Below are 118197 nucleotides of genomic sequence, written 5' to 3'. Positions count from 1 at the left end.
TGACACCATGTCTGCCTGCACGCCACCATGTCTGCCTGCACGCCACCATGTCTGCCAGCATGACACCATGTCTGCCTGCACGCCACCATGTCTGCCAGCATGCCACCATGTCTGCCAGCATGACACCATGTCTGCCTGCACGCCACCATGTCTGCCAGCATGACACCATGTCTGCCTGCATGACACCATATCTACCTGCATGACACCATGTCTGCCTGCACGCCACCATGTCTGCCTACACATCATGATGATAATGGATTAAATCTTTTTAAAATGTAAACCACCCCAATTAAATGTTTTTCCTTTATCAGAGTTGCTGTGGTCATAGTAGTAATAAAGGCGGTGGCGGGGCTGCATCCCCAGCACCCCAGCCGCCTGCACGGCTAGCTTATGCCCGAAATAACAACACACAAACTGTATTCATTTAAACACTGCTTGGCCCATTCTCTTCTAGGCTAATTCTCACATATTAATTTAGCCCATTTCTAATCATCTGTGTGTAGCACCCCAAGGTGCGCTTACCAGGAAGATTCTAGCCTATGTCCATCCTGGGTCGGAGCTTCATCCTGGGAGCAGGGCATGGCGTCTCTCTTAAGCGTCTGCTCCAGAGAGGAGAGCTGTCGAGACTGACCTCACTTCCTCTTCCTCCCAGCGTTCTGTTCTGTTTACTTCTCCCACATATCTTCTAACCAATAAAATGGGCCAAGGCAGTTCCTTTATTAGCCAATGACCTTCCTCCATCAGGTCATGGTGTCTACTCACAGCAATAGAAACCCTAACTAGTATTAACTCTGTTATATTGTTATTACTGGTCACTTTTATACAGATCTATAGTAAAAAGAAGCAAGCAGAGAAAGAAAGATTACAAAATATACAACTTGTGGAGAAAAGGAGCACTAGGAGTGGGATGGAGCTAAATGTTTAGCATTTTCACAATTACCACACTTAGTGAGTTAGCCAGTTTCTCAAGGCTGTGACAAAATATATAATAAAAGCAATGTAAGAGAAAGATTCATTTTAGGTCACTGATTTAGAGGTTGTGGTCCATAGTCTCTTGGTTCTTCTGCTTTTGTTTTGGAATGTGATGAGGCAGAGCATCATGGCTACTGGGAGTACGCAAGAGAGGCAACTGATCACCATATGGCCCTCAGAAAGTAGAGAGAGGTTGAGAGGGGATAGGAATAAATAACTTGAAAGGAGTAAGATTTATTTTGGTTCATGACTTAGAGATTTAAACCCATAGTTGCTTGGTCCTTTTGCCTCATGGTAAGGAATAACATCATGGAACATGTAACAGAGGAACATTAATCACCTCATAACATCCAGAAAATGGAGAAAGAGTTTGATTTTATATATATCAAAAACTCCCTCTCCTAAACACATTAAAGTATGAATCCATACATGAATTAATCTTCACACGAGGGCAGAGCTCTCATTATCCAGTTACTGCCTGTTACAGTTTCATGCTTCTTGCTGTGCTAAAACACCCTGACCAAAAGCAGCATAGGGAGGAAAGGATTTACTCATCTTATAATTCCAAGTCCTGATCCACCACTGAGAAATCAAGGAAGGCACCTGAAGGCAGTTTGCTTCCTATTTCACACAGTATTATCTCTGACCAAGAACTTACTTTACAGTCAATAAGAACAGCAAGAACCATGGAAGATGCTTGTATTTCGATAGCTTTCTTACACAGTTCAAGATTTCTTGCTTATGGGATGGTGCCACCAACAGTAAGCTGTATCCTAATTCATCAGTTAACAGTCAAGACAATCCCCCACAGACATGCCCACAGGTCCATCTAATCTAGGCAATATATTCTTCCTTTGCCCCAAATCAACAAAAGTAAAGAGTGTGGTTTCAATATAGAAAACATCCAGAGTCTTAAATAGATATGATGAGAAAAAAAGAACTTCTCCGTGTCACACTAGCATTAAAATACCAAGAGTACAGGGCAAATGAAGACTGTATTATATAAAGCTACAAGAGAGAAGTAGCAACTTACTTATAAAGTCAGGCTTATCATAATCACATCAGACCTCTAAGCAGAAACTCTAAAATCAAGGAAAGTATGGAATGGTATACTTCAATTCCAGAAAAAAACTGGAAGTAAAAATAAAGACCTTTGAAGATAAGCACAAACTAAAACAATTCACGATCGCTTGACTAATATTGAAGAAGATAATTAAAACTTCCATACATAAATAAAAGAAAGAAAGTCGCAATCCTGAGAGCTCAAAAAAAAAAAAAACTTCACAAGAGATGGATGAACAAATGAGCATTAGGAAAAAATGGATCATATTCAATTCAGTAAACCAATAATTCTAGAAAATGGGTAAGGGAGAAGGAACAAATCATCCAGGAAAAACATTATAGGAATCAGTGCATACCTCTCAATGATAACTATGAAATAAATGGCTTCAACTTTTTAATTTAAAATCATGCATAAAAGACATTACACCTATAATCCCAGAATTTGGAGGCTGACCCAGGAGAACTGCTATGAGTTTGAAGTCATCTCAGCTATACAATGAGTTCCAGGTAAACTTGAGCTGCAAAGTGAGACTCTGTAGTTAAAAGGGAAACAAAGTGAAATAGACTGGCTGGTTGTTGTCTGTAAGAAAAAAATCTCATTGTCAAAGATACACATAGGCTAAAAAGGAAAAGATGGCTGGAGCAGGTATATAGGTGTAGTAATTAGGGCGGCGGGGCTGTGTCCCCAGCACCCCAGCCGGCTGCCCACATGGCTAGCTTATGCCCCGAAATAACAACACACAAACTGTATTCATTTATTCACTGCTTGGCCCATTTCTATCTAGCCTCTTCTAGGCTAATTCTCACATATTAATTTAGCCCATTTCTAATCATCTGTGTAGTGCCTCTAGGTGCGCTTACCGGGAAGATTCTAGCCTATGTCCATCCTGGGTCGGAGCTTCATGGCGTGTGTCTGCCTGGGAGCGGGGCATGGCGTCTCTCTGAGGCGTCTGCTCCCAAGAGGAGAGCTGTGGAGTCTGAGCTCACTTTCTCTTCCTCCCAGTGTTCTGTTCTGTTTACTCCACCCACCTAAGGGTGGGCCTATCAAATGGGCCTAGCAGTTTCTTTATTGCTTAACCAATGAAATCAACAGATATATGACACTCCCACATCATATAGGTGTCTGACAAAGTGGACTTTAAGTCCAAGTTGGTCAGGCAAAATGAAGGTCAACACATACAATTAACAGGAAAGGTAATAATACATTAAACCATAAAGAGTATAGATAGCTCATGGCCAGAACTGCAGCCAGAATGGTGGCCAGGCACCAGACCAAGTTGTCAAAGGATTTGGTATACTTGAAGCTCATAAAAAAAAAGGCCTGAACTTTGAAACCAAGAACCAACTAGAAGAGTAAGAAAAGATCACTCTTGAAAAGCACTGAAACTTAGATTTTCTAGATGTTAATGAAAAAGAGTTTGATCATGAAAGAGCAAAGTTTCCTATTAGGTGAAGATCTTCTCTGTGGAAGAATGCTATTCTAGTTTGATTTCTGTTGCTGTGATAAACACCATGATTGAGAACAACTTGGGGAAGAAAGGGTTTATTGAGTCTTAAAGCTTATAGTTCACCATGAAGGGAAGTCAGAGCAAGGACTCAAGGCAAGAACTGATGGAAAGACCATGGATAAGGCTGCTTACCAGTTTGTTTCCCATGGATCTATCAGCCTAGTTTCTTACAGCACCCAGGACTACGTGTGTGGGATGCTGCTGCTGCTCACAGTGAGCTGGGCCCTCCCACATCAATCATCAATCAAGAGAATGCTTCACAGACTGTCGCTTCTTCACAGACTGATGCTTCTTCACAGACTGAATCTTACTAAATGATTCCAGCTTGTGTCAAATTGACACAGAAAAGAACTAGCACAAAAGTTATTCAGATAATATTAGACCTTGATGAGAACAATAGGAAAATAGTTTGCTAAGCAGGTGACATTGCCAATTATGAAGAAGAAAATGGAAACAAAATTAATTTGAGCAAGGACATTCTGAAGGCTCCATTATTAAAAGAGATGTCTTAATATGTGGTTTGAAGATGCCTTCAAGTACAGCACAATTCGGAACTCATCCTGATAGTGCCTCAGTAGTAGCTTATACTCTGCTTATTTGTAAAGAAATGTATAATTTTAAAAAATACCACTGACTCATGGGTAGTCTCTCAGGACTCATATCCCTTAAAGGGGGGACAGAGGTGGGACTTCATGAACTCCCATCCATGCTGGTATTGTGGCTGCCTTGATTTTTCACAGGACTTGTGCATGCAGTTTCTGCAGTTGTGAGTTCATGTGTGCAACTGTACTATCATGTTCATGAAATACTGTTTCTCTGCAGATGTCTAGTCCCTCTGGCTCTTAAAACAATCCATCTTCCCTTCTCTGATGATCCCTGAGCCTTGGGGGAGAGGCGTGATGAAGATGTCCCATTTAGAACTGAGCACTATATAATAGTCTCTTATTCTCTGCACGTTGGCCAATTGTGAACTCTGTATTAATTGCTACCTACTGCAAAAAGAAACTTCTCTGACAAGGGTTGGAAAATGCTCTAATCTCCATGTATAAAGAATAGAACTTAGAAGATGGTTTATTACTATGTACATTTATCAGAATAAGTACTAGATTCTCCCCCAGGTCCTATGATCAAACCAAACCATGAATTTTGGCCCAGTAAATACTACCAGGCATGGATTTCATATTGTGGAGTAGGCTTTAAATCCAATCAGAAAATAGTTGATTGCTTCTATAACATTCATGCTGTTTTTACACCAGTGGGCTTTGGGACTATTATATCCAGAAAAACTATCTATTAAAATTGAAGGAGAAATAAAAAGTTCCAATTATAAAAAAAACATTAAATAAATTTAAGACCACCAATCCAGCCTTACAGAGAATACTGGAAGGAATACTTTGGTCTGAAGATAAAAGTAAACACACTCAAGAGATCACAGGTAATAAACGATTTCAGAACAGTTAATCAAAAGAGGTCAAAAAAGAGGCATGTAGCTGAGCAAGATGCCCTGGGCCATGGATGACTGATACCTTGTGTGGACTAGCTGGGGCCTCTCCATCTTCCCTGTGTGGATCCCTGCCCATCCTACTCTTCCGTTCAGGCCCCTATGTAACACCTATGCAAAGAAACACATTGAAAGTAACAATAAAACTAATTGTACCCACAGTATGCGTCTTCCAAGCCACTTGCTACTCTCGTGTTTTCACCCAGCGGCCAGAACCAGGGATGAGTTAAGAAGTTGAAAGACTACTGCACCATCTAAACCTACCAGCAAGACAAGCGGATCTGCCCCACATTATCTTTAGTGGAACTGGAGCAAGGAGACTATTTTAAAATGTAAGCCATTGTTTGCCTCTGATTTTCTAAGCAGACCAAGTGAGCAGCTTAGATTCCATGAAACAAATAAAAGTCCTTGTAAAATGGAAAAGGAGTTCTAAGCAAACACCACAAAAATAACAATATGACACAAATTAATATGCAGTGTTTGATCACTTAGCATTCTTTAAGTCACTGTCTACTCCTACCGAAGGTCAACTGTAGGACAAACACACACACACACACACACACACACACACACTCACACACCTTTCTAACTTCCTTTCCTGGCCCTCCTTCTGTCCTATAATGATCCAGCTTGTTAGTGAACTGTAAGCCCTGGTTCCTACAAAGACTGTCTCTGTAGCTTTTCTTCCAAAGAAAACCTGGCTCTGTCTTACATCACCCATTCCCCTTCCTGCCTGTCCCTCTCACCGACCTTTTACAAACACAAAATATCTTTATCTGTACAGGCAGAGGGATGGTCACTGATAAAAGACCAAAATATGAAACTGGTTCCCATGAGGAATTTACACAAGCTAGGATCAGGAGTCTCAGCCTGTTAGCCCTGGAATGCTGTACCCTGGCACCACAGAGCTGTAGCCCTGTACCCCGTTGACAACTACCCATCCACTAGTACCTGCCCTTACTGTGTGACTCAGGTCTGCATGGCAGAGAGTGCACGGAATTATAGTCACCCACACAAACCTTTCAGAAGTGCACATCATCCACCCGGAACTGTATCTGCAGGTGGTGCTTGCCATTCCCTTACAATGTATTCAATAAACCTCTTTCCTTACTGTGATCTAAAGGACACTTTTATGCATTATCTATCAGCTACTAACATCGATTTTTGTTTGTTTGTTTTTGTTTTGTGACAAGGTTTCTGTATATTTCAGCTCTGGCTGTCCTAGAAATCACTTTGTAGACCAGGCTGGCCTGGTACTCATCAAGATCCACCTGCCGCTGCCTCCTCCCGAGTGCTGGGATTACAGGTGTGTACCGCTACTGTTGGGCTCAACTTTTTCTTAGTTCTTCAGTGGATGAGTTTGATTGACTCCTATAAATAAATGGTGTTTTTTAGATTATTCTTATATTTATTTATATTGTTGTTCAAGTTATAAAGTTATAAAATCATGTCAGGCCATGTTTGCTAAAATAATTTAGTATGTGTGTCTTAGGGTTTCTATTGCTGTAAAGAGACACCATGATCATGGCAACTCTTATAAAGGGAAGCATTTAATTGAGGATGCCTTACAGTTCAGAGATTTAATACATCATTATCATGGCTGAAAGCCTGGTGGTATGCAAGCAGACACTGGAGAAGGAGCGGAGAGTTCTACATTTAGATAGGCAGGCAGCAGGAAGAGAGAGACCCTGGGCCTGGATTGAGCACTTGAAACCTCAAAGTCCACCCCTATTGCATTCTTCCTCCCACAAGGCCACACCTCCTCCCACAAGGCCACACCTCCTCCCACAAGGCCACACCTTCTAATAGTTCCACTGCCTCTGAGCCTATGGGGGCCATTTTCATTCAAACCACCACACTTTGTAAACGAATAAAAAACGAGCCTGTTTTCTTCAATCTGAAGTTTTGCATGCTGCCAGGTCACTGGCAGTTGATAGCAGCATGGAATTTTTATTTGTTTGTTAAAGAAGGTTACTTTGTGCTTTCTTTTGAATGCTCTACAATAAACATTTGTTTTCATGTAAAAAGTTCCAGTGATTGTAAATACACATGGTCAAACATTCGTGCATCCAATTATAAAATCAACACTACTGGACGTAAAGGAACAGATAGCGCCAGATACTACAGGAGTAGTAAATTTCAATACCCTGCTCTTTTTGGCATATTATCTAGACATAAAACTAGTGAATAAACATCAGGACTAAACTACATCATAGAGCAAACGGGCTTCACTGACATCTGTACAATATTCTATCTAGCAGCCATCATCTTAGACACCTCTGGAATTTTCTCCAAGCTAGATCACGTTTTGGGCCATACAACAAGTCAACAAATACACAAAGAAAATATAATAAAGTAATAATTTGTATCCCATCAGATTATAACGAACTAAAACCAAAATCAATAACCCAAGAAATTATGCAGACATTTTGAGCCAGAGCGATATACTTTTGAGTGATTCTCAAGTCATTGAAGAAATTGGGGATTAATTTGTTTGTATGCTTGTTTGTCCCAGCAGTACGGGGGATAGAATCCGGGCTCTTGCATATGCTAGTGAAGTGTTCTACTGCTGGCTTCAGCCCAAAGGCGAAGTTCAATAAATTTAAATGTTTGTGGACTTGCTCACAACTGTACTCTGTAGTAATAGGGGCGGCGGGGCTTCGTCCCTGGCACCCTAGCCGCCTGGCTAGCTTATGCCCGAAATAACAACACACAAACTGTATTCATTTGAACACTGCTTGGCCCATTCTCTTCTAGGCTAATTCTCACATATTAACTTAGCCCATTTCTAATCATCTGTGTATGGCACCCCAAGGTGCGCTTACCAGGAAGATTCTAGCCTATGTCCATCCTGGGTCGGAGCTTCATCCCGGGAGCGGGGCATGGCGTCTCTCTCAGGCGTCTGCTCCCGAGAGAAGAGCTGTGGACTCTGACCTCACTTCCTCTTCCTCCCAGCGTCCTGTTCTGCCTACTCCTCCCACCTATCTTTCAACCAATAAAATTTGCCAAGGCAGTTCCTTTATTAGCCAATGACCTTCCTCCATCAGTACTCTGCCCACTGGGATCTACAGAAGAAAATTAAGTCTAAATAACCTTAAATTCCCGCTGGGCGGTGGTGGCGCACACCTTTAATCCCAGCACTCAGGAGGCAGAGGCAGGAGGATCTCTGTGAGTTCTAGGCCAGCCTGGTCTACAAGAGCTAATGCCAGGACAGGCTCCAGAGAAACCCTGTCTTGAAAACTAAAAAATAAATAAATAAATAAATAAATAACCAACCTTAAATTCATAATGGTGGTTTGTACAAAGATGCTTATTAAGGGTTTTGTGTGTGCGTGTGTGCGCGCGCGCGTGCTTGTATCTGCTTGTGTGCATGTGTCAGAGGTTGACACTGGGATGTCCTCTCTCAATCTCTCTTCCATTTTATTTATTTGAGATAGGGTCCCTCACAGACCTAGAACTCACCATTTCAGCTAGACAAATTGGTCAGCCTGCCCGAGATCCATCTCTCTCTCTCTTTCCCAGTGCTGGCTTTACAGGCATGTCCCATCATGCCTAGCTGTTACCTGGGTTCTAGGGATCTGAACACTGGTCCCCATGTTTGTGTACCAAGCACATGACCCAGTGAGCTGTCTCCCTAGTCCTAACATATTATTTTAATGATGCAATGACGGGATGGGGGCAATTAAACTCTGATAACTCAGTCCTATTGACATCTTGATTTTGTACTTTTAGTCTCTAGAATGGAGGCAATATGTTTCTCTTGTTTTAAGCCATGAAATATTTCAAACCTGAGAGCCCAATATACATGCAAGAGCATGGAATTTACAAAGCGTTTGTCACAATACTCAGGACTTAAGTCACAGTAACAGGCTTCTTGTCACTGGGAAGGGACTTCCTTTTTGAAGTCATCAGCTTGCAAAACTGGGAAGTAAAATTTCAGGCTCTTAAGGAAGTTTAAAAAGTAGTATAAAAAGTCAGGCGGTGGTGGTGCACGCCTTTAATCCCAGCACTTGGGAGGAGGAGGCAGGCAGATCTCAGTGAGTTCAAGGCCAGCCTGGTCTACAAAGCAAGTTCTAGGACAGCCAGGGCTGTCACACACACACACAAAATCCTGTCTCATAAAAACAACAACAAAAATACCCAGAAAACAGAAAACACCAACAAGGAAAGTAGTCTAAAGCTGCATGTCACCACGGTGGTCTCTGATCATTGCTCACATTCACCCTCTGAGTGTCTCTCCCTCTTTGCCCATTGTCTGCTCTCACCCTGCGAGAGTGCTTTTCTCCAAACGTGTCTTTGGTAGCTGTCCACTCTCATCCTTGAGAGTCACTCATACTATTCTGTAATAATTCTACCTGATTTCTATACTGTGTTGTGTCTCCTCTGAATTCATATTCCACAAGTATCACAAAATTCTGAAAACAATAATAGGAAAAAGCTCTACTTCATAGACTATCGAAAGAAGACTTTTTGCATGATAGGATCTCATGTATCCCACGTTTGGCCTCAAACTCACTACATAGCTGAGGCTGTGAACTCTGGCTTCTCCTGCCCCCATCCCCAAGTGCTAGAATTACAGGCACGTACCTCTACACTCAGCTCAGAGTGATCATATTTTTTTCTCATCCATTCAATAAAACCTGAATGTACTTGATGTTACTAAGAAATACTGTTAATTTTTCATTTTACCTTTTCATCCCTACACACTTGCCTACACATTTAGGGAGGAATGAAATGACATCCAGGTGGGCCTCAAATGGAGGGGTTGCTCCTGCTGGGATGAAATAATAGACTTCTGGGGCTGGAGAGAGGACTCAGTGGTTAAGAGCACTGACTTGTCTTCTAGGATCCTAAGTTCAATTTCCAGCAGCTATATGGTGGCTCATAACCATCCACAATGAGATCTGGTGCCCTCTTCTGGCCTTCATGTATACATGCAGACAGGATACTGTATACATAACAAGTAATTTTAAAGAAGAGAAATCATAGACTTCCTGTGGCCACCATCTGTATGGGTGATGAGTGGGTGGGTTTAATTGTGGTACCCTGCTTGTTTTGTTTTGTCTCATGAAACCCAGGCTGGCCTCCAACTCTCGAAGTAGCTGAAGATGACCTTGAACTCCTGATTCTCCCACTGCCTGTCCCCAGTGCTAAGACTGTGAGCATGAGCCACCATGCCAGGTTTATGCAGTATGGAGGACAGAAACTCAGGGACCCATCCATGTTAGGCAAGCGCTCATCCAACTGAACTACACCCTCTGCCTTTTTGTTTTGATTTTGGCTTGTAGGTTTTTTTTAGAAAGAGGCTTGAGAGACAGGCTAGAAAGACAAAAGAAAATTAGGGGACCATAAGAAGGAGAAGGCGCTCCTCATTGGTTAAAGCTTTTACCATCTCAGAAAGATGAATTCCAACACAACTGATATTTTCTGTAAACGTTGTCAACATAGAAATATCATTCCTTTCGTGTCAGATATTTTATATTAAAAGAGCAGTGAACCTGGCTTAAAGCGTGAGTGTGTGTGATCTGGGCTCTGGTCTCATTCCTCCTGGACATGGCAGCAGAATCTCAGGAAGGCTTTGTGCAGCCAAGGTCTCCTGCCTCTCTAGAATCTAAACCTCGACTTTTCAATAGGTTCCTCAGCTTCTCTTTGAAGAAAAAAGCTTCAACATCCAACACAAAATTCCCTGTGTGGCTACTGTAAAGACAGCTCCCTCTTAGAGAACCCCACACCTATGTTCTGAGGTGAGCTTTTTTACCTTTCTGAGCACCTCTTTCTTTGAACCCTCTTTGGAAGCTGTGAACTCTGCACCATATTGCCCAGGCGCGGCACTCTTCTCTGCACTGAAGCCGCAGATCCCAGGTTGGTTCTAAAAGATTAAGGATACTGATCAGGTGGCTGAGGGTGACACTAGGATGTTCCTGTCCCCCCATCACTAACAGACTCTCATGTGACCACCCAAGCTGGCAGTGAAGTTGCTGTGTGGTGAGGCTGGCTTCTGATCCTGCCTCCACCTCTCATGTGCTGGGTACTCCAGGTGTGCGTACCACGGTGCCTGGCTACTTCTTGCTTTTGATATTTGAAAATGCCCATCATAAAAGAAGTGTGTGTAAGTCTGAAGCACATAAATGCCAGCATTCATTATACTTAAATTGTTTCATTTTATTCCATGTGCATGAGTGTTTTGACTATATGTACACATCTGTGCACCTTGTGTATACAAGGCCTGGGAGGCCAGGAGAGAGAACTGGATGCCCTGAGACTGTAATTACGGATAGTGGCAAGCCCCGTGTGGGTGCGGGAACTGAACTCAGGTCCTCTGGGAGATTCCAATACTCTTACTCACCGAGCCAACTCTCCGACTCTTTCATTGGTTATAAGAGATTGGAAGGTGTGGTTTCTGATCCTCTTTCTGAATTTTTATTGAACATATTTCATACTTACTGTGCCAACCTTAAAACTTTTTAAGGAAGAGGGAGCAGGTTTAGAGTGTTCATCTTTTCCTATCATGCCTAGAAGATGGGTTACTTCAATCACGCATCACTACATTTTTTTCAAACAAAATTTACATGCATTCTTTCAATTGCCTCAAATGGTGTCAGATTTTATTTAGGGACCTGCAGACTAAAACTCGGGTGTGTCTCTCTCCCTGACATCACATCTACATCTAGATAGGGGCATTTCTGACTGAGCTGCTCTCCCACGTGTTTTCCCAGGGCCTGATCCGGACCTCCACAGCATGGGGCTTGACTTCAAATTCCAAGAAAGTTGTGAGTGCGCGCGCGCGCGCGCGCACACACACACACACACACACACACACACACACACACACAGGTTTTCTTAGTCTCTGAACAGTTGTCTATTGCCTAAAGAAATTGAATGTGAAATAGAAAGATGACTAACTTGCCTTCCTTGCTCCTTCTCCTCTCCCCTCCTCCTCCCTCTTCCTTCTTCTCTACACATTTCTTCCTTCTCCCTATTCGTCTCCCTTCCCCTTTCCTCCTCCTCCTTCTCCTTCTTTTCCTACCCCTTTTCCTCCTCCCTTTCCTTCTACGCTTCTTCTCCCAGCTCAAACACTTGGCATATTCTTGAGTTGGAATGATGCAGCCGGAATAAGACAAAGTGTCCCGAGCCTGGGCAGGCGTTAGTCACTGCCAGCGCCACAAGGCAGGTAGCCAGGACTGTGCTCCTTTCTTGGGGCCATAGGGCACCAGGAAAGTGACCTGGGTGTAGAATTCACCGTCTGCCCAGAACCGCCGCACTGGGGCGACACCTCCGCAGTCGCCCAGGGACGCAAAGCGCGGACAGTCAGTCTCGGGGCTACCTGGAGATTGACTTCTGAAAGTTGCAATCGGAATAGAGGGCCAGCAGCCAGGGCAAGTGACAAGCGGACAAGGTTGAAGTTAGGTGTGCGCAAAAAGCTGCAGAGCAGACCAGAAGGAGTTTGCCGGCTCAGTGAAGACAACATTAAGGAGCGAGAAGGGAGACCGCCGGCTTGTCCAGGTGAGGGCCCCGCGCTGCGGGGGACAGGAGCAGCCTCCCTGAGGAGGGGGTGTCACTGCCGGCCGCCGGGGCTTCTTCCAAAGCAGGGGTGGGGATGCTGAGTCACAGATCTGTCACCACTTCGCACCTCTTTGCAACCCCGGGGGCTAAAGCAAAAGCGAAAGCGAATGCTCCTGGCTGCCGGCTGGTCCTGGAGCTGAGCTCGCTACCTCCCAGAGACCCCAGCCTTGCGTCCCGGTGGGGCACCGCGAGGGACGTTCGGCCATGACTTCGCGGCAGCTCTCGGGCTCTGGAGTCCACGCCCTCCAGGTGTTGCTGCTACTGCTGCTGCTGCTGCTCCCGCTGCGGGTGACACCGGGTAGGGAGCGTCTTGAGTCCACACAGGGGAGTAGAGGGGGACCTGAACACCGGCTGAATTTGACCCGTGGGGGTCACGACTTCACAGGACTCAAGTCCAGCTGGAGAGGATCACGGAGGGGCGTGGGGGTTGTGGGGTTCAGGACACGTGGAGGCAGCCGCGGAGAGCGGAAAAAAAAAGATGAGAGCCCCTTGTCTTGCTCCAGGCTGGCTGACGAGTCGCTTGTTCAAAGGAGTCGAGCGACCCCACTGACTTTTCGGAGACTTAGGGAGGAGAGCAGAGCAGGTCTGACAAGCTAGGCGAGAGCTTGGAACTCGGAGACATGTGTGAGAGCGCCTCTGCCAGCCCACACGCGCTACTATGGGGTGTCGCGCCGATGTGTGGGGTTCCAGGAGGGGCTCGAGGAAAAACTGACGATTTTCAGGTCAAAGTAAATTAGATGAAAGGAACCGGGCAAAGGGCTGCATTGCGGGTGGAAGAAAATGTGTGGGGTAGGTTGCATATCTGAACGCTGGGAAACAACTCCCAGTTCTCAAGTGTGCGGAAAGCTTGGGATGGTTGGAGAGGCGAGCAGACTGTGCTCCCAGGAAAGAGGGGGTGTTATATGTTCCAGAACGTGTCGCCTAAATCGAATCCCATCGGGAAGAAGGAGTGAGACCCTAGTTTTGTTCCTGTAAGTCTATAAGGAAAGAGAAAGAACAGATGGATCTAGTAATGTCCCATCACGGGACGCTTCATCTTCTTATAATCATGAAATTCTTAAGAGTCTGATAAAAATCTATGTACTCTTTGTACAAAAATGTACGTGAAAGCACATACTTGCAAAATGTGCGCCTGACTTGGGGGGCGGGGGGGGGAGGGCACGAGGACTCACTGAAGGTCATTCATGGACTTCCCAGTGAGTTAGCAACTACTTATCCCCAAGGGTGTTTTAAAGCGAGACTTCTTGGTTTGGGGCATCCAATCCAGTCTCCTTGGGACTCCATCATAGCCGGTCCACTCACACTTGCTCCTGGGGCTGGCTCTGTAGGGGTGTTATGGGGTTTCATTTTCCCAAGGCTATTATTATTCTAGGGTCCCCACCCTCCATCTGGGTTTTGTTGGTAAATTCCCTTGAACTGGATAGAAAGGAGTGATCCTGAATGGCCAGAAATAGCCTGCAGCTATTTCAGTCTGAAAGTGAATGCAGTTTTAGTCTTGCTCAGCCTGGCTCAGCCTAGAGGAAGCACCTCTCTGTTGCCTGAGGGAAGGCTCAGGTGCTACAGACGGCCTTGCTCTTTGACCTTAAGGCGCTTTTGCCATCAGCTGGCACCTGAATCTTGGTTTTAAGAATAGCCATATTATGTCATAACTGACCATAAACTGCATATATTTAAATTGTACAGCTTGCTAAGTTTCAAAATAAAAGTGTACACTCTTTAAACTGTCACCATAATCAACACAGGGACATGGTCATTACTGCCAAGCTCCCTATGTCCTCACAATCCTTATCTCCTGCCCCACTGTGCAATGTCTTGTCCTTTTCCTGTAGATTTGTTGCACGTTCTAGAATTTTATATAAATGCATGTACTCTTTCTTATGTGGCTTCTGTAGCTCACTAATTCTTCTGAGTCTTCATTCATGTTTTAATTTGAATCAACAGTAAATTCCCACCAAATCTGGTGGAGAATGCTTGCTTATATTCCCAGCACTCTGAGGCAGAAGGATCTCTAGTTCAAGGACAATCTGTGTTATATGGCAAGATCCAAAACCAAAAATAAATAGAAGGGTAACCACTGAGGAGATGGCTTAGTGGGTAAAAACACTTGCCACCCAGATTAGGGGGCTTGAACTCATATGAACAAGATGCATAGCACATAGGGTGGGATGAGAGGCAGGGATGGCAGAATCCCAGAAGATCAGAGGTGGGAGAACAAGGAGAGAGAGAGAGAGAGAGAGAGAGAGAGAGAGAGAGAGAGACTCAAGCAAGGCGGAAGGTGAGGAATGACTCACTACACTCCTGTCTCAGCATCCAGGTGCTGGGATTGCAGGAGGGTGTGAGCAACCATACCCAGTTAAACAATTGTTCATTGTTAAAGATATGATTGAGCTTCAGTTGCCTCCTGATTGTTGGGTATTTAGGTTGCCTCAGCATGGGTAATGGTCTCTAAAAGCTCAAAAATAGCAATATCTGAGAGGTAAGATGTTGAGAAATACTATATTCTCTTTCTTCCTCTTCTTCTCCTTTCCTTGAGACAGGATATTACTGTTTAGCACTGGCTGCTCTAGAACTCTCCAAGTAGACCAGGCTAGCCTTGCCAGAGATCTGCCTCCCACGTGCTGGGATTAAAGTCATGTACCACAAAGCAGGCCTGGCTCTGGTGATTCCCTTTCTTCAAATGTGTCCTAGGAATCACTTTGGTGCCATTCATCACATATGGTGGTAGATGTTAGCGGATGCCTTTCTCCTAGGGGACTGCGGGGTCTATGGAGGACAGGTGCTCTAAGAGGGTGGGAACAAACTGTAGTGAGAGCCTGGAGGCTGCAAGTGAGACTGGAGTTTCTGCAATACTTCGGTGTGCGGTGAAGAAATCCTGAAACAGAGTGGTATCTATGAGATTGGAGCAAGTGACTTCCTCTTGAGTCCAAACTGTAAGGAACAGGTTTCAATCTACAACTGGTAGCCATCCTGGCTTCCAACCCTCGAAGGGGATTAGGAATCCTAGTTAAATGAAACTGAGGGACGAAGAAGAGCAGATGAGTTTGGGGCAATGAGCTGAGTACAGCCTGTACTTATTGCACCATGAGGAAGTATGCTGGGTTGGCTGGCACTTCAGACAGGAAGAAAAATAGGTTACTGGAAGCCTAGATGCCCTGACTGTTTGGGCACATCTGATTCAGAGTCAGCTTCCAGAGGGCAAGAGCTATGCTTTCATTTCGTGGTGCCTCCATGCCTGTCACAGGGACTAAGGGGAAGGAAATGCTGTGACGGATTCTGACCCCACTTAAAGGGTAGAAGACACAAGCTTACCTGACAACTCTTGAACTCCAGATACAAGAGTAGGTCAGGGCTCCTTGCCCATCTTAGACTCTGCAAACCAACTTGATAAAGAAGCCTGATCCACAGGTTCTGGGAACCAGAAAGAGGTGTAGTCCTTTGCTACAAATGCAAATGATCTTTAGAACTGACTGTGTGAGAACTTTGAAAGTAGCACAACTGTAAGTTAGCTCCAGGTTCCATAACTTCATCCACTGTAAGTATTCATAAGTTACCAACTTAAATACCTACCGTAAATGGGGTTTAGAAGTGGGAAAGGAGTTCCAGGGAACTGTGAAATACATGTACCATCTTCATGAAGCTTATGATCCAACAGACAAGATGAAACTTGCTTATAATGGATGTCTCCCATCCAAGTACCAACCAGACTTGACCCTGCTTAGCCTCCAAGACCAGACAAGTCCCATCAAGTTCAGTATGGTATGGCTGACATTGGATATCTAAGATATATATTGAGGGGGGATTGTAGTATCATTGTAGTATTAAAATATGTAATTAAGGCTGAGGGAAGTGAAAAGTTATCATTACATTAAAATATATTGCTTCTAATGCAATTGCGAGACCATCTAGCTTTGTAAATTAAATAACTCACCGCCACTTGACTGTTTGGCTGTTTGGGTTTGCTGCAGCATTTTGATATTCTTGTGCATTCAAAAATCAGCTATTCCTAGGTTTATCTCTGAGGACCATTCACCAGGAAAGACCCAAGATAGACTTCCTTTTTCAGAAAAAAAAAAAAAGACAAAGTAGATAAGGCAATGCGCTCTTGATACAAATACCCAGAAATGATTAGCATTAAAGTCCTCTTTCAACTGATGGTTGATAAAGGATAATTTTGTTGTACAAAGCAAAAGTAATAATTCATTGGTTATGGAAAAGTAAAATGCGCAATGACGATAACACAAAGGTTGGGAATGATATATGGACAATAATCTTTAAGGCTTTCTGGGGGTGGGGGAGAGGATGTAGTGTGCATGTGTTCACTAAAGGGGAACATTTCATGTCCTATTCTATAACTGTGCCTTATTCCTTTGTGATAGGATCTCTCACTGAGCCTGGAGCTAGGCTAGCAGAGATCCCTTGTCTCCCCATCCCCAGCACATGCACAATCACATCTAACTTTCCTACTTGAGGACAGAGGATTTAAAATCAGATCTTCACACTTGGACATCAAGAGTTCTACTGTCTGAGCCATCTCTCCGGCCTTGTTGAAGGTTCTTATGCTATTTGTGTGAGGTGATATAATATCACTCATAGATAAACACTGATATCCTAAATGAACCTCTAGAATAAAGCAATAGCGAAACTGGGTACAGTGGTTCATGATTGTAATCTCAGCAATTGCAAGACTGAGGAGGATAATTGCTGGGAGACTGAGGGAAGGCTGGGCCACGTAGATAATTCTAGGATAGCCTGGGCTACATAGTGAGATCATGTCCAAAACTAAACCCCAATCAATAAAAAACTAATTAAAAATATAATGCAATAACTATTTCATTAGTAAGACAATAAAGGAGATAAAATAGAATTATGAAATAGTTCAAGTAAGTCATGGCCTGATCATGGCCAGAGGAAATCGCACAGGACCTAGAGAATGTTATTAAGATGAGTGAGTGACTTCAGAGAGATGGCACAATATATATATATATATTTGCAATTAATATAGTTTTGTAAACAAACATGCAAAATGCTAACAAAAAAACACTAAGAAATAAAAATTTAAATATGGCCGGGCGGTGGTGGCACACGCCTTTAATCCCAGCACTCGGGAGGCAGAGGCAGGCGGATCTTTGTGAGTTCGAGGCCAGCCTGGTCTACAAGAGCTAGTTCTAGGACAGGCTCCAAAACCACAGAGAAACCCTGTCTCGAAAATCAAAAAAAAAAAAAAATTAAATATGTTATTTTCTTTGGCATCAAAAATACTCCAGAAGCCATGAGGCCCACCTGAAGCTGAATAGTCAGCAGCTAACAGCCATCAGGGGATGGAGACTCGCTTCTCTTCCCTGGCACAGCCACTGGTAGACTGTTCATTCTCCAGGAAAGAACCCCACACCCGTGTCCATGTAGGCACCTGTACAAAACTGTGTGTCATGGCTCAGCAGATAAAAGCACAGGCTGCCGTTCCAGAAGACTCAGGTTCACAACCACTGTAACCCCAGTTCTAGGGTATCTGGCACCCTCTTCTGTCCCAGCAGGCACTGGGCTTGCATGTGGTGAGCAGACATTCAAGCAAGCAAAACACCAGACACATAATAATAATAATAATAATAATAACACATACTTTTTTTAAAAAAAAATTATGTATGTCTTAGTTAGTGTTACTATTGCTGTGATGAGACACCATGACCAAAAAGTGAGCTGGGTGGGGAGGAAAGGGTTTATTCATCTTATGCTTCCATATCATAGTTCATTATCAAAGGAGAGGTGCTTGGTGCTAAGTCTGATGACCTTTGACTCTCAAAATTTCCACAGTGGAGGGGAAGAACTCCTGCATGTTGTTTTCTGACTTACACACACACACACACACACACACACACACTAAATACAATAGAAATTTTAAAGTACTATAAAACACTTTTTATAGAAATCACAAAAGTCTTACAAGATCTCCTGAGTAAATTGGGAGCATGGGGACCTTGGGAGAGGGTTGAAGGGGAGGGGAGAGACAGGGAGGGGAGCAGAGAAAAATGTAGAGCCCAATAAAAATCAATAAAAAAATATATGTTAAGAAATCACAAAAGTCTGAAATAAGGGCAGATACTGCATTTGAGTTCGGGAAGACTTGGCGTCCCTTAGCGATCAGTTGTTCCCTGAGCTGACCTACAGCCTTGCAGTGGAGATTGCGGCAGGAAACTGGTGTGCTGACTCCACATTTCGGGGAGGAAAAAAAGGCACTGAGTCGAAGAGCCCGCTTTGAAAGTAATTAACAAAGATTTACACACAGGTACACGGCTCAAGGCTTGTTATAAGGAGGGAATGACATTTGATAAACAGATGAAAGCAATAGAGTAACAGGTGGGAGCACACACACACATAGGTCCCAGGATCCTATGAAAATATCATTGGATAGCTACCCGTGCTGAGAAGGGGGAAAAACCCACTAAAGATACATGTGAGAGGTTAAAGGTCGAGGTGACAAAGCACACCCGATTTTGATCCCGAGGGCCCATGCTTATAGAAGGACAGAACTGATTTCTGCAGGTTGTCCTCTGGCCACACAAATGCCATGGCATGAATGCAGATATATATCACTATAAAAAAAAAATAAATGAAAAAAAAAATAAATGAAAAAAATCTTTTTAGCAAAAAAGAAGGATTGAAAATGTCGGTTTAGACTTAGGGAGGGATATATTGAGAAATAAATAGCACCTATTCAGGAAACTACAATAGTGAGCTCTTGTGGGGGGAAATTGAGACAGTCCCATGTAGCCCAGGCTACCTTCCAAATGGCTATGTAGCTGAGGATGCCCTTGAATTTCTGGTTCTCCTCTTTCTTCCTCCTGAGTGCTGGCATCACAGGCATGCATCACCATACCCGGCTTTAATAGAGGACGTCCATATCGGGGGCAGAGGAAAGGATGCTGGAGCTTCATCAGACTTCGACGAGCAGACTCGCTCCGCCTTCACTCCTCTTCCTAGTAGCTATTCTGTTTCCATCACTCGCTCAGTTCTTTACCTTTTTAAAGATTTCTTTTTTATTTTTGTGCATGCATATGTCCGTGTGAGTGGCTGCCGTGTACTGTGTAGGTACCCAAGGGGGCCCGAGGATGTGGCAGATCCTCTGGCGCTGGAGGTACAGGTAGTCGTGAGCCACCTGATGTGGGTGGGTGCTGGGAACTACACTCAGCAGTATGTTCTCTTAAACATTGAGCCGTCTTTTCAGGTCCAAGCATTTTTTTTTAAACTCCCAGTACATCTGGCAGGTCTTCAGAAGGTTCTCACAGCGGGAGGAGATGCCCCACTTGCCAGCAAAGAGCGTGTTCTGCCGGGCCACAGTGACCGAGTCTTCTCCCAGGAACAACTGGAAAATGCACTGGTCCTTGTTGACCAGATGGGACCGCTGGCCCTGCTTGTCCCTTACTCATCTGGCTCATCTTTGAACTTTTTCATGATGGCCATTTTCAGCAGTTGCAATTAGACAGCAATGTCTATCAATCCCAGCTGTATCCATCTGGTTCATTTACCACACTCTGTACACCATGTTCCAGGAGCAGAAAGGCTCCAGATGTGAGGAAGGACCAAGCAGAACTTACAGCAGTATCAGCCTTTGGGAAAAGGGTGTTCCATGCCGAATCCGTTGCCTCTGCGATTGCAAAGGCAGGAAACATCCTGTGCAAGGCATGGGTTCTTAGACTCCTCTGCCCCCAAGACTTCAGAATGACCCATGGTAGGGCCTGCCCGTTCTCTGGAGAGGAAAACAGACAATGTGATCTCATAGCTCAAGACAAGATAATGACATTAAGGAGCATACTTGAGGCAAATAAGAGAAGGGGTAGTTCAGCTAGATGCCTTTTCTCTGGCATTCTTCCCTGGGGACCTCTCAAGTCCCTGGAGATTCCAATCTATGGCTGGAGACTGTCCATCCACAAATTATGTAATAGCTCTCCCAGAGGTCCAAAGGTCCCAGCATAGTTCAGGCTTTCTCAGAAGGAGGGACTATTTTACCAAAGATCAGGGCTAGTATTTTTTTACTGAACTCTCCATTTTGATCTGCTGCCAAGTGTTCTTAAGGTTCTTTTGAATTGGTTTTTATGATTGTTCCTTCCCACCCCACACCATTATTCTATCCCCAAGTACTTTCTGAGCAATGCAGTGTATAGCAGAGTACCACAGATGCAGATTTAAACATTTGGAAATATTGAGTTAAACACATGGAATTAACAAGCTTCTCTCTCTCTCTCTCTCTCTCTCTCTCTCTCTCTCTCTCACACACACACACACACACACACACACAGTGGGGTGTATACTTTAGAGATTGAAGTGAGAAAACAAGATCTACTTAAAAGCACAGCCATTGGGATAGATCAGTGGGTAAAGGCACTTGCTGGCACACCTGATGACGCGCCTCTCAGCACCCACTTCATAGAAAGAGACAACTGACTCTACACATGGGTGCTGTGGTATGAGTGTAACACATGCACGTGAGCATGCGCGCACACACACACACAATATAAATGTTCATTTTTAATCAATGCCATGGTCTGAAAATGGTATGAGCTGGCTGCTGTTCACACCACTGGGTTGTAAACCAAGTGCCATCTGCTCTGCTGCACTTGTAGACAGAGCAGCAGTTCCCAAAGTATGGGTCCTGGACCTCTAGGACCTGTACCATCTGACACTTGAAATACAGACTCCTGGGCTCTGCCTCTGACCCACCAGCTCTGTAGCTCTGGGTTGGAGCCAGCTTGTTTTAACAAGCCCTTCAGGTGGGTCTAAAACACATAACTCCTAAGCAGCACTGCCAAAAAGGACCCAAGGTGACAAGAGGCAGAAAACAGCGGAGTAGCCATTCCACGTGGCAGAGGGGAGCTTGTCCTGGGAAACAAAGCTACAGCTAAAATACCAAATACAGAACGAGTGGAACGAACAGCATTGGACCCTGGTCATGGAAGAAGGAACTCTAAAGGTGTGAAGAGGTGGTTAATAAGAAAAGGGGGTGGCAAGCCAGCATTATGAAAACCACAACTAGAGAAATAGTTAAAGGAAAATGTTCTCACCAACTGATAATCTTGGCTTTGGCTCTTAGAGTTTGCTTCAAGAAGAATCCCTGCACTTAACTATCATGGGCAAAGCCCTGAGTTTGACCCATAACACTAAAGAAGAGGAAAAAGAAGAAGAGGAGGAAGAGGGTTAGGAGTCCTCAGAGGTCCTGGTCATTTTTCTGTCACTATCATAGAACACCTGAGACTCACTGGTTTATAGAGGGTCAAAATTTATTTAGTTTGTCATTCTGTAACCTGAAAAGTTCTGGCAAGGGCTATCACCACTTATCCTAAACTATATAATGCATTTGTAATTATCTGTGGGATAATTGTATAATGTTAAGTGGAATTATGATCTAGTTATTGTTTTCATTTGGAAATTAAGCTTGATGTAAGGGAATGTGATTGTGGGTCCAGTTGACAAGATGTGGGCTTGTGATGGGTAATCTTCGTTATCAATTGATTATATCTGTAATCAACTAGAATCCAAGCGACTAAGCACACCCAGGAAGGATTTTCTTGATTGGATCATCTGAGCCACACCTGGTGGCAGTCCACACAAAACGACACGGAAGAAGGAAGCATTTGCTTTTTGTCTGTTTGCCCTCACTTTGACTGCCAAGTTTGTCTATTCTGTTCCTGGGGCATTCCTTTGCTTTGAACCCAGTTCTTCAGGATGCCAGTGTAGACTGAAGACCCGCAACTCTCCAGGACTTCCCTGGAACTCTCGCACTAGAATGGGATGCTGAGACATCCAGTCTTTGTGGGTGAACAACTACCTTTCTGTCAGGAGACAGCCACTGATGACTACATTATAATTACTGCTAACCCGTTCTCCATTCTAAAGCCTCTGGAGTGATCAGTCCTAAATGTCTCGTCTCTGTGTGTGCAATGACTGCGAAGAGGTGAAAGAATCCTAGAGGAGAATACTTCAAGGCTTAGATGTGACACAGCTTGTTGATAACAGTCCCCTGTCTGAAAAGAGCAGAGAAAGCAGTGGTCAAAAACAAACAAACAAACTGGCAGATTCACAGTCAAGCCATTTCAAATTAAAATCACTTGAACTTAAGAAAAAAGTGTTCTAAAAGGAAGTTGGGCAACCACTGTGCTAACAGAGTCCAGGGGAGAGAAAGAGGGAAGGAAGTACAAAATGGGGCTGGAACAATAATGGCCTGGTTCAGTTCCCAGCATCCATGGAGTGACTCACAACCATCTCTAACAACTCCCAAGTTTCAGGGGATCCAACATCCTCTTCTGACCTTCATGGGCATAATGCACACATGTATTACACACAAAAACATTCAGGTAAAACACTTAAACACAGAAACCTAAATAAATAAATCTAAAAAGAAAAACAGTACAAGAAATCAAACATATGGAGGTGGAGAAATGCCTCAGTGGTTAAGAACACTGGTTGCTTGTCTATAGAACCTAGGTTTGATTCCCAGCTTCCACACAGTGGTTAAAAACCATTGTAGCTCTAGTTCTAGGGGATCTGACAACCTTCTCTGGACTCCCTGTGCACCAAGGACACATGTGGTTCACATATATTCAGGCAAAACACCCATATACATAAAATAATTTTTGAGACAGGGTTTTGTACATAGTCCTGGCTGTCCTGGAGCTTGCTATGTGGACCAGGCTGGCCTTGAACTCAGAACTCCTTTTTCCTTCACCTCCCAAGTGCTGGGATTAAAAAGAAGTCAAATGCAAGTATGAAATTCCCAACTAGAAATGGCCAACATTTTGGACCCTCCAATTGTTTCTAGGACCAGATATCATCTTCTAAAACCTTCATTTAGACAACACAGAACCCCTACCACAGCCAGTTTTAGCAGGAGCTCTGCAGTGTGAGTCCAGTTGCAGCTACCATGAGAGTAGACCCATCTGGAACTGTCTATCTTTGGAACAGTTTATCGTGTTCCAGTTTCTTCTGAAAATGGACTAGCAATCAGAAATAATTAGAAATAAAACCAACTGAACTAAATTTCAGGAGGTCTGACTCCAGCTTGTTATTGAAGAAAAGCGTTTATCCACCACTCTTTTGTTTGTTTGTTTGTTTGTTTTAGACAAGAGTTCAGTGTGTAGCCTTAGCTGGCCTTGAACTCACTCTGTAGACTAGATTGGCCTCAAACTCACAGAGCTCTGCTTGCCTCTGTCTCCTAAATTCTGCCTCTGTACTAAACGTACTCATTATTCTTTTAACCTGTACCTGAGCACCTAGTATTTCCAGGTACTGTACTAGGGACCAGGAATACAATGTTGAGCAAAGTAGACTTAGCCTCCACCCTCACATAGCTCAAACTGCAGATGGTGAGATACGCACTAATTCTATAACATCAGCATCCTAAGTGCAAACTGCCAAGGAAGCTGTAGAGCGTAAAGAGAACGATCAAAGAACCTTAGGACACAGGTCACCAGCTAAGCAAATAAAGGCTTTTCTGGCAGGTAACATGGCAGTTGGCAAGAAAGGGTGGTGGGAGGTAGTCAGCTGCATGCGTGGTGCATTGTGAAGAAGGAGGGGCTATGGTGAGTGGCAAGGGGGGGGAATCATCAAAAGGGAAGGCATTTGAAGGGCAGATAGGGCAGGTGCTGACGAGCCTTATAGGCCTCTTCAGCATTTTGGGCTTTACTGCGAGAGTAGCCGGCTGCCTAGGAAGAGGAAAGTTGTTAAGGATGCACAGCTAACGATTAGGCTGGTTGCTTGCAGTGGGGCACAAGGACACCAATTAAGGGACTCTTCCTATTGATCAAAAACAAACATGTGACATCCCTCAAACAATCTTGATCGAGAACGGAGAAAGATGTGTCGGTGACTAGCGGGTATCTAGCTGCACTGAGCGGCTGGCATTTAAAGGAGACTCCTGGAAGACTTCTGGATGATAGGTGTTCTTTCTCATCACATCTGTGTGCTTGGGTCTTGCATCTATCCTATGGGCCCTGGGAGAAGCTCGACCCTAGCTACAAAGCTGTTTCTTGTGCTCCCATGAAGACCCCCACAAATACACCCAGTCTTCTCATCTCTCTCCCCTCTCGTGCACTTTCCAGGTACCACATGTCCAACCCCCATATCTGTTGAGCATGCAGACATCCGGGTCAAGAACTACAGTGTGAACTCCAGGGAGAGGTATGTCTGCAATTCTGGTTTCAAACGCAAAGCCGGCACATCCACGCTGACCGAGTGTGTGATTAACAAGAACACAAACACTGCCCACTGGACAACTCCTAACCTCAAGTGCATCAGTAAGTAGCTGACCCCACACTATTCCCCTGCCTCCTGCCAAGGCTGAACAGAGCATAAAGCTGAAGGATGGGAGCTGTGGGAGGCAAAAAAAAATCCGTGCTGGGGTCTGGGGCTAACTACGCCAGTGGGACACGAAGCAACCCCTCCTGGGATAGGAACGCATGGACAATGGGCTCTGTCACCCAATCTTGGTTCATATCCTAGTTCTGCCACTTAGCTATTTTGTGTCCTTGGGCAAATCCCTTAGCTTTTTGCTTGATGACCCAGAAAATGACCGTGATGTCAACTGTGGTTTGTAGAGATAAGTGGAACCTGATAAATGTTAACTCTCATGTCCATCAGTGTTTGTTCTGGCAGAGGATGAGCTATGGTTTAGGGTGTGTGCTCAAGCTGCCCAGAGAGCTTTATGGAGCTCTCACAAGGCAGAGGGCTTCAGGAAAACATACAGTGTTCTTGTTTTCCAGAACCTGAAAGTTGGGTAGAGCCACCAAACAGAAAATCCCTGTCTTACTCACCAGGACAGTTAATGCTCAAGAGTGAAGATGAGGGCTGTGAAAACCAACTTTTTAAAAAAACTCAGCCACAGTTGGATGAAAGCCAGCATTCTTGGAGTAGAAGCCACTTGGTGGTGCTTCCAGGAATACTAATCCCCATTCTGCTCCCTAAAAAATAAATAAATAAAAACTGATCCATAGTCTTCCAGGAGAGAACTGTTCAAACAGGCACACTGCATATCTAGGACATGGATAGCCCCAGCTAGTGCCAGTCATTCGGAACTTACATGGAAATGCCCAGCTCCATCTTCTGGGAACTCCCGGGAGGGTTGGTACCACATATATCATTCCATGCAAGAACTACTTGATGACTGACCTGTGGAAAATTCTAGAAAATCAGTTTACAGTCTGTGCATTTGGGTTGGGAGACTGATATTCACTTCCTGTACTTCTAGCCTTGTCCAAGGAAGCCAGAAATGGATGTGCACTTGTAGCATAATTAATAAAAAACCTAGAGATAGATATTGGGGTTCAACATGAAGGTCACTGGCTCTTTTCTCTAGCTCAGTCTGAAATGGCAATCCTGTCTCCAGGAATCCTCAGAATGAGATTGTGTGTGAGAGCTGCCTCCTCCCATCTTATATTCCTCTCTAGGGCTGGGATTCAAAGCGTGCACCACTGCCACCTGGTTTCTATGGCAAACTAGTGTGGTTATTGGGATTCAAGGTGTGTGTCACCACTGTCTGATCTGTAAGGCTGATCGGTGGGGCTGTTTTGTTTTTTCTGACCTTCAGGCAAGCTTTATTTATTAAAATACAAATGAAATGTCGCTACATGCACTGGTGTATTGATTATTTTTATTTGTAACTAGTTCTTAAACCGCCCCAGATTCTGCCCTCAAAATCATAAATGCCATGTGACTGTTCTCTCTCTAGGAGACCCCTCCCTGGCTCACCAGAGTCCAGTGTTACCTTCCACAGTAGTGACGCCAAAGGTGACCCCACAGCCAGAGAGCCCCTCCCCTCCCGAAAAAGGTAGGAATACTGGGAAAATATAACGAACTATCATGTAGGATCCATTTCCCTTTCATAGATACCATGACCCCCTGCTGATGATCGCTGCAAACCCAGGCAACAAAACTTTATGTTGACATCAAGATTCAGAACTTATAGTGGTTTAGGTTTTTCATAGTTATTTGATATCCAGAATTCACATGTACATGATTCATAGTGGCTTAGAATCTACCATTAACACATTAGACCATAGTTAGCTGGAAAAGTACATGATTCATAGTGGCTAACCATTAACATATTAAACCATAGTTAACTGGAGACGTTAGCTGTAGACACCTTTATCAAGAGTTTCTCTGTGTAGCCTTGGCTGTCCTGGAACTCAGAGAGCCGCCTGCCTCTGCCTCCCGAGTGCTGGGATTAAAGGCGGGCACCACCATCGCCTGGTTCACACTTGTTTCTGAACCTGTATCAACATTATTAAAGGACTTTCCCACGTGGCCCTGTGAAGCAGAAATATCAACTCATCATCTCTCAGGCCTATGGGGCAGCAGGCTAAGCCAGAATACACCCCTGTATGTGTAACAGGCTGCACTGGACCAGGGAAGCCTGGGCTCATAGAACCTGAATGTCTTATAATTGGCAATTAACATGCCTGGTCTTTGCTCCAGAGGTAGGTTCTGTCTATCTTCCAAAGACTTGTTATTATACAGGTCCTTGGCAAGACAGTCCAAAGAAAGAGGGAAGATGGGCCCTCCTTTAACAAAATGTAAAACAATGTGAGGGACTCATTGAAGACTTTTGCTTTGGCCGAGGTGGAGGTGGGGTGGGGGACATGGGGTGGGTTGAGCAGGTCTCACTTTGTAGCTCTGACTGTCCCAGAACTCACTATATAGACCCGGGTGGCCTCAAAATTACAGGGATATGCCTACTTCTGTCTTTTGAGTGCTAGGATTAAAGGTATGTGCCATTGCGCCCAGCTTCCCAGTCTTCATCATTAGCAATTTAATTTGGATGTTTGTTCTAGTTTCTTTTCTGTTGCTGGGTTAAAAATTCCTAACAAAAAGCAACTTAGGACCTTGAGATTTCAGTCCGGTGCTCCAATGTGGGTCTCTGTCTCTGTCTCCTTTCATCGCCTGATGAAGGTTAATATTCAGGAAGATGCCTATATGTTTGTCTTTGGGTTCACCTTCTTATTTAGCTTCTCTAGGATTGCGAATTATAGGCTCAATGTCCTTTATTTATGGCTAGAAACCAAATATGAGTGAGTACATCCCATGTTCCTCTTTTTGGGTCTGGCTTACCTCACTCAGGATAGTGTTTTCTATTTCCATCCATTTGTATGCAAAATTCAAGAAGTCCTTGTTTTTTACTGCTGAGTAGTACTCTAATATGTATATATTCCATACTTTCTTCATCCATTCTTTCATTGAAGGGCATCTAGGTTGTTTTCAGGTTCTGGCTATTACAAACAATGCTGCTATGAACATAGTTGAGCATATACTTTTGCTGTATGATAGGGCCTCTCTTGGGTATATTCCCAAGAGTGGTATTGCTGGGTCCAGGGGTAGGTTGATCCCAAATTTCCTGAGAAACAAGGACCAAATCAGGAGCAGAAGGAGAGAGAGCACGAGCAAGGAACTCAGGACCGCAAAGGGTGCACCCACACACTGAGACAATGGGGATGTTCTATCGGGAACCCACCAAGGCCAGCTGGCCTGGGTCTGAAAAAGCATGGGATAAAACCGGATTTGCTGAACATAGTGGACAATGAGGACTACTGAGAACTCAAGAACAATGGCAATGGGTTTTTGGATCCTACTGCACGTACTGACTTTGTGGGAGCCTAGGCAGTTTGGATGCTCACCTTACTAGACCTGGATGGAGGTGGGTGGTCCTTGGACTTCCCACAGGTCAGGGAACCCTGATTGCTCTTCGAGCTGATGGGGGAGGGGAACTTGGTCAGGGGAGGGGAAGGGAAATGGGAGGCGGTGGCGGGGAGGAGGCAGAAATCTTTAATAAATAAATAAATTTTAAAAAAAGCAACTTAGGGAACAAAGAGTTTCTTTTAGCTTACATTTCCAGGTTATGGCCATCACTGGGAAAGTCACGGTGGCAGGAGCTGGAAGCAGGCAGTCACATCACATCTGCAGTCAAGAGCAGAGAGACAGGAATACATGCGTGTTCACTGGCATGTGCTCTGTTCAACACCTCCACTCTTAAGACAATACATTCCTTTGGAAAGGAGCTGCCCACGGTGGGATGAGTCTTCCCACTTCAATTAATTTAATCAAGGCAACTCCTGACAGACATGCTCATAAGCCAACCCAGTGTAGACAATTCCTTATGGAGATTCCCTTTCCTCGTGTCAAGTTATAGCTAACCATCATAATACAGAAATATCGCATGAACATCACCCCTCTCTCCATCCCTGCCTTCCTTCTTTCTTCCTTCCTTTCTGGCGGAGTCTCACTATACATCCTCGGCTGACTTCAGACTCACAGGTACCCTACCTTAGCCTTCAGAAGACTCGGTTTATAGGCCTGTGCCGCTGAACCCAACTCAGTGTTTTGTACTTCACTTGAGTGTTATGCGAATCTAGTTTAATGTCCTCAGCATTTGTCTCATTGCTAAGAACATTTGAAACCTACGCTCCCCACATTTCTAGACTCTCATTTTCTAATAAGTTTTACTGTCACATCATCCAGCTTGTGGTTTCCCCTCGTTTCCTCCTTCCACTCCCAATTATGGCAATCTCTGTTTTCAATCATCCTGAATTGCTCAATTGGTCACAACTTCCAGTGTGCTGGGTCTCAGCCTTCCGATACACAAGGAACTTGCTGAAGAACTCCAGTTGGTCTGGGGATAGATACGAGAATCGACAGCTTTGGATACTTCCCGGATGGTTCTTAGGCATCTCAGGGTGGGGACTTCTCTTCTAAGGAGGAGAGAGAGGATTCTGAATTTCATGCCACTGTGTAGTGAATAGAGCTGGGGCTGTAACTCATTGGTAGAATGCTTGCCTAGCATGCATAAGGCTATAGGTTCAACTTCCAGTACTATTAGGGAAAAAACAATAAAATAAGATAAAGGAGTGTCCCTTCTGGTGAATTCTGTAAACAGAAGAAAGTGGTAGGTACTTGATCCATTTAAGATAGAAGTGTTTCCCAAGTTCCTTTGGTATGACTCACACAGTATTTACTCAAGAGACAAGAAAGATCAATTAGTCTCTCTCAGCCTTGTCTCTGTGTCCCAAATGCTTGGTCAGATGTTCCTCATTGAGACAAAAATGTGCAGGCACAGCCTTGGACACTAACTGGTCATGGGTGATGGGTGTGAATGCTCTGTAAGGCTGGTAGTTTGCAGAAGGAGGGATACATCTCAGTAATACCAGTGGACTGAAGGGTGCGGGCACATCTTTCATGGTGGATGGCTAAGAGAGCATCGGCCAGGGCACCACACCATGCCTCGGAGCACCAAGATGTCCAGCCTCCCAGCATGCTTTCCTCAGCCTGCATATCCCAGGTTTGCCACAGTGGAAGACTCATTTTCACCTGGAAGGGAACAGAGACTAGGGAACGGGTTGGCCACTTTAGAATTTAGGAGCATCTGTCTACCAATGATGAACAAGGAAGACAGGAACTAAAACACAGGCATCCTCCATGCTAGCAGGAACTAAATCAGAATCGGATGTAAGCTTCCTCTTATTTCAAAATGTCAGGACAAAGTGTGAAAGCAAGTCGGGGTACACACCTTTAATCCCAACACTCAGAGATGAGGCAGAGGCAGGGAGCTCTCTATGAGTTTGAGGTTAGCCTGGTCTACACAAGTTCCAGGCCAGCCAGGGATACATGCCAGACCCTCTCTCAAGAAAGAACAAAACTGAAAAGGAAAACTAGCATCACAGCTGTCTTTCACAAATACAACACCGTTGTGTTTTGGCATCAAGTCTTTGAGAATATAACACACTTTCTCCAGCAAGCAGGCCGATCTGCTCAATCTCTCGGGAATTTTGTTTTGTTTTGTTTTGAATGCTCATAACAACTATAGTCTTTAGAGTTATCAGGAGTCCCATAGAACAGTAGATAGCTATACCACCTACTTAGGAGTAGGCTGGCCAAGACAGGCTCCCTAAAGTGGGACCTTGGGTTCCAGACACTAGTCTGAATTTTTATGTCTCTGTCTTGGAATTTCCTGCAGAGCCAGATGCTGTATCTCCCAAATCATCTGATACCACATTGACCACCCAGACAGCTATTGTGCCAGGCTCCGGGCTGACACCATCCCAACCAGCTTCTGCAGGAACTACAGGGACAGGCAGTCATGAGTCCTCCCGAGCCCCATCTCTTGCAACAACAACGACCTTGGAGCCTACTGCTTCCCCTTCCCTTGGGATACCAGGTCAGCCCTAGCTTTGAACAAAGACAGGCCAGTTCTCCACATACTGCTTCGGAGATGTAGATTGGGATCTTGCAGGAGGGTTGTCTGCATTAGCTTTGGACCACTTGGGGCTCAAGTCAGAACTGACTGAGTGGCCCAGTCTACTGCTGCCCACTATCATGTTTGAATGGTGTGTGCAGTCCCCACTGTAAGGATAGCCAGGAAGGAAACCGCACTTCTCAGATAGGACAGGGCTTGCTGATGAGCACGTCAGAGAACGGAAAGAGCATTTGGTGTGGAGCTGTGGTCTGCGGGTAGAGAAGCCACTGACAATTGTTCCTGTTAGTGTTCAGACATCTGTACTGGCCTGCTCTTGGGGTCCTGACAGGATACGTCCACAGCCGCAGCCACTAAGAGCACCTCCGGTGCACATTCGCTATGTTCCCTTTTAAAAGGCAGGCCACGTCCCATCTCTTTCTCTCTCTCTTTCTTTTTCCTTCTTCCTCTCTCTTTCCTGCCACTCTTATCCCCAGGGACTGGTCTCTGCCCCCTCTGTTCCCCTCTTTGCCCCCTTTGTCCCCTTCTCTCGCCTCTTCTAATCAACCTCCATGTGAGCCCTGTTGTACAGCATGACTCTCCCTTCCCGCCATTTTCTTTTGTTTAATTACAACAGTTCCTCTCTGAGGCATAGCCAATGTTTAGGGGTAACCAAGCACCTCACCAAATTATCCTCTTCACTTTTGCTAAGACCAGTTTGGTTATGTCAGCTCCATGTCTCTTACGGTTTTAAGATGGTAGCTAATCTCTCCAGCTTGGCGAGAACCTAGTGCTCTTGGCACTCCAATCCTGACTCAGCTTTCCTCTCTCCTCTGCAGAGATTTCTCCAAACACCTCTAAAGTGACCAAAGGTGAGTATTTTCTTTTGTCTGATGTGTTTATAACCAGGGACTATAAAACAGGCACAGCGTGTTCATCAGTCTGGTCCAGGCCGCTCTGACACAGCCAGCTGCAGTATTCCTTAGGTCGCCATCAGAGAATTTGGTTTAACTTGGTAAACCCTATTTATGGAGTTTGTCATTGGACATGATTACTTGTCTTAAGATCGGCAGCTTCTAACTGTCACACTTGTGGTGTACAAAGCAGGGAATTAGCACACCACAAAAGAGCTTGATGGATCAGCTACTCACAGGTCAGCCCCATCAAGAGGCTCCACCTAGATCCAGAGCATGTTAGGAAAAGCAGGAGCCAGCAGCTGCCACTAAGAGAATGCCATTCTGCCGAGAGAGAGACAGAGACACAGAATAAGAGGGAGTGAGGAAGGGAGGGAGGGAGAGAGAGAGAATGAGAGAGAGGGAGGGAGGGAGGGAGAGAAAGAGGGAGGGAGGGAGGGAGGGAGGGAGGGAGGGAGGAGAGAATTCAGACTGCTCTGTCTAAATGTTTCTGTTGATGAAAGACCTGGAGCACTACAGTTAGAAGAAAAAGAAAGAGGTTATGCAATCAGCGCAGGAGGAAAACAGAAATGTGTTTGTGAAAAGGAGGAAGAGAGATCTTGGAGAAGAACGAATAGAGCAGGAGAGAAGGGAGGGCAGGGGTGCAGCTCTGACCATGAGCTCGCTTGTCAAGGCCAAGGCCCAGCTTGCTCTCCAGTACCATAAAAAAGGGTGTGGGGTGCAGAGAGTAGGAACCTTATACTTTAGTCTGACAAGCTCTAGAAGGAAAAGAAGGTCCTAGAGGGATGGTGCAGTGGTAAAGTGCTCTTGCAGAGGGCCAGAGTTCAGTTCCCATCACCCCAGATGGTTAGCTCACAACCACTTGTAACTCCAGCTCCAGGGGATACAACATCCTTTTCTGGCCTGTGGGCACCTGCATACTTATGTGTATGTACACACAAGTGTATGTACACACACACACACACAGAGACACACACTCTCTCTCTCAAACACACACACACAAATGTTTTTTAAAGGGATAAAATATTCTCTCTTTTCTTTCTCTTTTTTTTGGCTTTTTGTTTGTTTGTTTGTGTTTGTTTTGTTTTGTTTTGTTTTTGAAACAGAGTTTCTCCATGTAACAGCCCTGGCTATTCTGGAACTCACAGAGATCCACCAGCCTCTGCCTCCCAAGTGCAGAAATGAAAGGTGTGTGCCAACACTGCCCGGCTCTATTTTCTATTCATAAGTTTTCCTGCTGGAGAATGACTCACTGGCTTTTGATCCTGTTTATCTGCACTAAGTGACATCAGGGAATCAGATGTCACTTTAGATATATTAGCAGTTTATTGGTTACAGTGGTTTTGTAAATGATCAAATGAAGACAGGCCTGGTGGTAAAGGTCTGTATTTTCAGCTACTTGGAAAGCTGAGGCAGGAGGATTGCAAGATCAAGGTCTGCCTGGACAACTCAGTGAAATCCTATAGCAAAATTAAATGTATAAAGAGGACTGGGGATATAACAGTTCATTAGTAGAGTTCTTGCCCAATCCCCAGCTCTGCAAAAAGGAAAAAAGGAGATAGAGAGTAGATAGATAGGCAGATGGATAGATGAGTGCATAGATAGATAGATAGACAGATGAAAGCAAAACATTTAGGAAGGTTCTTTGAAGAATAATTTATTGAAAAACTCACTTAATGACAAGGGCATATAAACAAAAACATACTCATGATTTAAGAGAACAACATATAAGAATTAGGCAAGCTGTTTTTTCTCTATGACACATAGCACATTAATCTTTCCACATAGTTTTTAATTTTTTGCTTTTCAAATACTTAATGATTTGCACATGGTCTGAAAATCAAAAATTAAATAGCATGGAAGCATATGTCTGTAATCCCAGCACTCAGAAGGCTAAGGCAGGAGGATTACTTTCAGTTTAAGATCTGCCTGGGTTACATAGTGAGTATCAAGGCCATTGGGATACATAGCAACACCACACCTCAAGAAATTTTAAAAAAAAAATCAAAAGTCAGCAAGGAATAAACAGAATGAAAGTTTGCCTCTGACTTGCGCTCCTGGAGACAGAGAGCAATTTTCTTTGCCTCCTTCTGGTTGGCTGTGGAAACACAAGCACATGAATAGCTCAGAATAGCTATTTTGTGTCATTTCACTGACCGGCTGGCCTGATTTCCTTTCTGTTGCTGTGATAAAACACTAGAATCAAAACACCTTGGGGAGGAAAGGACTTATTGACTTAGACATCCAGGTCACAGTCCATCCCTGAGGGAAGTCCGGCGGAAACTCTAGCAGGAGCTTGAAGCAGAAGCCAAGTAGGAGTGCTGCGTGCTCATTCACTCTCTGGCTCTGCTCAGCCAGCTTTCTGATTTAGCCAGGATGACCTGGCCAGGGAATGGGGCTTTCCAAGTGGGATGGACACACTAAAACAGTTAACGATCAAAGAGATACCCCATAGACACGCACACCAGCCTACCTGATCTAGAGAATTTCTCAGTTGCGACTTCTCCTCTCAGATGACTCTAGGCTGGATCAAGTTGACAATGAGCGTTCCCCAAGGCACTGACATATCTTAGCAATCCTCCATATCCACACAAGAAAGCCACCTTACTTTCTAATGGCTACAGCATATTCTACCCCCATATAGACCTGAGCACAATTTACTTAGCCAATCTCAGCTTTGGACATACGATTATTTACTGTCTTAAGTTATATTACCAACAGTGACTACTTGGAAACTCTGGTGCAATCCTACTTAGTGGGTGACAATCTATTTGTAAAATTTTCTATATAGGGCTTCAAACAATTTAGGATCTAATACTCACTTTTCCAGTGCATGGCTTTGGTGACAAAGATAATTCTGTGCAAGGGATTGTGGGAAGCATAAAGGCTTTTAAATTTTAAAAACTGCTTTATGTACAAATAAGGTGTTCTTCCTTAAATATAGACATGAAGATACCTAATTATGACAGAAGTCAAATTGTTAGCAAAAGAAATGAAAAGGCGAGATTGAAAGATTGTATTGTCTGTTAATAAGTGTAAATTGAAATTATAAGCGGTCTAGTTTTGTAAAAGCGTTTGTGACAGTGTCTTTCGGAGTTTTGCACTTCCGTGCCATCAGTCCCAGCCACCCAAGATCTGCAAGGACCCCACCATCAGTTACATACTGTAGATGTTCGGTTGCTCCTCGGACACGGGGTGAGGCAATCAGCTGAGCACGTCTCTGTAAGGCAATATTAACAATGTTCAACCACAGTCATTGCTTGGTCAGTTAGCGGATGATCAATCTTCTGATATTTTGTTTTATTGTTTTTGTAGTTTTACGACAAGGATGAAACAAAGGGCATGCTAGACAAGTGCTCTTCACTGAGCTATATCCTCAGTCTATAATGTTTAAAATAAGTTATATGTTTGTGTTTGTGTTATGTATGTATGTACCTGCATAGATGTATGGAAGAGCACTTGGTGCATACAGGGACCTGCAGAGGTCAAAAGAGGGCATCAGATCCCCCCTGGAGTGGATTTTAAAAGATATGGGGGTTGGGAAGATGACTCAAAGGGTAAAGGCAATTGCCGTGCAAGCGTAGGACCTGAACTGCTATGCGGGGTCTATGAACGGGACCCAGATCCTCGCAAGAGCAGTATGTACTCCCACCCACTCAGAACCTCTCCAACCCCGGTTATCACTATTTTTAAAAGTTGTTCTTATTTGTTTATTTGTTTTTTGAGACAGAGTTTCTCTGACTAGTCTTGGCTGTCCTGGAGCTTACTCTGTAGACCAGGCTGGCCTCAAACTTACATAGATACACCTACCTCTGCCCACAAGTGCTGGGATTAAAGGCATGCACCACCACCACCGCCACATTAAAAGCTGTTCCTTTTCATTCAATAGAAAACAGCCAATAGCTGATGCTCAGTAAATACTGAACGAGTTAGTAAACGAGCACCGGAACTTAAAGACTTTAGCATTTTAATAGTAATAAAATATGGTTTCTATTTTCACTTTCTTGTTTATCAACTGGTTCACTTAACAGCCTTTCCTGCCAATAACTTATTCAGTTATCCCAGTATCTTCTCTCTGATCTTCAGCTAGGCTCCTACTGAAGACTCCTGAATTTATTTTTAAAAATCTTCGTGTGTGTGTGTGTGTGTGTGTGTGTGTGTGTGTGTGTGTCACTTGTAGGAGTGGGTTCTCTCCTTCCACCACGTAGTTTCCAGGTATTGAACACAGGCTGTTGGGCTTGGGGGCAGGTACCTTTATCCAGTGAACTAGTTTACCAGTCCAAGACTCCTGATTTCAAAATCCAAGCCTAGCATGCCAACTGCAAAAGCACATATGCTGCTGAACTTAGTTCACGAGAATGAAAAGGATCTTTTCCAGAATGGTGCTGTGCCTTGCGTCTCCTCCACATGTGATGTGAGTCTGTTGTAGTCGATGTGTTCTGCATTTGATGGGGACTGCCCCCGCCATGTCTGCCATTCATCTACTTGACCAGTGAAAATTGAAATCTTTACCAGGGAGAGTCCTAAGTGGCCATGAAATACTGATTTCTGATCTTAAAAGATATCAGGTTTGGGAAGATGGCTCAGTGAGTAAAAACAGTTGCCATGCAAGTGTGAGGGCCCAGGTTCAATTCTTAGAACCCTTGCAAAAGTGGGTATGGCAGCTCATGTCTGTGATCCCAGTGCTCCTAAGGGGGACTAGGAGGCAGGGATGAGAGACCCCCTACAAGATCTTGAGCCCGCCAGCCTGATTTCCCAGTAGAGAACAACAAAGAGACCCTGTCTCCAAAAATGGTGGACAGAGGACCTGAGTTTGGTGTGGGAGAATTGTCTGTATTCTGTCAATCATGTTTTAAATAAACGCTGATTGCCCAGGCAGGAAGTATAGGTGGGAAAACCAGACAGGAAGTAGAAATGATGCAAGGAGAATAGGTGAATTCTGGGAAGGAGGAAGTTGATTCCTCCCAGTCCTGTGCAGACCACTGAGGAAGCAGGATGTGATCTGCCAGCTGAAAAAGGTACTGAGCCATATGGCAAAAATAGATCAGAAAAATGGGTTAATATAAGCTACAAGAGCTAATAAGAAGACTGAGCTAATGGGCCAATCAGTCTTATAACTTATAGAGATCTTTGTGTGATTTTCTTTGGGGCTTGCCAGCTGTGGGGTACTGGGTGGGACAGAAACTCCAACAAGCCAGCCCCATTCATGTTACATGAGTTGTATTCTGACCTCTTCACATGTGCCCTCTGGCCTCTCACTGTGGTCCAACCATGCCCATGTTCAAAAGAATGTATACACACACACACACACACACACACACACACACACACACACACACAGAGAGAGAGAGAGAGAGAGAGAGAGAGAGAGAGAGAATCACCTTAAATTTAATTTATGAAATTTTAAAAGCTGAGATAAAGCAATCATTTTTTGAATATCTGGTTTGAATATAACATCTCTTTTATTTATTTAGTTTTTACTAGGATAGAACCTAGGGTCTCAGGGCATGGTAGACAAGTACTCTAACTACATCCTCAAGTACTGAGCTCAACTCTTCTTATGAACCTAGGACTGTAAGAGACACAAAGAAACCCAGCCCAGGAGTAAGGAGAAGATGCTTTTCCTTCAGTACCCGATGCAGACTCACAGTTCTGTTTCCCTGCAGGGCTGGCTGGTTTGCCTGGGTCCTGCTAGGGAATCTGTGTTCACACACAGCAACTTCATCCTCCCCCACGGATGCTGGCTCTCGCTGGCTCTGGCTGGCTCTCCTGCCTGCTTCATTCTAGTCCCAAGAGGAAGGGGGCCCAAGAAGAAGGGGAGCAGTGGCTCTGGCGGCCTCCCGTACCATAGTCATCTGCTCTGCTCCATCATTCCTTCCTCCCTTCCCTTCCTCATATCAAATCTATTTCTTTCTTTTCCCTCCAGAAAGGGTGGAGAGCTTGCCAGATGATTTGCTAATTCCTTGTCTTTGGAAGTCTGGTTTCAATTTCTTGTCCAACATGGCATGGGCATAGTTGAAAAGGAAACTGGAGTTAAGTCACTAGTTTTGTGATCTCACTAGGCTGGGAGACTCCAAATCTGATGATTCTCCAGTAGCTTGTTCTCATTCAAAAGGCATCAGGAAGAACACTGTGAAAGTAAAACTAGCTCTTACTACCACTAATTCCCCTTTTCCAATAAGTCACTCCTTGGCAATAAATGGGTGCTAATCCTACCAGCCAGTGTGGAGACAGTTTATGTGCAACACACACACACACTTCAGTCTGAGGCTTCAAGACATCTTTCATTAATTGATCATATTTCCTAACATTTTTGCAAAAAATTTGCCATGCTGGCTTTATTTACTCCCTGTACAGATGTCTTCTATCTGTGATTTTACTACGTCTTCAGACTACAGTGTCATTCCAAAACTCTGAGGGCAACAAAAAAAGAAATAATTCTAGTGAAAGGAGAGGTTATCCATAGTCTCATCATGACTTGATACTTTGTACCCAGCAGCCATTAGACGCTCTGTGTGCCTTTGAAACGACTTTGAGTGTCTTTTCAGCCAGATTTCCCGATAGTTTAGACTTTATAGATTTATGTTTGATCGTTTCTAATGATATGGAGGGGAGCATGTGCACGTGAGTGCAGGTGCCCGCAGAAGCCAGAAGAGGGCCTTGAATCCCCTCCAGCTGGGGTTACAGGCAGATGTGAGCAGCCTGGTGTGGTTGGTGGGAGCCAAATTTCGTTCTTCTGTAAAAGCAGTATGTGCTCTTGATTGCTGAACGTCCCTCCGGCCCCAAGAAGTGTTAATAATGGCAAGTGGGCTAGCAGGGCATCTGTCCTAGACAAGAATGGAAATTACCAAGTTTACTGATTCTTGACAACAGATGCCTTGGTAGGGTTTCAAGTGGTTCCAGCTCAGTTCTGCTCTTTTTCAGTGGCCGTCTCCACATCGGTCCTGGTCCTCCTGGTTGGTGCAGGACTTGTGGTTTTTCTCGCCAGGTACATCAGATCAAGGTGAGTGGTACAGGACTGCAGGACCAAATTCTTCCTTTCCACCAGAAAAGCTTGACCATAAAGATTCCAAGAGGCCCTCTCAAAAGATGAGTCCCTTTCCTGACTATAAACCCTCAGCCCCTTCTGCAGCAGCTAGAAGGAGCTGTGTAAGTCCAGGCTGGCCCCACAGAAGGCTACCTGGTGAGAAAAATAGAAAGTTATTTTAAAGGATTTTCGAAATGTTTCTATGACTGAGTAATTTTAACCTAACATCTTGAATTTAGAGTTATATTCTTAAGAGATAATAATTACTTAATGTGTGCAGAAATGTGCATACTATGTTTTTAATGAATAAACACTATATTCTTTTTTAATTTATTTAATTATTAAAGATTTCTGTCTCTTCCCCACCACCGCCTCCCATTTCCCTCCCCCTCCCCCAATTAAGTCCCCCCCCCTCAGACCGAAAAGCAATCAGGGTTCCCTGTCCTGTGGGAAGTCCAAGGAACCCCCACCTCCATCCAGGTCTAGTAAGTTGAGCATCCAAACTGCCTAGGCTCCCACAAAGCCAGTGCATGCAGTAGGATCAAAAATCCATTGCCATTGTTCTTGAGTTCTCAGTAGTCCTCATTGTCCGCTATGTTCAGAGAGTCCGGTTTTATCCCAGGCTTTTCCAGATCCAGGCCAGCTGGTCTTGGTGAGTTCCCAGTAGAACATCCCCATTGTCTCAGTGTGTGGGTGCACCCCTCACGGTCCTGAGTTCCTTGCTCGTGCTCTCTCTCCTTCTGCTCCTGATTTGGACCTTGAGATTTCAGTCCTGTGCTCCAATGTGGGTCTCTGTCTCTGTCTCCTTTCATCGCTTGCTGAAGGTTAATATTCAGGAGGATGCCTATATGTTTTTCTTTGGGTTCTCCTTATTTAGCTTCTCTAGGATCACTAATTATAGGCTCAATGTCCTTGGTTTATGGCTAGAAACCAAATATGAGTGAGGACATCCCATGTTCCTCTTTTTGGGTCTGGCTTACCTCACTCAGGATAGTGTTTTCTATTTCCATCCATTTGTATGCAAAATTCAAGAAGTCCTTGTTTCTTACTGCTGAGTAGTACTCTAATATGTATATATTCCATACTTTCTTCATCCATTCTTCCATTGAAGGGCATCTAGGTTGTTTCCAGGTTCTGGCTATGACAAACAATGGACACTGTCGCTAAGACACAAAGGCAACCCACTAACTGGGAGAAGATCTTCACCAACCCTGCAACTGACAAAGGTCTGATCTCCAAAATATATAAAGATCTCAAGAAACTAGACCGTAAAAGGCTAACCAACCCAATTATAAAATGGGGCATTGAGCTGAACAGAGAATTCTCAACAGAAGAACTTCAAATGGCCAAAAGACACTTAAGGTCATGCTCAACTTCCTTAGCAATCAGGGAAATGCAAATCAAGACAACTTTAAGATACCATCTTACACCTGTCAGAATGGCTAAAATAAAAAACACCAATGATAGCCTTTGTTGGAGAGGTTGTGGAGAAAGGGGTACACTCATCCATTGCTGGTGGGAATGCAAACTTGTGCAACCACTTTGGAAAGCAGTATGGCGGTTTCTCAGGAAATTCGGGATCAACTTACCCCTGGACCCAGCAATACCACTCTTGGGAATATACCCAAGAGAGGCCTTATCATACAACAAAAGTATAGGCTCTACGATGTTCATAGCAGCATTGTTTGTGATAAACATTATATTCTTAAATAAATTGGTAAATTTGGTATATATAGTCAATAAATAGTATAAGAAAATATCAGCATTAGTAACAATATTTTAAAATGCATCTAGGTGCATTTTAAAAGCAGTAATTATATTGACTTTGTCAATTGGTGAACCAATTTTTTCCATTAACTGATTTTTTTTTTTTTTTACAAACTGGTTGATGGGTAGATTTGCCATTCAACAAACTGGCTTTTAGTAAGCTGACCTAGATTTCTTGATTTCTAGTTTCTGTCTCACACAAAACCGCCTATTTAGTTATGGCTTGAAAAGCTGTTTATCTTTAGAAGACATTATAAGAACCATGGAAGACAATACTGACCAAGGTACTTAAGGCCTAAAACTCAAGAGATCGCTAAGACAAGTAGACACACAGACTACAGAGCCTCTCTCTGCTCTTGCTAGCCACGAGCTCAACTGTATTTGTTTGTTTTTGTTTGTTTGTTTGCTTGCTTTGTTTGTTTTTTGTGACAGGATTTATCTGGGTAACAGCTCTAACTGTCCTAGAACTCACTCAGTAGACCAGGCTGGCCTTGAACTCACAGAGATCCATCTGCCTCTGCCTCCCGGGTGCTGGGATTAAAGGCGTGCGCCACCACTGCCTGGCTCTTTATTTCTTTTCTTTTTTTCCTCAACTGTATTTGTTTAATGGTGAATATTAAGACTGCTTTTAAGGCCTCGTGAATATCCAGCTACTTTCAGCAATGTCATCCATCAGGTCTGGTCTAGCCAAGGTCCGGGTCTCCTGTCCCCCTTCCTTGCTATCTGTGCTGGGTTTTAGCAGAGGATTGGCAGCGTTAGGTATGAGGATGGCGTGGCATGATTTGTTCCAGCAACACTGGAAAGCCTCTGGTGGATGGAGGGTGAGGTTGAAAATTCCCAAATAGGATTAAGTTCTTGCTATCTGCACATCTGGGCATTCTAAGTTTTCCTAATCTCTAAGCAACAGAAATCTCTGAGAGCCGGGCTGGTGTCTGCTAATGTAACCCACTCAGTATAGAGCATGCATGTTCGTTAAGAAGTATGTTAACCCAAGAGCCATCCTGACCTCTTTTCAAAACCTGTGAATAAACTATTTTACAGGCAAGCTTCTCAGCCACGTGATGTTGCAATGGAAACCATGGAATCAGTGCCAATGACTGGGGACGAGCAGCAATGAGGATGACACAGGAGCCTAACCTCACAACTGCCGAAACTCAAGGAAACCTGCCCAGCTGAGTCTAATGAGAAGATGTAAAGGCAGCTCCATGTTAGCTAAGGAATACCAGGACACAGGGAGCTGGGCACCAGGAGGAAGTGCACCATGGTAATACAAGGTCTCCGGAACGAGCCGCTTTACTGTGTCTAGATGTCTCCCACGTGCACACCTGGGTTCTCTGGCATCTGGAAGGACACCACCCTTCTACCTGGCTCAGCAGAGAGACCGGCTTCCCACAGTGCCAGCAGCTTGAGCTCTCCTGGGAGACTCTCATGGTCTCCATAAAAGCCTCTGATTTCACTCCGACATCGACTCAAAATAGCTTATTAGCTAGGCCAGTGGTTCTCAATCTATGGGTTGTAACCCCTTCGGGGGGGGGAGGGGCATCAAACAACCCTTTCACAGGGGTCACATATCAGACATCCTGCGTATCAGATATTTATATTATGATTCATAACAGTAGCAACATTACAGTTATGAAGTTGTAACAAACAATTTTATGGTTGGGGGTCACCATAACATGAGGAATTACATTAGAGGGACACAGCTTTTGGAAGGTTGAGAGCCACTGTGCTAGACTCTCTTTTCTGTCCCCTACCCTGATTTACAGTTTACAGGGCTTAGCCATACACCAGAGGCTCCCACTCCACTCCAAGGCTCCCCTGGCACAGAGGAGTCTTGTCAAGAAGACAGCAGCACTTGAACTCCTGAAGACTTGGCTATTGCTGCTTTGCACCTATTGAAAAAGAGGAGAGGAAGGCGGAAGAGATATTGAGCCAATGAATCCTTTGCATAGGATTTATGACAAAAACTGAACTCAGTAACTTTTTACATATATATGTGTGTGTTTATATTTATGCTTCCTTTTCTATTATATCTACATGTAATGTATGATTTATATTTGAAGGTGCCTTGTATAGACAAAATAAAATATCTATTTTCAGTACAAAAACACATTAAAACTATCAACAAAGAGAAATGTTCCACAAAAGAAAAGAGGAGAAAGAGGAGTAATAAGATATTAAATGTGATTAAACTCAGGTTTTCTTTCAAAAGAAGAGAGGAGAGAGAGAGAGAGAGAGAGAGAGAGAGAGAGAGAGAGAGAGAGAAATGGGAAAAGCCCTTGCTTAGAGCTGACACAGATCAATAGCGTTGCAGGATTTCTAAGCAAATCTCACGGTGAGTAGAATCAATATAAACAACTCTGAGCTCAACTAGCACAGGATACTGCATATTCCTGCTCTCCCCAATCTTCTTCTATTTATTATTTTTTATTAATTAGTATTATTATTATGAATCTATTGCAGAGCAATGGATAAAAAGAGGGCCTCATCCTTGTTAAGCAAGTACTCTACCACTGAGTCATAGCCCCAATTTCCTAACTCCTAAATTTGCGGATTAAAAAAAATATTGTAGCCTGGAGAAATTGACCTGCCCAAAGTCACTTAGTTCAGCTACTGCCACCACTTGGACAGAACTGGGGTGGTAAATGGATGGGAGAGGAGGTCTGGTTGTGAGGCAGCTGCTAACTGGTCCCCCTCCATCCCTCGGTAAAGGAGAACCACCAGAAACATTCAGGACGTGGGTTAGGCACCTCACTGACTTCTGCCATTCATCAATTTATATGATTTTCTTCAACAGAACTAAAGGAAGCTTTGCCCCATTGCTCACTTGGGCTTCCTCGTAGCACGGTGGTCTCTGTCCCGTCGGGCTGTTTACATGGTGACCAAAACGAAACTGTCAGGCCCTTCAAGGAGGTAGTCCAGAAACAGACCTGTTTAACTTTTGCTAACTATCTATGACCTTTGCTATGTATTGGTCAAAGCAAATCACAAACCAGCCCAGATTCAAGGGCAAGGAAGTGACAAACAGGAAAGAAAGCATCCACAGAATCTATCTTTGGTAGCCAGGTGCCATACTTTTAAAGGCAGTCAGGGAAGTATAATTTTCCTTGAGTTCTCAGCTCTCAGTTAATGCCAATAAATACAAGAGGAACGGATGAGACTATAATGATCTGGTATTGAGCTAAGCATTGAGACGTCCATTTTTTTGTTTGCTTGGTTTTGGTTTTTTGTTTGTTTGTTTGTTTTTTGAGACAGGGTTTCTCTGTGTAGCTTTGGCTGTCCTGGAGCTCCCTCTGTAGACCAGGCTGGTGTGAATGCTCAAAGATCCACCTGCCTCTGCCTCCCAAGTGCTGGGATTAAAGGCGTGCACCACCACTGTCCAGCTGAGATGTTCATTTTTAATATTTAGTTTGGAATGGAAAGGTAGACAGAATTCTGAAGGACTTGAAAATTTTATAGCTATTATACAACCTTCACCCCAGGTGACCTTCGCTGGCTACAGATCTAATTTACAGTTCCCTCTTCCCACATTACTTGCTCTCCACTGTATTAGCCATAAAAAAAACAAAAAACAAAAAAAAAACATTGATGTTTGACAGGACACGGGATACCTTTCCAGCCACACCTCTCGCTGAGCGTGGACCCACAAACACCTAGCTCTTCCCTTCTTCACATGGCCCTATGCCCGCAGGAAGTAGCCAGACTTGAGTCAATGCCCCTTTTTCCTAAGAGAGCCTAAATGTTAGTCAAAATATCACCTCAGCTTCCTCTTACCCCTTATACAAACAGTCTGGAATGTAAGCTCCGGTCTTTGGTCTCCATCTTTGGAGGCCCCATCCCTGTGCCCGCTAAGTCTTGACCCTCCTCTTTGGAGGAGAAAGTTTCCTCTTGCTCTTTTTTCCTTCCCCCTGGTGGTCGTGTTAGCCACCTCCCGGTTCCCCCTCTGGGCCACCTGAGAGCACAGGAATCCCATCAAACCTGGATATTTTTTAATTTGGCTTGTTGTGATTTGGCTTAATTGGAATTTTGCGTCGGCAGAGAGCTTGCGTTAGGAAAAAATCCTAACAATGTCCGTCACTTCTATATTACCTTGATCTAAGAATTAAAGTCTTTTATGTCTTTTCTAGCTCCCTTTTAGATGCTACAGAGTAATGAGAGCAAGAAACAAAAGACACACCATTTTAGATTTATTTTTATATGAATGAGTATTTTGTCTGTATTTCATACACCATATGTGTTCCTGGTAACAGAAATCAGAAGAGGGCATCAGATCCCTGAACTGGAATTACTGAGAGTTGTAAGCTGCCTTGTGTGTCCTGGGCATTGAATTCATCTCCTCTGCAAGAGCAGAGCTTTACTGCTGAGCCACCTCATCCACCCCACAAAAAATACATAAGGACCCCAGTGTTCTAATTGCCTATTCCACTTTTCCATTATGGATCTTTTATTATCACCTAAGATTGCCCTATTCTGGCCTGCAAATGTCAAAGAAAGTAGCTTAGATATTTGAGTCTATATGTTTGCTGTTCCTCGGGTCTGTGCACCTTCAAGGCAGGAAAGGTTCAGTCCAAACCAACCTCTCACACTTCCTGGCCTGTGCAGAATTCATTGTGTGCATACCGTTCTAATATTTTAACTCATACAGTGCTGTCTTTTGGAAGAATCTATTATGGGTCTGGGGTCATTCAGAGGTTCGCCAGTCTAACTATGAATATATTTTAATAATGATGAGGCTTATATTCAGATACTGGTACCAGGGCTACCCCTGGGACTTGGGATAGCACAGTGTCCCACTAGTCAGGGATTTAAAAAGGAAAAAAAACAGCCAGGATGTGGTGGTATGTGCCTTAAATCCCAGCACTCAGGAGGCAGACACAGGTAACTCTCTGAGTTCAAGGCCAACCTCGTCTATAGAGTGAGTTTCAGGACAGTCAGGGCTATGTAGAGAAACCCTGTCTCAAAAAATATTAATTGGTTAATTATTGTGATGAATGGCAGGCTGCATTCCGCCACCCGGCTAGCTTTATACCCGAAATAATTACACGGAAACTGTATTCTTTTAAACACTGCCTGGCCCATTAGTTCCAGCCTCTTATTGTCTAGCTCTTACATATTGATCTAACCCATTTCTAATAATCTGTGTAGCATACGAGGTGGCTTACCAGGGAAGATCTTAACCTGTGTCTGTGTTGGGTGGGAGAATCATGGTGACTGACTGACTCGGCTTCTTTCTCCCAGCATTCTGTCTGTCTACTCCACCTACCTAATTTTCTGTCCTATCAGGGCCAGGGCAGTCTCTTTATTTAACCAATGAAATTAACACAAAACAGAAGACTCTCACTAATTTAATTAAAATATAAATAATAAAGGGAAAAACCCATAAGGTTATGTTCTATTTACATACAGGTGCACATCTTGCAATCAAGGGCTCAGTTTAGCAAACAGACATCTTGTAGGTGTCTTGTTTATCTCAAGCAAGCAAGCTCTGTTTACAGAAGCAGAGGCAGTAGTCCTGTAACCATTGTCTTGTACAAACAAGGACAGGCAATTACAAAAATGGCTCCCAGCATTCCAGGAAGTTATCTGTGCTTGGACAAGTGGGAATTACAGGTTAGAGGCAATTTTGTTTTATAGGCCTCTTAAGCACACTTACTAAATTTAAAACATAGTGTTAGCTGTCACAGAATCCACTTTATTCTTTCCTGAAGTGCCTGACTATAAATCCTCACCTTCTACTTGTGTTTACAGTCAAGACATAATACCCCCTCCTCACCAATTCTGGGTGAATTTGAGCGCCCCAGTAAAGAAAACAAAATTACTGCTCAGAGGATGAGAAAGGAAAAAGTTTATTCCAAATTGTCAAGGTTGTCTCTCAGAAAAGCATAGGGAAGCAAGAGGGGGAGGAATCTTGGGAGTTATAAGGAAAATGGATTTCTGTGTGAAAGGGAACCTATGAGCTGGAGGGGGAGCCTGGAGGCTAGCCTGGGCCAACTTGATATTGAGACAAGTACCATAGACATATATTAATAGGAGAGCCATAGGTATCAGAGATAAGGGAAATTACTTTTTTTCACATTGGTACCAATTTCACAGGATCCCGAAGAATGCTGGCTTTTACCTAACAGTCAGAAATCCTCCTCACATAGTCAAGGTTGAGATCACTTCTTGATATTTGAACTGCCTTTTTAAGTTTGAAGAATTGGAATTTCCTTTTTACCTGACACTGGGGAGCCTCCACATTGTTGAATACCTCATTGTCCACTAGCATAAGGCCAGCTGCTCCCTGGTCTAGGGCATCTGGACTAGGCCCTATCAGAGCATCTCACCTAGTATCCTAGGTTATTGAATACGGAATGAATGAAAGATAGCAGAATATGTCCATCAAGGCCCTGCCACCAATGAATTGGCTGGGGCTGTTTCCCTCTATCAGATATATGTGATTTCAATGACAATGACCCTTATAGGGCTATATATTTGAAGATAGTACCAAGAGTGGGATATTGCTGTGATACACCTAGCGATGTTTTTGTTGTTGTTGTTTGGTTTGTTTGGTTTGTTCATTGAGGAATGTGGGAGACTCTGGGACTTTGAACTAGGAGAGAACACTGTAAGTGGGGCTTCATGGGCCATTATAGAAGGATTTGAGACGACAGTAGTGCTGAAAACAACACCCACTTAGAGGTCCAGCTCAGGGTTACAGAGGGGCACAATATTAGCAACTGGGCTAGAACCCATTCTTGTGACGTTTTGGCAAAGAATGTGGTTGCTTTTTGCCCTTGTCCTATCAATATACCTAAGATTGAATTGAAGAGTTTTGGACTAATTTCATTGTCAGAGGAGATTTCTTTTAATATTGACTCTGTCACTGGGTTATTAGTAATCTCTCTTACGTAGCTCTACAATGAAAAGGAGCAAGCAGGAGAATAAAAGCACAAAATACAGCTTGAGGAGAAAAAGGAGTACCAGGAAATTCAGTGCTGGAGCCATGGCCTGTGTTGGAAGATGTAAGAAAAAGTGAGAAAAAGGGTGTGGTGTCTTTAGGGTGAGTGCCCATTCAGCTAATCCTGCAATTTGGGGAAAGAATAGGCCTAAGGGATTACCTGTTTCTAAAGAGCAGGTAAAACAAAAACAACAAAAACCAAAGTTCATGCAAATGTATTTCAAGGGTGGGGACAGGCTCTAACCCAAGCAGGCATCAGAACCAGGCAGCCTTGGCTGTGTTTCAGAGTCAGGAAGAACAAAGGAGCAAAGGGGCTATGGAATCTTCTTCCAAGGTTAAGGAGAGCTCTTGAGGCCAGGCGGGGGGGGGGGGGGGGGGGGGGGGGGGGGGGGGGGGGGGGCATTTCACGAAGCTGTGAAAGTAAAGCCTGAATTGTGTAGGAGACACCCATGATGTTGGAGGTGCCAGAGCTGTGGGAAACCTACTAAGGAGAGCTGTAGACAGTGAGAGGAAGCAGCCCAGGTGAGAGAAGGGTGTTGCAGGTGGCAAAGCTGGGAAGGTGGAGCTACTTAAGCCCTTTAACAACACACAGGGAGCTGCAGGACTGATAGGTTTAGGTGGTGCTTTTGTCCAGTATTTCCTCACTACGTCTCCATTCCTCCCTTTCGAAATAGATGTCCATTCTGTGCTATTGTATGTTGGAAGTAAGTAATTTGCCTTTTGATTCTTACAAGGGATTACAATTAAGAGATTGCCTCAAGTCTCAGAAGGGACTCTGGACTTTGAAACTGTTAAGAATGTAAAAGACTGTGGGGACTTATAAAGATGGACTCACTGTGTTTTGTACTATTACATGGCTACAAACCTATGGGGACTATAAAGTGAAATGTGGTGGCTTGAACGAGAATAGCCCCCAAATGCTCATGTATTTGAATAGTTGGTCCCTAGTTGATATAACTGATTGGGAAGGATTAGGAGGCATGGCTGTAATGGTCTATCCTGTCCCTTTAAGAGACAAGCCCCACTCACTCCCTTCCCCCCTCCTCTCCTATCCCATCCACAAGGCAAGGATCTTCCTTCTGCTTCCAGCCCGAGCTTTTTCCTTTCAGCCTCTTTCCAGAGGATATAGCTTCTCCTCTCCCCCACTTTCTCTTTCTTTCTCTCTCTTGTCCCCCTTCTCCTTCCCTCTCCCCTCTCCCCTTTCCTTCCATAACCCACTAAATAAATATCCACTTTCTCTGCATAGTATACCTATCCACCTTGGGTCACCTGCTGTTGCTCCACTGCTGCAATCTCGGGTCACCCACAGGGGCCTGCTGTGTGCCACAGCTCCCCACCTGGGACTTGCAGCCCCTTGTGGCCTGCTGCAGGCCCTAGGGGAACTGTGCCCTGCCTGCTGCTTTATCTAAACCATTACAATGGCCTTGTTGGAGGAGGTGTGTCACTGGGAGTGGACTTTGAGGTTTCAAATGCTCAAGTCAGGCCCAGTGTGTCCCTCTTTCTTCTTGTTGCCAATTGATTTGGACATAGAACTCCCAGCTTCTACTCCAGTACCATGTCTACTTGTGTGGCCACCATGCTTCCTACATGAAGACAACAGACTAAACCTCTGAACCTGAAAGCAAACCCCAATTAAATGTTTTTCTTTCATAAGAGTTGCCATGGTCATGGTGTCTCTACACAGCAACAGAACATTGACTAAGACACCACCCCATTCCCAGCTGGTTCTCTTTCTGCCCTGTTTATGGATCAGATGTGAGCTCTCAGATACTGTTCCAACACCATGTCCACCTACCTGTTGCCATACTTCCCACCATTATGGTGATGGGCTCACTCTCTGAAACTGTAATCCCCAATAAATACTGTTTTCTAGAAGTTGCTTCAATCATGTTCTATTGCCTTCCAGCAATTGAAAAGTAAATAAGTCAAACTAGAGATCATGAGAGATAAGTAGAAACTTTTCCAGCACTGGGTTTTATGATTTTAAAAATACTGGTCTGCCCCTGGCGGGCTTGCAGAGCAGCCGCTAGCCTGGCAGAGATGGTTGTGGGTCCCTGCAAGATCCCCGGGTGGTTTACGAGCAGTGGCCAATCCGGGGCAGGCGGCCCTGCCATGCAGCCGGGAGAGTCATCCAAGCAGGTGGGTGAGCAGGTGGTGGGTAAAAGGCTTACAAGACACAGTAAATAGGCATAAAACTGAACATTTATTACTTAGAGGAGAGAGAGAGAGAGAGAGAGAGAGAGAGAGAAGGAGAAGAGAAAGGAGAGAGAGAGAGAGGGACAGAGTGACAGAGAGACACGCGTGCACACACCAAGAGGGGACAGCAAGAGAGATTCAAGATGATTCAAGAGGTCAGAAGTCACTGGGAGTGGGCATGGCTTGTCCCTTAAAGGGACCAAAAGAACAACACTTGGAGTCCTGGGCTCTTGTGTGTCCAGAGCCTAGGAAATGGTCCATGCATACAAGCACACAGCCAAAAGTTAGAAGCCAGAGTCTCATGGTTTTAGTACTCAGGGTGGAAGCTTATTGCTCTGGGCATTAACTAGCAGTGGTCCCTGAACGTGTAGCTATGAATCTTTGTCTTTCAGCAGCAGTGGGTGGTGGTATCAGACAGCAGCCAGAAACAGCAGGTGACACCTTCTGGAGCAGTGGTTTGTAACCTGTGCTTCACAACCGTCCCTTTGGGGTCACATATCAGATATCTGCATATCAGATATTGACATTGTGATTTATAACTATAATAAAATCAAAGTTATGAAATAGCAACTTCACAATTTTATGGTTGGGAGTCACCACAACATGAGGAACTGTTAAAGGGCCACAGCATTAGGAAGATTGAGAACTGCTGGTCTGGAGTTACAGCTCCTATCCAGGCCTTGGATTCTGTGAGTCTCAGCCCCTCAGCTGCAAGTGTTCAAATTCTCAAACTTAGGGTGCCAGGATCCCTAACTTTTAACAGCATCTAGTGTTACAGGTCTCGAGATCAAAGTGTCAGAGTCCCTTGTAAATTAAAATCTCAGTAAGAATCTGGAGAGTGTGGAACAGATACACCATTGCATATACCTGAAATGGTAACAAGGGAACGTGCTGTGTCTCACCAAAGAGGCATGTGGTTTTTGTTGTTGTTTTCTAATTGCTTTTATTGAGCAATTTTTATTTTTCTCCAGTCCCTTCCTTCCTCCCCTCTCTCCTTCTTCCCTCTTCTATGATCCCCACACTCCCAATTTACTCGGGAGATCTTGTCTTTTTCTACTTCCCATGTAGATTAGATCCATGCATATCTCTCTTAGGGTCCTCTTTGTTGTCTAGGTCCAATGAAGCGTTTGTAAACTCAGGTCACTCACATGTCACACAGGTTTCAGAGTCTCTGTTGTGTGGCCAGCATATTTGTCACTGGTTTCTGAGATTCTCCATATCAGCACCTTCAGGGTCAGAGTGGTAAGATTGTGTCTTAGAGCTCTTGCTGTTAGTCTAAAGGAGAAACTGCCAGGGTTTCTCAACACTGAGGCAAGGGTTTGGGTTTCAACTACTACTCAATCTGAAGTCAAAACAGTGAAATTCAAATTTTTACAGTCTGGCTTTTATTCATGGAGGTTACCTGATAAAAGTAATCCTCCACTGTGCTATTGAGTTGATGGAGGAGGGTCATCTGTCTATGTGTTACTCTCATTGGTTAATAAAGAAACTGCCTTGGCTTTTTGATAGGGCGGGATTTAGATAGGTGGAGTAGACAGAACAGCACGCTAGGAGAAAGAAAGCATAGTAGGTCAGATGCCATGGAGCCAGCTGCCAGGTCAGACATGCTGAATCTTTCCCAGTAAGCCACCACCTCGTGGTGCTACACAGATTATTAGAAATGGGTTAATTAAGATATGAGAGTTAGCCAACAAAAGGCTGGATATAATGGGTCAGGCAGTGTTTAAAAGAATACAATTTGTGTGTTGTTATTTCGGGGACTAAGCTAGCCGTGTGGGAGCCGGGAAGGACGAAAAGCAGGCCTGCTTGCCTCATCACTACATTGAGTTGTGTTTATTTTTTCCATTTTAATCAGCTGCATTACTTGATTAAAACAATGTTAAATGAAATTACACCCCCCCCCCAAAAAAAAATAGGAGTAATGGGAGTGGTTCACACCTGTGCTCTCAGCACTGAGGGAGGAGAATTGAGAGCTCAAGGCCAGTCTGGGCTACAAAGGAAGGCCTGTGTCACACACACATACAATCAGGAACGGATAAAGCAGAAGTAGTCTGTGACTTAAGCTTCATTTTAGCAGGCTACTGGCAGGATTGCTCAATAACTATTAAGTAAAACTGAAACAAAAGTCATAAAGGTCAAAGGTTTTGCAAGAACTATACACAATCAGCAGAACCTTGGGAACCCAGTCCCAAGTCTCTGGCTCCCTGTGGCCAGCTGCTCCCTCTGGTAGATGGCCTTACAATGAGCGTGGGTGCTTCTGGGTAATTTATCCATGTCTCTGGGCAAAAAGGTAAAGGCACTAATTACAAAACAAATATGCCATCTTCCAAACCCTCTTTAAAATAACCACCATGGATACTCAACTGTGCTAAGACAAAGTGGTTCCTGCATATGGCTGCTGGTGTTTTCGCTGTTCTAAGAGCGAAAGATTATATATAAAGAAGTCTTAAAGATTATATAGGCAGAGATCCTGATGATCGTCCACACTGATTTCCATAGTAGCTACACTAGTTTACATTCCTATCATCCAGACTGTGATGGTTAATGTGAACTTGACAGGGTTTACGATCACCTAGGAGACATCAGGCACATTTGTAAGGGGTAATCTAGATCAGGACAGCCTCTGGGCATGCCTGTGAAGGATTATCTAGATGAAGATAGTCTCTGGGCATGCCTGTTAAGGAATATCTAGGTCAGAATAGCCTCTGGGCATGCCTGTGAAGGATTATTTACATCAGGATAGCCTCTGGGCATGCCTGTGAAGGATTATCTAGATCAGGATAGCCTCTGGGCATGCCTGTGAAGGACTATCTAGGTCGGGATAGCCTCTGGGCTGCCTGTGAAGGACTATCTAGATCAGGATAGCCTCTGGGCATGCCTGTGAAGGATTATTTACATCAGGATAGCCTCTGGGCATGCCTGTGAAGGATTATTTACATCAGGATAGCCTCTGGGCATGCCTGTGAAGGATTATCTAGATCAGGATAGCCTCTGGGCATGCCTGTGAAGGACTATCTAGGTCAGGATAGCCTCTGGGCATGCCTGTAAAGGATCATCTAGAGTCAGTTAACAATGGAAAGACTCCCTGGCCCCCCTCACACACTCCAGTCTTGGATCCTGCACTGCACAAAAGGAGAAAGCAAGGCCAGCACCATCAAGCATTCACTGAACTCTTCTTCCTGGCTGTAGCTGCAACAAAACCAGGTGCTTCAAGCCCATGCCACTCTGACTTCCCTTCTGAGGACTGTACCTCAACCTGTTTGCCTTCTTTCTTAAGAAAATACCTGGGTCAGGTATTTTGCCACAGCAAAGAGACCATTACTGAAGACAAGCACATAAAGGCTATGTCCCTCCACCATTTGTATGCCCAACAGTATTTGTTACTCTCTTAGTGATAGCCATTCTCACTGAGATGAGATGGAAGCTTAATGTTTTATTTTTCATTTCCTAAATAGCTAAAGACGTTGCCTATCTGTAATTTGATAACTGTCTATTCTATTTATCTACCCATGAATTTCAGGGCCTTGAAGATTCCTGGACTCACAAGCTCCAGGAAAGGTCATGATTGTAAGCAATTCCTCCTTGCTTGTGCTTGCTTCAGGAATGGGGAGGTGACCCAGGTCTGGTCAACGAGATGCAAGGTCACCTAAGGAAAGCTTCAGTAAAAGCTTTTGTTTGCCTGATATGGTCATGTCTGAACACAGTGCCTCAAATGCTGTAGCTGGTTACAGCCGGAAGGAAAGCTGGCATAAACAATGATGGGGAAAACCTCAAGACTTGTACCGGTGATGCAAATGGCCAGATGGGTGCCATTGCTACCCATCCTCCTCTGCACTCCTGAGTGAAACCGTCACATTTATGTCTGATGGTCTTGAGTTTGATTCTTGGTTAATCACAGAACACAATATCCTGATGTTGAATTTAGAATTGCAAAGTAGGCTTGTTATAACAGATCCTGAGGTGGATCTTCAGTGTCCCAAGTAGACAAAATGTTCAGTTCTCCAGGGCAGAAAGAGCTTCGGGAGCAGTCAGCAGAGCTGCAGACAGGACAGCGAAGATCAACAGATTCCTCGAGCTAAACACCCACCCTTCACAGTGAAAAGGAACCCTGGGGAAGCTGGTAGAGGACAAAACTTGGTCCCTGCTTCTGCTGACCCTCGATTTTGAGGATTCTGACCTGCCTCAAGAACACAGACCACACACCACCCTCAAATGGAGAGCGCTTCCCACAATTCTCAGGAAAGAGGTCCTGACAGCTGCTGCGGCTGCCCCCTCCTCCAGCTTCAAGGAAGTCCTCTTCGCTTCTGTCTGATGCAGTCTCCTCCAGCACACTCCCAACCGCCGAGGTTGAATTGCAGTCTGTCTGTTATAATAAAGATATTTAGGCTTCTTAACTCCTTCATGGTGTATGTGTTGTATTAGTAAAGCAATTTTTATATGTAAAAGAAAAAATGTGGCGAGGGAAACAAACATTTTCAACCCCTTTACAGTGGCACTCCTAGCCTTGCTTCCTTTCTATCTTGTATCCTGGCCCCGCCCATTTGACATCAGTCACTCTCCCTGTACCAGTCTGACCATTTTCACACAATATGTAAACCTGCTAAATTGCTTGAATTTGAAAAGCAACAACTTCTTCCCAAGGTCCCATCCCTCCCTGTTTACCTTCTCTTCTCAGCCTTGTTTCTTGAGATGTAGAGGTGATGTTTCTTTGCTGCCCAGTCAGATTTGAACATAAAGTTACACAGTCGTAATTAAGGCACCTTACAACAACAAATCACCCTACCTCCTCGTGATGTCTGCTCCAAACAAACTTTTTTAAGTTTTGTTGTTCTCGTTTTCTGTGACAGGGTTTCATGTTCCAGGCTGGCCTCAAACTTGCTATATAGCTGAGGTTAGCCTTAAACTCCTGATCCTTCTGCTTACAACTGAAGAGAACATTTAAAAATCTTTTTGCTGCTTTTTTTTGTTTGTTTGTTTGTATTTTGTTCATTTTTGGCTATGTTTCTCCTCACATCTACATAAGCTCACATTGGCTTCTACTTCTGTTTTTTTAGTTTTTAGACACTGTAACCAGCCTATTACAAAAACCAATTCAGTTCATTCTCTCCAAAGTTCATACATTCTCCACCTCCAGTACACATGAAGACAACTGTTAAGGTTCCAGAAACATGGCAGGTGGGGGGGGGGGGGGAGGAACATGGTGGTGCAGCCAACAGTCTTAGTACTCAGGAAATGGAGACAGGATCAGGAGTTCAAGGTCATCCTCAGTTGAGTTCAGGCTCAGACCATGACTCACGGGATCTCCTCACACAAACAAAGAAACCCACAAAGCCATTGTGATATAGAGCTGAGCTGCGACACTTCTCTCCTGCATGATCTGTTGTCTTCCCAAGTATTAAGAACTGCAAAAGAGTCACCTGACGTGACTGCAGCCACTTGGCTATAACAGCCATTTTTCTGACCAGGTGACTCCTAGCATGCTTCCTAAACTCCACTAGACACCAGTCATTAAAGCATGAGAGTCTGTCTAAGCCACTGGGCCCAGACTGCTTCTTAGCTGATCTTTGAACATATTAGTTTATGAGAAAGGCCAGGCAGTTTCCAGTTGGTCACCACCTACCTTTCCCCTGCTTGAGCAGATAACCATTTGTCTTCTGGTACTCAAGTATTGCTTCTGTTTGGAAGTCACCAACAAAGTGATCTTTATGTAGTCCTTGATTTCCCTGTCTGTTTTTGGGTTCACAGCACTGTGCTGGTTAGTCTTATGTCAGCTTGAACAAGCTAGAGTTATCTGAAAGGAGGGAACGTCAATTGAAAAAATACCTCCTTAAGACCCAACCAAGGGGTGCACCCACACACTGAGACAATGGGGATGTTCTACTGGGAACTCACCAAGACCAGCTGGCCTGGGTCTGGAAAAGCCTGGGATAAAACCGGACTCTCTGAACATAGTGGACAATGAGGACTACTGAGAACTCAAGAACAATGGCAATGGGTTTCTGATCCTACTGCACGCACTGGCTTTGTGGGAGCCTAGGCAGTTTGGATGCTCAACTTACTAGACCTGGATGGAGGTGGGGGTTCCTTGGACTTCCCACAGGACAGGGAACCCTGATTGCTTTTCGGTCTGAGGGGGGGGGACTTAATTGGGGGAGGGGAAGGGAAATGGGAGGCGGTGGCGGGGAAGAGACAGAAATCTTTAATAAATAAATAAATTAATAAAAAAAAGGACCCAGCCATAGGGCTTTTTTTTTAAATTAGTGATTGATGGGGGAGAACCCAGTCAATTGTGGATGATGCCATCCCTGTGCTGGTGGTCCTGGGTTCTATAAGAAAGCAGGCTGAGCAAGTCACGATAAGCAAGCCAGTAAGCAGCACCCCTCCATGATCTCTGCATCAGCTCTTGACTCCAACGTCTTTCCCTGCTTGAGTTCCTGCCCTCACTGCTTTTGTTGGTGAACTGTTATGTGGAACTGTGAGTGAAATATACCCTTTCCTCCCCAGGTTGCTTTTGGTCATGGTGTTTCATCACAGCAATGGTAGCCCTAGCTGCAACACAGTATTCTCCACCTTTGGTGGCTGTAGAGGTGTGAATACCACAGGCTCAGGTATTTGGACACTTGGTCCGGAGTTGGTGGTGCTGTTTGGGGAGGTTATGGAAGGTTTTAGGAGATGAAAGACTTGCTGGAGGAAGTCAATCCCTGGACTTTGAGAGTTTGTTTATACAGCCTTACTGCACATCCAACTCACTCACTCTGTGTACTCAGTGTGGATGGAAATGTTTCCAGCAAGCTTTCTGCTGTAGCTGCCTGTTGCCATACCTTCTCCACAATTATGGACTCTCCCTCTGGAACCAGAAGCCAATAAACTTCCTTCTATAAGTCACTTTTATTCATGGTGTTTTATCACTGCGACAAAAAGTCTTTTTTTTGGGACCTGTCTTTTTGAAGCACTTGCCTCTTTAAAGACTGTTTCCCCAGACTCCAGCAATGTCCTCTTACTCTGTGTAAGAATGTCTGTAATCAAGAGGATGCCCCCTCACCCTGAGCCTTCTGACCTATTCCGAGGTGTCCTGGCACTCTTCTCCATGCTGTACCTTGATACCCTCTCCTTTGTGCAGTAGTGTCCTAGGGGATGCCTTCCCCAACCGTGGCTTGTCCCTCACACAACTATATCTTCTACTCCTGTGAGGGTGATATGGGATTCCCCTTTGTATGCCACATATTCAATTGGTTAATTAAGAAAGAAAACTGGCTTGGCCTGATAGGGCAAAACAATAGAGGTAGGCAGGAAAAACTAAACTGAATGCTGAGAGAAAGGAGGTGGAGTCAGAGAGAAGCCATGTAGCCCTGCCGGAGACAGATGCCAGAACTTTAGCCTGTAAGCCAGTCACACGGCAATACACAGATTAATAGAAATGGGTTAACTAATATGTAAGAGTTAGTGACTAAGAAGCTAGAGCTAATGAACCAAGCAGTGATTTAATTAATATAGTTTCTGTGTGATTATTCCGGGGCTGAGCAGCTGGGAACCAACAAATGGCCTCCTCCAACAGTAAGGGTGTTTATGTAAACAATTTCTTTGCTAGCTTTGGAATACTATGGTCCCACTGTCATAGTTTCGGAAGACATTTAGGTTTTGGGATCAGATAAATTTTTTCCTTTTTAGGAACCTATGACCTGTCTCTGTTGTCCTGGAAATCTCACTATACACTCAGTTCTTTACATTGTACACTCAAGAATTCCTGACACAACATACTCACAAATTTGCATATGGTAGGCTATTTGACTCTATAACAGTGGTTCTCAACCTGTGGGTTGTGAACCCTTTCGGGTCAAACTACCCTTTCACGGGGGTCACATATCAGATATTCTGCATAGCACATATTATCATTATGACTCACAACAGTATCAAAATTAGTTATGAAGTAGCAATGAAATAATTTTATAGCGTGGGGGGTCACCACAATATGAGTGACAGTATTAAAGGGTCGCAGCACTAGGAAGATTGAAAACCACAGTTATGGAAACTAACATCCTCAATTCAGAGTTATTTTCATTTTTGACAGGGTTTCCTGTATCTCAGACAGGTCTTGAATTCACTGATGGAGTGGCGGATGATCTTGAACTTCCGATTCTTCTGTCTCATCTCTGGAGTGCTGGGGTTGCAAGTGTGCATCAGCATTCCTGGTGCTGGGGACAAAAGCCCAGGCTTGGTTCATATTCAAGGCAAGCACTCTACAACTGAGCTACATTCTCAGGTCTAATTTCCTTTTTTAATTTCATAGCTTGTTTTCTATACTTCCTAAAAATCCCTTTCAAATTTGGTTTCCTGTTTTTTTTTAATTTTTTTATTTACTTATTTTTTTAAATATTTATTTATTTATTTATTTATTATGTATACAATATTCTGTGTGTATGTCTGCAGGCCAGAAGAGGGCACAAGACTTCATTACAGATGGTTGTGAGCTACCATGTGGTTGCCGGGAATTGAACTCAGGACCTTTGGAAGAACAGGCAATGCTCTTAACCACTGAGCCATCTCTCCAGCCCTTATTTACTTATTCTTGCAACAGGGTCTCACTATGTAGGCCTAGCTGGCCCAAAACTCTGTATGTAGTCCAGCCTTCAAACAGCATCTGCCTCCTCCTGGTTAAAGGTATGTCCCACTATGTCTGGCATTTAAAAAACAAAAAACAAAAAACAGAGTCTCACTATGTAGCTCTTCTTGAAACTATGTAGACCAGGCTGGTCTCCATCTCAAGAGATCTACCTGCTTTTGTCTCCTGAGTGCTGGGATTAAAAGCATGTACTAAAATATTGTGCCTGGTAACTTATATTTAAATCTTCCTTTTTGCTCTAACTTTTTACATTTTGATTTTATTTCTTCCAGCTATGTCACCACTTTCTTTATTGTGCTCTCTCTCTCTCTCACACACACACACTACTATCCTTTATTCTTCTAGTAGTAAAGATACACAGACATTCTCTTTTCCCTACACAGACCCTCCAGGCTGACCTGTTTTGGCATTCAGTGTTCAGGGAGGTGCTCTTTGGTTCATGGCTCACAGGCATTGAAGCCCAGCGTGACCACTGGCATCTGGGTGGGGTTTTGTGCCTCCAGGTTTGTTCACTGTGTGATATGGCTGGTCTGCTTTCTACACTTTAATGTCCCTGTCCCCACTGAAGGTGGATGGACTCTGTAGAGAAGGAAACCATCAGTGTTCCCCCATGCAGTTATCTATTTTCTTTGCTATTATAGTCTGACGGGGAAAATCTTTCAGTCATCATTTTAGTATAGCTTTGGGGAGAAAACAAAGCAAACACATGTAATCCATCAAACCTCCAGAAGTTCCTCACGCACACTCTGGCCTACTGCAGTTTAGCTCCTAGCATGAAAAGGACTTCCCATGAAGCCCAGGTTAACTGGGAACTTGTGATGGTCTGCCTTCATCCTCCCGGATGCTGGAATCACAGGTAGATGGATACCGCCAGCCTCACTGAACTCCTAGGTGATGCCAATGAGGGTCATCTGATAATTCCCCATGCCCTAATGACTAGAACCACTATGTTAACATGGGCCTGCCCATCAGCCAACTATTTTGCTTACATTATAAACCTAGCTTTTACCTTATCTGATCTCTTTAAAATACAATCTAAGCCGGGTGGTGGTGGTGCACACCTTTTATCCCAGCACTCGGGAAGCAGAGGCAAGTGGATTTCTGTGAGTTCAAGGCCAGCCTGGTCTACAAGAGCTAATCCAGGACAGGCTCCAAAGCTACAGAGAAACCCTGTCTCAAAAAACAAAATAACAACAACAACAAAAAAAAAACAATCTAAATTACACCTGAAATGACCCAAGATCTGATGCCAGAAGACCTCGGACACTGCTTGGCCTGACTTGAGGCTACCATGGTAAATTCTGGGTGATGCCACATGTTTTTACCCACCAGCCATTAGCATCAGAAAGCTGCTAACCGGCAAAATTCTCAAATACTAAGAATGATATACATCGACAAGACACAGGCTTCATTTTTGCTGGTGGTTTCTGTAAGAACTGACGCTTTATCATGAGCCCCTCCACACCTATCTCTCCCTTATTGACTCCCTAGTCTCTGCACAGTGACTGCTGACCTTACGTTTCCTGCAAGTGTGTTTGATCTCCAGCTGTGCCAGCGGGAAACTGGGGATGTCTACTACTGTCACCTGTGTATGTCTTCTGAACATAATGCCACTTTCTTGTTTATCCCAAATGACAAAGACCCAGTACGGCTTACTCATGTGTCACTCCTCATCATGAAAACCATATGAACAGTGACAAGATACTGAAAGAGATAACGGGAAACAGACAGCAGGAAAAAGCTTAGAGATGACAACTGAAGCTAGACTTCACGGTGGCATGCCAATGGGCAATGCCTATTTAATTGAAACCTTGTAATAAAAGTTTAAATACATAAAATGATTTTTTTTATCAAAAGGACTTTCCCCACTTCCTGAACTGATGCATATAGAGGACAGGCAAGTGGGAACTGGCTATCTGTAAGGAATGGAGAAATGGCAGGTCCAACTCTAGTTGGTATCTTCTTCCTCAAAAATGCTCTGTGACTGAACTCAGAGTCCCCCATGGGCAGGAATGCAGTCCAGCATGGCTCCTTCAGTACGTGGAGTCAGCCTCAGAAGACAAGGAAGAGCAGGGCCTCGTGCCTGGGTAGTACTATGTCTTCCACGGTGCGATCCATGGCGCGCACCTGCTCTGGGGAGGCTGTCAGGAAAGCCAAAGGCCCGATCCGCTGCTCTGCGCATGAGTGGCAAAGGTAGCCACCCTTGTTTTCCTTCCTGTTGCTCTATAGGGACGGATAAGGAAAAAAGGTAAGGGGACCATCTAAGGACAAGAATTTTCCACCAAAAAGTACTGAATCACTGTCCTGGCTGCCACCATTCTAATGCACTATGGCTGTGATGTCCTCACTCCTGCAGACACCCAGAGATAATCCCAACACAGCATTTTCATCTAGATTCAACTCTATCGAAGCCCTTTAGAGGATCAGCCACACGTATCCAGTAAAGAGACAGAGAATAGGTCTAGAGCTGCTGCTGAGTGCTGAAATGCAGGATTAACATGTTCGACCCCATGGGTTCAATCTCTAGCACCAAAGAATTAAGAAAGTGACAAAGAACCAAGAAAAACTCAACCAGGCTCTCCAGATAAATAGCTCTCCCCTGGAGTGTCTGGCCACAGCTGTACCTCCCAGACTGAAAGGCCCAGCACACCCAGGCAGTGTCATTCAACCTGATTATCCCATCTCTGACATAAAGGCAGCCCTCACATCTGCCATACATCCATACAAAGCTCTTAGAAAAGCATTACATAGATTTCTCTATTACCCCCCTCACCCAGAACCTAGACAGGTACAAAGCCCACAGGTAATTAGATGTGTGTGAGTAATTTAACCCGACAGCCAGTGAACGCACATAGGTGATGGGCAGTTTCTTCATGGTGAGGATGGTGTCCACGGGGATGGTGTTGTTGCACTGCCCCACACTGCAGTGGACCACTCCTGTTTTCAAGACGTTACTTGTCAGCTCTGCTTGCAAGAAATACTCCTGCAAAGGAGAAAGGCAGAAGAGATGCATGGCAATACTGCTACCTTCTACTTGAAAACTCCAACAGCCAAGGACCTGCTTCACCCTTCAGACAGCCAGAAGCAGAGAGTCACTGTCTTGTTTTCTCATTTTCTAATGTTCCTAACTCCAGGGCTATTGCCAAGAAAGAACACTCAAGACAGTCCAATTGGTTCTTTTGGTAAAATTGTTAGATTTTTTAAAAACAGATGGATAAACCTAAATGTATCATTTAAATGACGTTTTAGGACTATTTATGGATTCAAAGTCCCTATCTCCAATTGCAAACAGTTATTAAACAGTTATTATTGTCGTCATCATCATCATCATCATCATCATCATTTTTTGACAGAGTCCTGCTATACAGTCCAGAGTGGGCCTAAACTTTCAATCCTCCTGCCTCTGCCTTCCAAGGACTGAAACTGCAGGCACACTTACACTTGAGCCAGAGAATTACTGCATGAATTACAATCCAGGGGAGCTGAGACTCAGACCTGTGAGAAGCAGCTTCCCCAGTGGACACAGCTCAGTGACAGCACTTTCCTACTGAGTGCAGGCCTGGTTCAACCCACAGTACCACAGTCCAAACAGACCACACAGCCCTGTGTTACTGACTCCCAGCTGCTCGCTGTCCAGCAGGGAAGGCTCTTGCAACTTTTTGTTGTTGTTTTTAAATTTTTTAGTTTTTTAAGACAAGGTTTCTCTGTGTGGCCATGGCTGTCCTGGAACTCTCTCTGTAGAGCAGGTTGGACTCGAACTCATGGAGATCTACCTGCCTCTGCTTCCCAAGTAGTGGGCCATGAGGCCCGGCTTCTTGTAGCCTTTTTTTTTTTTTCAAATCTGCATCCATTTCACATTGTCTTATGAAGCAAACACCATAGCACACTCTGCTATTAGTGCCTGGCACACAGCGAATAAGCACCCAAATAGAACATTAAAGACCTCAACTATAGGGACCACTGGGTCAGGGCCCTTCAGCTCAGCTCCTGAAGACTCTATACAATATGGCACTTTAGCAGGGTGCACATATTTGCTGACTACTAAAATATGACTTCACATTTGCTGGACAACAACTAGCTACTTACTGAATTTTTCACTATCTATATGACCCCTGTTTTGATTCATTTGGTAGCTATAGGAGCCCACATGTGACTTGGTTTCCATCTGGAATCAATCTTAAAACTTATTTGAGTTAAAGCTAGCCTGCTCTGCTTGCTCCAGTATCCTTGAGGGCTGTGGAAAAGTTTTAATTAAGCCCAAGAAAAAGAACATTTTGCCCACAAAAAAAAACAAAAAAAAAAAAAACATTATCTATTAAGATGCAGGCTAGTAAATGCCAACCTTAGGCACATTGAGATAAAAATTAAAACTGCTTACGAGTAGCAAGCACGTAATAGACAGAAAACTGCTTACTCAAGGACAGAAACAGTCTTGTGGTTAGATACTAACTGTCTATGCTGTGCTTTGTTCTGCTTTTATAGATAAGCAGGCTCTAAAATAATCTCGGGGCTGGTAACCTCCCAGATCTACCTTGTGTTTTCTGTCTCATTTTCAGGCTCTAACATGTAGCTGATTCGAACTCCACAGGCAGACTACCTCAGAGGCTTCAAGGAAAATGCTAATGGGGAATAGAAGGTAAAAGTCTAAATAAAATGCAAGCTAATTGATCCTGTGCCAGAGGGCTTTTGCATACCTGTTCTGCTGTTTAAGACAGGGTCTCACTATGCTCTCCAGGCTGATGCCAAGCATCCTCCTACTTCAGTTTTCTGAGCAGAGGAACTGCGGACAAACATCACTGCATCCAGCATAAAACGTTGTTGTGATGTCATATAAAAGATTTACTTGCGAAGGCTCTCCTTTTAAGATCTGACACTATCTTTCCCCAAACACATGAAAAGAATTCCTTTTCATTATTGTCCACCTCTTAATCTAGATGCAGCGTATGCGGATAGGGATTTACCTTATGCATCAATGTAATTCTAGTCCTTAGAAGATGACTGACACATACGGGAGACACAGACACTATTCAACAATGAGTATCAAGGTCTTTCTCCCACAACTTAAGAACTCTAGTCGGGAGGCAGAGGCAGGCGGATCTCTGTGAGTTCGAGACCAGCCTGGTCTACAAGAGCTAGTTCCAGGACAGGCCCCAAAACCACAGAGAAACCCTGTTTCGAAAAACCAAAATAAAATAAATAAATAAAGAAAGAACTCTAGGACACAGAATGTCTCTCACTAGAATCTAGTAACTGTCTCATCTAGTTTGAGCCTCTGCAGAATCAGACAACTATGTTGTCTCCTTGAGAAAAGACACGGTACAGGTACAGGTAAATGGCCTTTCTGTACAGTCTTACACTGTGCGATAGGTAAGTGTCCCAGTTAGTCTTATGCTAATTGGATACAATCTAGAGTCATTTTAAAAGACAGAACCTCAACTGAGAACATGCCTCTCCTAGGTGGGCTTTTGGTGCATTTTCTTCATTGATAATTGATCGTTATGGGTGATGCCACCCCTGGGCAGAGTTCTGGATGCTATAAGCAGGAAGCCAGGGAGCAGCACTCCTCCATGGCCTCTGCATCAGCTCCTGCCTCCATGCTCCTGTCCTGACTTCCCTCCGTGATGGACTGTATTGTGGAAGTAGGGGCTAAAATAAACAAACCTGTTCCACCCCAAATTGATTCTGGTCATGGTGTTTTATCACAGCAGTAGGAAATCTGACTGAGACACTAAAGAAAGAAGCACTTCCATCGGTTTTTACAGTTACGGTTTAGATGTTGGACTTAAGCAAATTTGGTTGCTTCAGAGAAAGAAGCACATTAGTGGCTGTTAATGCAAACTCAAGGCTGGTAAGACTAAACTGTCTACATCTATGCCTGTGAAAAAGCAGGACAGAAAGTGATAAGGCACGGATGGAGAGCAAGTCGTTTGTGGAGGGCGAAGGTTGAGAGCTGCAATAGAAGACTAAATATAAGTGAGCTCATTTTCTTGCATCTCCTCAGAAGAATTGGCCCAGATACCTAGAGACTCATGTCCCCCATAAACAGGTGCCATTTCTGTTTTTTTTTTAAAAAAAAATATTTATTTATTATGTATACAATATTCTATCTGTGTGTATGCCTGCAGGCCAGGAGAGGGCATTACAGATGGTTGTGAGCTACCATGTGGTTGCTGGGAATTGAACTCAGGACCTTTGGAAGAGCAGGCAATGCTCTTAACCTCTGAACCATCTCTCCAGCCCCAGCAGGTGCCATTTCAAAAGGAGCGGGGGGGGGGGGGGGTTACAAAACATGAATTTGCCAATTTTCCCCCAGGAAAGGTGAATTGGCTGAACAAATGCAGAATTATAAATATATAAAAACCACTGATATTTTAAACAGACCTGTGCAGTCTGGCATGAATGCACTTGCTCATTTCATTGGTTAGAATACTACTACTCTAGTGACCTTGTCTCTGTGCACTTATGAGGTCACTCAGCACCCTCATCTTAAGGCTCAGGCTGATCCTGCAAACAGTAGGAAAGTAACTCCAATTACCCATTTCCCTTACCCCAGCCAGAGTCAGAATGTTCTCCAGTGATTTGGTCATTATGAGGCGCTTCTTGGCACGAGTGACAGCAACATACAGCAAATTCCATTCATCCTCAGAAAATGACTCTAAGAAAAGGAGAACAAACAATTCAAAACCCTACCTGCAAAAACTCATTTTCTCATCTAAATGCTTGGAACTTCTCACTGATGCCTTACAAGCCTCTCAACTATATATACACAAAATTTTCCTACAAATCCCATATGAAAACAAACAAAAACCTCAATAACTAATTACACAAAGTAGTTATTTCTTTTTAGTCTTGCTACACAGTAAATCTTAGAACTACGTTAACTAACTATTCAACATCTGCAATGAACCCACTGGATACTAATGTGTACAATGGTCTCAGCAGATACTAACGTGTGCAATGGACCCAGCAGATACTAATGTATACTAATGTGTGCAATGGACCCAGCAGATACTAACGTGTGCAATGGACCCAGCAGATACTAATGTGTGCAATGGACCCAGCAGATACTAATGTGTGCAATGGACCCAGCAGATACTAATGTGTGCAATGGATCCAGCAGATACTAATGTGTGCAAAGGACTCAGTGGATACTAATGTGTGCAATGGACTCAGTGGATACTAATGTGTTTTGCCCCACTTTTTTTTGGTCAGTGAGGCAGACAGTGAGACTGTGGTGTACAGAGGATACCTCATTCACAAATGAGCCTAACACTAATTAAGGGGCAGATATGAACCAAGGCCTGTGCTCCTCCCAGTTTCCTTCAGTGTCTATCTGGATTAGTCCACTCTAATCTGGAACTGCCTCACATCATCACAAGGAAGATGACACACTTCTTTCTCTTTTTTCTTTTTTTAAATTGCTGTTATTGAGCTATATATTTTTCTCTGCTACCCTCCTTCCTCTCCCCTCCCCTTCTACCTTCTCCCATAATTTCCCACACTTCCAATTTACTCAGGAGATCTTGTCTTTTTCTGCTTCCCATGTAATTAGATCCATGTATGGCTGTCTTAGGGTCCTCTTTGTTGTCTAGGTTCTCTGAAACTGTGAATTGCAGGCTGGTTCTTCTTTGCTTTATGAAGATGACACATTTCTAAGCCCGCCTCACATCTATCATCTTGCAGGCTCAATACCTAGCAGTCTACAAATAGACTGGCAGCCAGTGAATCATACGCACAATCTGAATGGATGGGCTATGCAATGTGTAAGTCATATCTTACTGGAAGAAATGTCCAAAAAAAGTATTAAGTATTAAAAGAACTTATTTGGTTTGGAAACTTCAAATGCTTTAATTCTGAGATTTTTTTTTCAGTCTCTCATGTGATTTTATTTTCTCTCTTCAACAATAATAATATGATATCCAGATTCTGTTTTAACTGGTGGGTCTGTAAATACAGGCTTAATCATCCCACTTATAGGTGAGGCAAATGCTGCTTCTTGAAATGGTCTTACCATGGACCCTCTGTTCATCCAACCCAGGTCACCCCCTTGCCTGGCTTTATCTTTTCTGAATTGTGTGGTCACGTCTCTGAACTCATTCCAGACTTTAACTTTCCCATGGCTTCCACGATTCTGTCATGTTTTTCACTAGAATGTGTCTGACCTTCACTGCACCACCACCACCTTTAAGGCCTTGAGCCCCCTTATTAGTGCTGTCACTCCCAGAGGCTGCACCTCCTCTCCTCTCCTTTCCAGAACCACTTTTCTTTCCCCTGAAGCACCATCTCCTAAGCTTTTATTCTGAGATTTAAAGTCAAAACAAAAGCACTAATGGGCAGACTTCAACAATGATCCTGGAGAACCCCTGATGAAGCGGCAATGGACAGACAGGTGGGGGATGGGATCCAGCACCGGAACCTGCAGGGCTCTCTTTTCAACCTCTAGCACTACAAATAATAACGTTTCTCTTGCTGAGTAAGCACACTGATGTTTGGGAATTGCATGAGGCTGGGACATACCATTTGTGTCTGATGATGCAAAGCCCAAAGCTGATGGGGAGTTCTGTTCACAGGGACATCATGATAATATCCTATCAGCCACCTGAGAAAGACCCCATGGAAGCCTGGCTTCCCTAAAACCACAGAATCAGAAGTGTAGGCCTAGGTGTGACTAGAACAGGAGGCTATCCTATCCCATCCAAACCAAAGGAGTCAACTCCAGCTACAAAACAGGAGCACCCCAAGAGCTCCTGTGTCCCAACCCAGTGTCCTTACCAACTCTGAAGTGAGGAAGCTGGGCAAGATTATGCCTGGCACAAGGCACTTTCACGAAATCATCCAAAACATGCACAGTGTCAAACTCTAAGCCTTTGGCCTTGTGCACAGTGCCCAGAATGTACTCTAGAACAGAAATGTAGCAAGTTAGATGGGGGCGCCACAGGGAAAGAAACAAAGCATCCTTGCAGGTGTGTTCCTGCATGGGAAAAGGGCGCAGGTAGAAATAAGGGCGAGAAAGTAAAATAACCAGTCACAGGAATACCTCAAAGGAGCCCATCCAAGAGGCCAGAGAGACTCTGACCACGTCCCACACTCACTTTAGACATAGAGGGACAGGGCCCAGAAGGCAGTTTTGCAGCTTCCCCAAAGTTACACATGGCAGAGCTAGGTCTAGAAAATTCTATTCCAGTGGATTGAAAGTGGAACAGAAATAAAGAGATCCTGTGGGGAAACAGCTGCTCTGCTTCCGTATTTCTTTAGTATTTAACGTGGTGCTAGGATCCACACCAGGCCCTGTCCCCTCTGTCTTAATGAGCACAGTCACTGGTAGCCACAGACGCGGAGGTACTTCAAGAGACCATCCGCCCCTCCTCTTGAAGGGAAGGTAACAGCTGCTTTCCTTACCTGCAAAGTCCAGATCTTCTATGTGGCATCTCTCTATCCTTTCTACTAGTTCCGGAATCCTGATATTGTATTTTTCAACTACCGCGATCTTCGCTTCCAGCTCCTTGTCCTCAGCAGCAGTAACGTACCTCTTGAAGCCACTAAAGCCTTCCTTGTGCACCCATCTTCTGATGAACCTGTCCTTAATGATAAGGTTGCCTAAGGAAGAGACATGCCCAGGTGAAAATGAGAGAGACTGTCCAACACAGCAGAGTACAACCGTGGATGGGCTTAGAGCTGGGAGACTCAGGGCAGCAGTCCTGACTGGTCACTGTGTCCCTGAGCAAGTCAGTACAGTGGCCTCGAAGTCTCCAACTTGAGCATTACAAGATGCTCAAGAACCTCATCTACTTCACAGACATTTGAAATAGTATAATTAAGGAGAAAAAGTACCACAGAAACACTAGGGGTTAATCTGCGGTCCAGAGAAGCAATGGTGTATAGCTGCCCAGCTGGCAGAAGAATGCAGGAGAAGGTGGCTTAGAGCACCAACACTGGCAATTACTGAGACTACTGAGAAGGATCTGGAAAAACCTGCCAGCAGTTCTAAAAACAGGTCCCAGATATCCCCCCTCTAGGGAGAAGAGCCAACTAGTTCCTCAGAGGAAGAACAAGAATCCTGGCTCCGGGCAGTGATGGTGCATGCCTTCAATCCAGCACTTGGGAGGCAGAGACAGACGGATCTCTGCGAGTCTGAGACCAGCCTGGTCTACAGAGCAAGTTCCAGGACAGGCTCCAAATCTACAGTGAAACCCTGTCTCAAAAAAAAAAAAAAAAATCAAAACAAAAGCAAACAAAAAGAACCCTGACTCAGGACCAGCCCCCCTTCCCAACCCTAGCTGATGGCTGGTTTCCACACTCTGAAGCCAGGCCTGTACTCACGTTTCCTCCGTTCTTCCTCTGGCTGAAGAAGGGTCCAAATGTCAATGATTCTGTCCAATCCAAATGATTTAATTCCCTGAAAAATTTTCAGTGGAATTTTTGTTTTGTTTTGCCTTTTTTTTTTTTGCAAAAAAAATATTACTTTATTACAAATTTTACATTAGCATGATAGTGCAGAAATGCTGCCTGGTGCCATTAAGCAACAATTCAACCATGTTATGCCCAGGGTTCACACCTTCATCTACACACAAACTTTCGTGTTTCTGTGAGCATAACACAGTGAAGCAGAACATTGAGTTGAGACCTAATACCCGCAATGGATGCTTTTACAGGCTGCACTGTAGAGAGAAGCACGTTGAGTCACCTTTGCCTGGGGGACATTATGTAACCAATCAATAACTTAGGGACCGACAGTCTCCACTGGTTTCCAGTGTGCACAGCGCTGGCTGCAGGCGGCACCATTAGGAAGTGCCCTCTGTGTCCACATCCTCCTGTAACTGCTGTACCATTTTTTCCTCCAGCTGCTTTCCTTTGCCTGCAAGAGGAGCCCGGATAAGATGGATGTTCTGTTTGACTTCTTTGATATCCTGAACCTTCTGTAGCTCTTTGTTTTTCTTCAACCTGTTCATTATAAACTTGGCCTGCCATTTCTGTTTGATCTCTTCAACCCTCTTCATTGCATCAATAGTTTTATTCCACAGCTCTCGCTGATACTTCACAGGTTCGTTTCTACGTTTTTCAAATTCAAATGAGTTGTCCACCGTGAGCTCCTTGCCAGCTGCCTTCCGGAAGGCTTCAGTCCACCTGACCTTGCGTGGATTCCGCTTCTTCTTGAAGTTTCTATGACACTTGGATTTGCAAAATCGGAACACCTTGCAGTCGTTGCGGACGAACATCATGCCGTGGCCAGGGTAGATCGGCCCGGAACAGAAGTAACATTTCTCGATCCTCATGTTGACTCCGCGTGGGCCCCACCTCCCAGGCGCCTAGCTTAAAAGGAAGTCTGTTTTGCCTTTTTTAATCAAAACAAAACAAAATAAATCCAGAAATGGAATTTTGAAAGGAGATGGTTTCTTAGAAACAGATCACAAATATTGTTAAAGCACACACACAGGAAACAGAAAGCACTGAGCTACTGCCTCAAAATCTACCTACGCTTTACAAAGGAAAGCCCCAGCCACACACTGCTTTGTCTTGGGTAAGAAGGCACGGTTCAGTTGCCTTCCATAGATACGGCAGTGGCGGAACACGGACACAAATGATAACTAAGTACAGCTGGCAGGCAACACGCTCACCACGGTTTCTTACGGTGAACAACTAGAGGGTGTCTCCTGGTCCAGTTATCCTGTAATCCAGAACCAGCTCTTGGTGGAAAGGCCCTGACTGTGCCATGGGTTTGGCCCTTTTCTATCCTAGAAGTGCCTGACGGGTACTGTCTGTGACTCCAGCATTCGTATGGAACCAGACCTAGCACAGGAGACAGCCGTGACAAGGACTCCGCCTCTCACAAGTTCTCGTCCTTTGGTGACGGTCACAGCTATAACACTTGGCAGTGTACACTTCCACCAAGTGTATGATTAAGCACCATAATACATGTCACAGGTACAAGTGAATGTAGAAGAGGGAGAATAAGACACTTCATAGCCAATGATATTCCAAAATTACTATCTTCTTTCAATAATGAAAATGATTATAAGTACCAGATGAAATATTAGAGACAGCAATACAATGATCAAATAAACTGTTGATATGTTGAGTGAAAATAACAGTTCTTTTATGTATATCATTAACAGTAATTATGTAAAATATGCATTTATAAGGACAAAGACAAAAATAATCAGCAAAAATGAGACTTCTAGGAAATACTAGAGTTAAATGTGATTTTTCCCTTTTGGTGTCAAAATTTCTATATAATATTTATGTTAAACAAAAGAAAGAAATATTTTATGATTTAATATTTTACTGACTGCCCAACATATAGTAGGCCCTTAAAAATATTTTTCTATAAATGCCCTTTATTCATATAACTTCCACAAACACATCTCTGCCCAAGAAACAGGCAAACGGCACTGCTGCATCTTTGGGTGGAGAATGAGGCACACAGTGGTGATTTGCCCCTAGCCACACAAGTCAGTGACAGAACCAGAGAGCCCAGGTGTTCCGTTCTTTCTACCTTCTTTCAGGGAACCGGGTGCTACCCGATGTCATCAGCTTAACTGTGCTTCTACTAATGTCAACATGCAGTCAAACCAGGAGCCAAGAGCCTTCCATCACAGTCAAATGTACGAAGAGCGCTCATTCACTCACTGGGGCTGACTCCACAGGACGGCTTCACTAGCACGGAGTGTCCAGTCATAGTGAGGCCCAGGGAGAATCTAAAATCCAAAGGCTTTTCTGCACAAGATCCTAAGGACACTAGTGCTTTCCTGGGTCTGACCTGTTTCTATGCATGAAGCAGTCAACAATTTACTCTTACCCCAATCAAATGTATCCTTGAAGGTGACTCTCCTTCTGTGACCCGGACAGCCTCATCAAACACATTGGCATTGGTCCTGGACAGCAGGGCCACCTGTCCCTTTACGTCACCTCTGATGCCACCTGAAGGACAAAGTGCAGACTCCATGCAAATCAAGATATAGAAGAGAACCAATCTGGTTAAAAACAAACCAAGATAAAAACCAGAAAGCCTTACTCTGATGGTTCCCTCCAACCAGGGTCTTTTTCCTGACTCTCTTGCAGACATCCAAGATGGTAGCTCCCACATAAGCTATTTCCACACCAAATCTAAAACTCTGTTGTAAAAGAATACAGCAAATGCAGTTAGCAACCTGCTCAGAGACGTGAGCTCTCGTCTGTCACTGCCAAGGCCTGACTCACCCTACACGGGAAGGACATGGAACTTCACTAAGTAAAATCATTTAGACACAAAAAGGAGTCCAATGATTGAAAAATTACTGATTCTATAAACAACAGCACTTTCTCCTTTTAAAGATTTATCATTTTTAATTAGGTGTATGTTTGGGTATCTGTGTGTGGGTTTGTGTTAACTCAGTGTTGTCCACACACGTCAAAGGCAAAAGATCCTTCTAGAGCTGGTGGTATGGGTGCAAGGAACTGAACTGGGGTTCTCTGCAAGAGCACTAAGCACTATTAACCTGTGAGCCATCTTTCCAGCCCCAATAATGCCACTTTCCACCCTGAGACCCTGAAGTGATCCATCACCCAGTGTCCCACACACACAATCAACACTCCTTTTCTTACCACTGTCTTCAGCTTCACTCGGCTCAAACTTCTCGGCTCACCTATTTGACCCTTACTTCAGATCTCACACTCACACAGTTCTGTGCCCTCTGACAGAGTAATCTTTCCTAAACACTTTAACTGAGCTCTTCTCTTGCTATGAAAAGAGAAGCATAAGACATACAGGGAGAGAAATGCGCCCCTCCCAGGCAGGATCCTCCACTCTCTGGACAGCCTATCTCTACAACTGTCCACCAACTGTAAACTTCTTCCAAGCAAATCTCCCCTCGCCCTTTCTCAAGTCCCATCTTGTGGAGTTTAAATTACACAAAGGTGAAGAGAGGGCAGAGGTTTTGCCCTTGGCTCTAAGACCTTTTTCAACATCAACTTATTGACTCTGTTGCGTGAGCATTTTTTGGATTGGGATATAGAACACTCATAGAGAGCTTGCTTGACAAGCACAAGCCTTGGTTTCAACCCCCAATACCACAAAGAAAAAAAAAAGAAAAGGAAAAAAACTCAATTAGGTGTGGTGGTGTATGACCATAATCCCTAGAACTCAAGAGGCTGAGGCTGGAGGACAGTGGGTAAGGTCAAGGCCAGTTTGAGCTAGATGTACAGTGAGCTCTTCTCTGAAAAAAACAAAAGCCAACATGAGCAATCTCCATATGTCTTGGCCCACGCTGTTCCTACCACCCTTTTACCTTTCTAAATAGGTTCCTATCCTTCAACACTCGGCCCAAGACCCTATTTTCTGACCACATCTTCTGGAAAGATTCCAATCTTCCCAAACTTCACTGCCTTTTCCCCATGTATCCATAATAAAATAAAACAAGGCACACTTTGGCGAATAGTAATCATGTTGTCTATTTCATGAATTATGTCATATAGTTGCAACCAATAAGAGCAAAACACAACTTTCAACAGGACTTTCTTGCTATAAAACTATTCAGAGCAAATCATGATCAAATTATTTGTAAAACAGACATTCATACATGACTCAAAACAAAACAAAAACTCCCAGCCTTATGCTATCCTGTAATGGAAGAGGAAAAAAAAGAATCTCTTTTACATAACTCCAGATAATTTATACAGATGCTCCAACACTCACTCCTGTGTGAGACTTTGCAGTGGAGGAACCTGAGTGCATCTAAGTTAGCATCAATAGTCACATCCCATATTGATAATATATACCCTTGAAACCATGAAAGAGATGGCACCTCAACCCTGTGATTCTTCCAAAACCATAACCCTTGTCTAACCTTGAGAAAAGGCACCTGAGAAGTTTCAGCACACAGTCATACTAAAACTACTTGATTAGTACAGAAAACTATCAATGTCATCAGAACCAAGGTTAAGTCTGATAAGATATCATTTCAAAGAAAACTAGAAGCAGGCATGACTGTCCATAATGTACAATTCTAAACAGCAAAAACTAAAGAAATATGATGAACCATGGACTTTGGCTTTAACAATAAACTGGTTTGTTATTTGTGGAAAATAAAATATCTCTTCCACAGTGCTGGTACATTCAAAAACTAAGAGGGAAAGCAGACTGCTTGCTTATATGTGCTAGGGCCTGAGGACAAGTACAAGCTCTTACCTGTGTTAGATAAAAGACGTGGGTGTGGGGGACTGTGAACAGAGCGTTCACTGCACCTCGGAAGGTATAGATCTGTTGGTGGGGGTCCCCCACAAAGATCTTCCCACATGGCTGAGACAGAACTATGTTCATGATAGCTGCAACCAGCAAGGGGAAAAGTGAGAAATCTGAAGGGCAACAATCCACACAGCACAAAGAAGCCATATTTAAGAAAGAAAACAAACCAAAACTAAACCAGCCCAAGATAAACAACAAAACCTTCTTTCCCTACAGGGCAGGCATTCTAAAAACGGGCTCGATTTAATCTTGGGCATAGTATCTGGCAATAGGAATGTAGATTATTTTTAGCCCTGGGTGAATTGATTATAAGAAAATATACAGACAAATGTAATTTTCTATTCTAAAATTATCATACCTCCAAATTACCTAGAAAGTCAATTTTTTAATACTGTCTATTTTCTTCTAGCCGTGCAACACAAAATTGCACTCTAAATCAACTACCTTTTCTCACTCAGCATGAGGCTAGGTCCCTATATGCTGAGGATGTAGTCACTCAGCATCTTAGGAACAACTTCAGTAAAACATATAGAGGAAGACAAATCTACTTCAGGTGTGGGGAATAGACAACCATGGAAATCGTAAGTCTAATTTCTGAAAGACTAAGAATCATTTGCTCCTCTTCTTTAATACAAATAAGAACAACAACTTATTCCATGTATGGGTCCTCTTACATAATCATGATGCTCTTTCTAGGTATTTGAGACACATATGTCCTACTGATGTCCTGAATAGTTTATCACCTGGGGTACAGTCCTGGGCCTCATCCACAAAGATGGCGTCAAAAGAGGCAAGCAAAGGTTTGCTCAGCTGCCAGAGTTTCAAATAGCCTAGAAGAGAGTAGGAACCAAGAGTCACAAGTAATAAGCAAAGCAGCTCCATCTAATAGACAGCCATGCTAGGAAAGCTGCCTACCATCATGTGTCATTTGGTATGCCTCTTCTTTGCATTCCCCCAGCTTCCGCATGTTGTCCCAAAGTCGGCTTGCTTCATGGACACCATTCTAAAAAGTAAGTGACACGGGAACCCAAAGTTTAAGACCCTGGAAGAGACAGTACCCTGAATCATACTTCTGCTTCCACACAGTGCAGTGGGAGCAAAGACAGCACCCCAGAACACAGCGGGGCCCACTCTTTCAGGGCTCCAAAGAGTCTTAACACTGAGATAACAAGTGTTTAGAAGGGTACAAACAGGCGCCACAGCAGAGCAAAGATCAAAGACCTCAACAGCTGATGAACCAAAGAGCCAACTGTTTTTGTAGACTCACTATTTGACAATTAATTTTTAAAAATCTACTAGGGAACAGCTTTTTTACAAGCAAAATGTGTGTAGAGCCATAACAAACGAAAGGAAAGAAAGAAGGAAAGGAAAGAAGGAAGGAAGGAAGGAAGGAACGAACGAAGGAAGGAATGAACGAACGAACGAAAAAGAAAAGGAGATTCCCAATGACTGAATAAGAGCTGAGCTCTTACAAACTATGGGCAAGTCCTTCTGCATCTGTTCTTACCTTGTATACGGGACATGGGGAAAACCGTGGCAGGTAATAAAAAACACTTTTCTGTGATCCTAGCATTAGGGAAGCTGACGCAGGAGAATCTTGAGTTTGATTTTAGCCTGGGTCACAGAGACCCTTCACAGTCCCGAAAACAGAGACAGTCAAAAACCCAGTAGGACTACTATGACAGCTAAGGGGATGCCTGTGAGCGCTCCCTACAGGAGAAGACGACGTGTGGTTCCCAGCTGTCATGACAGGCATTCGTTTCGCCTGTCAATTTTCAACTTTTAGAAGTGGTTCTGAGAAAATGACCAAGATCATGCCACGTTCCTCATTCTGAACACACCGGAGACTCACCAGTTTCTCACTCTGCTCAACCATGACTCTCTGTCCTTGGCTATTCTTGCACCATATGGGCACGTGATCGATAGTCAGCTCTTCATCAGCTGACGCAAAGAAGTTTTCTAAAGTCTTACACACTAACTTGGCCCTTATGAATCCACCTTTCCCTTCAGCAAGGACGGAGTTAACCATGAAGGGCGTTAACTTGAAGAGATTCAACTTCTTCTTCAGCTGGTACCTGTAACACATACCACAGTGAATGGCATTGACCTTCACAGGCACTGTGTGTTTACCGTGTCCCCAATTCTCATCACCAATAAGGCAATTCTAGGTATCAGACACAGGAGAGGTTTTAGGAACCACAAAACCACATCTGAACAGATTGCCCTAAACTTTCATGAACTTGCAAATGACAACCAGAGAGCTGTACAAACCAGCTCACAGCAGATGCTACTATGTGGTTCGTGCTCCAAATAGTCCCTCCCCTACCCAATAAGATACCTACAGTTCCTTAAGCCTTTGTGTCCACAAAGCCTCAGGCATATGAGGGTTTCCCCATTCGCCCTCCCCAGAAGCATCTGAAACTCTTCAGAATTTGTGACATATTGAACTTCAATGCCATGATTCCAGGGAAACACAAACTCCTTCTCTGTGAGATAGCTATTTGTAAACAAATTATTTTAAAGTGTAAAAGTATGATTATCCAAGCTCTTTTTGTCTCTTGTGTGTACACGGAGAGAACAGCATGACACTTCCTCAGTGCTGTAGAGAATGATGACAGTGACCGACACATGAAAACAGCGCCAGCACCGGTGACACTCACTTTCGCCCGACGTGACTGTACGCCATGGAGTGGAACGTTTTGCAGATGACGTTGCTGGGGAAGACAAGCTCCGCCTGCTTTGCGATGCTCTTGTTGAATGTGACGTACAGAAACCTGCTCTGAGACCACTTCTCAGCATACTTGACCAGGGTAGAAGTTTTCCCAGTGCCTGTTTAAGCCAAAGGAAAAAATGTGACCCTCTGACTAGGAAAATCATGCACCAGGATCCCCACTCAGGTGTTTCTCAGGCTTATCCATCCTCTGATTTAAGACTGGCATCGATATTGATAAAAAGTGGTGCTGTGAATGGAGCAGGAGCCCTCCCTCATAGAAGGTTAAAGTGGCTGGGATCTTGGCTCTGGCCCAGCAGGAAAGGGAAAGCCACTGACCTCACTGACTTATTATTTGAGTGTGAAGACATGGGTCCCCAGAAGCAAGGACTCAGCAACAGCTGCCTGCTGCTGCACTCGGACTCATCCATGTCTCTGAAGCAAGAGCGTACACAGGGAGACAAGGACCCTCTGATTCTCTCTGCTGCACCCGTTCTACCTGTCTACCGCTCATCCAATTATCCACCTCATCAATCCGCATTTCATTTAACAAATATTTACTGAATACTTATTACATGGTCACCTATGTGCCAAACACAGAGAAATAATAAAAAAGATAATAATCTAGTTAGAAACAAACACCAACACAGGGTGAAACCAGATAACAAAATGAGACTACAAAGCTAGCATAGGGTAGGAAAGAGAAGAGTGAGAACTAGAAACAAAACTGGTCTCACCTCTAAGGTAAGACTGGGAACACAACTCCTCCTTCCCAGACTAAAAAGGCTGCTCTGAAGATGCTCTTGAACTGAGCAGACATATTACAGAATAATGCATGTGCTGGCTACTTTTACTGTATGGTAATCAGGTACGATCAATTAGCAAAACAGTTACATTGAGTTCAGTAATCAGATGTTCAGGATTCAAAAATGTTTTCACCAGGAAGAGACAGAAATGATAAGAGTGAACACAGCACAATAGAAAAAAAAGAGAGAGAAATGGGGTTGGGGGGAAGAGAGGGAAAGAAGGCATCCTGGAGAGGTAGATCCCACTAATTCTGGCTCTGCTACTTGCTTATTTAAACTAAATTAAGTCTCTCTGAACTTCAATGTCTTCATAAAATAACGCTATCAAACCAATCTCACAGAATGCTGCTGGGACCAGCACCATGGCAGGCCACTGCAGGTGTTTAATAAATGTGGCCAGCAGGATATCAAAGTAGAAAAGAGCAGGAAGGATTACAGATAGCAAAAACTGTGAGGCAAAGTTGAGACAAGACTCTGCAGGTATTTCAGGAGACTCTAACTGAGATAAGATGCAGGAGACAGTATATCTAGGAAAGCGGACTGAAGCAATAAAGGCCCGGAAGACATCCCTGTAGACCAGGAGGCTCCTGCGCCCTGTTAAGCACATTAATATGACCTGCCTCTCCGCAAGGAATTGCTGACCGAGAATACAGGTGAGGGACTCACCCTACCTCACTGACAGACTCCACAGAACAACGCCTAGGAACTATAGATCCAAGCAGGAATCCAATGTAAATATTCTAAACAGAGAAAACCAGTCCTTCTTGGCTGGCTGCTTTGGGGATTAACTAAAGTAATTCAATAAAAAAGTGCTCCAGAAGGTGGTGGAAAGGGGATACAGCGATTAGCAGGCAGAAGCAACCACACGAACCTCCAGGCACCTGACAGGAGCTCCCTTACCTGCAAATGCCATAATTTTTACCACCTGGAGAGGCTCCATCTTATGGTTCAGAATCAGCTGTTGTTCATGTGTTAGTTGGATAGATGTTTTCTTGCTATAATCATTACAGAAGAGAAATTAGAAAAACAGAAAGGAATTAAAAAGCCCAAGGGATGGCCAGTCCAAAAACCAAACAAGCAAACTGGATACACAACAGTAGACCCCCAATATGTCTCCCCTGGTGGGGGTGGGCTGAATGTTCTGAAACTAGAATAAGATGCTACTGTACAGCTCCATAAATCCACTAGAAACCAGCGAACTCCCAATGGGTGAAATTTACACAATGCAAATCATGCCTCAATAAAGTGATCAAGACAAAACACCTCTTGTCCGCACACATGAAAAAGCCAAGGAAGGAAGTAAACCAGAATTGTGGTTCATGTCTGCAATCCTAGCGCTCAGGAGGCTGAGGCAGGAGGAGAGTGGAGTTTTGGAGTTCAAGACCAGCCTGGGCTGCACACTGAGACTTTGTCTCAAAAAGGAACAGAAGACCAAGCACACACCTGCATATAATGCATACATACCCTGGCCAGACAGATGGCTCCTCTTTAACTTTGGTGGCCTGAGTACAGGAATTCTCCTGAAGGTACAGGCAATAGAAGATGTTGTAGTGAATCCTAATGGGGGAAAAAGCAGATTTAGAGACTTCCAAATTTAAGTCATAATCTATCTCATTTTTTCTTGTATGTATTTCAACTCCTTACCATTTCCAAAAAGAATATTCCTATTACATTTCATTTTTTTAAAAATGGAAAGAAAAGACTGCAGTCTCTGCAGCTTACAAAAGCACTTCTGGGAATTCCAGCTCTGAGGATCAGGCACTGTGTCTTCTATGTGTAGCATCACACTAAGGAGACTAGTACAAGAGTACTATCCATGATCTTAACAGAGCAGGCATCCACTGGAATGCAGGCATAAACAGCACTTCCAGCAACGTGAACCCTGCTTAAGCAACCCAACCTCACTGCCAAACTTGGTCATCTTTCTGAACCTCAGTTGCTCTTCTGCCTGGTGACATTGGCTTAGAAGCATGAGTAACATTCCCCTTTAAAAGTTTCTAAGGAAAGGTGCTTCATGGATAGTAAGACAAGAACACCAAAGACAAGATGTCAGAACAGCTAAAGGGGACCAAAGATGACAAAACCAAGTCAATAGATGAATGAGACATAATAAACTCAGGTTATCCATGGCAGCTCCAAACCCTCTCATGTCCCCACATTCAGCTCCTGGAACACTAATTCCCCAGTCAAGTGCTCCACTCCGCTCCAGAGTGAGGGGAGCTGATTTCAGAGCATCACTCTTTTTGATGGAAGGTATGTTTAATAACATTTTGTAGGCTGGACATACAACCAGATCAACATACCAGACTACTATGGTCTAAACTGTGCCCCCCTGAAATTCAAAAGCTGAAGCCCTAATACCAAAAGTGACTACTGGAAGAAAGGAAGGAAAGAGAGCATTAAGATTCAGTGCAGAGACAAAGCTATGGCTGTGAGCCACTACAACTATCATTTTTATCAGAAGAGACACAATGTCAGTGCTCTGTCTCCCCTGCCCCCAACTCTCTCTTGCTGGGATACAGAGAAGACGTAGGAACCCAATCTTCCCACTTTGTTCTTGGATCTCCAGCCTCCAAAAGGGCAGGAAAGCAAATGTCTGTGGCTTAAGTAACCTGGTCTATGGGACTATTACAGTGTCCACATGCACACAGAATATAAGTGTACACTGTAAGTATACATTTGCTTAAGAGGACACTGGTCTTCATCTGATCATTTGTCTTGGTGGACTCTTACAGAACTTCTTGCTCCAGGCCTCAATGCCATGGAGTGGGCTAGAACACAAACCAGCTAACAAACTGAACATAACTTGGGACTAAAGTGACAGGGCACTGCTGGAGAACAATCTGCACTATCTTACCAGGATGACAGGAAACTGCTGGAGAACAATCTGCACTGTCTTACCAGGATGACAGGGCACTGCTGTGCTTCTCTCGGGGCTCGCTAGTCCCAGGGGCCAGTCTTTTCCTACAGGAGAAACCCTTTGGGTTTCTGCTTCTCTAGATCTGGTTGCATGATGGCTGCCTGTCTTCACCACTTCAGATGAGAGGACAGGACATTCCAAATATAACCCCCATACCCAGGATTTTAAAGATCTTCCCTCCCTGGTCCCCAGACATCTCTCCTAATCTTGCACAAGTTTCTCCCATATTCAATGCACTACTGCCACACTGGACTTCCCTGGTATTTATCAAATTCATTCCAACTTTGGGCCGTTAAATTACCTATTCTTCCTCAAACTACAAATGGAGGTTCCCCCTTGACATTCGGCCTTCCTCAGAGAAGTGTTTGCTCATGCTACCCGAAACAACGCTCCCCCCCTCTCACAGTGCTCTGCTCACCTCCCTTACAGCACACACCAACCCTCAAGCGCCTCCTACTGTGTGCAAGCTCATAGGAAGTACCTTCACTGCAGACCCTCTGGTGCCTGGACAACCTTGCTACTTATCTTTGCATATTTTATCACTGTCAAGATAACACTGACAAACCAACACTTTCGCCCATTAAGAAGATACAGTCACTAATTCCCATGGTCTGCAGGGAAGAAAGAAATGCTAATGTTTTCCTAGGAAAATGTAGCCAGGTGTGAATACAGCGAGGCATCTCACCTTCACCTACAGCTTCAACACTCAAGAACATGGAAACTGTGAAGAAATCTTAGTTGACAGGCACATGGTATTCACGAAGCACTAGGAATTGCATTTCCACAGCCCAGTCCCCTTCTACTCTTTGCAGGGAGGAGGAGCCAGGGTAAGCCCAGAGCCCTGCACTTCATCAAGGCATCCCCCTCCTCCAGGGTGGTACCTATTGCTGATGTTGATCCCCTTCTCCCTCATTGCGTAAAGGAGCACAGCTATGCAGTATAAGGTCTCGGTGACATCAGGCATGGTCACTGTGGACCTGGGTCTCCTGAGGCAGAACAGCAGGGACTGGATGTCGTTCACGCAGCTGGAGAGGAGCACCACGGCAGCCACCAAAGCCCAGACATTAATGCCCTTCAAAGAGAGGTATACAGGACAGGAAGAGAAGGCAGACCCACTCACAAACTGGGAACTAGTGAGGAAACTGATAGACATTTCCAGCTCCTTATTTTACCGTGTATCTATGGTAAGGCCTTCAATCTCTCTGCCCCTTTCAAATTACCCAACGTGTCAACAAGGGAAGAGCCACCTTAAGGGCTAGAGAAATGGCTGTTCTTGTAGAGGACCCAGGGTCAGTTCCCAGCACCTACATGGCAGCTCACAATTGCCTGTAACTCAGTTCGCGGGCTCTCTTCAGACCCCCACAAGCTTCTGCGCACATGTGCAGACCTACCCTTAGGCACACATCCACATAAAAAAATATAAATACATATATTGGGTTGTGTTTTTGGTGGGGGGGCTGTTATTTTGGTTTTTGAGACAGGGTTTCTCTATGTAGTCTTGGTTGTTCTGGAACTTGCTCTAAAAACCAGGCTGGCCTCAAAATCAGAGATCACCTGCCTCTGCTGGGATTAAAGACGTGTGCCACCACTGTCTAGCTTATATTACTTGTAACACTCCAAGTGTTCACAGAGGCTAACTAGCATTCAGGAATACTTCAAAGGACTCCTCAACAGAACAGACCAAATATTTTGTAAACTTCCCTCCAAATGCAAGAGGCTGCAAACAGGCCTTTTATTTCTCAAAGAGACCATAAACAGGATTAATGCTACTCAGAGATTCAATTGAAAATTTGAAAATACACAAATCTTCAACTAATCTTAATTACCAACATGCTTCCAGGGAGAAATGATGTCACTGTCTCTCACAGTACCCGCACAGCCTCTTACTCACGTACCCCAGCAGCTGCATAGAGGTCAGGTAGTTGTTGCCGCAAGCACGCCTCAGCCTCCAAAAGCAGAGGGTGATCCCTCAGGCTCCACAGCACCCTCTCAGGGTCTACACTCGGGGAGCATTTGGTGGTGGCTATGTATCTGTAAAAAACTCAGGAAATGAGTCCGGAAGGAAGACAACCATGAGCAAAGACATATAAGGAAGGACTTTGAAAACTGTCTCCCAAACAGGAGGAAAGACACTCACCGTATGAGGTTCAGCACACACAAGTCTGAGTCCTTTTCTATGCCATGGCTCAAGAGAATGCCATCCACTTTGCTGACAGCCTGCTCTTCGTTTATCAAGTATCGATGATACAGCTTTTTCCAAGGAATGAACTATGTAGTTGAAAAACAAAATGAAATAACATCATGGCCATGATTCTTACGAAGACCGGGCCACCAACAAAGAAAACCTTCTCCCAAGCGCCAAGCAAGTATAGCTCCCGATCTGAAACTGGGCAGGCCAGGGAGAAACACTGTATGAGCCTGAGTCTTGGCTCTGACACAAATGTCACAGGACCTGGGAAAGCTAGCACTGAGGTTTTCTTATCTGCAGCATCAGGTGAGCAGCACTTTCAAGTTCCAAAAGCCATCCTGACCTTAGATCAGCAGCTGCCGCATGACACAAAGGAAGGCGTTATGGAATGCGAATGCTACACAGTGACATCTTCACCAAGACGTGGTGACAGAGCGAGGAACTCCATGTGCTAGGGTGCACAGATGTGAAGCAAACACCGACAGAACTGAAGGAAGAAGCAGATGGCAGAGACGTGCAAGGAGATGCTGGATTTGAACAGCACTAAGACTACTGAACCTAACAGATCCATACATATGTTCTATCCAACAGGAGTAAAATCCATACTCATCCCAAGCTACATGAACATTCTTCATGTTGGATCATATTCTGGGTCATAAAGCCAGTCAATCAATAAAAATAGCTGAAGTTAAACCATTAATCTTTACAGTAACAACATGAGGACACAATAAATCAAGGCATCAGGAAAACCACACTACCTACAACTTAAACCAGGCATCCCTATTCTTGAAATGAAGTGTCACCATGTAGTGGAGGCTGGTCTGGTACTACTTATGTATTGCTGAGGCTGGTTTTGAACACATGGTCCTCCTACCACCATCTCCCTAGTGCTGGGATACAGGCATGGATGAGTGCATCTGGCTACACTGTGCAACCTTGGAATAACCAATGGGTCAAAGAATAAATCACAAAGGAAGTACCCTAAGACAGGGCAAACAAAGACAGAACAGAGCAAAACTTACGAGACACTCTGAAAATAGTGCTGGTCAGCAAGTTTACAGCTAAAATGCTTCTTTTTACAACAGAGAAGGATTGAGCATTTGGTAGAACATCAATGGTGCACATCCTAGAATGTGCAAGGCATAGGTTCAATCCTTAGTACTGAAAAAGATCTGAAAAGAGTAAACTACCTTCATAGTAAAACAAAAAAGGAGCTAAACTCAAAACCAGCAGAAGAAAGAAATTACAAAGAGTCGGGCAGAAGAACTGGGCACAGCAGTGCACATCTGTAACCAGGGCTGGGGAGATGGAGGCAGGAGGATAAAGAGTTTGAAGGTAGTCTGGAATACACAAAGAGACTGCCTGAAAACAGCAGGAGCAACAGCAATGATACTAATAACAATCCTTAGCTAGATCAACTAAGAAAAATGAAAGGAACATTAAAATTAATGCCATAGAAGTAAAATACTACAAGGGGAAAAATAGATAAGTTCCTAGAAACACTCATTCTACCAAGTCTGAATAATAGAAACAGAAATTTTGAAAGAATGATAATAAGTAACGAAATAGAATCAAAAATCAAACCTTCCATCACAAAGAACCAGATGGCTTCACTAAGGAATCCTACAGAACATTTAACGAACAATCAACACCAGCAGGCCTCATACTCTGCCAAAAAGAGTGACAAGAGGGGAAAAGTGCCAAATTCCTTTGGTGAGGCCAATACTGCCATAACATGAGAGCCAGACATAGAAGCTATGAGAATTTGCAAGCCATTGCAGACTACTGAAAATAAAGACATTGAACTGCTGTTGCCGATGATCAGAATGGCATTGCTATAACAATTTAGGAGAGAAGTGCAAGCTTGGATATGGTCCCAAGAAATCTTTGCAAACAAAAAGCCCTTACTTATCCCCACCACCAGTACTAAGCTCATACAAGAGAGCTTTAGTTGACAGAAATAGTATAAGCAAACAGGGTTCACATCTAAAATCATAAAAACACTTCTCAGACATCAAGAACTAAGTAAAACCCCACAGTAGAATGCTAAAATGACAAGATACAAGATACTTCTTCCAATATCTTTTGTTCTCAGAAGAAAAATTTAGCTTTCTTGTTTAGGACTGTACAAAATTCAGCTCAGGGGTCTCTGAGATCTAAAACTGTGAGGCTTAGTATGAAGGTTGCACTTAGCAGCTGACAGCTGTCACTATACTACAAGTAACATGATGAACTGTACCATAAATGCTAATGATCATGTTTGGGTCACCACAAGAAAGAAAATCAATAGTGTCATGAACGTTCAAAGAAAGCATTCAACGGATGCTCTGAAGACTAAGCTTACCATAAACATCATGTTGAAAAAATACAAACAAAAAAGATTATCAATATCCAGGAAAAACAAAAGACTAAAAGAATAATAACAACTCTACAGGGAGCAGCTCCCCTCCTCCCTGATGGAAAGAGGAGAGTCTGAAAGTCCTTTTTCCAGCACGATTGTACAAAAAAGTAGAGAAGTCAGAAAGACAGGCAATCTGTGCCCAGAAAATAGAAATGTCAAGTGATTCAAACAGGGAAGAGAAAAAGGCATGGAAGAGAATGGGTTACTAAGATCGATTACCATAGCAGGATTACACTGCCAGGTGCACAAACTGCTCTAACGGCAGAAGGAAGTGATGAACTTCAATGGGACAGGATGGGAAGGCAGAGTCTGTCCAGTTGATAAGCCTTGAAGAAGTACGATGGCAACAAGTCAGGTATGGCAACCTTACTCTAAGTGGGATTACACTACATGGTGGGCCAAATGCACAGTCTATTGTTAGGACACAGCAAATCATGTGCTTCAGAGAGAACAGAACTGTGAGAAGAAGTAAGGGTTCTGGAAGATTTGGCAGGATAAGCCTAGATGGCCCCTAGAAGCCTGGGAAGTTAGCACGGTATTCATGAAGCCAATGGAAATGACCAGTTTGGGAAGGTCGTCTCCTCAGACACCTGCACTATGAGGCTAATCTGTACGCTGCTTGAGGGAGCGCCTCACTCACCAGTGGGTCACTGATGATCTCCCTCCAGAGGTGACACACCAAGCTGAGGTTCCAGTAGAGGTCCTCCACTGGGAGGAAGGCAAAGATGTGCCTCAGGACTTCACTAGGCAGCCTACAAATGTGGCTGGGTGCTTCTTGGCAAGGCAAAGTTCCCAGGAGGCCATAGCATGAGTCGGGAAAAGGATCAGGACCAATGTCCTCAATGTCCTGGCCAGGTTCTCTAGACACCGTAGAGCACTGTGACAAACCATCCTCTGCTTCCTGCCTGACCTCCCTAAGCCTTGTGCATGATGAGTAGAAACGATGGCGTGGAGTCTTCTTAGTAACTCCATCCCACTGGCTGGCCTCTGCAGCTTTATTACTCTCTTCCTCAAAGGAACGAGACCGTTTCCTGGCAGGAAGAGCAGACCCTGAAGAGCCCAGCCTCTCTTCTCCATTATCGTGCTGAGGCAAAGCACAGCTGCTCTCGGCAGGAAAAATCATATCACCCTTAGCGTCCTGACAGCTGTCCCGGTCAACAGAATTGCTTTTGGCCATGTCATTGGTACAGTGCTGGTATTCAGCTAGGAAGAACTCAGTAATTAATCTCTGAGATCCTCGACCTGTAGAGAGAACCCAAACAGAACAAGAAAAAACAAATCAGTGGCTGCTGATCCACAGTAGACACAAATAAGACTATTTAATTACCTGTGTTAACAAAAAAGGGATACTGATGTGCTTATAGGTCAGGAGGTCAAATAAATAGCTAATATAAAAACATCAGACATGTAATTAGCAAGAGACAACTGCTGTGTACTGACCAACACTACCGTAAGCATATATATGAATAAGGTCAGATGCTGTACACTGGACACCTGGGTGGGCAGACAGGTAAGAAGTGACTGCTCCCATCTGCACTCCAGACACAATGCAGCTTCCAGGTTTGCTCCCACCACAGCAAGTCCACACTTCCCCTAACAGAAAGAAATAGCCTTCATCAACACTCTACTATGAATCTGTCATTTTTAAAACAAGGAGCTGGAATTTTCTCATTTTATTAGCATGACACCCAGTCTCTTCTTCACATGGACTCAATCAAAATTTCTAAGTGCATCTATTTTTGAGAGGACTATGAAGTAACCATCCCTGAACTTACCACCTTTCAAGAGAGAGCCCAAACAACAGTAATCTCAGACATCACTACAGCTTTCTCTAAATAAAGTATCAGTGTCGAGCAATATATATGGTTCCTTCCTAAATGGTAAAGCAAAATCCTTACTTTGGAAACACAGAGAATGGATTGAAACCAGACTAGCCTTTAAATGAATTAACAGACTTGAAATATATGTCATATTTGGGAGAGGGACATCAATTATAATTGCTTCCAGAACAATATAAAAGACCAGAGTGTAAGGGCAGGCTAAATCCAGATACTTCTTTTTTTTAATTCATTTATTTTTATTTTATGTGCATTGATATTTTTGCCTGCATGAATGTCTGTGAGGCTGTCAGATTCCCTGAAACTAGAGTTACAGACAGTTGTGAGCTGCCATGTGGGTGCTGGGAATTGAACTTGGGTCCTCTCAAAGAGCAACAGTGCTGTTAACCTCTGAGCCATCTCTCCAGCTCCCCAGAGCTCCTTAAGTCTCCAAAGTCAGTCACTGCACTAGTAAAAACTGCTACCCACTCAGCAACAAAGGCCTGAACGAATTAACAAGACAGGTGAGAGGTTGCCTATCCACACAAAGCAAACTAAACTTCAGAATGTAAAATTAAGTCTGAAACTGCCTCACAGAATTGGTTATAGCAGTCCCCAAATTGAAAATTATGGATTATTTAAACTAGATTGAATTCTGAAATTAGGAAAAGCAATCTAAAGATTTTAAAACAGGTATTAACAAAAGTAAGAATTTGTCTGATATAAGGAGGGATGACAAGAAAAATCAAATTGCTGGAAGTCGACTTTCATGTATTAATATTATCAAAATTAAAGAGATTAATTAGTGACCCATATTTGATCATTATGCATTACACACTGTATCAAATAACACACTGTACACCATTAAAAAAGGATAAACATCGCAAGCCAATAAAAAAAAAACCCTAAAGTTTTTAAATTAACAAAAGAAACAAAACCCAAAATCAAACAAACAGATCTGTGAGGTGTGGTGTGAGTTCACTGTAGTGACAGGCAGACAGCTCAACAGGCTCTGATGAATCACTATGGCAGGACAGAAGAGCATCATGTCTGAGGTATTAGGCTTACTGGACAGACCAGGTACCAAGAGGCAAGGGCACAACTGGAGAAGCACTGGGGGAAGTGCAGGCCTGTGATCCAGCTGCTCTGGAGGCTGAGAAGCTTAGTGAGCAGAAAGAGCAGGGATATAGCTCCTGGTAGAGCACATGGGACCCTGGGTTTAATACCCAGTCCTACGTACAACAACCAAAAGAAAAGGCACTGCCACAGGCAGGAGCACTCTAAAGGAAAACAGTGAAGCTTGCGGCCTGGAGACTGGAGGAACAGTGACAGCGGTCCAAGTCTTTTATTACTTTATAATTAGGTACACTGACAGGGTCTCTTGGGTTCTAACATTATAGAAGGACAAAACTTCCATGGAAAACACAAAAAAATGAATGTAAGTGTCAATTCATTCTACCAGGTCTGTAAAACCAAGCAGCGACATTTACAAACACTTGCATGAACTGGAAGGCATTCAAAGGTCACAGCAACTACAGATTTTGAAACAGAAGATACTTTTCTGAAGATATACCTCTATCACCTCCTTTTCTTCTGGGTCTAGGATAGAGGCCATGGTTCGGGTCTCTGCTTGTCCATCTCTGACTGAAGGGCTGAGTCGCGGCCAAATGTTTCCGGGCCAAATGCTGGCAGTCAGCTGCTGTGAGATGCTTCCGCTTGAATCGTCTCACTGTTTCGGAACGAGCAGAAGACATGGGATACTTGTTAGTTACCCCAAACACAGACGCTTGCCAGTGAATTATAGAGTGAGCATCACACCACAACCAGCCTTTCTCTTCTCTATGAGTTCCATGACTAAGCATACATTTCTTAGAATTTAAGAACGTTTATGGCCTCCACCTCCTTGAACACACCCAATCTTCAAGCCTGTTTAGTGTTGAGATAGGAGAGTATAAAGTAGCACTCATAAAAGACATTTTGTGATCCTAAAGTGACATTTTCTTTTATTTAACTACTTAAAAAGTGTAGCATATTTTATAGAAGATTTAGTCGTGAAACATTCAAAAAGACGTTGTCACAGCCTAAAGACAAACACTGCACACTGACTCTCAAATTGTGGATCCTCACTTTGAACTTTTAGACTTATGTCTCTAATTTGGAGTCTGTAGAGGTCAGGAAACTAGAAAGCTCCCTGAGAGAGAAGAGGGAAAAGGCCTTAAGGGGTGAGGGGATATGATACAAAAGAAGTAACCATTAACATAATAGACTAGTGGGGGCTGGAGAGATGGCTCAGTGGTTAAGAGCATTGCCTGCTCTTCCAAAGGTCCTGAGTTCAATTCCCAGCAACCACATGGTGGCTCACAACCATCTGTAATGAGGTCTGGCGCCCTCTTCTGGCCTGCAGGCATACAGACAGAACATTGTATAAATAAATAAATATTTTTTTAAAAAAAACATAATAGACTAGCAACTTTCCCAACCTTCATTTAAGCCACATTTCTACAATAGCCAAAATAAATAAATAAATAAATAAATAAATAAATAAATAAAAAGGAGTTGGCTATATCTTTATTTTAAAAATAGAAGTTTGGGTTTTTTTGGTTTGTTTGTTTGGTTTTGTTTGCTTGCTTTTGTCTGGAGATAGGAGCTTACCATGTTGCCTTGGGTGGCCTGGAACTCAGAGATCCTCCTCTCTGTCAAAGTGAAAAATTTTAGCTAGGCGGTGGTGGTGCACGTCTTTAATCCCAGCACTAGGGAGGCAGAGGCAGGCGGATCTCTGTGAGTTCGAGGTCTACAAGAGCTAGTTCCAGGACAGGAACCAAAAGCTACAGAGAAACCCTGTCTCGAAAAATCCAAAAAAGAAAAAAAAAATCAAGACCAGCCTGGTCTACAAAAGCTAGCTCCAGGACAGGCTCCAAAACCACAGAGAAACCCTGTCTTGAAAAACAAAAAACAAAAAAAAAAAGTGAAAAATTTTATAGTTTACTTTCTACCAAAGCAATGGAATAAATTAAAGTACTTCTTTTAAATTGCAACTTTTAAAAAAGACACATATGAGGACCTGGGTTCATATCCCTAGAACCCGTGTTTTAAAAAACAAAAACAAAAACAAAAAAACAAAAAAACAAAAAAATGGGTAGGGCAACTTAGGGCTGTGGTCCTAACTGGGGGAGGCTAAGACAGAAGAATCTCCAGAGCTATCCAGCCAAGTCTGCCAACTCTAGGTTCAGTGAAAGACAATGTATCACAAAGTAAGGTAGGGTGTGAGGAGTGAGACACCTGATATCAACTTCTGGTTGCTGTGATTCGTGTGCGTGTGCATCAGGAGACAGACAGACAGATACACAGACAGACACACACACACACATGTGCATGCTCCGGAGAAATAAATACTGAGGTCCTGAGCTTCAAAATATATAATACTAAGCATAACAACAATAACTACAGATCATGCTCGCTATGACTGCTCCTGCTCAGTACCCAGCCAGCTGAGAAATCACCCTTCCTAATTGCAGTTAACTCTTTGAAGTTTTAATACATTTTTAAAAATTAAACTCGATGAATACTGTAAGATGTCTAAAAAATTATTTCTGTATACACTATAGTTGTATAGAACTGCCTAAAAGAATGCTGAAGACTTTATGAGTACCTCAGTTTGGATGACAGCACTACCGTGTTGGGCACCAAAACAGAATGCTCACCTGGCTCTGATGAAGGAAGCACTGGGTAGTTCTGACTTAGGTCAATAACTCTTAAATCAGAAGGGCCTTGATTGATGAGGAAATACACAGAGAAATGTCAGAATCATATGCAAAGTTGCCTACCTACTTCTTCTATTTAGCAAAGCTCATCTAATTTGAAGAAAATGTAGGAAGATAAAAACTGGAAGTGCGTGGAAGCCCAACTGCAGCCAATCTTGTGTTCCTGTGTTCCTAGAAATACCTTCAACAACATCGAGCAAAAAGTCTCAGCCCCATACTTACAAACAGAAAACCACGCATCTAATCCCAGTGCTGGGGAAGCAGAGGCTGGTGGGGTTTGATGGGCTCAAGGACATCCTAGTCTACATAGTGAGTGTCAGGCCAGTCAGGGTTACGTAGTGCAACCCTATCTCAAAAAAAGAAACAAAAATGAAACGAAGAAAATAAAATATCCTTTCAACTTCTAGTTTTGTAAAAACCTCTGTTCACTAAACACCACGTTGTATTCACCTGTAAGGTAGCAAAAACATTAATTTTTTTCTATATCAAAAAAGTTTCTATTTGAGAGTAATAATAAATGTAAATTCTGATTGTTATTTTTAAAATAAGACTTGACGGCAGGCAAGATTACTGGGTGGATAAAAATACTTGCCTTGTAAGCCTGAAAAACTGGAATTCTATCCCAGCACCCACGGCAGAAGAGAACTACTTCACACCTGTGCTTTGACCTCCGCATGCACTCTGCGCATGCCCGACAAGGGACGTGCACGTTCACATTTACACAAACACACACAATACTAGCTTTGTTTTTCTGGGTTTTTTTTAATAATTTATTTAACTTCATTTCATGTTTTTAATATAAAGTGTCAGATTGCCTGAAACTGAAGTTACAGACGGTTGTTAGCTGCCACGTGGGTGCTGGGAATTGAACCCAAGTCCTCTGGAAGAACAGCCAGTGCTCTAAACCGCTGAGCCATCTCTCCAGCCCTAGTTTCATTTTTTTAGTGAGACTTGAAATGTTACAATTTTACCTTTCCTGTTCAGACCCTTGCATATTATACACAAAACCTAATTGCTATTTTGGCTGCAAAAAGAAACCCACCAGAGGCTTTCCCAAGTACAAGCACATGTGGGCCCTGGTCACTCCAGGGATGCTGCTGCCTTCTGACCTGCAAGTCAGCTGACCCTGAGATCCAAAACAGGAATCTCCGCTTAACTCTCAAAACATCTAACTGCTTCAAAGCTGACATGCACAGTGCACATAATTGTAACGGATGATATCAGAGAATAGCTACCACTAGCCAGAAGATACTCACATCAACTGGCCTGGGCAGGAGACACTTTCATGAAAATCACCAAGAAGACAAACATTACTCTATTTATATGATCTAGCACCATGGGGCCAGTCACATGCTTCGCTGAGTGGAATAAGTCACATAATAGAAAGCTTCTGAGAATCAATGAAGAGAAACATAACCAGTTACCACACTCATCAGTTAAGAATTCCAATGCTTACCCAAATCTCCAATACAATCTCTGATTTCTAGACTAACATGAGAAATACAAAACAGAGATTAACAAAGTCCTCTACATCTGCATACATGCATATCTATCAGCAACCTTGGGACATTTCTGTAAAGCAGGTAAAAATGGCTTCATCCCAACCACTAATTAACAACACCCTAATCAAAAGAGAAAGCTAAGGCATTGATAGTGACCATTAACTAGATATATGTCTTAATCATATGTCGAGGAATCAAAACACATTGCCTTTTTCACTGTACCCTCCACATGGAGCACAGTGGCAGAAACTTAGTACATTCCTGGGCACTGAATGCTTGTGTGTTCCCCAAGTTGTTACACTGAGATCCTAACCACCAACGTGATGCTACTAAGAATCAGGACTAGCCAGGTGTGGTGGTGCATGTTTGGAATCCCAGCATTTGGGAGGTAGAGACAGGAGGCCAGCCTTGGCCTTAAAGAGAGCTCAATTTTGTCTTGAGCTACATGAAACTCTGTCAAGAAAGGGGAGAAGGGACACCTGAATGATTAAGTAATAAGGGTAGAGCCCCATGAATGGGATTAAGAACCTATGAAAGAAAATCCAAGGGTCACAGATGCAACTTAGAAGTAAAAGTAAAATAATTGCCCACCGTGTGCAAAGCCTTAAATTCAATCCCCAAACCACAAAAGCAAAAGCTTGTTTAGAAGATTAAATGTTTACAGATAACAAAGGCACAAGAACGACGGCACTAATGAGAATGTTAGAACAGTGTTTGCCTCCCACGTGTTCTGGTACGTCCTCATATGTTCTGGCATGAAGCCATCATAGGAAGGAGCTAAAGTTAATAGTTAAGTGGGGGAGGCACACTTAGAAGAGATCTGGCTTCTGTATGCAGGAAGTTTTCTCTATTATACTTTAGGTGTGGTGGGAAATGACAGGACTGGCAAGGCAGAGGCGAATTTCCATTGGATTTATATATCTCTGTAAAATAACCCCTAGCTGCAGCTAGTGGTCAGAAGGCTAAGTTGTATCCCAAGTCTCTGAGGTAAGTGTTGTGATGCACTGACAGGGAACCAGAAGTCCTGAGTCTACATCCTCTGGAGTGAAGTCACTTAACACCTCCTCCAAGCCCATCAGAGCCTGCCCTAGCAAGATGTATGTATTACTACAGCCTATGAGCACAGACTCCAACAACATACTGCTCTGAATTCACAAAATGTGATAATGCATGTATGTGTAAGAACTGCTAATACCCACCTCTCTACATATGTGTCAAAGAGTGTCTCCTTAAACCTTATTTTAGAAGCATCAGTGTTCTGGGTAATTTAAATACACTAAAATTCTAATTTTCTTAGTACAATTTTGAAGAAACAATTCAAATAGAGTATTAAACCCATCCAATTGCATAAAATTTTCGAAGTTACCAGAATAATGGCCTTCGTACTTCCTTACACAGCAAGTGCACTCTACACGTCTTTGAAGGGGCATTTGTTGTTACAAGCTGCCTGGGAGTCCATAAAAAGAAACACTAGAATGCTTCATGATGAAGACCACTGGGGTTCCTCCACTCACCAGGATGGAGAGATATTAGAATAGCTTCTAAAGCCTTTCGAAGCACAGGCGCCCCAGGTGCGCAAACCAGCCCCTTGTTACCTGTGTGCATCTGTACCCCTCTTCCCAAAGCACCAGTACACTGACTAATAGGAATGTGGCAAACCCCTCAGGTGTGAGGACAGGGGGAAACGAGAATATATATAAAAAATCATGTCAAATACAATTTTGTTCAGGCTTAAGTATACCTATTTTCATATTCCTTTATATGGGGTGGCTTTCTTTCGGTATCTTTGTTCTGTCTCCACCCTAGTTCCTTCTATCTCTGCTAGACGGCATTTAGCCCTGGGTCTGTGGACCACTGGTACCTCAATTTCCTGGTCTTTGTTAATCTGACTCTAATATGGGGTCATTCCTTGGAGTCTGGCCTTTCCCCCAAATCATCAGAGCTCTGCATTTTGACCATGGTTGTATGGTTAGTTTTTACTGTCAACTTGACCCAAGCAAGAGTCACCTGGAAAGAGGAACCCTGAGTTAAAGGACTGCCTCTATCAGACTGGCTGGTAGGCAGGTCTGTGGGCCATTTGCTTGATTGCTAATTGATGCGGAATGGCCCACAACCAACCATGGGTGGTTCCATCTTCAGTATAAGAAAGGTAGCTGCCACTGAGCAAGTCAAAAGGCAGGGTCCCTCTGGTCTCTGCTTCAGTTCCTGCCTTGAGATCCCGCCCTGCTTCCCTTGACGATAAACTCTGAAGTGTAACATGAAATAAAGCCTTTCCTTTTGGTCATGCTGTTACCATAGCAACAGTAAAATAACCAGAACAATGGTCTAAGGCATCCCACCCCACTCCGGCCCAATTTCTTTCCTTAAGCAGGTCCTCTGCTGGAGATTAGACTTCTGTCAGCCTGCCCTGAACTATGCTCATCACCAAGACTCTGCTACTGGACAAAGACTAGGTCTCACTGTCATTTAACCCTAAAGTACACAGCACAGCACTACAACAGCAGACATTCACTCATCTGTTGAACAAAAAGGATTTTTTTTTTACTGTAACCAACGATTAGACTTTCATTTATCTGACTTCATTTTTTACTTTTTTATTGAAAATCAATTTATAAAACAAGTCACAAAAAGAGAAATTTAAAGATTTTGTGGCCCAGGCTACTTATTGCTCCTTTTCCTTTGCACAACCCTCTGTCCGTTTTGCTTCTAATGCAGCTGACCTCGCTGTAAGCCTGGGCCCTTATCAATGCCAGGCACATAAAAGGGTGTGTGCCTCTTCAAGTTCTGCCCCTATTTTTCCCACACCAAGTTAAACGGGCTGATTCCTCTGGATGCCATTAGGACACTCTAGAACACATATGGCTTTTTGTTCAAAGAACACCCTGGGGAAGAATTCTCCTAGCAGCCTGGGTTCTCAAGATTATTGCTTTAAAAAGAACCTCCTCCACCAGACACCCATGAGCTACCACCACCTGGAACCATTTTAGATTGCTATGTGATTTAAAAATAAAGTTTTACCCATGCGGTCATTTCCTGTTTGGAGCTGTTTGTTATTGCAACAAATTTTATGCTAATAATTCCAGGATTACTTGAAACCAACACCAAATAATCCTGTTGTCCCTCTGTCTTTAATATTCATACTAAAAAACTCTCTCGAATTTACAGACTATAGATATAAATGAACAAGATGTAAAGTTAACTTCTCATCGTTAAATACCTGCTTTTAGGGCTGGAGAGATGGCTCAGTGGATAAGAGCATTGCCTGCTCTTCCAAAGGTCCTGAGTTCAATTCCCGGCAACCACATGGTGGCTCACAACCATCTGTAATGAGATCTGATGCCCTCTTCTGGCCAGCAGACATAAACACAGACAGAATATTGTATACATAGCAAATAAATAAATATTTTTAAAAAAAATACCTGCTTTTAGAATTAAAAATCAAAACCAACCAACCAAAACAAGCCAACTCCATAGTACAAGGTTCCTAACTGGAGAGAACACTGCTCCGGACACCAGATCTAACTTTGCTAATTAGAGAACGGTGTCAACCTACCTCACCCTGGTAGCTTTCCTCATGCCCTGCTCAATTCTCTGATGGATGTGCTCTGAAGATGTTTAGGTAGACAGAAATCTGACCCTGGTGTCACCTGTGGAGGTAACACAGGTGCGGTGCAACAGAGTCCATTATTATCATGATTCTGGTATTTGAAAAGTCCAATGACAGCCAGTAAAACTGAGTCCAAATAAATATGGTTAACTGTGTTATCCCTCAACTCTAAGGAGCCTCTTAAGACAGGAAGTACTTAGCAATAACATAACTACTCTGTACATTTCTGAGATGCTTATAATGCTTTCATAAATATTTATTAAAGTATACCTTATAGAGATTATTGTTCTTATATATCTTCATTGTATTATGTTTTAGCAATTATTTATGTAATGACAGTTTAATGTTTCCACTCTGAAGCTAAATGTTTTCTGTAAGATTTAGCGGGAAGGGGGAATGAGGAATTTATTAATACCCAGGACCCTCCATATGTAACACCATAAATAACTGTTAAGTGAATGAAGACCTGCACAGCTATAGGCCTGCCTTCTACAGTTGGGGCTGTGCTGGCCTCCACCATCTTATAGCTCCTTAAGGCTTTATAGGATTTGCAGTTCCTTCCCTATGCTCTCACGTCATCTGCAAAATAATCACAAGATTCTTCAATGGAATTGAGGCTCAGCAAAGACCTGCTCCAAGTCACAGCTGAGCAAGGGCACCAGGGGCTGGAGATGGCTCAGTGGTAAAGAGCCCTGGCTGCTCTAGGAGATGACCAGAATTCAGTTCCCAGCATCCATGTTGGGCAGCTCACAATGGCTTGTAATTCCAGCTCCGGGGTGATCAATGCCCTCTTTGGCCTCTACAAGCACCTGCACAAGCTGATGTACACACACACACACACACACACACACACACACACACACTTCGTATTTTTTCCTAACTAATAACACCAGCACCAGAACTTGGCTTTTCTGACTCCTTGGTCTGTTGTGCTTTCCACTCTACCATTCTCCTCTTCTAGGTCCAGAAAATTTTACAGCAGGTTGGAAAAATGTTAAGTTAGTGGGACATAAAGATATATAACAAAAGACAAATATCATATGTACTCACTCATAAGTGACTTTTAGACATAAAGCAAAGAAAAATCAGCCTAGAATTCACAACCCCAAAGAACCTAGACAACAAAGAGGACCCTAAGAGAGACATACATGGATCTAATCCACGTGGGAAATAGAAAAAGACAAAATCTCCTGAGTAAATTGGGAGTGTGGTAATCATGGAAGAGGGTAGAAGGAAGGAGGGGAGGAAGGGAAAGAACTGAAAAAAAAAATCATACAGCTCAATAAAAACAATTTAAAAAAAAAAGGATTCATAACGAATCCTAGTACTCAAGAACTGAAGGCTAGCCTGAACTATGCAATAAGACTTCACTAAAAACAAAACAAATACCCTCAAGTTGAAGTCTCATACCATTAAGACAACAACACTGTCACAACCAAAGATAGCTGATATATTCTAAAAACATTAACTGCAAGAGAAATGTCACTAAACAAAAACAGAGCAAAAAGAAAACACACACACACAAAAGAAAACAAAACAGAAACAAACCAGCAAACACAGGAAGAGGAAGACATCACAGTCCGTTCTCATTCCCCTTCCTGGCTTTCAGTGTTCCTGTAAAGACAGAACCTACCAGCCACCACATCCTGTTCCTCTAAACACAAAGATCCACGTCAGCTGGCCCAGTCTTTGCTAGACTGGCTGGCTGGCTAGCAAGCCCGTGGTGCCTGTCTTGTCTCCCCAGTGCTGAGATTACAAGGCATACATGGGAATGCACGGCTTTTTGTGTGGTACTGAGGATCCACTTTAGGTCCTCATGCTTGACTGGCAAGCACTTTACCAATTGAGCCATCCATCTTCCCAGCTCAGAAGCCGCAATCTTCTGCAGTCACCTCATACCCTGAAGTACCTACTACTTCCTTAAGAACAGCTTCCATTTATTACAGCAAGAAAGGATGGGCTCGGCTGTTCATTCTGTGTTCCTCAGAAGGAATGACAGAAAACAAACAAAAAGAAAGTTCACTATTTTCTGTCCACAATATGCTTTTATATATTTGAAAACCTTTTTCGACTATGCATTTCCTCCTCAATCTCTTCATGTGTCTACCACATCTCAGATTTACTATGAACTTCATAAGAGCATGCCTTATGGTATCCTTGTTGCTAATGCTATTTTAGACATTGGAGAGCATACGAAAATAAGCAAGCCTGACCATAAGGCAGCCAACAAAACAAACACAAATTGCTAAACACACAGCAATCCAAGCACTACATAAATACACGCATAAGGGCCTATGGTAGTAAATATAATTAGGATCATTGGAAGAGACTCCATGGAGAGTCAAGTCGTAAATGACGAATGGGATTCAGTTAGGCATAAGAAAACAATATGAGAAAAAACAAAGGCATAGCAAAGCACTGTGTGACAGAAAAGTCTCATTTCTTCAGAATAAAAAGCTAACTAATTGGAAATGATAGATAACAAGGCTGGAAAATGAACTTGGAGCCAGAGACTACAAAAGTCCTCTTATATACTTCTATAGAAATTGGAAGGCAGAGGCAGGCAGATCTCTGTAAGTTTGAGGCCAGCCTGGTCTACAAGAGCTAGGTCCAGGACAGGCACCAAAGCTACAAAGAAACCCTGTCTCAAAAAACCACACACACACAAAAGCAAAGGAGAAATAGCTGGTTTAATCATTTTTCCCAGAGAGAATTTTCGATTTTAAAAATAATTTTTCACCAGGCATGGTGGCACACGCCTTTAATCCCAGCACTCCGGAGGCAGAGGCAGGAGGATCTCTGTGGGTTTAAGGCCAGCTTGGTCTGCAGAGCAAGTGGGACAGTCAGAGCTATTATACAGAGAAATCCTGTCTCAAACAACAATACCAACAAATAATAATAATAATAACTTAAAATAAAAAAATAATTTTTCAGGGTTTTTTCTTGTGTATTTTGTTCTGGTTGTTGGTTGGTTTGCTTTGCTCTGCTGAGGTAGGGTCTTAGAACAAAGTCCAGTTCAGTGCTGGGAGGACAAGTGTGTGCATCATGTCCAGATTATCGTTTTTAAAGGTTCTGTTTTTGTTTTTTTAAATTTATTTATTTATTTTTTAAATTTATTTATTTTGTTTTTTTAAATTTATTTATTTATTTATTATGTATACAATATTCTGTCTGTATCCCTGAAGGCCAGAAGAGGGCGCCAGACCTCTTTACAGATGGTTGTGAGCCACCATGTGGTTGCCGGGAATTGAACTCAGGACCTTTGGAAGAGCAGGCAATGCTCTTAACCACTGAGCCATCTCTCCAGCCCTCTGTTTTTGTTTTTAAGGGAATACCCAGGTAAGCTCCAGAAAAGGTCTATGAAACGTTAAGAGCACTCTTCAAGAAGCATGTGACTGGCCAATGACAATACAAGAGCTGGCTTTGATGATGAGTCCTAGAAGTTACTTCACAGCCAGAAGAGCAAAGACAGAATCTAAATTTGTCTCTGAACTAAAGTCAGCCTGGAAAAATAGAAGAAAAAAAAAAGATAGTAACACATTTGAAATTAGAATCCAAACAGTTTTATGTATTCACAAGTCAGGAAACATGTTAAGGAATGGGTTCTTCAAGGGCAACACCCAAGTGCCACAGATCCATGAAATACAACAAAAGTCAGGTAGAAAAATCCCAATTCCAATGAGAGCAAATGGAAATTGAGACCGTAAAGGCCAGGCCACAGACTCCAAAGTACTTCACTAAAGAAACGGGCAGCTCCACCAGACAGAGAGAGCAGCAATAGCCCTATTCACAAGTTTGATGCACAAACACCCACTCCTCTCCAGAAGATCTCTAGGGCTGTGGAGCAGGTTCACAGATTCTGCCCCCATCCCCGCAACGGAAAACACATACCTCAGCAAATTCATAACACAGAGGAGGGCCAGAATCTTATTTGGAACATCAATTAAATAATCAATTGCCCTGGATTTCAAATATTTCATCCTTTTGTGAACCACCGGTCTCAGTTTTGTTTAAAGGATGGGAAACGAGATAGAAGGCAAAAACCCATCATTTGTACGGAAGGAGTAGGCAGTCCAGGCTAGCCTCCAACTCAAGGTCCTCCTGCTTCAGTTTCCCCTGTGTTGGAACTTACAACCACATAGCATGCAAAGCGGCAAAATGTTTGAAACTACCAGATGCCTCAACTTCCCAAAACGTGGTTTAAAAAAAAAAAATCACTAACTTCATTAGCCCTTAATGTCCTCGCCTCTAAAACCAGGCTGCCTATGAGCTGTTTAAGGAACAGACAATAACAGGCACTTTGTGAACCAGAGTGCAGTGAGAACTTGCTTTTAGGCTCGACAGTAGCAACTTCCATTTTATCATTAGGTTACATGTCCTGTTCCTCGAAAGGAATCCAACAAAGCTTGCTCAGATCTCAATGAGTCCTCCAAAGCCCCCCCCCCTCCCCCAGGCCTTCTTCCGTCCCCTGAATCATCACCTGTTCAGGTTGTGGCAGGTGAAGGGGTGGCAGACTACCAAGGCAAACACAAACGTCGGGAGCAGAACACAATGACTCGCCCAAGGTCAAAAACAACATTACATTGTAGCCAAGCCAGGCATGCCAGCAGCAGAGGCTACTTCTCGAGTGCTGCCCCTTCCGGAGCCTCAGGGAGCGGCGTAGGTGCACCGGTCTGCAGAGAGCCCCGGACCTCCACCAGCAGGCCCACACCTGACCATCGCGGGCGCGGCCACCTCCTACACCCACCCTCAGCTCGGGCCCCACCCCCGAGGCCGAGACCCCTGCGCTGGGCCCCACAAGGTGAAGTTTGCCCGGCTCGCAGCCCACGCCACGTCCAAGATCTCACTCACTATGGTGGCTCGGCCCAGGACCTCGCCGCCGACACCATCCGGCCGGTGCCGCTGGACATCCAGCCTTCCCCCGACCAGCAAACCCCTCCTTCGGCTCAGACAGCGAGCAGAGACGCCTGCAGACTTCCTCCGCGAGCTCCGCCCCTTCTCTGCCAAGATGCACCCTCCGCCGGAGACGACGGAAGGACCCGTGAACCAGTCGAAACTCGGAACTGGAGGGTCGAGCGGACAGACGGCTTCTAGAGCCAATCCGTACGCGAGGCGGAGGGGGCGTAGCTCAAGGAACCGGGCCACGCCCCGTCGGTGCTTCCGCTGGCGCGGAGGAGGCGAAGGAAACTTTCCCAGAGTTCCTTCGAGGTCTCTGGGTTCCCGCGGGGGCCGAGGCGACAGCAGCGGGCGGGGAGGGGGCTGGGGTCCGCTGCGGATTGGGTGAGGAGCGGGCGGAGCACGGGGGACACTGTTTCCACCTCCGAGAGGCCCCAGAAACCCTGCTGTTGGGAGCCTGGGCTGCCCGAGATCCCTGCTGTGCAGCCCAAAGATGAGGCTGTGCAGCCCGGCAGACATACCCACAACACACCTGAGCTGGGTAGGCTCCAGAGTAGTAGGCAGTGTGCTCTCGGCACGCTCCGGTCCTGCTGCCTTTGCTTTTACCACCGGAGTAGCCCGAGACCCCGGCTGTGCAGCCCGGCAGACATCCCCGTAGGCTGTACGGTGTAGTGCCGTACGGTGCGAGGTCAGGCTGCAAAGCCCCTCTGTTCCACTTCAGGGCTTCGTGGTACATCGGCACACTCCATTCTGTTAGGTCTTTCGCCCCCAATCACTCGTGTGCAAGGGACAGCTCTAGGATGTCAGATGCATGCCCTTACTCCAAGCTGCACGGGCTCCGGAAACCCAAGGACCCACCCTGACGAGTCTGCATGTTTGGAGCGCGGTTACCAGAAAGAGCTATGAGCGTGCTTGTTGTCGGTCCGGTCTCCCGAGGAGACACCATTCCACGTTGGAAATTTTGTCTTCCAAACCAGGGCTGGAGTCACAAAAAAAGAAGCTTGCTGACAGCATCCCGCTGGGGGGGGGCGGAGCGTCCGGGAGAACGGTCACGTGGAGGAAGCGGAAGCCCTAGCCATCTCAACTTCGCCGAACCTATCGTCGCACTGTGTCTGTGTTTTGGACTGGAGCACTATCTTCCCCCTACTTTTGTCACGCCTGGTCCAGGGTGATGGCTCCGCCTCGGGATCCACGGCGCCTCTGCAGGCTGGTGCAAGAGGGCCAACTGCGCGCCCTGCAGGAAGAGCTGGAGGCGGCCGGAGGCTGCCATGGGCCAACTGGGGACACCCTTCTTCACTGTGCGGCCCGCTACGGGCGCCAGAACATTCTGGCTTATCTAGTGGAGGCTTGGAGTATGGACATCGAGGCTGCCAACCGAGACTACAAGCGGCCTCTACACGAAGCTGCCTCTATGGGCCACCGGAACTGCGTGCGCTACCTCCTGGACCGAGGGGCAGCTGTGGATTCCTTGAAGAAGGCGGACTGGTAGGTGCCCAGGGTTCAGAAAAGCTACATCGCCACTTCCCGAAGAATCGCAGATTTTTGTGCATTTTTCAGTGTGTCCACTTTTCCCAGCTTCTAATTCTCACTCCAACCTTCCTCTCTCTGTAGGTTTGGCTCTTTCGTTAGGACAATTGTCCTAACTAACAGGACAAAAAGGACTCTTCCCGTTGAGAGAGTATAGAAACGTAATCAACTAGTTAACGGATGAATTGTATTACTCATGTGCCCAGGATGTGCTCTTCTGGAGACATCTTGCTAAATTACTTTTTCACAATTGCATTATTTTAATTGACATGCTGCAGTGGATAGCTTTCTGTTGCACGTGCATTGAATGTTGAGCTGTATGCAATTTCGTCACATCTAGCCTTGCAGAGCCACCACCACGGTGGTGATACTCTTCCACCACACAAATCAGTTTCATTTGTTGCTAGGTTGACATCTTTGTGTGTGCGTGTGTGTGTGTGTGTGTGTGTGTGTGCGCGCGCGCGCGCGCTATGTCTGGTTCCTGGGAGCCTGTTAACTTTTTTAGGCTCCTAACTTAATGAAGCTCCTGCCTTCCAAGTTAATTCAAATCTGTCAAAGCATAGTGGGTGGGAAATATATCAGAGGTGGTGATGCCTCCTAGCGTGCACGAGCCCCTGAATTTGATCTCAGCACATCAAGGACAGGAAAGCACCATGTAATTAAAAGCACATCTCCGTCGATATTGTAAAATTGTTCCACTATATCTTAAGGGTTATCTGTGGTTTTTATCAGTTCTCGGCTTGGCTCACAGTTTTTGCCTCTCAGATAGCCTGCTCCAATAGAAACGCGTGAGTCAGTTTCCCCTTGTTATGTCTCCACAGTCCTCAGAGAAGTCAGAGGTTGACGATCTAAGTTGTTTTCCTGCCCCTCCTGCACCCCCAGGTTTTCCATCTCAACCAAAGACGTACATTCCCTGAAGGCCTGGCTTCTTCCAAATGCCTCAGCTCCTTTCCATCCTGGTTGACCTTAGGACTCCTCTGATGATGGCTTGTACAAGGAAGAACGTTGAAGTGATCCAGGACCTTGTGGAACACGGTGCCAACCCACTCCTGAAGAACAAGGATGGTTGGAACAGTTTCCACATTGCCAGTCGAGAAGGCGACCCTGTGATCCTCCGGTACTTGCTCACGGTCTGCCCGGATGCTTGGAAAACAGAGAGCAAGATTAGAAGAACTCCTTTACATACTGCAGGTATAGCCTGCAATTGCTGCTTTCTGCACTTGGCTTCTCCCTAGCACTGCCCACATCTTGTAGTTCAAGTCATCTGCAAGGGGAATGGAGGATTTGGAAAACCAGAAGGCAAGGCGTCAGAGCACCTTGGGATTTCTCAGCAGACTATAAGTTTGTAAAGTGATGGAGCCCTGGGCTCTCGGGTCACTGTGATAGTTCAGCTTTCCTATGTGTCTGTCTTACCCTTCCTGGTCAGCTAGATGGCAGGCTGGTTCTGTACCTTCCAAAGTCTGTGGCCCTGGATAAAGGACTTGGTCTGTGTTTGAGCAAATGTCCTTCTGAGCTTTTCACAGTGGTGATGATACCATGCCGTAGAGTCTTGGCAAAAAGCAAAATTAGCGTGGAACATGTGGATAATGGGCTCAAAAGTCTAAAACAAGAAAGTTGGAAAATAAGCCTGGCAGCATGGTGCATGCCTCTCTAGTTCTAGCACTCAGGAGGTTGAGGTGTCAGAAGCCATTAAGTCTAAGGCCAGCTGAGCAACGTTGAGAGACCCTATCTCAAGTCCCCCAATATCCCTCCCCCTAAGACAGAAATTTGGAAAATAATTCTTAGTCTAAGAGGCAGTTCACTGAATTAGCATACTGAGCTTGTACTATCTCTGAAGATCAATCCCTGAGATATGATTCAGTCCATACTGTCTGGGAACAAGCACCCAGTTGTTCTCCAGCCATAGCTGGCACTTATGGACCAAGAAATCCTTCCTGAAACTTTTGAATAAGTAGGAAAAGTCCGCCTAGTTCATAAAATATTTGGCTAGCTCCCATCATACACACTCCCCAGAATATCGCCTGTCACCAATCTGTCACCCAAAATAAATGGAGACCAGGTAGAATCTTTTCTATTGGGAATAAGTATCTTCAGTCAGAGGAGTAAATTTCTAGATAATTTTCATAGATTACTATTAAATAGGTTACCTTCAAAATGTCTTTGCAGTTTTCTGGTGAGAGGCTACACCAGACTTTGAAAATTACAGCACTAACGTGGGGAGGTAGTCTTAGAACTGGAAGTTTGCCATGAAAGTGCTCTAAGGATGAAATGATCAAGTGCTTAAAGTGAAAACATCATTCTTTGCCATTTATTTGCTTGGGTTTTCTGGGGGGGGGGAATAGAACAGTAATATTACCTATTTTAGGTTTTTCTTCTGTGAGAAGAGCAGGGCCGATGTGACTGAAGAGATGACTCAACAGCTAAGAACACTTGTTGGTCTTCTAAAGGACCCGAGTTCAGTTCCCAGCACCCACATGGTAGCTCACAACCATCTCTTCTCTAGATCCCTATTTTCAAGGGATCCATCACCAGAATGCAAACAAAACAGTTATACCCAGAAAATAGAATAAATAAATCTAAAGTAAAAAAAAAAATTTTAGAGCCAGGAGAAAGATGTTTGTCCAATGAGTTACCTCCCCAGCTGTCTTAGTGATGGTTTCTACTGCTGTGAAGAGACACCATGACCATGCAACTCTTATAAAGGAAAAACACTTAATTGAGGACTTACAGTTTCAGTGGTTAGTCCATTATCATCATGGCAAGACGTGGTGCTGGCTACATCTTGGTCAGAAGGCAGCAGGAAAGGGTCTGTGACACTGGGAGTAGTTTGAGCATAGAAGAACTCAAGCCCACCCTCACAGTGACACACTTACTCCGACAAGCTCACACCTCCTCATAGTGCTACTCCCTTTGGGCCATTTTCTTTCAAACCACCACACCAGCCAAGAAAGTTTCACTACAAAGTTATACACTAAAGTTAGACAAAAAGTTATACAGTTAAAAGTTCTGATTGCCTCTGTTCTTTCCCCCGCAGCAATGCATGGCTGTTTCGAAGCAGTACAGGAGCTCCTTGATAGGTAAGAACAAGAACAACATGGTAAATTGGCGGAAAGTATTTCTTAGTTACAGAGAGCTCAGTGTCCACAAACAACAGGGCCATGTACCAATGGGCATTGCAAGGAATTCAGGGTTCCTATAGGAGTGTGAGAGGAAGACCCTGTGTAAATTAGAAAAGACTGAAGAAATAAATGCCTCAGCACCAGCACAGCCAAAGCTGTGGGTAGGGGCAAGGGAGTTTTTTGCACCAAGAAAAAAGAATAGCACATTTGGGAGACAGGAAGTAGTTCGGGCTATGCTAAAGTCTAAACAGTAGAGAATATGGATGCTGTAGACCATTGCGTTCATTTTATGTATCTGAATGTTGAGCTTGCATGCATGTCTGTATACTATATGCATGCCTGGTGCCTGTGGTGGCCAGAAGAGGATGTCAGAGGAAATCAAACCCAGGTCCCCTGGGAGAGCAACAAGTCCCTACCACTGTTGAACTACTTCTCCAGGCTCCTTGTTGAAGGCTTTTTAAGCCAAGGGTCATAAGAAATCAGCAGTGTTGCAGCATCACCTGGCTACAAAATATAAATGAGCCTGGGATGAGAGCAGGTTTCTGTGAAATGGTCTCTTGGGTTGATGGAGTGAAATGGGAGAAATGATGGTATCTGGGCTGAAAAGATGAGTGTAGAGAGGTTGGTGGTTTGACTATGAATGCTCCCATATATTCGAATGCTTAGTTACCAGGGAGAGAGGATTAGGATTCGGAGGTGTGACCTTGTTGGAGGGAGTGTGTCACTGAGAGTGGGCTTTGAGATTTCAAAAGCCTATGCCAGGCCTAGGCTCTCTGCCTAGGGATCAGGGTGTAACTCTTAGCTACTGTTCCAGTGCTTGCCTGAATCCCACCATACTCCCTATCGTGATGATGATGAACTGAACCTCTGAAGTTGTCTTTACAGCAGTAGAACAGTGACTAGGGCAAGAAGAAAGAAGTGGGTTGAGGGGTATCTTTAAAAAGTTGAATTAATAGGAATAGGCAGATAATTTGATGAAAAGGATCTGAGAGAGTCTGGAGATGTAGCTCAGTGGGAGAATGCTTGCCTAACATATTCAAGGCCTTGGGTTTCATCTCCAGCACCACAGAAAATAAAGAAGGGGCAAAGGAACATGACTTTCACAGTGTGGCACCTGCTGAGACATTGGACACTGGAAGAGGAGCAGGGTTGGGGCTGGAAGCATAAAAATTTCACTTTGGAACAAGTGGAGTAGTTGCATCCCTGTAGAGATCAAAGCAGAGTTCAAGTGAGTAGAGACAAGTTGGGCCAGAAAGAGGTGTGAGGCTTGGCAATATATGAATGGTGATGTGATGTAGACATGGAAAGATCATAGGTGAAAAAGAGCCGTGAGCCCTGGGTCCTAAAAGCACATGTCAAGCACTTGGAACCACAGATGGGACATATTTGCTTTTCTGCAAATTTATAAAATACTCTTCACTGAAGAAAACACTTTTCAGTAACCTTTGTGTGTTAGGTCTGGGTAATGAAATAAACATAGCTCTTCTCTAGTGGCCTTCATAGGCTAATGAAGAAGACACTGTATAAATAATGCCATTCAAGATGGCTGATGACTAGTTGCCATGGAGAATGGGTGCAGGGGAAGGTGAGGTGAGGATCCTGATAAGAAGAGCATTAGAAGCTGCATCAGTTGACCTGTGCATAGGGCGAAAGCAGCGACGGAGAGGAGCATATAGATGTTTTAAGTAGCCTGGCTGCAGAATTCTATGTAGGTAATTGGTCAGGGAGAAAAGAGGAAGATAGTAAGGGTGACTACAAAGCGTCCAAGCTTCGCGAAGCTGAAGAAATGAAGGCTCCAGCTGTCCTTCTATTAGGTTAAAAGGGGACGGTCCTGAAGATGCGGAACTCAGTTCAGGTGCTGTGTGGTCATGGGAAAGATAGCTCCAGATGGTCACAGATCATCTGTAAGGCACACAGCCTGCCTGCAGGCCACCCTGTCACCTTTTTGGGTTGGAAATGGTGAATATTCACGGTTGTGTCATTTTGGATTTGACTCTAGGTGTGACTATGCGCCAGACTGTAGAGACAACTGTGGTGTCACACCATTCATGGATGCAATTCAATGTGGCCATGTTCACATAGCCATGCTGCTCCTTGAAAAACACAAGGTATGAGGTGCTTCTGCTTATTCCTTTAGTTCTTCCTTAGAAATGTTAGGATCTGGGGATAAACAGTACATCATTATTCAGTCGCTGCCTTCACATCCTGCCTCCTGTTTCTCCATCTTTGACCCCTGTAAACATACATGCATAAGTGTTCCCATCTCTAAAATTGTGACAAAATGTGATTTCTTCAGAAGGTTCCTACATGAATTTAGTGATCCTAGGGTTGGAGCTCAAAGTAAAGTGCTTGGATAGCATGCTCAGAACCAATAATCCAACATACACAGAGCAGTTAAAAAATTAAGGATTCAGTTCTTATTGTCACTTTGACTGTAATAGCAACAAACCATCCTGACAGAGCTTAAGACAACTAGAAAGAGCATTGACTCATCTACATTTTAGTTCAAGCACTTTGAGAACGGAAGAAATTATGTGCTCTGCCCAGAAGAACCGCACAGACAGCTGTACCAAAACATCTGCAGGCCCGTGAACCCAGCTTCCTCCGCTTTTTGCATTGCCCATCCTTCCTGTCTACTAGGCTTGCCCTTCAGCTGAAGATAGCCTGGGGGCCCAGGCTCTACACCGAGCAGCAGTCACTGGGCAGGATGAAGCCGTTCGGTTCCTGGTGTCTGGTCTTGGCATTGATGTAGATGTGAGAGCGAAGTCCACCCAGCTCACAGCACTTCTTTATGCAGCCAAGGTCAGTTGCTTCTTCTGACAGCATTTCTTCCTTCGGCTTGGTTTGCTCCAATGACAGACAGCTCTGCAGTCTTGGCATCTTTGGCTCCTCTCGCCGGGCGGTGGTGGCGCACGCCTTTAATCCCAGCACTTGGGAGGCAGAGGCAGGCGGATCTTTGTGAGTTCGAGACCAGCCTGGTCTACAAGAGCTAGTTCCGGGACAGGCTCCAAAACCACAGAGAAACCCTGTCTCGAAAAACTAAAAAAAAAAAAAAATACTCCTTTCTCCATTTTTGCCTAGAAACCAAAAATGTCATGTTTCTATTTAAGGAAATTAAAAGATTCAGAATCACAAATATCTCAAGAATATAGAATACAGATGGATGGGCTGGAGAGATGGCTCAGCCGTTAAAAGGCTAGGCTCACAACCAAAAATATGAGAGGAGTATTTTTAATTCTATATAATACTTGGGTTTTATGTACCCCTTCCCACCCTTATTTTCAGGAATGTTATTTAAACCCGTGAAGATGCTGAAGGGTGATGGAGGCCTTTTCAGTCGTCTCTTAAGTGTTTAAAAGCAAACTGTAGAACTCACTTTCGTATAGTAATGTTAATTTTTTTATATTGTAAATAAATAAATAAATAAGGGGCTGGAGAGATAGCTCAATGTTATGTGTGCTGGCTGCTCTTGCCGAATTCCCAAGCACCTACATATGGCAGAGCTCACAGTTGTCTGTAACTCCAGCTCCAAGGGATCTGACTGACTTCCCCTTCTGGCCTCAGCAGGCATCTGCATACATGTGTTAACACACACACATGAAAATAAAATGATTTACTAAAAAATAACAAATGAACAAAGAATCATTATATGAAATTTGTAGTTCTTATATTGAAATGAGAATTTAAAATCTCTTTAACTAACACAAAGTAATTGCATCTTCTGGTCTCTCCAATGTATAAAACATTAAAGATGTCCATAAATATTTCACTAAAGAAAAAGTTATTTTCAGAACCTTGCTTATTATATATTGTTTAGAAGCTACGTGCCTTTATTTGGTTTTCTAGAAGCAAGAGTACATGTTTTCTGACCAATGATCCCCACCACACTCCCCCAGAATACAAGGAATATAGATTCACGAATGGACTGAGGGCCCAGTCCACAAATATTTCCCCCATAAAAAGACTGAATCTGAAATCTTTGTTTTTTTAATTTTATGTATTTTTATTTCATGTGCATTGGTGTTTTGCCTGCACGTATGTCTGTATGTAGGATGTCAGATCCCCTGGAACTGGTCACAGACAGCTGTGAGCTGCCATGTGGGTACTGGGGATTGAACCTGGGTCCCCTAGGAAGAGCAGCCAGTGCTCTTAATCACTGAGCCATTCTTACAATTCCCAGCAAACAAAGAGTTTGTATGCTTGGGAAATTTGGGGATTTTTAAGATCTATATAAATCACAAGGTTTTGTACTGCTGACCTTGATGGAACCCTAATCATATTATCCATCCTGATAACTGAATGTTACAAATATTTAACAATTTGTGTGAGAATCATGGCTGATATAAATCATCTTTAAAACAGGAGGTTTCCGTATTTGCGGTTGGCTGCATCAAGAGACTGGGTTTTTTTTTTTTTGTAATATTTATTTATTTATTATGTATACAATAGTCTGTCTGTATGTAGGCCAGAAGAGGGCACCAGACCTCATTACAGATGGTTGTGAGCCACCATGTGGTTGCCGGGAATTGAACTCAGGACCTTTGGAAGAGCAGGCAATGCTCTTAACCACTGAGCCATCTCTCCAGCCCACTAGAGACTGTTTTTAAAGGGTTGTTTTTGCCCTCATCACAGCAGTAATGAGTTTATTTCCACACTCAGGAGGGACAGACAAGCACCGTTCAAACACTGTTATCCCTGGGTGCCGACATCAACTCTAAAGATGAAAGAAATCGCTCAGGTACGGAATCCTAGTGACTCGGGTACTTTTTAGTTGAAAGCATTGATGTAGGTTGAATGTCTCAATGGTGGGCTCTTACCTAATGTGCACGCTGCCCTACATGCAGTCCCTAGCCTTGAAAACCAAACACTCTTCCTTAAAATAGCTTTTCCTTTGTGAAAGCTATTGGAGCTATTGATACTGACATCACGGTTTTTGGTTTAGCTTTTTTGTTGTTATTAAAATTTTACACACATATATATATTATATATAATATATAATAAATATATTATATATAAATATATTATATAAAATATATAATATATATTTATATTATATAATATATATTATAAATATATATATAACATATATATTATATGTGTTATATATATATTTATATTATATATTATAATATATATTATATATTATATTATATATATATATTATATGTATTGGTGTTTTGTCTTTACGTATGTAAGCACCATGTGCATGCCTGGTGCCTATGGAGGTTGGATCCCCTTGAACTAGATTTACAGAGACTATGAGCCACCTTGTGGATGCTGGGAATTGGGCCTGGGTCCTCTGGAAGAACAGCCAGTGCTCTTAACTGCTCAGCCCTACCTCCAGCCCCTTATGTGTAGACCTGGCTGTCCTTAGACTCACAGAGATCCACGTCCCTCTGCTTGTCGAATGCTGGAATTAAAGGTGTATGCCACCATACCTTGCAGGTTTATCTTCTTTAGAAATATTTTCACCCCAGTCAGGTTTAAATTGTGATCCACTATAGGCCATCATGGGTGGTTACGAAAGTGTACAATCTGTATAAGTGGGTAGCGGACAAGATGGCTCGGTGGGTGAGAGCTCTTGTAGCCAAGCCTGGCCATCTGTGTTTTATCCCCCAGGATCCATCTAGTGAAAGAGAGCCAGCTTCTGCATGGTGTCCTCTGACCTCCCTCTACACATGCACTGTGACAATGAGCGCACACACACAGTCACACTCTCTGCATAACTGAATAATCCAGTGGGTTCTGAATGCAGTACATGTTCTCACATGGACCGATGTTGTCTCCCTTTAGCCCTGCATCTGGCCTGTGCAGGTCAGCATGTGGCTTGCACCAAGTTCCTGCTGCAGTCGGGACTGAAGGATTCTGCAGACCTAACAGGCACCCTGGCCCAGCAGCTCACAGAGAGTAGAGATATACTTCGGGACTTTGACCACACTGTGAAGTCATAAGGATGTTTGAAGAGGCTATAAAGTTCATGGGAACTGATATCCTGCATTTTCAGTTAGACCAGTGAGTGAGTTATTTCTCAGCCAGTGTTTTCTTCTCCTTCTGCCCTCCCGTCATTTTCCGCTGCTGGAAGACTTGCCACATGACCAAGACTCTGGATTCCTGGCATGTTGTATGATCTTGAAGACAGCCATTTATTTTTTCTTTTTTAAACCATACTGGGGGTTGAAATCAGAGCCTTGCAAATGCTGACTAAGCCAGTGCTCTGCCTCTGAGCTCGAGGGTCAGCCCATATTTTGGTTTTTCTACCCTTCAAGTAGAATGAGATTAAATAAATTGAGTCCTGGGAATCCCTGGGAAGTACATAATGTGGATGAATGTAATATATATGTATGAAAATATAATAAAACTTGAAATATGAATTGCTGTTTACTCAAGCTGTAAAACATAATTGGCCTATTTAATTTTTTTCCTTCACGGGTTTTATGTGGTCATTTGGTTTCATAGCCAGGGATGATGTGCATACTTCACCCACAACGTCTACAGGGAATTGACAGACACCTTTTTATATTCTCATTACTGCTGGTTGGGCTAACTTTGTTGTGTTTTTTTTTTTTTAATGCCTGTGGATATTTTGCCTGCATGTATTTCTGTGTGCCACATACATGCCTGATGCCTTTCGAAGCCAAAAGAGGCTATCAGATCCCCTAGGAATGGAGTTACAGCTAGTTGTAGATGTTGGGAATCACGCCTCGAGCCTGGGGAAACAGCCAGCACTGAGCTGAACCATCTCCCCAGCCCCAGCTGTAAGATTTTAATCTTCAAGGGTTTCTGTTTCAGTCACGAGCAAGATGTAATCCTCACTAGTTTAGCAGGTACTGTTACACACCTACCTCACTCCAGAATTGTGCTTGCCTTGGCAAATAGCAAAGACTTCCAGCTCCTCTTGATTATTCTCTTATGGAGTTCATACATCCCTGCTTCAAACCACCCAATAAATGTCCCTGTAAAAAAACACAATCCTGTCTTGTAATCTCTCCACCATACACTACACATATGCTCATCTGAGATGGGATTGCCACGCTCCCTTGTGTCAGCGATCCCTTTGTTTCAGTACCCTTTGGGCCTGAAGATGACCCTGGTGATATTCCGTGCACGCATGTTGGGGCAGAAGATCCGCCTTAACACACACACAAAACATTCTGTTCTTTCACGTTCATAATCTCTCCCCCTCTCTCCACTCTTTCCCTCCTCGGATTTGTAACTTTTCTAAGCTCTCAGTGCGGAGATCAGAGACCTGAGCTGTAATAACTGGCATCTCTTGTTTGCTACTCTGAACACACAATTCCCACGTGTCACGTTGCTTCTGCCCTTCCTGATACTAGATTCCATAAACCTTGACAACTACAGCCACTGCTAAAGTGACCCAGCAGCCAGAGATGACCGACAGTGATTATCACAACATTAATTGTAGCAAAGAAAGCTGTAATTATATGTGATAACAATACACTTTCGCTGTAATACTCTATTAGAGATGGCTAATAGCAATGCAAATGACAGTAATTATTCCCTCCTAATTATAGTTGCTTTCTTTATTTCCTTTGGGTCTCTCCCTAAGAGTTACCTTCTCAGGCTTCCCTACCTAAAATTATTCCTTTCTTCAGCACTTAATACTTCCTTCTCTGTGATGGTTAGCTCTGTGATTGTCTGCTTAGGTGTTAACAGAGCCTAGAGTCACCTTTAAAGGGAGTCTGGATGATTGATTGTTCTCTTGGGTTGGCAGGGGGTATGTCAGTAAGAAATTGTCTTAAAATTAAGTTAATTGATACGGGAAGAGCCAGTCCACTGTGGGCAGCACCATTCCCTTTGGAGGGGGTGGTGTCCTAAACTGTATGAGAGGGGAGAATTGAACGGAGCATAAACAAGCCATTAAGTGGGCAAGATAGTTCTTTCTCTCTGCTTTTAATTCTGGGTATGAGCTGATAGCTGTTTGAAGTTCCTCCCTTGATTGTAACCGGGACTTTGTAAGCAGAAATAAACTTTTCTCCTGAGTTGTTTTTTGTCAGAGTTTTTAATCATAGCAACAAAATAAAACTAGAAAGAACCCCCTACCTTTTTTCTTTTTAATGTTTACTGCTAGCAAATACATCGTTACATTTGAGTAACTTTTTTCATTGCCTCTGTCCTCCATTGATGTTTAAGGAGCCTGGGTTGGGACTGAGGCCCAGAGCAGCCCTGGTGCAGAGTGAGTCTATAATAGTGTGTTAGTGAATGTGTAATAGTAGTGACTTGTATTTATGGTGCTTACTGTATGCTAGCTGTTGCGCCAAACAGCTCGCCCGGGTTGGCTAGCTTTGTTCTCTGGCTTTTATACTTTATAGATTTTTATTACTCCGTCTCAAGCAGCCTTTTTTACACACACTCCCTTGGAGAGTCTACATTTGGAACCTGCCCCAAATTCCAGCTTCACTGCTGCTCCTCTGTGCAGAGTGTGAAGTCATCAGGGATTTCCCAACTGCCAGGTTAAGTAATCCTTTGTTAAAGACAGGGTCTCACTATGTAGTGTAGCCCTGGCTGTCGCGGCACTCACTCTGTAGACCAGGCTGCTGCTGACTCAGATTCTCCTGCTGCCTCCTAGGTGTGGGATTAAAGTTGCGCAGTGCCGGCCACTACCACCTGGCTATATGTATTCTCCCCTGCTTTCTGGACTCTTGTACCTATGATCACTTCCAGTTTGTTCTTTTTCTTTTATCTCCCCTAGTCCCCTTTTCTTTCCTTCTTTCTTTCTTCCTTCCTTCCTTCCTTCCTTCTTCTTCTTTTCTTTCTCCAAAGATAGGATCTCAGTGTGTGGCCTTGAATCTGTGATCTTCCTGCTTTCGCCTTCGCCTTTGTAGTGTTGGGATTGAAGGAATGGGCTGCCATGCCTTGCTTCTGAGGTTTCCTTTGTTCAGGCTTGTAGGCAGAGACTGCTCATTTGTTCCTGGCTGTTGAGACCCGAAATAATCTCACAGAAACGATTATTAATTGCAACGCTGCTTGGCCAATGGTTGTGGCATGTTCCTAGCTAACTCTTAACGTCTTGAATTAATCCATTTTACCACCAGGCTCATGGTTTACCGGTAAGGTTCCCAGGCATCTGTCTCCTTGATTCCGTCTTCTTTCTCCCAGTATTTAGTTTAGTTTTCCCGCCTAGCTCTATTCTGCCCTGCCGGAGGCCAAAGCAACTTTATTTCTTAATCAATAAAAGCAACACATATACAGGACTTCCCACATCATAGACGGTTCTCTGCCTCCTTTCTGCACTTCTCTTTTAGGGTCTGCCCGTTGAATACCAGTGTACCTAGTTTCACTCCCAGTCACTCCTCTTTATCCCTCACTTGCTACTGAATTAATCGCCTTTGATTCTCTGGCTTTACCTATAGTGGCAGCCACCCAACTCTGTCCAACCTTATTTTCAACTGCCCGCTGAACATATTTTCCATGGCTTTATGAAGGCTGTCTTACAAACTATTCCACACTTCTCCATACCCTGCTCACCTCCGTCTTATTCTTGCTGCCTAGTTGAGGGCTTCTCAACACACCAGGCCAGTCACGCTGGAAACCTGAGGTCACTTGTAAGTAACTCCCTCCTGGAGAAGCCCTGATGTGCTCCAGCTGTTAGATAGCGCTGTCTCCTCAGGCTCTCATGGATACACTCCTCTGACAGCGCATCTCATGTATGTGCTCACGTGTGCAGCAGCCTTGCAATCACTACTCCTACTTCTACCTGCATTCCCAAGTCTGCCCTTCATGTAGCTGCCAGAGAGCTCTCCCTGGTTCAGATAAGGACACTGATTGCCAGTGGCAGCTCCTTGTCCTCCCAGAGACTAGAGGCTTTGTTAAGAGGTCCCTTCTTGCAGCATGTGACTGTTACTATTGATTGTCACCTTGGAAGGATCTCGAATCACCTGAGACACACCTCTGGGCACGTCTGTGAGGGAATTTCTAGATTCCGTTCATTGAGGTAGGCGAGCTCAATAGCTGGACTGAGGAGGAGGAGAAAGTGAGAAATGGGCTGAGCAGCAGCATTGTCTCCCTGCTTTGACCGAGGGTGGAGTATGACTAACTAATCGCCTCCAGTTCCTACCGCCGTGCTCTTCCTGCCTTCATGGCCCGTGCCCTCGAACTGAAAGCCTAAATAAGCCTTGCCCTCCTTAGCTCTATTTCATCAGGCATTTTGTTACAGCAACAAGATGACACCAAACCCAGAGAACCCAGACGACAATGAGGACCCTCAGAGAGACATACATGGATCTAATCTACATGGGAAGTACAAAAAGACAAGATCTCCTGAGTAAATTGGGAGCGTGGGGACCATGGGAGAGGGTTGAAGAAGAGGGGAGAGTTAGGGAGGGGAGCAGAGAAAAATGTGGAGCTCAATAAAAAATCAATAAGAAAAATTACACTGATGACACAAGGTCTTATTACAGAGCGGAGGCTATGATGGGTAGCCCAGGCTGGCCTCAAGTTTGTGGTCCTCCGCGTCACCCTCTTGAGTGCTGGCAGAGTCAGAGCCACTTTGCCTAGCTGACTAGGGCTTCTGACCTTCCCTTAAGACCTGTTCCCATAAGAGCTGTCTGTCGGTCTGGAGAGTAAACTCTCTTTGTGTTGAGTTCATCTTAATTAAGCTCAATCAAGATAGAGCTGTCAGGGAGGAAATGGATTAAAAACTGCTATCACTTGAAAACTGCTAGATTTAAAATATGACTTCCATACAAAAGGAATTCTCTGAGACAGTAGTTACAGAACAGAATGAAAACAGACCTCAAGACAGGAAAGGTATAGAACTCTGGCTTAAGAAATGAGAAGCTTGCAAAGAGAGACGCGGGGAGTGAAAGGAAGAAGAGAGCAGAGGCTGCTTTTAATCTACCCTGAACTGTTCCTGTTCACCAGCAGGTGGCGGGCCAGAAAAATGCCTTTTATTCTCGCAGAAAAGGATGAAGGAGGAAACCAAAATCATCAGTAATTCCACTGCTCGGTTATAGTTCCCCTTTTCTTAAATACTCTTTTTATTTATTGTTACGGGTGTATGGAGTGCACATCCAGGCACGCATGAGCAGCGGGCAAAGAACAGCTCTGAGGAATAGCATTTTCTCCTTCGGTGGTGGGATGCAGGGATCTGACTCAGTTCCTCGGGCTTCTAGGGTGTGTAGCTTGCTTTCCTGACACTGTGAGAAATACCAAAGCCAGAGCTCAAGGCAGGAGCTTGACGCGGAAACCATGGTGCTTAGCTACTTGTCTTGCTCCGAGGCGCATGTGCAGCTACATCCTGGGCCCACCCGCCTCAGGATGGCATCACCCACAGTGGGCTGGACCCTCTTACATCAATTAGCAGTCAATTAGCGATCAGTAAAATGTTCCTACATCTATGACCACAGGTCCATCGGATCTGACCAATTCTTCAGTTGAGGTCGCTTTTGTTCCCAGGCGACTCTAGGTTTGTATCAAGTTGACAGCTGAAGCTAACTATCACACGCCAAGAGCTTATACCACTGAGGCACCTCACAGGCACAGTAGCCCACTCTTCTCTTTCTTTCTTTTTGTATTTATTTTTTATTTGTTTTTCAGGACAGGGTTTCTCTGTGTAACAGCCCTGACTGTCCTGGAACTCACTTTGTAAACCAGGCTGTCCTTGAACTCACAGAGATCCACCTGCCTCTGCTTCCCGAGTACTAGGATTAAAGGCGTGTGCCACCACTGCATGGCTTATTCTTCTCTTTCTGTCAAAGTGAGTGTGGTTGAGACAATGCAGTATATGTATTTTGCCCCTAACTTTATACTAAGAAGATTGCATACTCTGCTTTTAAGTCTGTCAAGTACTTCATCTTGGTATTGTCTGTATTAATTATTTTATATAAACTTTCATTTGTTTGTTTTGCTGCATTCAGGGTCAAACTCAGGGCCTTGGACATACTAGACCACCACTTTGTCACTGAGATACGTCCTGAGTGTTGGTAAAGACAGGATAATCAATAAACTTGTCAGATTCCAGTGAAGAAATGAATTGGAGACTAGAAAAAGTCTGCTAGATTTGTTCACCAGCAGGGTAGAGGCTGGGTGAATGACTGAAAAACAATGAAGTCACACAGGGCTTAAGCACACCCAAACTTCTTTGGATATGGTGAGCGCTAAGGAAAAAAAGAAATGGGGAGATGACTCAGGGGGTAGGAACACTGGATGCTGTTCCAGAGGACCCTACTTCGATTCCAAACACCCACATGGTGGTTCACAACCGTCTGTAACTCCAGTTCTAGGAGATCTGATTCCCTTTCTGGCCTCTGCTGGCCTCAGGCACACATGTGATGCACATGCAGGCAAAGCATTTATACACATAACATTTTTTTAAATTTTAAAAATACTGAGCAAGGGGGCTGGAGAAATGGCTCAGTGGTTAAGAGCATTGCCTGCTCTTCCAAAGGTCCTGAGTTTAATTCCCAGCAACCACATGGTGGCTCACAACCATCTGTAATGAGGTCTGGTGCCCTCTTCTGGCCTGCAGGCATAGACACAGAACATTGTACACATAATAAATAAATATTAAAAAAAATACTGAGCAAGAATCTAAGTTACTGTTAAGAGTATTTGTCTATCCCAGGTGATACCCTGGGTTTGCTCTCCACACTGCAAACAAGTAAATAATGAAATAGTTGAATTAGACACCAAACAAGTTTTTTCGAAGAGCACAGTGTGTTTATCAACTGAGGAAAACAAGAACAATGAGAGAATTAAGCTGATGGGAACAAAGACCTTAGCAAGTCAGGAGAAACAGGGTCAGGGAAGCTCAGTGTGTCTGTCAAACGTGGAAGTATTTTCTGCTTGGAGGCATTGAAAAGGAAAGGAATGCCGGGAGAAGAGGAAAAAGTGTAAAGCAGAATGGGTAACCGTAGCTTGTTGCTGTGTCAGTGTCTTAGGAGATGGGAGGCAGGTGGGTAGGGGTGGAGGTTGGGGCAACTCGTGATGCGTATGTCACATCTTCTACAATGCTGAGGAAGGTGACTTTACGTCCCATAGTCTGTATACTTTGAAAAGTTGCTTTCAGCCAGGCCTGGGAACACAGGTGACTGAGGCAGAAGGATTCCAAGTTCAAAGCCTGTCAGGGTCACAGAGTCAGCATTCACGGCCTTGAGGATACAGGATACAGTGTGTACCCAGTCAGCCTGGGTAACTTAGATTCCATGTGCTGGTTAGCCTGATGAGCAACTTGACAGGATTTAGACTTCCGTGGTGATCATCTATGAAGGTTTTGGCAGGCAGGTTCAGCTAAGGAGGGAAAACCCTCCAAGAATGTGGGCGGCACCACTTTATGGGCAGGGGTCCTGAACTGAAGAAAAAGGAGACAGCTAGGTGAGCATCTTCATCCCTGGAAGCAGATGCGGTGTAATCAGGCTGCATCCTGGTCTGGTCAGCACACCTCTCCAGCGACCATACCTTCCGCATGGCTATGACTCCTAAAATGGGAGCTC

The 118197-nt window shown here is 44.0% G+C and overlaps 4 protein-coding genes and 1 pseudogene across 9 annotated transcripts; 2 read left to right on the top strand and 3 right to left on the bottom strand.

Moving 5' to 3' along the window:
• Nucleotides 1–11782: 11782 nt before the first annotated feature.
• Il15ra (interleukin 15 receptor subunit alpha) lies at nt 11783–42615 on the top strand. Its single transcript, XM_041630606.1, has 8 exons — nt 11783–11813; nt 12250–12546; nt 24693–24887; nt 26318–26416; nt 30593–30793; nt 31648–31680; nt 38647–38725; nt 41558–42615. Exons 1-8 carry the CDS (start codon nt 11783–11785, stop codon nt 41631–41633), a joined length of 1011 nt encoding a protein of 336 aa, XP_041486540.1. The 3' UTR covers nt 41634–42615.
• A 17419-nt stretch (nt 42616–60034) lies between these two features.
• On the bottom strand, nt 60035–101058 carry Fbh1 (F-box DNA helicase 1). Of its 4 annotated transcripts, XM_041630729.1 has the most exons (22): nt 100056–100124; nt 90036–90101; nt 87908–88063; nt 85158–85759; nt 82066–82196; nt 81824–81959; nt 80810–81000; nt 78473–78565; nt 77909–78003; nt 76153–76321; nt 75345–75567; nt 74408–74495; nt 74236–74322; nt 73436–73572; nt 71285–71384; nt 71069–71190; nt 68593–68668; nt 67672–67869; nt 67045–67170; nt 64821–64927; nt 61124–61255; nt 60035–60495 (listed from the first exon to the last, which is right to left on the bottom strand). In XM_041630729.1, exons 4-22 carry the CDS (start codon nt 85692–85694, stop codon nt 60325–60327), a joined length of 2919 nt encoding a protein of 972 aa, XP_041486663.1. In that variant the 5' UTR covers nt 85695–85759; nt 87908–88063; nt 90036–90101; nt 100056–100124; the 3' UTR covers nt 60035–60324. The 4 variants fall into 4 exon arrangements, with proteins under 4 accessions (XP_041486663.1, XP_041486661.1, XP_041486660.1 ...); XM_041630727.1 differs by lacking the exons at nt 90036–90101; nt 100056–100124 and adding an exon at nt 100633–101058; XM_041630726.1 differs by lacking the exon at nt 90036–90101 and having other exon boundaries at nt 100056–100183.
• LOC121432560 lies at nt 66110–66787 on the bottom strand (annotated as a pseudogene).
• On the bottom strand, nt 69054–69676 carry LOC121432632 (probable ribosome biogenesis protein RLP24). Its single transcript, XM_041630730.1, has one exon. It carries the CDS (start codon nt 69543–69545, stop codon nt 69054–69056), a length of 492 nt encoding a protein of 163 aa, XP_041486664.1. The 5' UTR covers nt 69546–69676.
• Nucleotides 101059–101185: 127 nt separating the features above from the next.
• Nucleotides 101186–112483, top strand: Ankrd16 (ankyrin repeat domain 16). Of its 3 annotated transcripts, none has more exons than XM_041630798.1 (7): nt 101186–101585; nt 102598–102818; nt 104662–104704; nt 106746–106854; nt 107387–107548; nt 109406–109484; nt 110540–112483. In XM_041630798.1, exons 1-7 carry the CDS (start codon nt 101272–101274, stop codon nt 110695–110697), a joined length of 1086 nt encoding a protein of 361 aa, XP_041486732.1. In that variant the 5' UTR covers nt 101186–101271; the 3' UTR covers nt 110698–112483. The 3 variants fall into 3 exon arrangements, with proteins under 3 accessions (XP_041486732.1, XP_041486734.1, XP_041486733.1); XM_041630799.1 differs by having other exon boundaries at nt 101456–101585; nt 102510–102818; XM_041630800.1 differs by lacking the exon at nt 109406–109484 and having other exon boundaries at nt 110540–110605.
• The last annotated feature ends 5714 nt before the right edge of the window (nt 112484–118197 follow it).

This window comes from Microtus oregoni, unplaced genomic scaffold (assembly GCF_018167655.1).
Source record: "Microtus oregoni isolate MIOR12 unplaced genomic scaffold, Mior012 000035F_ref0000213, whole genome shotgun sequence".
Classification (NCBI taxonomy): Eukaryota; Metazoa; Chordata; class Mammalia; order Rodentia; family Cricetidae; genus Microtus; species Microtus oregoni.
The sequence above is the reverse complement of the archived record's forward strand: the minus strand, read 5'-3'. Positions and strand labels throughout refer to the sequence as shown.

What these genes read in the sequence shown, in the direction of transcription:
- LOC121432632 (XM_041630730.1), bottom strand. Translation starts at nt 69,545, where the DNA reads ATGAGGATCGAGAAATGTTACTTCTGTTCCGGGCCGATCTACCCTGGC.
- Ankrd16 (XM_041630798.1), top strand. Translation starts at nt 101,272, where the DNA reads ATGGCTCCGCCTCGGGATCCACGGCGCCTCTGCAGGCTGGTGCAAGAG. An exon ending in AACTCCTTTACATACTGCAG is followed by an intron (nt 102,819 to 104,661) that starts GTATAGCCTGCA and finishes TTTCCCCCGCAG; the next exon opens with CAATGCATGGCTGTTTCGAA. An exon ending in TGCTCCTTGAAAAACACAAG is followed by an intron (nt 106,855 to 107,386) that starts GTATGAGGTGCT and finishes CCTGTCTACTAG; the next exon opens with GCTTGCCCTTCAGCTGAAGA.
- Il15ra (XM_041630606.1), top strand. Translation starts at nt 11,783, where the DNA reads ATGGGGCTTGACTTCAAATTCCAAGAAAGTT. An exon ending in CTTCAAATTCCAAGAAAGTT is followed by an intron (nt 11,814 to 12,249) that starts GTGAGTGCGCGC and finishes TTGGGGCCATAG; the next exon opens with GGCACCAGGAAAGTGACCTG. An exon ending in CCCCTCCCCTCCCGAAAAAG is followed by an intron (nt 26,417 to 30,592) that starts GTAGGAATACTG and finishes AATTTCCTGCAG; the next exon opens with AGCCAGATGCTGTATCTCCC.
- Fbh1 (XM_041630726.1), bottom strand. An exon ending in GGTTGGAGGGAACCATCAGA is followed by an intron (nt 71,191 to 71,284) that starts GTAAGGCTTTCT and finishes TTTGTCCTTCAG; the next exon opens with GTGGCATCAGAGGTGACGTA. An exon ending in ACATTCTGACTCTGGCTGGG is followed by an intron (nt 61,256 to 64,820) that starts GTAAGGGAAATG and finishes TCTCCTTTGCAG; the next exon opens with GAGTATTTCTTGCAAGCAGA.